The 131,625-nt window shown below is 38.0% G+C and overlaps 1 protein-coding gene and 3 long non-coding RNA genes across 12 annotated transcripts; 2 read left to right on the top strand and 2 right to left on the bottom strand.

The window, feature by feature from the left end:
• Positions 1-14,395: 14,395 nt before the first annotated feature.
• LOC126340024 (uncharacterized) lies at positions 14,396-20,903 on the bottom strand. Of its 2 annotated transcripts, none has more exons than XR_007565105.1 (2): positions 17,990-18,303; positions 14,396-14,611 (listed from the first exon to the last, which is right to left on the bottom strand). XR_007565105.1 is itself a non-coding variant. In XM_050001680.1 (2 exons), exons 1-2 carry the CDS (start codon positions 20,745-20,747, stop codon positions 14,423-14,425), a joined length of 312 nt encoding a protein of 103 aa, XP_049857637.1. In that variant the 5' UTR covers positions 20,748-20,903; the 3' UTR covers positions 14,396-14,422. The 2 variants fall into 2 exon arrangements, 1 of the variants encoding a protein (XP_049857637.1); XM_050001680.1 differs by lacking the exon at positions 17,990-18,303 and adding an exon at positions 20,625-20,903.
• Positions 20,904-25,683: 4,780 nt separating this feature from the next.
• Positions 25,684-95,438, bottom strand: LOC126340300 (uncharacterized). 7 transcript variants are annotated; one of them, XR_007565146.1, is made up of 2 exons: positions 95,403-95,438; positions 25,684-40,060 (listed from the first exon to the last, which is right to left on the bottom strand). It is a non-coding gene; the product is annotated as an uncharacterized LOC126340300 (long non-coding RNA). The 7 variants fall into 7 exon arrangements; XR_007565145.1 differs by lacking the exon at positions 95,403-95,438 and adding an exon at positions 88,963-88,998; XR_007565144.1 differs by lacking the exon at positions 95,403-95,438 and adding an exon at positions 65,248-65,283.
• LOC126340111 (uncharacterized) lies at positions 40,253-73,127 on the top strand. Its single transcript, XR_007565106.1, has 4 exons — positions 40,253-41,120; positions 43,304-44,130; positions 45,830-47,001; positions 72,825-73,127. It is a non-coding gene; the product is annotated as an uncharacterized LOC126340111 (long non-coding RNA).
• An 847-nt stretch (positions 95,439-96,285) lies between the features above and the next one.
• LOC126340284 (uncharacterized) lies at positions 96,286-120,727 on the top strand. Of its 2 annotated transcripts, none has more exons than XR_007565139.1 (3): positions 96,286-96,773; positions 103,254-103,317; positions 120,494-120,727. It is a non-coding gene; the product is annotated as an uncharacterized LOC126340284 (long non-coding RNA). The 2 variants fall into 2 exon arrangements; XR_007565138.1 differs by lacking the exon at positions 120,494-120,727 and adding an exon at positions 107,591-107,851.
• The last annotated feature ends 10,898 nt before the right edge of the window (positions 120,728-131,625 follow it).

Here is a 131,625-nt window from a genome sequence, read left to right on the forward strand (position 1 = left end):
AGTATTGCCTCACGTATTCCAATATTTCTACGGAATCCAAACTGATCTTCCCCGAGGTCGGCATCTACCACTTTTTCCATTCGTCTGTAAAGAATTCGCGTTAGTATTTTGCATCCGTGACTTATTAAACTGATTGTTCGGTAATTTTCTTTGGGACTGGAATTATTGTATTCTTCTTTAAGTCTGATGGTATTACACCTGTCTCATACATCTTGCTCACCAGATGGTAGAGTTTTGTCAGGACTGGCCCTCCCAACGCCGTCAGTAGTTCTAATGGAATGTTGTCTACTCCCGGGGCCTTGTTTCGACTCAAGTCTTTCATTGCTCTGTCAAACTCTTCACGCAGTATCGTATCTCCCATTTCATTTCCATCTACATACTCTTCCATTTCCATAATATTGTCCTCAAGTACACTACCCTTGTATAGACCCTCTAGATACTCCTTCCACTTTTCTGCTTTCCCTTCTTTGCTTAGAATTGGGTTTCCATCTGAGCTATTGATATTCATACAAGTGGTTCTCTTATCTCCAAAGGTCTCTTTAATTTTCCTGTAGGTAGTATCTATCTTACTCCTAGTGAGATAAGCCTCTACAGCCTTACATTTGTCCTCTAGCCAATTTGCACTTCCTGTCGATCTCATTTTTGAGACGTTTGTATTCATTTTTGCCTGCTTCATATACTGCATTTTTATTTTTTCTTCTTTCACCAATTAAATTCAATATTTCTTCTGTTACCCAAGGATTTCTAGCAGCTCTCGTCTTTTTACCTACTTTATCCTCTACTGCCTTCACTACTTCGTCCTTCAGAGCTACCCATTCTTCTTCTACTGTATTTCTTTCCACCATTCCTTTCAATTGTTCCCTCATGCTCTCCCTGAAACTCTGTACAACCTCTGGTTTTGTCAGTTTATCAGGTCCCATCTCCTTAAATTCTCATGTTTTTGGAGTTCTTCAGTTTTAATCTACTCTTCATAATCAATAGATTGTGGTCAGAGTCCACATCTGCCCCTGGAAATGTCTTACAATTTAAGACCTGGTTCCTAAATCTCTGTCTTGCCATTACATAATCTATCTGAAAACTTCCAGTATCTCCAGGCTTTTTCCATGTATACAACCTTCTTTTATGATTCTTGAACCAAGTGTTAGCTATGATTAAGTTGTGCTCTGTGCAAAATTCTAGCAGGCGGCTTCTTCTTTCATTTCTTAGCCCCAATCCATATTCACGTACTACGTTTCCTTCTCTCCCTTTTCCTACTACTGAGTTCCAGTCTCCCACGACTATTAAATTTTCGTCTCCCTTCACTATCTGAATAATTTCTTTTATTTCATCATACATTTCTTCAATTTCTTCGTCATCTGCAGAGCTAGTTGGGATATAAACTTGTACTACTGTAGTAGGTGTGGGCTTCGTGTCTATCTTGGCCACAACAATGCGTTCGCTATGGTGTTTGTAGTAGCTTACCCGCACTCCTATTTTTTTATTCATTATAAAACCTACTCCTGCATTACCCCTATTTGATTTTGTATTTATCACCCTGTATTCACCTGATCAGAAGTCTTGTTCCTCCCGCCACAAAACTTCACTAATTCGTGCTATATCTAACTTTAATCTATCCATTTCCCTTTTTAAATTTTCTAACCTACTTGCTCGATTAAGGGATCTGACATTCCACGCTCCGATCTGTAGAACGCCAGTTTTCTTTCCCTGATAACGACATCCTCCTGAGTAGTCCCCGCCCGGAGATCCGAATGGGGGACTATTTTACCTCCGTAATATTTTACCAAAGAGGACGCCGTCATCAGTTGACCATACAGTAAAGCTGCATGCCCTCGGGAAAAATTACGGCTGTAGCTTCCCCTTGCTTTCAGCCGATCGCAGTACCAGCACAGCAAGGCCGTTTTGGTTAGTTTTACAAGGCCAGATCAGTCAATCATTCAGACTGTTGCCCCTGCAACTACTGAAAAGGCTGCTGCCCCTCTTCAGGAACCACACGTTTGTCTAGCCTCTCAACAGATACCCCTCCGTTGTGGTTGCACCTACAGTACGGTTATCTATCGCTTAGGCACGCAAGCCTCCCCACCAACGGCAAGGTCCATGGTTCTTGGGGGGCAGGTCGACCTACAACAATCCAATTAAAGCGCTGGAGAAAAAATACGGGTCAATTCGACCACTGCTAGATGTTTTGACGAATCGACACAGTAACTGACAAGGAAACACACAGGCCAGAAAGACTGGAAGATCTTTTAGAAAATCTCCACAGAGTTTCAATATTTACATCCTTCGGGCAGTGTAGGAGCTTCTGGCAGATAGAACTACATTCGGAATGCAGGCAGCCTTTTGAAAATGTAGCGAATTCAGGAGGTCGTCCTTCGGTCTGAGCGCTTGCTCCTCTGCGTTCATTAGAGGTTATCATGGACTGATTTACTCCAGGAAAGAGTAACGAAATACATTGATGACTTGGTAATAAAGGACCGGCCCTTGTGGCCGAGCGGTTCTAGGCGCTACAGTCTGGAACCGCGCGACCTCTACGGTCGCAGGTCCGAATCGTGCCGTGGGCATGGATGTGTGTGATGTCCTTAGGTTAGTTAGGTTTAAGCAGTTCTAAGTTCTGGGGGACTGATGACCTTAGAAGTTAAGTTCCATAGTGCTCAGAGCCATTTATTTGTTAATAGCGGAAGACTTGTAGGAGCACAATTTCGTGCTTCAGGACCTTCCCGGCACCTTTAAAGCTTATGGTGTGACAGTAAACACAGAAAAATCTTGTTTCGGAGCTTCTACTGTGCTGTTTCTAGGACACGTCATCAATAAGGACGGCATCTCGCCCGATCGGTACAAATTGAAGCAATTTCGAAGTTCCCGCGATTCACAACAAAACGACAAGTACACTGATTTCTCGGGGTCATGAATTTTTATCAAACATTCTTGCACAGTTAGACACTGGGTAATCCACGTCTTAATGAGCTAACAGGTAAAATTACACCCTGGCAATAAATAGGATGATGCGGCAGGAATGCAGTTAGAAGCTCTAAAATCTGCGCTAGTGAACGCGCCCGTTTTGTCACACCCGAACCTGAATATAGGTTTCTGTACGATGATGGACTCCTCACTTACGGCGTTAGGCATGATGATTTTTCAGCGGTACATGCACGGCGGAAATCTCGTTTGGAAGACAATTGCTTTCGGCCGCCGCATAGTCACAAAGAAAGAAAATAAATACTCTTTCACGGAATTGGAGACAGTCTCCGTTTTGTGGCCATTTCAAAAATTAGGATACTTCCTCTGTGGCCGCAATACCAGGGTATATGCTGACCACAAGGCCCTTGAATTCTTGCTTACGATTAAACTGATCTAAAGGAGACTGACGCGATGGATATTCCGAGTACAAGAATACCAGTATGATGTTATTCACATTAAGAGTAGCGCCAATGCGATTCCTGATGCCCTGTCACATTCTCCCATTGGCTTTATAGAAAGCAACGAGAATGGGCACCAGGATGAGCACTTCCTCTTCGCTTATATTATATGAGAAAAGTTGCCTTCAAGGAAGATATAAACACAATCACAAAATACTTCAGAAATGAAAAAGACCAGGACCCTCAACTTAAAAGTCAAGTATAAAAATAGGAGAGAAGCCAACATTTGGCAGATTTACTTTCTCTACAAGGGATACTGTGCCACAGAGGGCATGTTGATGACTCGTTTTGGACAGTGTACATATGAAATCACCTTACTGATAAGGTCGTAGTTGGGGGACAAACTATGCTCTGGGGCGTTTCGTTAGTGTAGGTTGCAAATAATTCAGGTGCAAGAATACATACAGAGCAAACTTGATTGACTTATGGCCCCCTCCCACTCCCTTCAACATATTGTTCTGCTAACTGGTTCATGACCCCCCCCCCCCCAGGGTTGATTTACAGCCCCACGGAGATAATCTGTACTTCTGAGATACCCTCCATCCCTCCCCATCCCTCACCATTTCCCCCACTACTCTCCCCTCCTCCTCGCCGAACAAACACAATTTTGATATAAAATTCATTGACTAAATAAATAAATCGATAAAATAATTACCCCAGCCCCTCTGGGAAATCCCCCAGCTCGCTCCTCACATCCCCCACTCCCCTTCACCTCCCATCATCTGGAAATTGGCTGGAAAAGGAGTCAGCCTGTGCTGGAGAGGAAGGGTCTCATGATATGAAATTGAAGTGAATATCTATTACATAGCAGAGTACACACTGTTTATTCGTAAAATTCAATTTTCAGGAATTCAATTTCTTTATTTAATGGAAAAAGTTCACATCCAGCAACTACAAGTCCTAATTATGTAATTTAATTGCTGCAGATTGCAGGAGTGGTCTTGTGGGAAAATTTTCGTGTGGGTACTCATCTTGACCCGCACAGATCGACTGAGCTAGTGCAGAATGCCACCACCAGAGGAAGTCATACCACAATCCCTCGCCCCGTCATTACCCACCACTCCCAGAAAAAATTGGCAGGAAAAAGACTCAGTTCATAATGGAGAGGTAGCCCCAATAACTTATTGACACACCAGCACCGATATCGCTTCATCTCGAAGACGCCAGTCAGGAGAGACCTGCACATGTATTGGCCGGCACGCCCATCCCTTGACATCCATGTACCGGCCCTATCGGACGATCAGGGACCAGAGAGATTGTCACCAAGTAATCAACTGATCAATTTACTTGGGGGAAATAATCGTCCAGCATTCACACCTGTCATATTTAAACCTTTCACACAACACACACATCCGCTTCTGTCGCCATTCACCTGGCACACTGGTCACTCCGCTAGTCCCCGCTGCCACAGACAAGAGCAGGCAGGTCGACGTATTCTTTGTATCTAACAATACGTCACAGGCCAAGGTAATCTGTGACTTCTGCTAGCTGAAGCCTCGTGACCACTAATGCGTCTGGCGCAGCGCACTGCGAGACAATCAGCTGTGGCTTGTTTGTATACAGTAGCTCTTAGTGATTCCACCCTGACATAGACTCCCCCCCCCCCTCCCCCCGGTTAAAAGACAATTTCATGCAATTCGAGGCAGGGAATTTGTTGACCATACACCTCGAATTTCACACATGAAATGTAGATTCTTCCTTTTATATGAATTATTTTCGAAGACAGAAGAAATCCGGTTGTAGACGCGTTTTCAAATCGCTAAAGCATCATTACTTGTGAAAGTCCTGTAACGGAATGGCCCACGCCATATTTCCTCTAAGAAGTGTCTCACTAGATTTAAAAAAAAATCTGTTCTAGTCAGGTTAATAATGTCTCTTACGTCCTGAGTCACAGGACTAGAATATTGAACCCATTTTTGGCTCATGACAGAGTACTAAGATCTACTCCATTACACAATGCCTCCTCACTTTCGAACTCCTTTAAAGTAACCAAACGCTTCACCACATACCAAGTCTCTTAAGGTAACAGCTCAGAGAAGTTGTGAATATTGTGTTAATCCTACGTATCGCTTTATAAATTTGGTCATTCTCTCTTTGTAGGTTAGAGAATGAAATTTCGTTGGAAAAAAACAATGAAAACACGACTGATTATCAATCCAACTCCTGGATTATATCCACAGATCCATGGTATTCTAGCCCTCACTCTCACCTGGCAGGTGGCATATCATTGATATAAGTTTCATAGGCTAATTAATTAAATAGATGATGACAGACACTTTACATTTCAGGTCAGGGCCGCGAAGAGAAGATAACAGAAAGTTGCGCTCCTAAGGAGACATTAAGGAAGCCTTGTTCCCTCGTTCTATTTGCGAATGGAATAGAAAAGGGAATGACTACAGGGTATCCTCCACCACACACCATACGATGACTTGCGATATTTATCGAGGAAACAAAAGACTCACGTACTGGTGTTGATTGTCTCTTGGTAATAATATTCATATTGACATCTAATTTTCTCACTGCAGTTACTTAGCGAGACGAAAGTGAGAGCATGTAATATGTTTGTCCACAACGCTTAGAAGATGCGGGATAGACCTCACCTCTCAACTCTGCTTTTGTCAGAGTATCGCTAATCCTACCAAATCTCACCAATCTTCCAGTCGTCGATATATGGCATTTGAATCCACGTCATTTCCACGAGTAAGAGATGCCCTACGAAAAGTTACAGACCGCTGCTGATTCTCTCTAAATCCCATCATCTTTCGACCACAGAGTTCTGTTAGTTAGAAGAGCTATCAACGACAAAAATAGCATACTAATGCATACGAGGAAATTCACAGCCATGTAGAGTATATGTGGACTATACAAAGAAATGCAGAAGCTTAACATCTACAATCGATCGACATCGAATGAGGGTCTATAAATATCACTCTGTAAACATCCTAATCTCGTTTATTGTGTTCCTATGATTACCACGCTAAAAACAGGACAATGTAATGGTTTCGGAGTCTTCACTGACAGCACAATGACTCTCTCTGCCTCTGCGTTATTTCTGTGACATCAAACGGAGTAACACTATGAACTGTAAACACCATGTCTCTCTCTTCCGATATATCGGGAAACAAATACAGTGTGTGTGTTGACATGGATCAAACTTTGTGATCCCATTAGATATACATGTACTGGTCAACTGTAACAGGCGGGCAGTGAATCAAGTCGCTTCCATGAACCTGTACTGTAGGAGGACCATATCCCACAGACTATCAGTCACAAGAGGGGGCTCTTGTGTTGTAGTTTCATAGCTGTTTTATACACAGTTTTTTGCTGTAACATGTTGATGTACTGTGTGGCTGCAGCTGTGTACACAGCCATACATTTCGTTCTTCTACTGTGACTTTGGGGTCACATTAATAAATTTCGAACCATTGGCTCTTATGGGAAACTGGACATCTCAAGGTGTAAACTAAGCTGCTCCCATTACACACAACATGGTTGAAATTAGACAGAGGTGAAGGTTCTTAATGACAAAAATGTGGAAGGCGTTCACAACATATGGAAACTGGAAGAGTTTACGGCATTGTGGAGCATTTATCTCACCTTCCACAGTGACAAGATAGTAGATGTCTTGGTGTTCTATTTCGAAAAGGCCAAGAGTGTTGATTCCTCATATTACTGCCATTATGCATCACTGTTTGGGTTCTGGCCATCCCCAGAACTTCTTCTCCCACCAAGACTCTCTCCATCTCAAACAAGTGGTGCCAGTCAATCGTTATGTGGTAAACAACATCATGGCAGTGGACAGATGGGATGGAAAAGACACCATCGATATGGGACAATGTACTGTATAAACACCACAGTTGATAGTGCGATCAATTTTACCAATTTCTCCGTAATTTCAACACCAAAAATGACACGGCAGTATGCTTCCAAACTTCTGTGTCATCGCTGAACCACCCTTCGCTACTTTGTGAGTACCAATACTAGATTGATAATGTAGATAGATGATTGTGCTGTATGTCTATTCATGGTTAATTCTTGGACATATTCTCCAAAGTACACTGGACAGCGTTCTATACAAGGCAGTTATGTGACCTAAATATTTCTAGCACTTTGATCGTAGTGCAAAATTTACCGTTACTATTGGCCATCTTTGTCTATGTGAATGGGAGCCGCAGAGTATTTTCACGTTCATAACATAAAGTTGGAGACTGAAAAATCTCCCTGCATTGTCTTTGAGGAAGCATCCCCTCAACAGTGATGCTGATTTAAGTTGCAAATAACCAGAAGTAGGAGGGTACTATGTCTGCTTTATCCCACGTCTTGTGAAAGAACAGAGTGAGCGGAGTCCAAAACTGCTGTTCAGTGAAGATTATACTGCACCAGTCTTGTGGCACCCATCCAAGTACACAAGATCTCGCCAAATGCTTGCATGTTGAGGTGGTTAGCACCCCTTATTGGTGTATAGTGCATATGATAGTGTTGTTGTAATATAAAAGATGAATAAGAAGAAACATGTAGTTTACACATGATGAAGTTCCACATGGGTGGAGTTAGAAGCATTTTACGTAAATCAGCTGTGCTATCAAACGTGCAGTACTGTTATAGCCACACAGTTCTGCACTTTAACATGATATAATGCTAGATCTGGTTTACGAAATATCAGTCATGTGGAGTGCAGGACATGTATGTCCAACATCTGACATACATCCACCCTGAAGGTATGTATCCCAGTCACTATGGTGACAAACTTCAAGATAATCGAACTATTTCCTTCTGTTACACAGAAAAAAGGAGGTTCTTTATGATACATGTAAATATAGTTTTCTGGAGATGTATACCGCCCAGTGCTCACATCCAATTACTGTCCAGATATTATGCTTTGCTCGCATCAGTCCTATTTAATGGAAAATGCATCTTACGAGGAAAAAGAAAATGCATAGCGGTGTTGCTTGATATGTAAAATTACACACATGCTGCACTAACTCCGTAAACAGAACAACTGTCATGCAAATGTACACACACATGGTTACTAAAAAAGACGTTTTTCGTTCGAAATTTGGATTTTAGTAAATAACTTGAAAACTAACTAAAGTAGCTTAATGAAGTCACATAGTTAATGTCTTTATAAAAAAAACTGAGGCTAAATTCGAATTTTCGTCTTTCTGAATGTAATACTTAGCGCCTTAAAATTTTCTGAAAACCGCCGATTTTGACCAAAATGTTGCCTCGATCAAGTTGAGACTTGTAACTTTTCATTGTGACTTACATTGCACATTCTGAACATTTTTTTTCTTTCTAGGTTCATTATGTAGCGCTACTTTTTTTCTTAAAATAATATATTTAGCAAAACGTATTAATTAGATGACGCTGAGACTTCAAGATGTTAACATTAATATACCGAAGCATACACTGAGAAAGTTTGGAAAAATTACTTTAACTGTTTAATTTCATTCTTAGATTATGGCGCAGTACTTTGTATGCTACACACAGGCGCGTTATGATGACTTGGTGCTAGTGGTAGTGTACTAGATTTTAAGTCCCAGCACCCTCGCTCACCTCTGTATTTCTCACAATGATACAGCGCTTGTTTTGCCGCACCAGGACACCATCGTCATTGCCATCCTCACCGCTGCAAATTGCCTGGAAAGTGCCAACATAAATACCTCATCCTTCTTGACATACGTCTCATTTGCTGAGAGCTGACCGCTCAGTGTGTAGTCTCAGTGCTGGTCTCAGTTACATCTATCCTTGAGAGGGGAGGCTATGAGAGTTGATCCTTGGCGCACCTAGTCGACTTCGATCACGTATGGAGCCAAAAGTCCTGCTGGAAGGACACTTCCTCTGCCAGCTGCAGTGCTAACTTCTGAAACAATGGTGACAGGGTGCAGAGACTGCCATCACCATGTAGGCCCACTGGAGGCTTGACCTACTTGACAGGGACACTATCCATCTTCGAGGGGGAGGGCCCCTGCTGCTCGTCATCCCATTCCTGTTGCAGACATCGATGCTGTCGGCTCCAAAAAGCGAGTATTCCAGGCGGACCTGGATGCGTGTCTCCTGAGAGCAAATCTTCACTGTCCGTAAGAGTGCTTCGGAGGTTGACACATAGAGCTGGATGCCAACGACGCCCACGAGTCGACAGCCACCCAGTTACGTAACCGCCGCCACCTGATGCCTCGCTGTACCAGTAGAACTACAATTCGAATGCATGCCAACTTCCCCCTGCTAACAAGCCCGCAGCGCTGCTGGCCCGACGGTGGTGCGGTACCTAGGGAGACAATCCTGTATTACTGCTTAATAAATGCGTTATTGTCAACGATGTTCTCTTGGCGCTCTGGAGTGTAGCTAGAGCCTCACTACCACATCCTGCCTGGCTCTCTCCTAACGACTGTAGAGGTGTGGGACCGGACTCATATAGTATGTTCATATAGTTTCGCTTATTTGTGAAACGTAATTCACACAACATGTAAATAAGCTAATATGAAACCACATAAAAGTTTATCTGTGGCGCCCCACAATCGCTGAAACAAGAAATTTGTAGCAGGAAAAATAGTACTGACCACTTCTGTCAACACTGATAATCCATGGGGAAGAAACTTAACCATTACTTACTCCGCCAGTTTTATTTGTCTCCTTAGTGTCTACAAAACAATATACAGAGCAACTCATGAGGAAAGGTGTGTGCTATGAGTGGTGATAGTATTAGTGATCCTGAATAAAATTACTTCGTATTCAAATGGGCTTCCGATGCAGAACACATTTAATGTATATTGCAACTTATTTTATGCATTGTTCGAAGATTGTCATCGTTTACAATGTATCACAGTAGTGTAGAGGAAGTTGATACAGGAACTTGTGGTCTATTACGTCAGGAAACTGCCTCAAACTAGCCTACAAAAATTACCTAAGCTACAGTGCTCCCCGTCGTGCGAGATTTTCAATATTGTCCCGCTTCCTTCGCGCTATTAGTCCTAGAGAGAAAATGAATAAGGTCTTTTTCGTGGGAAATTTAATGTAATTTAATTTTGTACAGCGACGTGTTTTTTCTGGAGAGAGTGGTTGTCGTATTATTAAAAAAGCCTACAAAAGCGATATTACATGTGTTCTATTTCGGATATTCGGAATAGGGCGTTGTCCACAAGAAGCGTTTTGTTCAGAAGCACTAATACTGTCACCCTTCGAAACACGTATTTAGGTCCTCTCTTGACAACAATTTCTTTTCCTTTTTCACAAACGCTGTCTTACAACACTTTTGCTGTTTTCAATGGAAATTTGTTTTCTTTGCTGTTATCAGTATGTTGTGGGCCTGCGTAGTTTTTCCTGTAGGTACTCATTCAAAGACGTTCTTTAAGTTACATTATCGCGTGTCTTGTTTCTTTTATATCCATACTAGAAAGAAAATAAAACCAAGAAGCTGCTGAAGACTGCCAGATGCACTCAATCTGTAGCTAGACTACACTTACGACAGTAGAGGATTTTTGTGAATTAGCCAAAGTCGAACATTTCTGCTCTACGACATTGAAGAGTGTTCATATTAAAGGTAAAAAATGTATACACGGGAGTAGTTCCACTAATGCTAAAATTTCCATACACCGGATGTTATTCCTTCATTCCGTATAATTGCATCAAACGTTAGATGCAAACCAAGAGAGAGCTATACAGTTACAACCACGCATTACAGCATAAAATCAACAGCTCACTTATTCAATATTCAACTGACAAGTATAAAAATGAAAAATGCACAACTTCCACACCAAAGACTTCATACAAACGGACTCATCTTACCGTGTAACATTTGGTGGCAGTTGGAATCGTTTTTACGGTTTGCTTTCATATCTCAAATCAATGCACGCTTCACGGAATCCCAATTTAACTTATATTCTCGCTTTCATTGTTTCTTCCAGACCCATTCTCTGTCACAGACAAAAGCAGCACTCTCTCCGAACTAATAACAGGACTCACAAGTAATTGTTTGCAGTCTCAGCAGCTGGATCGGCAACCTCGACACCGGAGGTTCTGTAATTAAAAAAAATTCAAATTTTGTTCCTCAGGACGTCGAGCCGCATCTTTTCATCACCACATTTTTGGACAAAGACTTAATGTCTGCTGTCATTTCATCCGTCTCAAATCGAAGATCTGCAGTGTTTCAAATAAAGGTTCGAATGACTCTGAATTCATATTCAGGACATATAGACACAGGGCGTAATCAAAAATCTTTCATATGTATGAAAACTCTTCGTGTTGAGAGCTGTCATATCAAATTTCGATATAATGCCATTAAAATACACTACTGGTCATTAAAATTGCTACACCACGAAGATGACGTGCTACAGACGCGAAATTTAACTGACAGGAAGAAGATGCTGTGATATGCAAATGATCAGCTTTTCAGAGCATTCACACAAGGTTGGTGCCGGTGGCGACACCTACAACGTGCTGACATGAAGAAAGTTTCCAACCGATTTCTTATACACAAAGAGCAGTTGACAGGCGTTGCCTGGTGAAACGTTGTTGTGATGCCTCGTGTGAGGAGGAGAAATGCTTCATGGAGACGGTTGCGAATGGTCCTCGCCGATACCCCAGGAGCAACAGTGTCCCTAATTTGCTAGGAAGTGGCGGTGCGGTCCCCTACGGCACTGCATAGGATCCTACGGTCTTGGCATGCATCCGTGCGTCGCTGCGGTCCGGTTCCAGGTCGACAGGCACGTACACCTTCCGCCGACCACTGGCGACAACATCGATGTACTGTGGAGACCTCACGCCCCACGTGTTGAGCAATTCGGCGGTACGTCCACCCGGCCTCCCGCATGCCCACTATATGCCCTCGCTCAAAGTCCGTCAACTGCACATACGGTTCACGTCCACGCTGTCGCGGCATGCTACCAGTGTTAAAGACTGCGATGGAGCTCCGTATGCCACGGCAAACTGGCTGACACTGACGGCGGCGGTGCACAAATGCTGCGCAGCTAGCCCCATTCGACGGCCAACACTGCCGTTCCTAGTGTGTCCGCTGTGCCGTCCCTCAGAAGTGGAATTCACCCTTGCAAAAGAAAGCACATGGCACTGAGGGTGCTGGCACCAGTGTAGGAGGGTGAGCAACTGCCCTGCCCTGGTCTCAAACAGCTGCTCTCCAGGGAAGAAGTCTGCTGTGGATAGAGTGAGCTGCAAGGTGGTTCATTGGTGGAGAGGTGCCAAATCTCTGGAGCTTATGGCCTGCAGTTGGAGCAGTGGTGTGGCCTAACTTGTGTGACTGCTTGGAGAAAGATATCACCCCTTCACCTTGTTGTAGTCCTCTTCTTGTGATTGGTGCGGTCAGACTGGAACACGATTGGCTAGAAATGATGGGTACTTACATTAGTTAGGTGCTCATTTGTTAAGGTGATGTAGCACTTCTAACCATGTATGATATAACAAATCCATAATCTTAAGGAGTGGAAACTGGTCATCTGGTTCCAAAGTAGCCCCAATCTTTTGCTGTGTCATCAGTGCTGTGGTGCTTGGCCCAACTCAGCTTGCAACATGTAAGCAGATTGATTCCCACAACAGCTGTAACCGTGTTTTGGCTTCCACTGGCTTCTAAGGTTTCTCACAATTGTCATGGTAGAGATGCTCTTTATGTGTCAGCGGCAAAAAATAGTGGTTATGCCACAGTGTTTAAAAAAAGAAAAGAAAAGAAAAAGAAAAAATGAGTAACACACATAAAGCATGAGAAATACTGAATATTCTGAGGAGTTCTTTGATAGTTCTCTTTTTGAATTGACATTGATGCCGTATCACCACCATTAATATGTCATAATGTGACAGCCTGATGAATTACAATCATTCAAAGTGTAACTGAGTATTTTTGAAACTGAGTTGTATTACTACAGATATTACACAAAGGCAATCATATTATTGTTGTCTTGGCTTTTTAACAATGAAGTCCATACAAACATACTGGTGTATTTTGCATATTTTCTTTCCTGCTACCTTATTTTCTCTTTAGGGAACTGAAACTGAGGCAAACAAAGAATTTGCTCTCCAAAAACTAAGTGTTCGAGACCAGGGCAGTGCAGCTGCTCACCCTCCTACACTGGTGCCAGCATCCTCAGTGCTGTGTGCTTTCTCTTGCAAGGGTGAGTTTCACTTTTGAGGGCTAACGCCACCTGCAAGAATTACAGAAAGCTTCTGCTTGACTGGCACATTACAGTACAGAGGTCAGAGAGTCGTTTTCCTGAGCTCAGTAGCAGTTATTTATAGTCATTAGACCCCTGGAATAGCCAGGTCCACTGCAAATGTTGCACTAGACTGCAAGTTATTTTATAGTGAATAAATGTAATTAATGTAAATTAGGTTCTTGCTAATATGAAAATCAACCACAATTTCAAATAGTGTGATAATACAAAACTGCACAATTCCAGTTTTACAAAGGCATAATAACATTATCATTAACATACCTCTACATATATTTTGTAGTGTCATTCATGGTAAAATATCACTTCATAATTGTGGACAAGGATCAAGTGCATCTGGCTCTATCCATATACAACAAAACTTTTTATATCTCCTTCTCCATTTGAGCTATGCAGTTGGAGCAAACTACCAAGTAATGTGCATCTTATCCAAACACACTCTTCCTTGAAAAGAAGACTAATGCCACTTGTTACTTTCAGCATAGCTTTCCTCTTGGTAGACGCCAGCTGTCTTCCTTCTGTCAAGCAGTGAACCAGAATTTCTGTCCCATTGTCACTGCTTTCTACAGGCCTACTTTCATTATTCTTATCTACTTCTAATTTCTTTCTTGCAACAAATTTACTAACTTTCTCCTGTTATTTCTCACTCTTGGACCTGTCAACTATTTCTTCAAATTTGATTCCTTCTGCACACTGTCACACATTTCTGTTATGAGGCATAACTTATGTTTAACAGGATGTAATGAGGATGTAATGTAGATAAGACTGGCGTAAGTGAAACACCATACATTAACTAACACATTACTATTATTATTATTAGACCTAATTACATTTTATTTAATATACAAAGGATCTCTGGTTAAAGGCTGAGACAACATACGTAAACAGTTTCATTGTATAAATGCAAAAAGTCATTAGAACTGAATTCCAAATAAGCTTGTGATCATATAGTTGTAGCAGCATGCTTGGAGGGGACATGTCTTTGCGTGTTACCGGCACATGTAAATTGAGGACTTGAAGAACAACCTGCAATTAATATCACTAAAATAAATATTTGAAAGAAAATAGGTAGTAAGAAAATACTGAGGAAGAACAAGTGCACATAAATTGTTCAAAAATATACAAAGAACTACAACAGTCATGAAAAGAAACATTACTGTTAGAGCCAGCTGCCCCCTCTGAACGTCCTGGGGATGAGCTACAAAGAGACATTATACTCTAATAGCTGTGTTACTTCAGAACAGAGATTCCAATTAAGTACAGACTGTTACTCTGTGCTTTCCATTGCTGGATGTATAGAAAAACAAGACTTTCTTATGACACTTATACTGCAAGATAGTTGAGGGCCATTTATTTGGCATCTGGCCACAGCAACACACAGCAGCAGCACCAGCTATCTGGCACAAGCATTGAAGACCACAGTTTGGCTCCCAATAGGGAGCTCTGAACATGGTAGTGTAATCTATCAGCAAGCAACCCAGCTGTGCATGTGCAACTTTCAAACTAGGCTTCCGCAGACACTGGTGACTCCTACTTGCCAGCAATAAAAACAGCCAGAACTTGTCAATGTCTAACAGCTGCCTCAAAGAAGTATTGTGTGATATACAAAACATGATTCAGTGGCAGAACCAAGAGACACATAGACAAGCACCTATATGCCTATTGCATCATGAGGACAGATGTTATTAACAACTCATCAAGAAAAATGTTGCATATGATGATGGTTGTGCAGAGATTATAGTTAATGTCCTTCAGAAGTAACCTGTGTTCTCACAGAACTGTGAAGTACATAGTAACCACAGGTGGTAAAGCTAACAGATGATAAATACACTAACGCTAAATAAAAAACCAATAAACACCCTAAAAATTGTCAAAGTCATACAAAATAAATTAAGACCTGAACTAAAACTGATAGTACAAGGTAACATTTCATCTTTTATGAGTTATACATTCAGCTGTACAATGAAAAGCGAGTAAGAAGAAATCTTAATGAAATATTTGTAACTGTCATGCTAGAATGGGAAGATACAAAATCTGATGGTCATGAAAGATATAGAAATTAGTAGTGTTAGTACATGCACTATCCGGGAGATTTGTGGAACTCGGTGGTTGTATGTACAGTCAGAATATTAAGTTCATATTCAGAGATTATAGCATGTTCTACATATTGAATAATGAGTTGTTATTTCTTCCATTCATTTTTATATTTCATGCAGGATTTTCCATTGTGGAAGTTCATGCAATACAGTAAGAGACATGCAAAACTTGCTAGCAAGGCAGCAAATAAAGACTGATGAAAAAGCATAGGAAGAGAAGAGTTCAAACATCCATAATACAAGAAAGAGGAATTGTGAAATGAATAGTTTAGAAGATGCAGATTAAAAAGATATAAAGGGTGTACCAAAAGAATCATCCAATTTTTAAAAAATCATAACTATTATTTTATTTGAGATATGCGTGTGAACAACATACTGTTGGAAAGAGCAAATTCATGAGTTTTACATGGTTCCCATTAGGTAGCAGCAGTGTGTGCCCATTTCAGTTCTAGTAAAAATGGTGTCAGGATAACAGAAAACATGTTGTGTTCTACATTTTACACAGTGTGGGCCAGTAATAACTGTTCAGCTTGACTTTCATACTAGGTGTGGCATGGATTCTCTTACAGCACACTGCATTAGATGAGGGTGTGAACAGTTCTGATAAACAGATTGTTAGTGTAAAGGCAAATCACCGGGCCATCCCTGAGTGTCAGACACAGACGTCGAATGCATCTGCCATAGTTTTACAAGGAATCTGCAGAAATCCATTAGCCGTGGTGCAGATCGACAGCTCAACATGCCTCCGATGCCTATCTGGTATGAGTTGTGTCCTTGTTTACACATGAAACAGTACATAGTTCAGCTACTGCAAACTCTTCATGAAGGTGACAAACAACAACATGCCGAGTTCTGTTAATTTGTTCTTGGCAAGGTGGAGGATAACAGTTTTCTTCCGTGCTTAATGTTTAGTGAAGAGGCAACATTCCATTTAAATGGAAAGGTAAACTGTCATAATGTGAGAATACGGGGTACAGAACAACTACATGAAGTTGTACAACATGAGAGGAACTCCCCAAAATTAAAGGTGTTTTGTGCAGTTTCACAGAAAAAGGCATATGGTCCATTTTCTTTGCTGAGAACACTGTTACAGGAAGCACATATCTTGATATGCTTGATAACTTTCTTTACTCACAGTTGGAGACTGATTTGAATGACTTCATTTTCAAGCAGGATGGGGCACTGACACACTGGCATCTGGAAGCACTGGAATTTTTAAAATCAAAGGATTACTGAACAATGAGCTGGTCAGACTGGACCAAATGTTCAGACTTACATTACTGTCCTCCAAATTCACTGGACCAGACAGAACATGATTTCTTCTTGCGGGGGTTTGTAAAAGACTCTGTTTATGTGCCTCCAATATCAACAGCAATGAATGAACGGAAACAGCACTTAACAGCACCTGTGGAAGCTGTAACTCAAGGCATACTCACTGCAGTGTAGGAACAATCTGAATGCCACACTGACATATGCCATGCATCTTAATGGGGGATACTGAACACCTATGAAAAGGTATGACAAAAACTTTTTGAGTTTCCTGTTCATCAAAACACAAAATTCATTGTATATGTTTATTAGCTTCAGAAATATAGATGTGCCAAATCAGATGATTCTTTTTGATACACACTTTAGTACATCAATAAAAGACTTATGGAAAAGAAAGAAAGAATAGAGAAAGTTCAACTCAGCATCAAAAATAACCTGTGGGGCATGAGTATATGACAGATGAAGAAGAACATGGAAAGAGGAAAGCAACATGTGATGGAAATGAAATGTTCAAACAAAACTCCTATGAGTAAGTCCTGCTTCTTACTCATATGGAGATCTGGAAGAGGAACAATTGCCTCCACTATCATTATGGGACACTGCTGGCTTCCTTGTGCTATGATAAAAAAATTCAGCAGTGATTTAATCACACCAATGTGCCACAGAGACACTGCACTAAGACTATAAAAGAAGTTGGCTACTATTACTGTTCAACTTTCAAAAAATGAAAAATAAAAGTATTTAACATCTTCACATTTAGCAAGTAGAAATTTAATGTAATATGCAATGCACTTTTAAATGTAAAGTTGATAACCTGGCCTGAGGATTCTTACAATTACATGCCAATATACATACTCCATAATGGGAATATAGAGGGAATTTAGAATGAACTTCACAGTATCTGAAACAGAAAAAATTCCATTTAGACTACTCATACCTCCCTAGGGTTCAGAATGAAATTTTATATTCTGGCCTCCTGATGGACACCAGACAGGAAACAGAAAATCCCTAAATATTTAAAAAGAAAGTAAAAGAATACCTTGTTAGCTGCTGGTTCTACAATTCATCAGAAAACTTTAAATTAATTCCACATGCCTCTAACATTTGTATTAGACAGACTCTGACTTTGCCAATAGCGTATAGTGGTCTGTACAAAGTTGCATAAATGCTTTGCTTAGAGTGCCAGATGAAAGCAGCAGCTGAAAAGTCTTTTATCTAGTAGTTTATAAACATTAAGTTTGTTATAGCAAGAACAGACACGATTTAAGAAACATAGTACTTTATGGAGCCAACATAACATACAATGAAGTACAGATTGCACATAGCAATGAACACATCAAGTGGACAACAGTAATACAGGTTATAGACTAGGTTGATTGCTCATTTGCAATCACTTAAATAATACTGTTTCCTTGGCTTCACACCAGAGCACACCAGGGGTCTGACTAAGGTGGCCTCTATGAGCTGGCCTGTGAACTGTATGGACACATGATCTCTGAAATCAAGTATGCCTTGAGTGAAGGTATATCAAAGTTATCCAGAAGTAATTACCATAATTATCAGTTTGAGCGGTTCAGCTCTATTCACTGTTAGTCGTTAGTGTACTTTACAGAAGAAGCCATAAATGGTTGCTTTGGCCCATTAATGTATAACATGATTACTTTCATATCCCTGGGGGCTCTCCTTGATGATGGTATCAATGGAACATAATTATGAATGAAAGAATCAATGAGTGAAAAATTGGTGTTGGGTGTACATATTTGTTTGATACACCTATGAATATTTTATACTACTGTAACTACATGGTGCATAAAATTGTTAATATGTAAAACTGCTGTAATATCACAAAGTTAAAAACAGAACCCATACATAGTATGAAAATGTATAAAATGTATGTTTGTATATTTGTATGTATGTATGTATATACATTGGTCTATGTATGAATCTTCCATTCACAAATCAACATGGATTTAGAAAGCATCACTTGTGCAAAACTCAGCTTGTTCTTTCCCATGCAATATCTTACAAATCATGGATGAACGGCAACACACAGATTCTGTATTCATAGATTTCCATAAACCATTTGATGGATGTCCCAATTCAGACTGTTGTGAAGGTCTGGGAATATGGTTTAGGTTCCAAGATAGGTGATTGTGTCAAGCACTTTTTAATTAACAGAACCCAGTACGGGCTCCTTAATGGTGAGTCTCCATCAGAGACAAGAATTTCACTTGGAGTGTCCCATGCATGTGTCATAGTACTATTTTTACTCCCTATACACATAAATGACCTGACAGACAGGGTGAGCAGCAATTTGTGGCTGTTTGCTGACGATGCTGTGGTGTACAAGAAGGTGTTATGCTTGAATGAATGTAGGGGTATGGATGGTAGCTTGCTCTAAATGTAGAAAAATGCAGATAAGTGGGAAACTCAGTCTTGTAACGTTCAAATACAGCATTAGTAGCAAGCAGCTTGACACAGTCACTTCAATTAAATGTCTAGGCCTAATGTTTCAAAGTGAAGCAGAACGAGAACATTAGGTTGGTAGCGGGGAAGGCAAATGGTTGACTTCATTTTATGGAGAGGATTTTGGGAAATCGTAGCTCATCCATAAAGTAAGCAGTACATAGAATGCTACTGCAACTCATTTTTGAGTACTGTTTGAGTGCTTCAGATCCTGACCAGGTTGGCTTAAAAGAAGACATTGAAGTAGGTCAGAGGCAGACTGCTAGATTTGTTACTGGTATGTTCATGCAAGTATTATTGAGATGCTTTGTGACCTCAAATGGGAATCCTGGAGGGAAGGCAATACTCTTTCTCCAAGGCACTAAGGCACTATTGGGGAAATTTAGAGAATGGGAATCTGAGGCTGACTACAGAACAGTTCTACAGCTATCAACGTAATTTCACATAATGATTATGAAGATAAGATGCAAGAAATCAGGGCTCATATGAAGACTTTCAGACAGTCATTTTTCCCTCATTCTATTTGTAATTGAAACAGGAGAGGGAATGACTAGTAGTTGTACAAAGTACCCTGTGCCATGCCCCATCTGGTGGTTTGTGGATTATCTGTGCAGATGTAGATGTACGTTTCACATCTCCTCCTATGCCACAGGGCTGATTTCAAGCAAACTTGGTACACATGTCACTGATTGTCTTGAAATAACCGCTATAGGGGCACGCTATCAAATGAGTGGGGGTCAAAAAACAATGTAGCACATGAAGGATGCATATTCATATTTTATTAATCCAATATTAAAGAATGAGAATGCTTCACGACTTGCAACAAACATTACATATAATTTCAAATCTTTAAAAGACTTTTTCCCACTGATAACTTCCTCAAAATAATGAAAATTTTAAAAAAAGTATTGATTACTACATTTACACTCTTCATGCAGTAAAACTGCCAGATGAGGCAAAAATTTCTAATTTATTAGTTCTTTACTAGTAACATGGCACATTTTGAAGACAGTATTATCATATATCTCTGAGTGTATCAACAAAATCATATCATTATATGACACATAGGCCAGAAAAAATGACGTCAAATACTGAGATGAATGAAAAATTGCCACATCATGCATAGATTTTAATTTATTACCTCATTACTACTAACTCTATTCACAACACATTTTGTGGGCAGTAGACACATATACCACTGGATGTACCTGCAAAATTATATCATTCTGTGACACAGAGTTCAGCTGATATGAAGGCATAAACATTGAGTCACATGAAAATGTAACTGCAGAGTGGAATTCACTAGAGATACTGGTGAAATATGTGTACATATATGTGTGAAATATTTTATGTATATGTAAAATATTGAAGTGGCATATGTGGGCAAAGCCACATGTAAAAATCTCATCCTAAACCCCAGGCACAATTTCAGTCACATTCGGTACACATATTAGTTACAGTCTGCAACAAAATCTGTAGGGGTAAGAACCACCAGCCTCTTACTGAGGTGGAGGTGATAATGTGGAGAGAGAAGGGGGGAGAAGGAGATGGACAGAAAGAGTGGGGGAAGGAGGAGATTGATACAGGGAAGGGGAGACGAGGAGATGAACAAAGAGAGGAGAGGGGCGAATGGACAGAGAGAAGGGATATGAGGAGAAGGGCAGAGAAAGGAAAGAGGAGGAGATGAACAGAGACAGAGGGCATGAAGGGATAGACAGAGAGAGGTTAAGAAGGAGATGGAGAAAGAGAGAGGGAGGAGGGGATGTTATTTTGAGGAGGAGGTGGTAGTGGACAGAGATAGAGTGAGGAGGAGGGCAGAGAGAAGGTTAGGAGGAAATGAAAAGAGAGTGAATGGTGGAGGAGGTGGACAGAGAGGGTGAAAGGAGGAGATGGACAGAGAAGTGTGGGGGAAAGGAAGGAGATGGATTAATAGAAAATTGGAATAAATACAGACCCACTGGATTAATAGAAAACTGGAATAAATTCAAACCCACTCAATGCCAGGAACACATATTAGTTACAGTCTCATAAAAAACAATCACAGCAGGAAATGAAGCTTCAGTATAGTTAGTGAGAGTTGACCCACGACATCTGGCAATGCTGTTGCGAGCTCTGATCTGTTATGTGCAAATGGCTGCTGGGGAGAACAATGATAAAAATAAAGTTCCAACATTAATGAGATGCACAGGCCTGTTGAGGGAGAGGGGGCCAATGTGGCTGCAGCCCTCCACCCAAACTACAACTGCTTCTTCCTGAGCTAAAGAAAGGTCCTTTCACCATGGCTTTCAGATCTCAAAGTGTCGAAAATTTTCTCATTTTTGTAGTAAAAACCTGCTCCTATTTGAATACAACATTGTCTCAAAATTTAGTTTGTCTAAAATCATAACACACACACACACACACGCACGCACCATATAGTGCTCCAGTAGATATATAATAACATACATCTGTTCGAATGCAACGTTCCATCAAAATATTAAAGCAGTTATTGAAGAACTTTCAGAGATTAATGATATTGTTTAGATGAACATTTACAGTTTTATTTGCATATACTGATGGAAGGAAGAAAATCACCTGTGTCCTTTTGAAAGGAAACATTCTGGAATCTGCCTTAAGTAGTTTTGAGAAGCTATAGAAAAATTAAATGTGGATGGTTCAACGTGGCATTGAACTTCTCTCCTCCCGAAAGAAAGTGCACTCTTACCTTTGTAGAACATCTTTTGATGACCATATTATCGTAATATTAGTTTGAATATACAAATGTATGTTCATCTGCTTTGTTCAAGAAGCATTTTATAAGTCTGATTTCAATTATGAATATGAAAGTAGATATAATCTTTCAATTACATTGCCTCTTTGCATTTTAAACCAGATGTGCAGTGTGACTGATTAGTGCTATGCAGTTCTGAGATACAATCAAACAGTTTAATTCAAATGTGAGGCTTTGAGAGAGCCTTTCCTGCGCTTAGTGCATCACGCCATTATTGCCGCTGTGATGTCGATCATGTTCACACAAAAATGTGCAGATTTTGCCGCTAACTGAAGGTCTGTTGTTCCAAACTGTAGGAATCAGTGACTGGCAGACAAAAATTTTCAAATGACTAACAATCTCGCAACTGCAATTTAAAAATAACAACGAAATAGTGTAGAAGTGCAGTTGCAAGCAAATATGCACCAACTGCGTATGGGTCATACGTAAGCAATAGTCGAAATTTCAATGCTAACGAGCTAATAGTAACGGAGAGACATCTATTAGGCCAAGCGAGCAGGAATAATTTTTCAGATGGCGTATCACATTATACAAGTGAATAACAGCACGTGCGAGGACGGTCAAAAAATCGGCCGCTGAGAAACAAAATTATCAGCTGAAGGTCATCGACTAAGTGGGTCACGCCTACACCTTTGCACGTTCATACGAAGTTGAAAGGTTATAGAAATTGCCAATTAAAGAGACACTAAACGGATAACTGGAAATCTCTGAAACATTGACGGCACATTGCGCGGAACCGTAGCTTTTGGAAAGAAAATGCAAATAGGTTATTACTATCTTTTTGTTAAACGTAGCAATTATATCCAAATAAAAGTAATACATTTACTGGCAAATCAGTTACCATATTAAATACCGCTATGTGCACAATATGTTGAAACACAGTTATTTCAGGGTAAGTTGAGCATTATTACTGATCCAAGTTGCCATACCTACCCATGACTGCATTATAATGGAACAGATCCTTGAGGCAAAATTAAATTAAGTCTCAAGAATTTTTTTTTCGAAAATCGAGAGCTACCTGCGTAACACGCTTACATGCTTTATACAGATTTCACAAAAATAGAGTAGGGGTTTGTGAATCCCTATAGTTTCCATACACTCCTGTATCATTCTCTGAAAAACAATAATTATGATTCACAGTCACCATGAGTGTCACTGAACAATATTGCTTGTAATTAAAAGAAAGACCCATCCAGTGCAATGGTATCTTGATGTACAGACTCGGTATCATGTAATATAGTTGTGAGAAATCAGTGCAGCCCACGTAATTTTCCACGAACGTCGATGACTCGAAAAAAAGGAAAAACTTTCATGTAATAACGAAGAAGGACTGTTGGAAGTGGTAGGAAGGAAAGCCAAGAGTTAGTCGACGACGACACCCATTTTATGCTACCTTTAATCCCCTCTGTCAATAGACTGAAAATTCCAGAATTTACAAGCTTTATGTGCTATTGAGAATGAAGCCCGGCAGGTAGCATCACGAAACGAACACCCACTAATTCAGAATCATGAAGATATACCCGTTTGTCACAGCCCACGGTCAAATGGAATTGCATAGTATTTGAAGCAATGAAAAAAGCAACCTATGTAACAAATTTCAAATAAAGTCTTACTTTTAAGACTGACATTGTTTTTTTCATGAATCTATGTACCTTAATGCATCTCTGATGCCGAACGACATTCTGAAATGTAGTATGAGATGACAAAAGAGCGTGTTATGTATCAAAGCTGTTGACCGGCATTGCAGTGCAAGACTTACTACAACTTCAATATCAATTTTTACGTAAACTGTCGGTCGAACTACAAATCGGTAATGTGCATGAACTAGCATCTCCCGAGTCCACTGCTTAGAAATCGGGTAATTAATAAAGTATAGTCGGCCGACCGAAAAAAAAAAAAACCGTCATACGCACCTAGCCTGAGAAGTGAAGAAGAAAAATGGTCGGCGATAGTAAATCGTTCATTCCGACATCGCAGAACCTGTGTAAAAAAGTATTCTTCTTACAAAATTAGGTTGCTTTTCATTTTCACCAACTATTTTAAAACCATTGCAGTTTTGTTATACTGCCATCATGTGGTAGTTCTTGTTCATGAAGATCTTCAACCCACAAATGGAACTTCTAGCCAATGCTCACAAGACGAAATCGAGATAATTCTTGGTCAGATCAGAAATACCAGCCGCCAGGGCATTATTCCACACTTGATAACACTAACTAGCAACGTAGAACACATAGTGGTATGCTTATAAATGACAGGCATTCCATTCAGTTCAAACAGGCAACATACATTCTCCATGAGAATCAACTTAATTTTTTTTCAAAGGAGCGATTTTTCATTCAGAAATTTAGATTATTATGTCTTGCAACATGACGGCATTTTACAAACATGTGACTAAGACCTTTCTTCAACAAGCAAAGTGATGACGTCGCCGTTTGGAATAATGGAAAACCAATAAACAATGTCCTGAAGGTCACGGTCCTTAGCAGCACTATATGTGCTGATGAATTTATTACTATTACCTTCGTTGGACAGCTCAAATACAGCAAAACAAACGCATTCTTCTATAATCCATAATATCTGATTGTTGTAAGAAGCCGGTGAAATTTACAGTCCGTACATCTATTCTTTGTGTGAAAGACCTTTGGTTGAATTTTATGTGGTTAGCAACAGAATCTTCATGAAGCGTAAATTATTGTGTACGGAATATTTCTCACGAAGACAAGCAAAGAACGTCGTAACTTAAAGTATCATTCAGGATAAATCTTATGCTCCGACAGCAGCTTTCATCTTTCATGCACATTTTGTTGATATCAAGTGCATTATTTGGGAAGTTTGCTGTAGATTTTATTGACATGTTTCGTGTAATAATATTTTGTCGTAATAAGTGTAGTTGATTTCGTTTATCTCGCCAGCAGAAACAATTTTCATTTCCATTTGCAGGCAAATACTTTGCAAACATATGAAAACTACAAATGATATTGATACGTCAAATGTTTTTGTTCTCAGGGAATAGTTATGAACTGTATCGTAATGAAATAGGAAAGGCAAAAAGAGGAATCTGAAACTACAGTCTTTCGCTCGGATTGCGTCGATCATTTATTGCATGTATTGTTGCAATTAGCCTACGCTTTGCTATTCGTATTGACTACTTGTAGGGGCTTCCTGCTTACATGCCACCTCCGCTACGTCAATGCGTCAGCAGTGCGGCGGATGGGTGGGGCTGGCGTTTGGAGGGGGGGTAGAAAGTTCTGGTAGCCTGGCTGTATTGAGCGTTGGAAATTTCCACTGACTCCTGCAGTCTATAAATAGGAGGAGCCAGGCGACGTCGTTCTCATTCAGCGGAGGACGTCGGAGCTGTGGAGGCAGTTGGAGAGAGGGCTGGCTCGTCGTTGGATATCGCCGTGTAGAACTTGAGTATACGTAGTGGTTAAGCAACATACAGTAATATTTCGAACGTCCTTTAAGGAGAATTCAGTCCTGTTTTTCAGTGAGATGCCTGACAGTTTAATTTGTGAGAAAATGTCATGCGGTTGGAGATTTACTAGTATTTGCCCTAAAACATACTTTCCAACCAATATCTACAGTGTGACTAGATTTGTTTTTCGAAATAAGTTTTAACTTTGTTGAAAGGTCATAACTGAGAAATATGTTTGCTTGGTTTTTTAAACTATAGTTACGGCAAGACCGAGGTGACACATGGAAATATGTCGCCCTGTTAACTTGCTTCCGTTTACAGAAAAGTCTATTGGAGCATAAAAAATATTTTTTACTCCTTTCTTGGGATTCATATCCAGCTGGTACCTTGGTCTTGTGCGTGCGATTGTTCGCGCGTTGTTACGTGTAATTTCTCTCAAATACTCGCTGGTCACTGTTTACTATAGGTCGTAATTCTTGATATTAGCATTTTGTTCCTTCTGTCTTTAGTGCCAGTTTGTGGAGATATTACTTTGGTTCAATCTTTGTGGTAGTTCAACTACTTTTCAAACTGGCTTTCAGTAAGGTGGAATGCTGCTTCAAGCTACGATTTACAGTACTTACAGTATTTTTTTTTTTTTAGAAGTAAAATTTTAACTATAATTAATAATTTATCAAATTTGTTTTTGGAAAAGTGCACAATGAACACGTTTGATTCAAATTCAGGTGATGTGTGGCGAGGTGGATGTCGGTGTTAGTCCTCTGGTGGGTTGATGCTGTCGTAGGCCATCTTCACAGAACAGCAGGAAACAGCACAACAGGAGAACAGCAATCGATTGAAAAGTGTTAAGTAAAAGTTAATTTAGTTTCAGAATTGCCGATTTTTTCTAGTATTACCTGGAGCATTTGAGTTTTTAAACTTGAAAACTGAAGAAAAAAAAATTATCTATTTTGTAGCCTGAAAGATTTGTAGTAAGAGGGATAGTTGCTTCAAGTTTAAATATTATTTTGAGAAAAGATACGTTCTTTTATTTCCTGTATGAAAGGCTTAATCGTTTTGAATTCCCACAAAAATTATAAGTTTTTCAGTATACTGATTGATAGTGGGCCAAGTGTAAAAGTAAATTATTTAGCTATTTAAATAACAGTTGGTGGCCCTGTGGGAATCATAAAGTCAGAATGATTGATTTTCAGTGTGCACAAAGTGAGCTATGGTTTGAGTTGCCGTTTAGTGTGAACACGTCAGTGGTAGTTGTTGAATTCATGGTTAAAGAATAGCAAATTTATTTTCTGAGATCACCGAGAATAGTGACTGCTGCAAAAGTTCTAGCCTATTGGCTGGCTTTAGTGCCAAGGCACAGATATCTATTTTTGTAGATGTGTAAGTTGGCTGTTGTAACATATTTCTGGAATAGTAAAGAATGGTTTCAAGGAGGGTATAGGCGGTTCACACTAAATACGTATAATTTCCTCCACTGGCTCACTTAAGATGCTTACTTTTTTTCCAGTATATTCAAAGACAAAAGTTTTTCGACATTTTTTACTTTCAGTAGCATGTTACAGGTGGCTTATCTTTGTCACGACGTAAGACCGTATTTGCTGTTAGCTGTTTCTGCCGGTCAGATGAACAAGCGCCTCCCTGAACTACTCACGCAGTTTTGGGATATGTCTATTTCGTCATGTGAAGAGCAGTGGTTATTCTGATAGACATGTTTATAATCATTTATTTTCTTTATGGAGTGAGGTGACAAACTCTTTTTTGCATATTTCCGTGCCGTGTTCCTGCTGTGTTAAAAGTTGTGCTGAATGTGATGCTCTCTAGTGACAGATTTTATCTGCCTTGTTTGAATTTGATAAGTGGTGACATTGTCCGGTAAAAGTAGCTGTTCAGGAAGTGGTACATGTTGAAATTCTGCTTAGTGCTAATCATTACCCATTTCTTATCTTATTTTATATTTTGAATCTGTTCATATAGAACTCTTACATTGGACATATCCTACTGCCTTGGATGTATTATTTATCATTTTACTATATTCACACAAGTAAAAAAAAAATACTTTTCCTGTTACGATAACCGAAATGTTGCGTGAGTTTTGTGACATGGTATTTTATTAGTGTTTCATGTTTGATGCGTGAATTTTTACATTTCCATTTTGTTGGTTGCTAGAGTGATGTGTATTAGTATTACAGAAGAATAATAAATTGTTTCTGTGGATCTGTTTCGATTTACAGATAAAATCCTATAGGTAGATATTGAGTTTTATTTCTACATGTGTTATTATTAGTTCCTGGTCTTAGTCATAAGTGATTTGTTAGCTCTTGTTGACTCTCAATTTAAACCAGTCTATCATTAGGAGTATTGATTGTGATGACCTCCTCTGAAACTGAGAATATTTTATGAATAGTGGTATAAGCCTATTAAATAATGGTTAACTCCACTGTAAGAAGAGTGAGATGATATTTCTGTAAGTCAGTGGCAGGTATGGTACTAACAAAACTGCCAGATTAATTCTCTGGGAGCTGAATTGACTGCTGGTTTTGTGTAGTGATTTTTTTAAAATTTATTTATAAAAAAAATGGTAGAAATGCACACTTACTGTTCTCCTATTTTAAGTTGCTTGAAACACATTTTGAAAGTAGTGTGGCATCCAAAAGGGAGAATTGTCTCCATATATAATTTTTGTGTGAGGAATGTGACTTGTACAATGCTTCCTTGTATTTAATCCACGTACCTTGATGTGGCTGATTAATGGAAGTACTGTCACATGCATTATTTGTGGTTTATTCTTTGGTATGACACAAGACTTTGACTTAATTGAGAACTGGATTTTGCTTGTAAGTCAGTCAAATTCTTTCTTTTGCAAACTTTGAATGTATGCATACGTTATCTAATAAGTTATTCTTAGGGATTAGGCTTGTGTAAATTAGTTATACCTGTTTTGCTCATTGCTTATTGGTTCGTGCTGTAAACCTATTTCAGGGATTGTGTAGATATTTGCAATGTCAGTCTTATGTTTTCCAAAAAGTAATCAAGATTTATGATGTGGTCTCTCAAGAACACAGTACCCATGATTTCACAAGAGTATTTTGAACCTGGATAAAGTAAGATTCACCCAACAAAGGCTGCATAATAGCAATTACATCTCAGGATGTGAAATGGTATAATATGTTTAATTCCAGTTTATGAAAGTGGCCCAAGTTGGTTGTCAATGTCGTAGGTAGCCTACTGTTTTGGCATGATTCATATTCTTTTTTATGATGATGAATTTAGGATAAGTAATGGTAGTTTGTTTCAAACTTGAGTGAGGGCTTAATATTGCACACAAGAATTAATTATGGTAGACTTGACATGGGTGTTATGTAGTTCCTGTAGTTTAAGAAAAATTGGTTGAATGTTGGTCTAAAAAATTGAAAAGTCTACTTGAACTATGAGCTGGCAGCATATTGCTTCTCCGTCATTATTTCTCTAACTGTAAGAGTGACTTGAAACCTTTATTAGATGGAAGGGTATAAGATGCTGGTGGGGTTTGCTATAATGTGTGAAACAGCAACACTACTGCACACACCTAGATGACATGTTGGTATCTTTTGGTGACTGTGATGTTTCACAGATGTGAACAGAGAACTTATACTATCTTATTGCATGCCATTAGTATTAGTGGATGCCCATTGGGGTAAAGGAGCATAGATTAGGCTTGTAATTACAGATTGCTGTGCATCCCTGCATAATGGCAACCTTTGTAATCTTCCAAGCATATACCATAAGCTTTCTCACTGGAGCAAACTATAATGCCTTATCTGATGAACAGAGAGCGTGGATTTAAAAGAGTAGAAACTTGTGCATATTGGGCTATAGCCTGTGTTTGGATTTGCATGGATTTGTATGTGCTGAGTTTCATTTCTCCAATGCATTTCTAATGTAGTGTATAATTTCTTGGCTAAGAAACATTTCTGTCTCACTGAGTTTGCACCCATTTCTTAAGAATGCCTGATTATGGCTGATATTTGAAATGTTGTTATTGTAACGTAAATTCATAAAATTTTAACGGTAAAAACATCGTAATGAATGGTAAGAAGTTCGTAATCCAATCTGTTCTTGTATTTGGTGACCTTGCCAATTATTTTTCCCCTTGGTAAGACATCTGTCTTCATTGTAATAAACAGTGAGTGCATTGGTTATGTTTAATGTACAAAATTTTTACAGCTGTGATGTGTAACAGATATAAGTATTGGAAAACTGTTTATGTAGGTGTGTATGAATATTACTTTTTAGCAGTCATTGTCTGATATTTCCCAGAGACTGCATAAGCAATGTGGGAGTGCTAATGAAAAATTCACGAGTTAAAACAAATCCATTTGGGTTAATGGGTGAATTAGGTAAATTATGTATAATTATGTAGTAATGGTAGGAGCTAGTAAAATAGTGTGTTCATACTTAATGAAGCAGTGAGTATAGCTTTCAGTTTTGATAAAGGTTTGTGAATCTAGTGAATGAACTGTGGCAGGTATTGCAGATAACAACCACATCCGTTAAAGTTGCCATATCGGCCTGATTGGCTGGGATGTAAACAGATGAACCAATGTGAAGTGAAAATGAACCATAAGAGACTATAAGGTTCGAACTGAGTTTCATCCCATTTACCTTAGAAACAGTTGGTTTCTTGTTGAAATGCTTGCAATAAATGATACACAGGAAGTCATTTCATACACAAATAAGGTGAATGAGGTGCTAATGCTATATTAGATGTCCCAGTTTATACTGGCTCTAAACTTCAGACATGAGAATAATTTAAATTGCTGCTATATATACATGCACAGCAAGGAATAAAAAGAGCCTCAATATTCAAGGACTAACATCTTAATAGACCATATAGCATAGCTGAAGTATTTGTTGTGGGAGCACCAAATGGCTCTGAGCACTATGGGACTCAACATCTGAGGTCATCAGTCCCATAGAACTTAGAACTACTTAAACCTAAATAACCTAAGGATGTCTCACATATCCAAGCTCTAGGCAGGATTCGAACCTGCAGCCATAGCGGTTGCGCGGTTCAAGACCAAGCGCCTAGAACTGCTCAGCCACACCAGCTGGCTTGTGGGAGCACCCATAACTACATTGCAGTGTTGGGTCTCCCAGTTTGAATGTACCGAGTGACTGGTGTTTCTATTCTTTAGTTACATTGAACTTCGTTTGATCCAATAATGTGGTGCTTAACACAGTTTAGCAATGAAAATGTTGGACCCACCAACATATTGCCAATGCATGCTGAAGGAATACTTTCATATTAAGATTTTCTCAGTTGTTATTTTTCTGGTACTGTCATTTGTGCTCCAGAGCAAACATAATTGAGTTGTAAGTTTTAAGGTGTACCATTTTGAGCCAACAAGATGATGTGATGGTGCAAAGTGTGTGCTAAACACTTAATGGTGCTCCATTTAGATCTTTGTTTTTTCTTAGATGGGGGATGGTACACAGCATATTGTCAGTGGAGTAGCTGATGTATGAGAAGTATGTATCCTGAAAAACTATCAGTTACTGAGTTAGAAATTTGACTAGAGTGGTAATTTAATTGGTAGGTGCTGTGGAAGGTTCTGACATTTCTTGCTATCTTAGAGCGGGTTAACATGCCATAATTTTATACTTATATCTGGCCATTTTAACATTGAGATTTAAATCATCCGTGGATGTACATTGTGACAGTCGAGGAGCTTCATTGCATGGCTACAAATAGCAGTAGGCCTAAAATTTTGATACAGAAACAGAATTTTTGCCTGTAGAGTGATTGCAAGTGTTGTAGTGTTTGCTATTCACAAAGCTTGCTTCTGTTGAGAATAGTGCCAGCTTACATTAAAAGAACAAGATTCTTCTGTATCAATAGATTCTTTGTCATATTTTTTGCATGAGTTCAGGTGGATGAACATGCTTGTATTAATACAACAGTTTTCACATCCTTTCACGTTTGATTTACTACAGTGGTTTTTATTGGTGTGGGGGGAGGGGGGGGGGGGGGTTAGTCACTGTGGCAAACCTTTCTGTTGACCACATCCTGCATCTCAGTTTCACTTCTTATGGGCTGCTAATTTACATTGCAAGGCTAACCACTAGGTCTAACTCTGTTTACCATGAGCTACTTTTTATTACGACAAAGATCAGAAAGAAAATTGTTCTAAGGATTGTTGATTAAATAAGTTGAACGAGAAGCTGTTCTGGTCATAAGCAAAACACAACGTGATCAGTATTGGTATGTTGATGGTTCACTTTGCCCTTAACACAAGTATATAATTCCACTGTCTGTTTATTTTTCTTAGTTTTGGATGACAACAGATGTGTGTTTTATAGATGTTGATTGTATTGTGATGCATTAATGCACCAGAGTTCTGTAGAGAAAGCATTTGAAATAACTGCTGCATTGGTCAGATAACAAGTTGTTGAATTCTATTTAATTGATGTTTTTTAATATTTAATACAGTGTTGTGGATACTTGGCATTGGTGACAACTGCCTGCCTTTAGGATGTTTACTAATAGCTGGAGTGCACCGGAGGTTCTGTGGAGCTTTATTCCCTCCCTCCCTCTCCCCCCCCCCCTCTCTCTCTCTCTCTCGCTCTCTCTCTCTCTCTCTCTCTCTCGCTCTCGTTTGCGTAGGGGTGTATCTCAGCAGTCATTGTCCTGATATTTCTCATAGACTACAAAAACAGTGTGGAAATGCTAATGAATAATACGTGAATTAGTACATACCCATTTGGGTCAGTGAGAATGTTAAGCAAGTTATGTGTTAATAAGTTGTATATGAAGGAGCCAATAAATAGTGAGTGCGTATTTAGTAATTCGGAAAGAGGGACAATGTACTGTGTGTGTTTGAAATGAAAAGTGAATGTGGCGTGTTTGATGTTAATTTTGTAAATTTACAGAAAAACTTAGGCCTGTTATTGACTTTGGGAAGTAACTGATGGTGGGATGTTGTATTAAGGTGACGAGACTTGACTTCTGATGCCAGTACCAATGCTGAGTACAGTTTTCAGTTTTGATAAACTTTGTGAGTCCAGCAAATGAACTGTGGCAGGTATAATATAGCCAGAACTGTTACCAGGTCCTTTGCCTTTCTAATTGGCTGACAACAATGCAAAGTCATGACTGACTTTAGTATCAGTCTGTGCACAGTAAGAGAATACAAGGTTCAGAGACCAAACATTTCAGTGCCTCCAAAGCCTTTCTTAATTTTTAGTGACATTTTTCCCTCGACCATTAAAAGGCAGGTGTTCCACTTTTTTGTCTCTGTATGACCTTGGAATCGTAAAATTAATGGAAATGGAAAATTAAGAGACAATTTGTTTCTTGATGAAATACTTGCAGTTGTTGACAAAGTCATTTTAGAATTAAATTGAATAAGGTATTAATGTTATGTCATCAGTTTAATTTATATGGTTCTAAACTTGTGATATGATATGAAAATAATTTAAATTACTGCTAAGTGTGCATAAACAGAAAGGAATAAAAAAAACCTCATTATTAAAGGATTAAAATCATACAAGACCATATAGCATAGCTGAAACATTTGTAGTGGGAGAGTCTATAAATATATTACAATGTTGGGTCTCTTTCATGAATGATTGAGTGATAGGTGTTTTTTATTTAGTTTCTTTGAACTTCGGTAGCTCCAATGTAGTGGTGCTTAACACAGGTTAGCAACGATTTGCACTAAAATGCTGGACCCCTCAACATATTGTCAGTGTACGCTAAAGGAATACTTTAACATTTGAATTTTCCCAACTGTGTGTTTATGGAATGGAATTATTTGATATTTTCTGGCACTGTCATTTGTGCTTCAGAGCAAACATAATTGAGTTATGAAAGAAGTAAGGTGCACCATTTTGAGCCAACAAGATGATCTGCGGTTGCTGTGTGTGCGCTAAACACTTAGTGGTGCTTTACTTACATCTTTGTTTTTTCTTACGTGGAAGATGGTACGCAACGTATTGTCAGTGGAGTAACTTCCTCAGATGGGAGGATGATTTATTGGAGTAGCTGATGTATGAGAAATATGTATCCTGAAAGTTATTAGTTACTGAATTTGAAATTTAACTGGAGTAGAAATTGGCAGCTGCTGTGGTACTCATTTTTTTGTCTGCATTAATTTAGAATAGATGATTAGGTTCTTTGATGTAGGTCTAGTAAAGATTGGATGATTAAGAAGTAGAATATTTTGAGGAAATACTTGAAAGGTAGCAGTGGAAGCCTCTGTCATTTCTTATGATCTTAAAACCCAAACTCCTCCCGAACAGGCCATGAAGGCCCAATAGTACTGACTGGCCCTCGTCATCCTCAGCCCACAGGCGTCACTGGATGCAGATAAAGAGTGGCATGTGGTAAGCACAGTGCTCTCCAGGCCGAATGTCAGATTCTGAGACCACTGTGATCTTAATAACCAGCCTATTTTACTTGACCTTTAACATTGAGATTTCAATCGTCTGTGGAAGTACAGTGACAGTTGAGGAGCTTCATTGCATGGCTACAGCAGCAGTAGGTCTATTTAACTTTGATGCAGAAACAGAAGTTTTGCATTTAGTGTGATTGCAAATGTCATAGTGTCACATATTCACAAAGCCTGCTTTTATTGAGAACATCGCCAGCTTACATTAAAAGAACAAGGTTCGTCAGTATCAGTAGATTCCGTAGATGAACTAAATATTCAACAATTATACCGAACTTCTGCAGCTTTTCATATTTTTTGCATGGATTCAGGTGGATGAACATGTTTGTATTAATACCATGGTATTTGTAACCTTTCATATGCGATTCCCTAAATGGTTTTAATTCTCAGTGGATTGTTGGGTGTTGGAGAGGGAGGCCTGGGGAGGGCAAAGCTGTGGCCCCCAGCCTTATGGGAAATCTTTGTGATTGCCTCCACTTTGACAGCTTTCTTGTCAGTTTCATATCCTATGAGTTCCTACTTTTACAGCACAGGGCTAACCACTAGACTGAATTCTGGTTGCCATGCTTTATTTTTTTTATTTTTTTTTTAATTGTGAGAAATTTCATAATTCCATTTTACAGATGAAAAAAAAAATTTCACTAATGCTTAAGTTTGTAAAATAATTTGAATGAGAAGCTAGTCGTAAGTTATATGAGGCAGTATTCACAAGTAATGCTTGGAGCACAAGCTTATAGAAAAACACCATGTGCTCAGTACCGGCTGGCAATGATTCACTTTGCTCTAAGCTCCCTTGCAGTACACGAGTACATTATGATCTACCATCGGATTATTTTCTTCATTTCGGATGACACCAGATGTGTGTTTTATAAATATTAGTTGTAGTGCTTGGCATTAATGCACTGGAGTCGTCAGAACCTTTCAGCCCCAAAAATATGACAATCAATAATGCAAATATCCCTCTTCTTTCAATGATAAACGAGTAACTAAACTCTGTGAAGAGTGGCACAACAGTTTTGATCGAGTTTTATTTCTCCAAATACAGCTGTGTGTGTATTTTTTTCTTCACCTGTAGGCAGTTTTAAGATTCTCATAATGCATTAATAATCTGCGGAAGCTGTAGACTGGGTCCAAAAATGTATTAATAAACGTTAGTGCTCATCTTTGTAGTGAAAAGACATCATTTTGGCCTGCTCAACCATGAGTCTAAATAGCAGTCACTCTCAAATTTGCCACCCTATAGCTGAAAATCTGAAGAGGAAATAATTCTTCAATTTGTATTAGTAATAACATTAAACATACCCATTCCCCTCTTCTTAATCTATATAAATGGGGAATTTATATTTTGTTTTTGTAATGTTGCACAAAGCAAATTCACTTGATTGGATGATCAGAAGCCCTTTGGAGCCTGCTAATTGAATTTTAATGTTGCGGATTGTAAATGTTGGCGAGATCTGCCCAGTTTTAAAGCTGATTGGACCAAAAGCAGCAAAAACGCTCCGTATACTGATGCACTTACTTGCATCACTCTATACCATATAAACTAGTGTAGTTGAGAATATTGTTAGAGTTGCGATAGATCGTTTTCATTTTTAATTTGGTCCCATATGACAATGCAGTGTACAGCCTGTGTACTTGTAGCATAGAACAAGTTAACTTATTTAGTCTGTTATAATTTAAAACAATCTATTAGCAAATATGATAGTACTGTGTACATTTATTTCAGGATGTATATTGAGATCTTAAAATTACCTAAATAACTCAGGTGACTTCAGAACAGACATACAAATCATATGGTGCTGCTAGCAGTGAGTATAGGCGAGTTAAGTCATCAAATTGATGAAAGAGTATATATGACTCAGTCTGATTCCCTATGCTGACTGCATTATTAGGTGAAATTATGAACTCTGCAGTAACGAGAAATTTTGCAGTTGGTTTCCATTTGGTAATTTATAGTAAAATGATTTTAACTTGTTTTTACATGGAAATTGTAGAAACAGCTTTTGGACACTGTATGTCAGTTATTACTAAGTAGTTTGTACATAAGGCACTTTCTCTGAAATTAGGTGATCTGTATTAGGATAAATGAATTGTGGAATTTGTTTCTCCATTGCTATCTAATTTATAAGAATACAGTTGAAGTGCTTCACCAAGTGAAATGTGAGTGTTCTGTTGTACTCGGAAAAGTATCAGCTGGTTTTTAGAATATCCTTACATTCCTAAGTTACGAATTAAAAAGTTTAAAATTATTATTGACATACAAAGGAATTGTTCAGATTGTGATTGGTACTGGAAATATAGGTAGTTATAGGAAATCCAATTGTATAGCAAAATGTGGTATTCGAAATGCAGGAAATGAGTTGAAGGAAATGACATCTTTCAGTGACCCACAGTGTAGTAAAATGTGTTGTTGTTTGGGAATGAAGGCATGGTGCCAGATAAGGCAATATAAGGTGATGTGTTGTTGTTTGGGAATGAAGGTATGGTGCGAATGAAGGTATGGTGCCAGATGAGGCAATATAAGGTGATTTTGTGAAAAACAATACACCCTTTCTTTGGTATGTAAAGTGGATGAAGAACAGTATTGTACATCGACCCCGTAACAATTAGAATTTTCGAAGTGGTGTGGAGAATGAGACTTGATCCAATTTAATTATGTTGCTTTAAAGTATGTGTCCAAATGACAGAGATACCTTGTGTGTGGTCGGTTTTAAATTGGAGGTGGATTTATCTGAGTGTGTAAATCACTTGCTCAGATCATGGAATTAATGAAGTAAGTTATTAGATATATGTATTGTTATGAGATAGGAAAAAAAAACTGATGGATTAGTAGATTGCATGAATCCTGAGGAAAGTCCAGTAATGTGCTAAGTAGATCTCGTGGAGCATGAGATAATTCCAAGTGAAGTTAGAGGTGGCCAAGTAAAACTGATTAATTTGAATAGGTGACTTAGTTTGGATGTGAAGAATGGTGCAAAGGTCTATGATAAAGCAGAGAAAATTTAGAAAAATAGGTAATGGGATGTGGTAATGAACAACAGTGATGAAGTGAGAGAGAGATATTTGCCAGTTGATTTTTCAGGTGAGTACACTGTGAAATAATTTCCCCTGTATGTGTTGTACCTTTAGCACAGGTAAATTGAAAGCCTGATTTAGTAGTGAATGAAACGGAAGGATGATTGTTAATAGAGATGACAGAGTAATGTGTCTGAATGAAAACTACCCATTTAAGCCTATATACAGATTAATGAATGGAAGCCCATTAAAATATTGTGCTGAGAAAAGAGAATGAGACAATTTGGAAGGTCTAGTGAGAAAGAGTAGTCTAAATGAACCAATTTAGGAAATTTTGGAGTGCATAAAGACCATATGTGTAACAAACAATGGAAAGTGAGACATGATATTATGGCCCTTACAGAGAATGGTTCTAGTTTTGCAATAGAAAAATTGACCATAGGTAGTTACTTTAATAAAGTGTGGTGTAGAATTGCATGTAATGAGATCTTTGCATGGTAATTGGTATAGTAATAGATTGCACCATTCCAATACATGTCTTATATGGGTCTGATGATTTGTTTTGGTATGGCTTTGTGAAAGACAGTTTGCTCTTAGAGGTGTGAAATGGATGTAGGAAGGTTTTGTTGGTATAGTCCTCTATCATTAGTTAAACAAGAAGTGACCCACTGGAGAATGGCGACTCATGTGAGAGGTTATGGACAAGTTAGTTCATAAGCGCATGATATGGAGGTTGAAGAAATGAGAGAAATGTGGTAATTAGGGATGATGGAACTAATAAAGTAGAAATTTTACTGATGAAGGTTGAGATGGTGTATAGATTCAAGTAAAGCTAGAGAAGTGAGTGTGGTAAAGTGCATGATTGGCCATATAGGTAAATATGTATTGTCTTTGAGAGAAAAGTAGCCTTTGCAGTTGCTAGAGAGAACTATGAATACCCTGTTTTGTTTTTACACTTTTGTTGAGGAAAACAGGGTAACGGAATTTAAAATGCATATAGGAAGGAAATAGAGAAAAATTCGATGTTTGTTTAAGACCATATTATATGTGCTGCGTGTAGAATGATTTCCAAACAGCAATGGCTGATGTGGGTGTATAGGTTTGTTCTTAATATGTTTGAAATGTAGCTGATGTGTATGAATTGAAATACCGAAAGGAGAGTAATTTCTGAGAATGGAGGTTAAAGTGGATGAGGTGGGGATGCCAAGTGCCATGTAACTAAAAATTCTTAGACATCCCTTGTTTGAGTAGCTGAGAGAGGTGGAGATTAGCATGTAAACCATGGATGTGATATTGACCCAATTGACATGGTGTATATTGCAGGGTAGAACGAGACCTGAGTTGACCAGAGATATGTATAATGCTGTAATGGATAATGCTATAATAAAATTCTGTGAGTGATACAGAGACCTGAGGAAAGAAAGAAAGTATATCCCAGAGTAAAGTGAGTGATGATGTGTTGATAAGGCAATGTGAGTACAATGTTTGTTTAAAGAAGAGATTGGTTAGTAAGCTTAGGTTTAAATGATGTCAGAATGAGTCCCAAGAGTATTAAGAAGTGAATGAATTTAGGAGTGGTTGGAGTTTATTTAGTCTATACATGTAAGAAAAACCAACTAGTCAGTAGTAAATGTTAGAGCCCTGTTGCAAAATTTGATTTTGAGAGTTAGATTATTGAATTTTAGGAGCATTGTATGAATCAAATGATGAGAGTAAAATTTACATGGCGTTTAAAGATGAGCTCACAGATACAGTGAGAAAAGGGAAGTACGTTGTTGTGGTGGAAGTTGTAGTATATGTAAGGCGTACAGAAAGTGTAATTGGTGGCCCATTCCATTGAGGTATTGATGCTCGTTGTTGTATGGAATGAGATGCCCCCACGTAAATCAAACATTATAGAAATTATGTTAATTTACGATGTTTGTCGAAATGATGTAGATACCTGAAGTGAGGTGAAATTTAAGATGGAGTGTGCGTGTGTGAGGACGTAAAACCTTGCCCGAGCCATAGAACCACTTATTTCAGTTTAGTATAGTGAAGAATATTGATTCTAAGGAACTATATATATGTGACGGGATAGGTAATTTTATTGCCATCCCTATTAGAAATATGAGTTCTACTGATGTTGGAAATGTAATATTGAGACTATAGGTGATGAAGATGTGAAGCTTGATGTTGGTAATGAAAGTGGCTATCTGGAATGGGATTGTGTTAGTATTAAAATTGATAGACATAATAAACGGTCCATTTGTACAGAGGTTATTACCTATTGTGAAGTGAAGACTAGTAAATAAAGGAACACTTACGTGGCCCTTGCTTATTGAAAACATTGTAAGAAAGGTTTATATTGTGTCTGCTTATTTTGTTTGTTATGGCTAAGCGTAAGGCAATTTACCCTTTGAGATGGAGGCAGAATAGTTTAGGAAGTACAGTCCCCTAATATTTAGAGTATGAGAAAAAATTATATAGTGGTGACATGTAATACGTGTGAGAGAATGTGGACGAACTAGTTGGTATGTTCATGTGTGTGTGTGTGTGTGTGTGTGTGACTTCACAAAATAATTGGTCATAGAGGTGAATATCTTTGTCCCAGAGAGTAAAATATCCTTTGCAATTGGTAATAATTCACTTTGGTTCAGGTAGCGAGGATGAGAGAATTTAGAGGGAGTATAGAAAAAAAAGGAGAAACAATTGATGTTTGTTTGATTGTTATGAAAATATTATTTGTTCCCCATGTAGATAGATCCCCTAAGAATTATGATGGTCAATAAGGGTTTATAGGTTTGTTCTCAAAGTGTCTGAAATGTAGATGATGTGCATGAGTTGAAAACCACGTCAAAACAGTATATTGCAGGAAATTGAGTTTAAAGTGTGTAAGATGGAGACCTCCATTGCCCAAGCAATTCTAAATCCATAGATGTCCCTTTGTGTGAGCTGGTAGCATGTTGGAGATAAGAGAGTAAATGTAGGTATTTGTGCAGTTGACACACTATGTATAGCACAGTAGAAGGAGACCTGAGTTGAGCAGAAATGTGGATGATATATAATAAATTTTTGCGAGTTAATCATAGGTGCCCTGTGAAAAGAGGGAAGTCCGACTGAAGGTAGTATATCCAAGAGTAGAGTGAGTGATGCTGTGTTGATAAAGGCAATGTGGGTAAAATGTTTAAAAGAGAGATTGGAAGAAGGCATAGGTTTAGGTAAAGTGAGAATGAGTCCCAAGAGTTCTTAGAGGTGAATGAACATAGGTGTGGTTGGAGTGTATAGACGTAAGAAAAAATGACTAGCAAGTTAGTAATGTTTGAGAGCTGTTATGGAATTTGATCGTGAGAGTTGCATTATTGAGTTTTTGGAGTTTTGTATAAGCCAGGTGATGAGTGTAAGACCCGTGACTGTTTAAATTAGGAAGAGAGTAGAAGGTGTTCGAAGACCCTATTGCAGATGCAGAGAGAAAAGGAAAGTCTGTTGGTGTATTGAAAGTTGGAGTACATGTGGTAGTTAGAAATGATGAAGGTAATGAAATAGTGATGTTCTGGTTTTCGAAAGAATGGAGTAACTGATTGTGTATGGTTTGAAGACGAGTTAAAGACCTGAGTGAGGTGAAGTTGATGTTACATTTTGTAAAGGTGAAAATGTAGATGATGAAGGTGAAACTTGATGATGGTAATGGTGAGTGGCTCTCTGGAGTGTGATTGTGTTAGTATTAAAATTTGTAGAAGCAATAAAGAGCCCAATTGTGGAGAGGTTGTTAGCTATTGTGAAGTGAAAACCAGTGAAGTATAGTATACAAGGAGACACTTGAGCGACCCTTGGTTATTGATAAGAATGTTAAGAAGGTTTACATTGTGTCTGGTTGTTTTGTTTGTTGTGGGTTAGTGTAAAAGTGTTTATCCTTTGAGATGTGTTATGGAGGTAGAAAGGTGTAGGAACTACAGTCCCTTAATATTTGGAATACGAGAGGAAATGATATAGTGGAGACATGTAACGTGTGAGAGAGTGTGTACGAAGTAGCAGGTATGTGTGTGATGTGTAGGTTTATGAAATTAGAGTATTGTGGTAATCAGAAATGATGAAGGTTATGAAGTAGTGATGCTCTGGTTTTCGAAAGAATGGAGTAACCAATGGTGTATGGTTTGGAGTAGAGTTAAAAACCTGAGCAAGGTGAAGTTGATATTACATTTTTTAAAGGTGGTATAATATGAGGTTGAAGAATGGTGAAGAGAAGATAAAAAAATGTTGTGTCAGGTGGAGGTAAATGTTTAAATGAGTAAATAAAAGAGTATCCCACAGAAGATGTAAAAAATTAGGAAGGAAGTGTGGTAGTGAAGAGGTGTGATGAAGTGAAGGTGAATTGCTGACAAATAGAGTTTGGTGGTGAATGGTTTGTGAACTAATGTTGCCCCTGTACATCCTGCCTACAAGATTTGAGTTTGGACAGTAAGTGATATGGTGATTTAGTAGTGTGTGACTTGACGAAATGATAATCAATAGAGGTGAATATGTATTGTCCCAGAGAGTAAAATATCGTTTGAAATTCGTAGTGATATGTATGAATAGATGACCAATCAAATAATAATTCATAAAATGTCCTTTGAAATTGGTAGTGATATGTATGAATAGATGACCAATCAAATAATAATTCACTTTGGTGAGGTAGGGAGGATGAGAGATTTTGAGCGAGTATAGAAAGGAAAAAAGAGAAAAAATGTATGTTGGTTTGATTGTTATGAAAGAAATTTTGTTCCCCCTGTAGATTGATCCCCTAAAAATTGGGATATTTGATAAGGATTTATAGGTGTATTCTAAAAATATGTGGAATGTAGGTGATGTGTATGAGCTGAAAACACTGAAAACAGAGTATTCTGTGAGAAAGGAGTGTAAAGTGTATGAGGTGGAGTTTCCCATTGCCCAGGCAATTCTTAATCCTTGGATGCCCCTTGTGTGAGCTGGTAGCATGTTGGAGATACGAATGGATATGTATGGCAGAGTAAGGGGAGACCTGAGTTGAGCAGAAATGTGGATGATTTATAATAATTGTTTGCGAGTTAATTGTTGGTGCCCTGTGAAAAGCGAAAAGTCTGACTGAAAGTAGTATATCCAAGAGTAGAGTGAGTGATGCTGTGTTGATAAGGCAATGTTGGTACAACGTTGAAAAGAGAGATTGGAAGAACGCATAGGTTTACCTAAAGTGAGAATGTGTCCCAAGAGTTCTAGAGGCAAATGAACATAGGTGTGGTTGTAGTGTGTAGATGTAAGAAACAATGTCTAGCAAGTTGGTAATGTTTGAGACCTGTTATGAAATTTTATAGTGAGAGTTGCATTATTGAGTTTTTGGAGTTTTGTATAAGCCAGGTGATGAGAGTAAGACCCATGACTGTTTAAATTAGGAAGAGAGTAGGTGTTCGAAGACCCTATTGCAGATGCAGAGAGAAAAGGAAAGTCTGTTGTAGTAGTGAAAGTTGGAGTACATGTAAGGTGTACAGAAAGTGTGACTGATGGCCCTTCCCGTTGAGGTATAGATGCTGATTGTTGTTTGGAACAAGAAGCTCCCACGTAAATCCAACATTATAGGAATTATGTTAATTTACGATGTGTGTCGAAATGATGTAGATACCTGATGTGAGGTGAAATGTAGGATGGAGGGGTGTGTGTGTGAGGACGTGGCACTTTCCCAATTGATAGAATTAATTATTTTAGTTGTGGGTGTTATAGTATAGTGATAGTGAGGAAGTATTTATGTATGGCAGGTTAAGTAGTTTTATTGGTACCCCTATCAGGCAAATGAGTTGTAGTGATTGAGAACATGAAATATTGAAAATGTAGATGATGAAGGTGAAACTTGATGTTTTAATGGTGATGGACTTTCTGGAGTGTGATTGTGTTAGTATTAAAATTTGTAGAAGTTATAAAGAGTCCATTTGTGGAGAGGTTATTAGCTATTGTGAAGCGAAATAAAGTGGAGTGTAGTAAATAAAGAGAAACTTGAGCGACCCTTGGTTATTGATAAGATAGTAAAGAAGGTTTATATTGTGTGTGTTTGTTTTGTTTGTTGTGGCTTAGTTTTAATAATTTATCCTTTGAGATGTGTTATGGAAGTACAAAGGTGTAGGAAGTACAGTCCCTTAATATTTAGAATACGAGAGGAAATTATATAGTGGAGACATGTAATATGTGAGAGAGTGTGTATGAAGTAGATGGTATGTGCGTAATGTGTAGGTTTATGAAATTTTAGTATAGTGGTAATTAGAAATGATGAAGGTAATGAAGTAGTGATGTTCTGGTTTCCGAAAGAATGGAGTAACCGATGGTATATGGTTTGAAGTAGAGTTAAAAACGTGAGTGAGGTGAAGTTGAGGTTAAATTTTGTAAAGGTGGTATAATACGAGGTTGAAGAATGGTGCAGAGAAGATAAAATACGGTTGTGTCAGTGTGGAGGTTAATATTTAAATGAGGAAATAAAAGGGTACCCCACAGAAAATGTAAAAAATTAGGAAGGAGGTGTGGTAGTGAAGAGGTGTGATGAAGTGAAGGTGAATTACTGACAAATAGAGTTTCGTGGTGAATGGTTTGTGAACTAATGTTGTCCCTGTACATCCTGCCTACAAGATTTCGAGTTTGGAAAGTAAGTGATATGGTGATATAGTAGTGTGCGACTTGATGAAACGGTAATCCAAAGAAGTGAATATGTATTGTCCCAAAGAGTAAAATATCGTTTGAAATTGGTAGAGATATGTATGAATAGAAGACTAATCGAATAATAATTCACTTTGATGAGGTAGGGAGGATGAGAGAATTTAGAGCGAGTATAGAAAGGAAAAAAGATTGAAAATGGATGTTGGTTTGATTGTTATGAAAGATATTTTGTTCCCCCTGTAGATTGATCCCCTAAAATTTAGGATAGTTGATAAGGGTTTATAGGTTTATTCTCAAAATATTTGGAATATAGGTGATGTGTATGAGCTGGAAACACTGAAAAGAAAGTATTCTGTGAGAAGGAGTGTAAAGTGTATGAGGTGGAGATTCCCATTGCCCAGGCAATTCTTAATCCTTGGATGCCCTTTGTGTGAGCTGGTAGCATGTTGGAGGTACGAATGGATATGTATGGCAGAGTAAGAGGAGACATGAGTTAAGCACAAATGTGGATGATTTATAATAATTGTTTGCGAGTTATTCGTTGGTGCCCTGTAAAAAGCGAAAAGTCTGACTGAAGGTAGTATATCCAAGAGTAGAGTGAGTGATGCTGTGTTGATAAGGCAATGTTGGTACAACGTTGAAAAGAGAGATTGGAAGAACGCATATGTTTACCTAAAGTGAGAATGTATCCCAAGATTTCTAGAGGCAAATGAACGTCGGTGTGGTTGTAGTGTATAGATGTAAGAAACAATGTCTAGCAAGTTGGTAATGTTTGAGACCTGTTATGAAACTTTAAAGTGAGAGTTGCATTATTGAGTTTTTGGAGTTTTGTATAAGCCAGGTGATGAGTGTAAGACCCGTGACTGTTTAAATTAGGAAGAGAGTAGAAGGTGTTCGAAGACCCTATTGCAGATGCAGAGAGAAACGGAAAGTCTGTTGGTGTATTGAAAGTTGGAGTACATGTAAGGTGTACAGAAAGTGTAATTGATGGCCCTTCCCATTGAGGTACAGATGCTGATTGTTGTTTGGAACGAGAAGCTCCCACGTAAATCCAACATTATAGGAATTATGTTAATTTACGATGTGTGTCGAAATGATGGAGATACCTGATATGAGGTGAAATGTAGGATGGAGGTGTGTGTGTGTAAGGACATGGCCCTTTCCCAATTCATATAATTAATTATTTTAGTTGTGGGTTTATAGTATAGTGATAGTGAGGAAGTGTTTATGTGTGACAGGATGAGAAATTATATAGGTACCCCAATTAGGCAAATAAGTTGTACTGATGTTGAGAAGAGGAAATATTGAAAATGTAGATGATGAAGGTGAAACTTGATGTTGGTAATGGTGAGTGGCTTTCTGGAGTATGATTGTGTTAGTATTAAAATTTGTAGAAGTTAAACCTGAGTTAGGTGAAGTTGAGGTTAAATTTTGTAAAGGTGGTATAATATGAGGTTGAAGAATGGTGCAGAGAAGATAGAAAAAAGGTAGTGTCAGTTTGGAGCTTAATGTTTAAATGAGGAAATAAGAGTAACTCAGAGAAAATGTAAAAAAGTTAGGAAGGAGGTGTGATAGTGAAGAGGTGTGATAAAGTGAAGGGGAATTGCTGACAAATAGAGTTTTGTGGTGAATGGTTTGTGAACTAATGTTGCCCCTGTACATCCTGCCTACAGGATTTCGAGTTTGGAAAGTAAGTGATATGGTGATTTAGTAGTGTGTGACTTGATGAAACGGTAATCCAAAGAAGTGAATATGTATTGTCCCAAAGAGTAAAATATGGTTTGAAATTGGTAGAGAGATGTACAAATAGAAGACCAATCAAATAATAATTCACTTTGATGAGGTAGCAAGGATGAGAGAATTTGGAGCGAGTATAGAAAGTAAAAATTGAGAAAAAATGGATGTTGGTTTGATTGTTATGAGAGAAAATTTGTTCCCCCTGTAGATTGATCCCCTAAAATTTAGGATAGTTGATAAGGGTATAGAGGTTTAATCTCTAATTATTTGGAATATAGGTGATGTGTATGAGCTGAAAACACTGAAAGGAAAGTATTCTGTGAGGAGTGTAAAGTGTATGAGGTGGAGATTCCCATTGCCCAGGCAATTCTTAATCCTTGGATGTCCCTTGTGTGAGCTGGTAGCATGCATGAGGTAAGAATATAAATGAAGGAGTAGGTATTGGTGCAGTTGACACGCTATGTATGGCAGAGTAGGAGGAGACCTGAGTTGAGCAGAAATGTGGATGATTTATAATAATTGTTTGCGACTTAATCGTAGGTGCCCTGTGAAAAGAGGGAAGTCTGACTGAAGGTAGTATATCCAAGAGTAGAGTGAGTGATGCTGTGTTGATAAAGGCAATGTGGGTAAAATGTTTAAAAGAGAGATTGGAAGAAGGCATAGGTTGAAGTAAAGTGAGAATGAGTCCCAAGAGTTCTTAGAGGTCAATGAACATAGGTGTGGTTGGAGTGTATAGACGTAAGAAACAATGACTAGCAAGTTAGTAATGTTTGAGAGCTGTTATGGAATTTGATCGTGAGAGTTGCATTATTGAGTTTTTGGAGTTTTGTGTAAGCCAGGTGATGAGTGTAAGACCCGTGACTGTTTAAATTAGGAAGAGAGTAGAAGGTTTTCAAAGACCCTATTGCAGATGTAGAGTGAAAAGGAAAGTCTGTTGGTGTATTGAAAGTTGGAGTACATGTAAGGTGTACAGAAAGTGTAATTGATGGCCCTTCCCATTGAGGTACAGATGCTGATTGTTGTTTGGATCGAGAATCTCCCACGTAAATCCAACATTATAGGAATTATGTTAATTTACGATGTGTGTCGAAATGATGGAGATACCTGATGTGAGGTGAAATGTAGGATGGAGGTGTGTGTGTGTGTGAGGACGTGGCCCTTTCCCAAGTCATAGAATTAATTATTTCAGTTAGGTGTGGTGGAGAATAATGATAGTGAGGAAGTATTTATGTGTGACAGGATCAGAAGTTTTATTGGTACCCGTATTTGGCAAATGAGTTGTGCTGATGTTGAGAACAGGAAATATTGAAAATGTAGATGATGAAGGTGAAACTTGATGTTGGTAATGGTGAGTGGCTTTCTGGTGTGATGTGTTAGTATTAAAATTTGTGGAAGTTTTAGAGTCCAATTGTGGAAAGGTTGTTAGCTATTGTGAAGTGAAGTACAGTGAAGTGTAGTAAATAAAGAGACACTTGAACGACCCTTGGTTATTGATAAGATTGTAAATAAGGTTTATATTGTGTGTGGAAGTTTTGTTTGTTGTGGGTTAGCGTAAAAGAATTTATCCTTTGAGATGTGTTATGGAGGTAGAAAAGTGTAAGAAGTACAGTCCATTAATATTTAGAATACGAGAGGAAATGATATAGTGGAGACATGTAACGTGTGAGAGAGTGTGTACGAAGTAGCTGGTATGTGCGTGATGTGTAGGTTTATGAAATTGGGGTATTGTGGTAATTAGTAATGATGAAGGTAATGAAGTAGTGATGTTCTGGTTTTCGAAAGAATGGAGTAAGGGATGGTGTATGGTTTGAAGTAGAGTTAAAAACCTGAGTGAGGTGAAGTTGAGGTTAAATTTTGTAAAGGTGGTATAATACGAGGTTGAAAAATGGTACAGAGAAGATAAAATAAGGTTGTGTCAGTGTGGAGGTTAATGTTTAAATGAGGAAATAAAAGAGTAACCCAGAGAAAATGTAAAAAAGTTAGGAAGGAGGTGTGATAGTGAAGAGGTGTGATGAAGTGTAGGGGAATTGCTGAAAAATAGAGTTTGATGGTGAATGGTTTGTGAACTAATGTTGCCCCTGTACGTCCTGCCTACGAGATTTGAGTTTGGACAGTTAGTGATATGGTGATATAGTAGTGTGTGTGACTTGATGAAATGATAATCCATAGAGGTGAATATGTATTGTCCCAGAGAGTAAAATATCGTTTGAAATTGGTAGAGAGATGTACGAATAGAAGACCAATCAAATAATAATTCACTTTGATGAGGTAGCGAGGATGAGAGAATTTAGAGAGAGTATAGAAAGTAAAAAAGAGAAAAAATATGTTGGTTTGATTGTTATGAAAGAAATTTTGTTCCCCCTGTAGAATGATCCCCTAAAATTTAGGATAGTTGATAAGGGTTTATAGGTTTATTCTCAAAATATTTGGAATATAGGTGATGTGTATGAGCTGGAAACACTGAAAAGAAAGAATTCTGTGAGGACGAGTGTAAAGTGTATGAGGTGGAGATTCCCATTGCCCAGGCAATTCTTAATCCTTGGATGTCCCTTGTGTTTGCTGGTAGCATGTTGTAGATAAGAATGTAAATGAAGGAGTAGGTATTGGTGCAGTTGACACGCTATGTATGGCAGAGTAGGAGGAGACCTGAGTTGAGCAGAAATGTAGATGATTTATAATAATTGTTTGCGACTTAATCGTAGGTGCCCTGTCAAAAGAGGGAAGTCCAACTGAAGGTAGTATATCCAAGAGTAGAGTGAGTGATGCTGTGTTGATAAAGGCAATGTGGGTAAAATGTTTAAAAGAGAGATTGGATGAAGGCATAGGTTTAAGTAAAGTGAGAATGAGTCCCAAGAGTTCTTAGAGGTGAATGAACATAGGTGTGGTTGGAGTGTATAGACGTAAGAAACAATGACTAGCAAGTTAGTAATGTTTGAGAGCTGTTACGGAATTTGATCGTGAGAGTTGCATTATTGAGTTTTTGGAGTTTTGTATAAGCCAGGTGATGAGTGTTAGACACGTGACTGTTTAAATTAGGAAGAGAGTAGAAGGTGTTCGAAGACCCTATTGCAGACGCAGAGAGAAAAGGAAAGTCTGTTGGTGTATTGAAAGTTGGAGTACATGTAAGGTGTACAGAAAGTGTAATTGATGGCCCTTCCCATTGAGGTACAGATGCTGATTGTTGTTTGGAACGAGAAGCTCCCACATAAATCCAACATTATAGGAATTATGTTAATTTACGATGTGTGACGAAATGATGGAGATACCTGATATGAGGTGAAATGTAGGATGGAGGTGTGTGTGTGTGTGTGAGGACGTGGCCCTTTCCCAAGTCATAGAATTAATTATTTCAGTTAGGTGTGGTGGAGAATAATGATAGTGAGGAAGTATTTATGTGTGACAGGATCAGAAGTTTTATTGGTACCCGTATTTGGCAAATGAGTTGTGCTGATGTTGAGAACAGGAAATATTGAAAATGTAGATGATGAAGGTGAAACTTGATGTTGGTAATGGTAAGTGGCTTTCTGGTGTGATGTGTTAGTATTAAAATTTGTGGAAGTTTTAGAGTCCAATTGTGGAAAGGTTGTTAGCTATTGTGAAGTGAAGTACAGTGAAGTGTAGTAAATAAAGAGACACTTGAACGACCCTTGGTTATTGATAAGATTGTAAAGAAGGTTTATATTGTGTGTGGAAGTTTTGTTTGTTGTGGGTTAGCGTAAAAGAATTTATCCTTTGAGATGTGTTATGGAGGTAGAAAAGTGTAGGAAGTACAGTCCATTAATATTTAGAATACGAGAGGAAATGATATAGTGGAGACATGTAACGTGTGAGAGAGTGTGTACGAAGTAGCTGGTATGTGCGTGATGTGTAGGTTTATGAAATTGGAGTATTGTGGTAATTAGTAATGATGAAGGTAATGAAGTAGTGATGTTCTGGTTTTCGAAAGAATGGAGTAAGGGATGGTGTATGGTTTGAAGTAGAGTTAAAAACCTGAGTGAGATGAAGTTGAGGTTAAATTTTAAAAAGGTGGTATAATACGAGGTTGAAGAATGGCGCAGAGAAGATAAAATAAGGTTGTGTCAGTGTGGAGGTTAATGTTTAAATGAGGAAATAAAAGAGTAACCCAGAGCAAATGAAAAGAAGTTAAGAAGGTGTGATAGTGAGGAGGTGTGATGAAGTGAAGGGGAATTGCTGAAAAATAGAGTTTGATGGTGAATGGTTTGTGAACTAATGTTGCCCCTGTACGTTCTGCCTACGAGATTTGAGTTTGGACAGTTAGTGATATGGTGATTTAGTAGTGTGTGTGACTTGATGAAATGTTAATCCATAGAGGTGAATATGTATTGTCCCAGAGAGTAAAATATCGTTTGAAATTGGTAGAGAGAAGTACGAATAGAAGACCAATCAAATAATAATTCACTTTGATGAGGTAGCGAGGATGAGAGAATTTAGAGAGAGTATAGAAAGTAAAAAAGAGAAAAAATGGATGTTGGTTTGATTGTTATGAAAGAAATTTTGTTCCCCCTGTAGATTGATCCCCTAATATTTAGGATAGTTGATAAGGGTTTATAGGTTTATTCTCAAAATATTTGGAATATAGGTGATGTGTATGAGCTGGAAACACTGAAAAGAAAGTATTCTGTGAGGAGTGTAAAGTGTATGAGGTGGAGATTCCCATTACCCAGGCAATTCTTAATCCTTGGATGTCCCTTGTGTTTGCTGGTAGCATGTTGGAGATAAGAATGTAAATGAAGGAGTAGGTATTGGTGCAGTTGACACGCTATGTATGGCAGAGTAGGAGGAGACCTGAGTTGAGCAGAAATGTAGATGATTTATAATAATTGTTTGCGACATAATCGTAGGTGCCCTGTGAAAACAGGGAAGTCCGACTGAAGGTAGTATATCCAAGAGTAGAGTGAGTGATGCTGTGTTGATAAAGGCAATGTGGGTAAAATGTTTAAAAGAGAGATTGGATGAAGGCATAGGTTTAAGTAAAGTGAGAATGAGTCCCAAGAGTTCTTAGAGGTGAATGAACATAGGTGTGGTTGGAGTGTATAGACGTAAGAAACAATGACTAGCAAGTTAGTAATGTTTGAGAGCTGTTACGGAATTTGATCGTGAGAGTTGCATTATTGAGTTTTTGGAGTTTTGTATAAGCCAGGTGATGAGTGTTAGACATGTGACTGTTTAAATTAGGAAGAGAGTAGAAGGTGTTCGAAGACCCTATTGCAGACGCAGAGAGAAAAGGAAAGTCTGTTGGTGTATTGAAAGTTGGAGTACATGTAAGGTGTACAGAAAGTGTAATTGATGGCCCTTCCCATTGAGGTACAGATGCTGATTGTTGTTTGGAACGAGAAGCTCCCACGTAAATCCAACATTATAGGAATTATGTTAATTTACGATGTGTGTCGAAATGATGGAGATACCTGATATGAGGTGAAATGTAGGATGGAGGTGTGTGTGTGTGTGTGTGAGGACGTGGCCCTTTCCCAAGTCATAGAATTATTTCAGTTAGGTGTGGTGGAGAATAATGATAGTGAGGAAGTATTTATGTGTGACAGGATCAGAAGTTTTATTGGTACCCGTATTTGGCAAATGAGTTGTGCTGATGTTGAGAACAGGAAATATTGAAAATGTAGATGATGAAGGTGATACTTGATGTTGGTAATGGTGAGTGGCTTTCTGGTGTGATGTGTTAGTATTAAAATTTGTGGAAGTTATAAAGAGTCTAATTGTGGAGAGGTTGTTAGCTATTGTGAAGTGAAATACAGTGATGTGTAGTAAATAAAAGAGACACTTGAACAACCCTTGGTTATTGATAAAATTGTAAAGAAGGTTTATATTGTGTGTGGAAGTTTTGTTTGTTGTGGGTTAGCGTAAAAGAATTTATCCTTTGTGATGTGTTATGGAAATAGAAAAGTGTAGGAAGTACAGTCCCTTAATATTTAGAATACGAGAGGAAATGATATAGTGGAGACATGTAACGTGTGAAAGAGTGTGTATGAAGTAGCTGGTATGTGTGTGATGTGTAGGTTTATGAAATTGGAGTATTGTGGTAATTAGTAATGATGAAGGTAATGAAGTAGTGATGTTCTGGTTTTCGAAAGAATGGAGTAAGGGATGGTGTATGGTTTGAAGTAGAGTTAAAAACCTGAGTGAGGTGAAGTTGAGGTTAAATTTTAAAAAGGTGGTATAATACGAGATTGAAGAATGGCGCAGAGAAGATATAATAAGGTTGTGTCAGTGTGGAGGTTAATGTTTAAATGAGGAAATAAAAGAGTAACCCAGAGAAAATGAAAAGAAGTTAAGAAGGTGTGATAGTCAGGAGGTGTGATGAAGTGAAGGGTAATTGCTGAAAAATAGAGTTTGATGGTGAATGGTTTGTGAACTAATGTTGCCCCTGTACGTTCTGCCTACGAGATTTGAGTTTGGACAGTTAGTGATATGGTGATTTAGTAGTGTGTGTGACTTGATGAAATGTTAATCCATAGAGGTGAATATGTATTGTCCCAGAGAGTAAAATATCGTTTGAAATTGGTAGAGAGAAGTACGAATAGAAGACCAATCAAATAATAATTCACTTTGATGAGGTAGCGAGGATGAGAGAATTTAGAGAGAGTATAGAAAGTAAAAAAGAGAAAAAATGATGTTGGTTTGATTGTTATGAAAGAAATTTTGTTCCCCCTGTAGATTGATCCCCTAATATTTAGGATAGTTGATAAGGGTTTATAGGTTTATTCTCAAAATATTTGGAATATAGGTGATGTGTATGAGCTGGAAACACTGAAAAGAATGTATTCTGTGAGGAGTGTAAAGTGTATGAGGTGGAGATTCCCATTGCCCAGGCAATTCTTAATCCTTGGATGTCCCTTGTGTGAGCTGGTAGCATGTTGAAGATAAGAATGTAAATGAAGGAGTAGGTATTGGTGCAGTTGACACGCTATGTATGGCAGAGTAGGAGGAGACCTGAGTTGAGCAGAAATGTGGATGATTTATAATAATTGTTTGCGAGTTAATCGTAAGTGCCCTGTGAAAAGAGGGAAGTCTGACTGAAGGTAGTATATCCAAGGGTAGAGTGAGTGATGCTGTGTTGATAAAGGCAATGTGGGTAAAATGTTTAAAAGAGAGATTGGAGGAAGGCATAGGTTGAAGTAAAGTGAGAATGAGTCCCAAGAGTTCTTAGAGGTGAATGAACATAGGTGTGGTTGGAGTGTATAGACGTAAGAAACAATGACTAGCAAGTTAGGAATGTTTGAGAGCTGTTATGAAATTTGATCGTGAGAGTTGGATTATTGAGATTTTGGAGTTTTGTATAAGCCAGGTGATGAGTGTAAGACCCGTGACTGTTTAAATTAGGAAGAGAGTAGAAGGTGTTCGAAGACCCTATTGCAGATGCAGAGAGAAAAGGAAAGTCTGTTGGTGTATTGGAAGTTGGAGTACATGTAAGGTGTACAGAAAGTGTAATTGATGGCCCTTCCCATTGAGGTACAGATGCTGATTGTTGTTTGGAACGAGAAGCTCCCACGTAAATCCAACATTATAGGAATTATGTTAATTTACGATGTGTGTCGAAATGATGGAGATACCTGATATGAGGTGAAATGTAGGATGGAGGTGTGTGTGTGTGAGGACGTGGCCCTTTCCCAAGTCATAGAATTAATTATTTCAGTTATGTGTGGTGGAGAATAATGATAGTGAGGAAGTATTTATGTGTGACAGGATCAGAAGTTTTATTGGTACCCGTATTTGGCAAATGAGTTGTGCTGATGTTGAGAACAGGAAATATTGAAAATGTAGATGATGAAGGTGATACTTGATGTTGGTAATGGTGAGTGGCTTTCTGGTGTGATGTGTTAGTATTAAAATTTGTGGAAGTTATAAAGAGTCCAATTGTGGAGAGGTTGTTAGCTATTGTGAAGTGAAATACAGTGAAGTGTAGTAAATAAAGGGACCCTTGAACGACCCTTGGTTATTGATAAGATTGTAAAGAAGGTTTATATTGTGTGTGGAAGTTTTGTTTGTTGTGGGTTAGCGTAAAAGAATTTATCCTTTGAGATGTGTTATGGAGGTAGAAAAGTGTAGGAAGTACAGTCCATTAATAGTTAGAATACGAGAGGAAATGATATAGTGGAGACATGTAACGTGTGAGAGAGTGTGTACGAAGTAGCTGGTATGTGCGTGATGTGTAGGTTTATGAAATTGGAGTATTGTGGTAATTAGTAATGATGAAGGCAATGAAGTAGTGATGTTCTGGTTTTCGAAAGAATGGAGTAAGGGATGGTGTATGGTTTGAAGTAGAGTTAAAAACCTGAGTGAGGTGAAGTTGAGGTTAAATTTAAAAAGGTGGTATAATACGAGATTGAAGAATGGCGCAGAGAAGATATAATAAGGTTGTGTCAGTGTGGAGGTTAATGTTTAAATGAGGAAATAAAAGAGTAACCCAGAGAAAATGAAAAGAAGTTAAGAAGGTGTGATAGTGAGGAGATGTGATGAAGTGAAGGGGAATTGCTGAAAAATAGAGTTTGATGGTGAATGGTTTGTGAACTAATGTTGCCCCTGTACGTTCTGCCTACGAGATTTGAGTTTGGACAGTTAGTGATATGGTGATTTAGTAGTGTGTGTGACTTGATGAAATGTTAATCCATAGAGGTGAATATGTATTGTCCCAGAGAGTAAAATATCGTTTGAAATTGGTAGAGAGAAGTACGAATAGAAGACCAATCAAATAATAATTCACTTTGATGAGGTAGCGAGGATGAGAGAATTTAGAGAGAGTATAGAAAGTAAAAAAGAGAAAAAATGGATGTTGGTTTGATTGTTATGAAAGAAATTTTGTTCCCCCTGTAGATTGATCCCCTAATATTTAGGATAGTTGATAAGGGTTTTTAGGTTTATTCTCAAAATATTTGGAATATAGGTGATGTGTATGAGCTGGAAACACTGAAAAGAATGTGTTCTGTGAGGAGTGTAAAGTGTATGAGGTGGAGATTCCCATTGCCCAGGCAATTCTTAATCCTTGGATGTCCCTTGTGTGAGCTGGTAGCATGTTGAAGATAAGAATGTAAATGAAGGAGTAGGTATTGGTGCAGTTGACACGCTATGTATGGCAGAGTAGGAGGAGACCTGAGTTGAGCAGAAATGTGGATGATTTATAATAATTGTTTGCTAGTTAATCGTAAGTGCCCTGTGAAAAGAGGGAAGTCTGACTGAAGGTAGTATATCCAAGAGTAGAGTGAGTGATGCTGTGTTGATAAAGGCAATGTGGGTAAAATGTTTAAAAGAGAGATTGGAGGAGGGCATAGGTTGAAGTAAAGTGAGAATGAGTCCCAAGAGTTCTTAGAGGTGAATGAACATAGGTGTGGTTGGAGTGTATAGACGTAAGAAACAATGACTAGCAAGTTAGTAATGTTTGAGAGCTGTTATGAAATTTGATCGTGAGAGTTGGATTATTGAGATTTTGGAGTTTTGTATAAGCCAGGTGATGAGTGTAAGACCCGTGACTGTTTAAAAGAGGAAGAGAGTAGAAGGTGTTCGAAGACCCTATTGCAGATGCAGAGAGAAAAGGAAAGTCTGTTGGTGTATTGGAAGTTGGAGTACATGTAAGGTGTACAGAAAGTGTAATTGATGGCCCTTCCCATTGAGGTACAGATGCTGATTGTTGTTTGGAACGAAAAGCTCCCACGTAAATCCAACATTATAGGAATTATGTTAATTTACGATGTGTGTCGAAATGTACGATGTATGTGTGTGTGTGTGAGGACGTGGCCCTTTCCCAAGTCATAGAATTAATAACTTCAGTTAGGTGTGGTGGAGACTAATGATAGTGAGGAAGTATTTATGTGTGACTGGATCAGAAGTTTTATTGGTACCCGTATTTGGCAAATGAGTTGTGCTGATGTTGAGAACAGGAAATATTGAAAATGTAGATGATGAAGGTGAAACTTGATGTTGGTAATGGTGAGTGGCTTTCTGGTGTGATAGTATTAAAATTTGTGGAAGTTATAAAGAGTCAAATTGTGGAGAGGTTGTTAGCTATTGTGAAGTGAAATACAGTGAAGTGTAGTAAATAAAGAGGCACTTGAACGACCCTTGGTTATTGATATGATTGTAAAGAAGGTTTATATTGTGTGTGGAAGTTTTGTTTGTTGTGGGTTAGCGTAAAAGAATTTATCCTTTGAGATGTGTTATGTAGGTAGAAAAGTGTAGGAAGTACAGTGCCTTTACGAGAGGAAATGATATAGTGGAGACATGTAACGTGTGAGAGAGTGTGTACGAAGTAGCTGGTATGTGCATGATGTGTAGGTTTATGAAATTGGAGTATTGTGGTAATTAGTAATGGTGAAGGTAATGAAGTAGTGATGTTCTGGTTTTCGAGAGAATGGAGTAAGGGATGGTGTATGGTTTGAAGTAGAGTTAAAAACCTGAGTGAGGTGAAGGTGAGGTTAAATTTTGTAAAGGTGGTATAATACGAGGTTGAAGAATGGTGCAGAGAAGATAAAATGAGGTTGTGTCAGTGTGGAGGTTAATGTTTAAATGAGGAAATAAAAGAGTAACCCAGAGCAAATGTAAAAAAGTTAGGAAGAAGGTGTGATAGTGAAGAGGTGTGATGAAGTTTAGGGGAATTCCTGAAAAACAGAGTTTGATGGTGAATGGTTTGTGAACTAATATTGCCCCTGTACGTCCTGCCTACGAGATTTGAGTTTGGACAGTTAGTGATATGGTGATTTCGTAGTGTGTGTGACTTGATGAAGTGTTAATCCATAGAGGTGAATATGTATTGTCCCAGAGAGTAAAATATCGTTTGAAATTGGTAGAGAGAAGTACGAATAGAAGACCAATCAAATAATAAGTCACTTTGATGAGGTAGTGAGGATGAGAGAATTTAGAGAGAGTATAGAAAGTAAAAAAGAGAAAAAATGGACGTTGGTTTGATTGTTATGAAAGAAATTTTGTTCCCCCTGTAGATTGATCCCCTAAAATTTAGGATAGTTGATAAGGGTTTATAGGTTTATTCTCAAAATATTTGGAATATAGGTGATGTGTATGAGCTGGAAACACTGAAAAGAAAGTATTCTGTGAGAAGGAGTCTAAAGTGTATGAGGTAGAGATTCCCATTGCCCAGGCAATTCTTAATCTTTGGATGTCCCTTGTGTGTGCTGGTAGCATGTTGGAGATAAGAATGTAAATGAAGGAGTAGGTATTGGTGCAGTTGACACGCTATGTATGGCAGAGTAGGAGGAGACCTGAGTTGAGCAGAAATGTGGATGATTTATAATAATTGTTTGCGACTTAATCGTAGGTGCCCTGTGAAAAGAGGGAAGTCTGACTGAAGGTAGTATATCCAAGAGTAGAGTGAGTGATGCTGTGTTGATAAAGGCAATTGGGTAAAATGTTTAAAAGAGAGATTGGAAGAAGGCATAGGTTGAAGTAAAGTGAGAATGAGTCTCAAGAGTTCTTATAGGTGAATGAACATAGGTGTGGTTGGAGTGTATAGACGTAAGAAATAATGACTAGCAAGTTAGTAATGTTTGAGAGCTGTTATGGAATTTGATCGTGAGAGTTGCATTATTGAGATTTTGGAGTTTTGTATAAGCCAGGTGATGAGTGTAAGTCCCGTGACTGTTTAAATTAGGAAGAGAGTAGAAGGTGTTCGAAGACCCTATTGCAGATGCAGAGAGAAAAGGAAAGTCTGTTGGTGTATTGGAAGTTGGAGTACATGTAAGGTGTACAGAAAGTGTAATTGATGGCCCTTCCCATTGAGGTACAGATGCTGATTGTTGTTTGGAACGAGAAGCTCTCACGTAAATCCAACATTATAGGAATTATGTTAATTTACGATGTGTGTCGAAATGATGGAGATACCTGATATGAGGTGAAATGTAGGATGGAGGTGTGTGTGTGTGAGGATGTGGCCCTTTCCCAAGTCATAGAAGTAATTATTTCAGTTAGATGTGGTGGAGAATAATGATAGTGAGGAAGTATTTATGTGTGACATGATCAGAAGTTTTATTGGTACCCGTATTTGGCAAATGAGTTGTGCTGATGTTGAGAACAGGAAATATTGAAAATGTAGATGATGAAGGTGAAACTTGATGTTGGTAATGGTGAGTGGCTTTCTGGTGTGATAGTATTAAAATTTGTGGAAGTTATAAAGAGTCAAATTGTGGAGAGGTTGTTAGCTATTGTGAAGTGAAATACAGTGAAGTGTAGTAAATAAAGAGGCACTTGAACGACCCTTGGTTATTGATATGATTGTAAAGAAGGTTTATATTGTGTGTGGAAGTTGTGTTTGTTGTGGGTTAGCGTAAAAGAATTTATCCTTTGAGATGTGTTATGGAGGTAGAAAGTGTAGGAAGTACAGTCCCTTAATATTTAGAATACGAGAGGAAATGATATAGTTGAGACATGTAACGTGTGAGAGAGTGTGTACGAAGTAGCTGGTATGTGCATGATGTGTAGGTTTATGGAATTGGAGTATTGTGGTAATTAGTAATGGTGAAGGTAATGAAGTAGTGATGTTCTGGTTTTCGAAAGAATGGAGTAAGTGATGGTGTATGGTTTGAAGTAGCGTTAAAAACCTGAGTGAGGTGAAGGTGAGGTTAAATTTTGTAAAGGTGGTATAATACGAGGTTGAAAAATGGTGTGGAGAAGATAAAATAATGTTGTGTCAGTGTGGAGGTCAATGTTTAAATGAGGAAATAAAAGAGTAACCCAGAGAATGTGTAAAAAAGTTAGGAAGTAGGTGTGATAGTGAAGAGGTGTGATGAAGTGTAGGGGAATTGCTGAAAAATAGTTTGATGGTGAATGGTTTGTAAACTAATGTTGCCCCTGTACGTCCTGCCTACGAGATTTGAGTTTGGACAGTTAGTGATATGGTGATTTAGTAGTGTGTGTGACTTGATGAAATGATAATCCTTAGAGGTGAATATGTATTGTCCCAGAGAGTGAAATATCGTTTGAAATTGGTGGAGAGACGTGCAAATAGAAGACCAGTCAAATAATAATTCACTTTGATGAGGTAGCGAGGATGAGAGAATTTAGAGAGAGTATAGAATGTAAAAAAGAAAAAATGTTGTTGGTTTGATTGTTACGAAAGAAATTTTGTTCCCCCTGCAGATTGATCCCCTAAAATTTAGGATAGTTGATAAGGGTTTATAGGTTTATTCTCAAAATATTTGGAATATAGGTGATGTGTATGAGCTGGAAACACTGAAAAGAAAGTATTCTGTGAGAAGGAGTGTAAAGTGTATGAGGTGGAGATTCCCATTGCCCAGGCAATTCTTAATCCTTGGATGTCCCTTGTGTGAGCAGGTAGCATGTTGGAGATAAGAATGTAAATGAAGGAGTAGGTATTGGTGCAGTTGACACGCTATGGATGGCAGAGTAGGAGGAGACCTGAGTTGAGCAGAAATGTAGATGATTTATAATAATTGTTTGCGACATAATCGTAGGTGCCCTGTGAAAACAGGGAAGTCCGACTGAAGGTAGTATATCCAAGAGTAGAGTGAGTGATGCTGTGTTGATAAAGGCAATGTGGGTAAAATGTTTAAAAGAGAGATTGGATGAAGGCATAGGTTTAAGTAAAGTGAGAATGAGTCCCAAGAGTTCTTAGAGGTGAATGAACATAGGTGTGGTTGGAGTGTATAGACGTAAGAAACAATGACTAGCAAGTTAGTAATGTTTGAGAGCTGTTACGGAATTTGATCGTGAGAGTTGCATTATTGAGTTTTTGGAGTTTTGTATAAGCCAGGTGATGAGTGTTAGACATGTGACTGTTTAAATTAGGAAGAGAGTAGAAGGTGTTCGAAGACCCTATTGCAGACGCAGAGAGAAAAGGAAAGTCTGTTGGTGTATTGAAAGTTGGAGTACATGTAAGGTGTACAGAAAGTGTAATTGATGGCCCTTCCCATTGAGGTACAGATGCTGATTGTTGTTTGGAACGAGAAGCTCCCACGTAAATCCAACATTATAGGAATTATGTTAATTTACGATGTGTGTCGAAATGATGGAGATACCTGATATGAGGTGAAATGTAGGATGGAGGTGTGTGTGTGTGTGTGTGAGGACGTGGCCCTTTCCCAAGTCATAGAATTATTTCAGTTAGGTGTGGTGGAGAATAATGATAGTGAGGAAGTATTTATGTGTGACAGGATCAGAAGTTTTATTGGTACCCGTATTTGGCAAATGAGTTGTGCTGATGTTGAGAACAGGAAATATTGAAAATGTAGATGATGAAGGTGATACTTGATGTTGGTAATGGTGAGTGGCTTTCTGGTGTGATGTGTTAGTATTAAAATTTGTGGAAGTTATAAAGAGTCTAATTGTGGAGAGGTTGTTAGCTATTGTGAAGTGAAATACAGTGATGTGTAGTAAATAAAAGAGACACTTGAACAACCCTTGGTTATTGATAAAATTGTAAAGAAGGTTTATATTGTGTGTGGAAGTTTTGTTTGTTGTGGGTTAGCGTAAAAGAATTTATCCTTTGTGATGTGTTATGGAAATAGAAAAGTGTAGGAAGTACAGTCCCTTAATATTTAGAATACGAGAGGAAATGATATAGTGGAGACATGTAACGTGTGAAAGAGTGTGTATGAAGTAGCTGGTATGTGTGTGATGTGTAGGTTTATGAAATTGGAGTATTGTGGTAATTAGTAATGATGAAGGTAATGAAGTAGTGATGTTCTGGTTTTCGAAAGAATGGAGTAAGGGATGGTGTATGGTTTGAAGTAGAGTTAAAAACCTGAGTGAGGTGAAGTTGAGGTTAAATTTTAAAAAGGTGGTATAATACGAGATTGAAGAATGGCGCAGAGAAGATATAATAAGGTTGTGTCAGTGTGGAGGTTAATGTTTAAATGAGGAAATAAAAGAGTAACCCAGAGAAAATGAAAAGAAGTTAAGAAGGTGTGATAGTCAGGAGGTGTGATGAAGTGAAGGGTAATTGCTGAAAAATAGAGTTTGATGGTGAATGGTTTGTGAACTAATGTTGCCCCTGTACGTTCTGCCTACGAGATTTGAGTTTGGACAGTTAGTGATATGGTGATTTAGTAGTGTGTGTGACTTGATGAAATGTTAATCCATAGAGGTGAATATGTATTGTCCCAGAGAGTAAAATATCGTTTGAAATTGGTAGAGAGAAGTACGAATAGAAGACCAATCAAATAATAATTCACTTTGATGAGGTAGCGAGGATGAGAGAATTTAGAGAGAGTATAGAAAGTAAAAAAGAGAAAAAATGATGTTGGTTTGATTGTTATGAAAGAAATTTTGTTCCCCCTGTAGATTGATCCCCTAATATTTAGGATAGTTGATAAGGGTTTATAGGTTTATTCTCAAAATATTTGGAATATAGGTGATGTGTATGAGCTGGAAACACTGAAAAGAATGTATTCTGTGAGGAGTGTAAAGTGTATGAGGTGGAGATTCCCATTGCCCAGGCAATTCTTAATCCTTGGATGTCCCTTGTGTGAGCTGGTAGCATGTTGAAGATAAGAATGTAAATGAAGGAGTAGGTATTGGTGCAGTTGACACGCTATGTATGGCAGAGTAGGAGGAGACCTGAGTTGAGCAGAAATGTGGATGATTTATAATAATTGTTTGCGAGTTAATCGTAAGTGCCCTGTGAAAAGAGGGAAGTCTGACTGAAGGTAGTATATCCAAGGGTAGAGTGAGTGATGCTGTGTTGATAAAGGCAATGTGGGTAAAATGTTTAAAAGAGAGATTGGAGGAAGGCATAGGTTGAAGTAAAGTGAGAATGAGTCCCAAGAGTTCTTAGAGGTGAATGAACATAGGTGTGGTTGGAGTGTATAGACGTAAGAAACAATGACTAGCAAGTTAGTAATGTTTGAGAGCTGTTATGGAATTTGATCGTGAGAGTTGGATTATTGAGATTTTGGAGTTTTGTATAAGCCAGGTGATGAGTGTAAGACCCGTGACTGTTTAAATTAGGAAGAGAGTAGAAGGTGTTCGAAGACCCTATTGCAGATGCAGAGAGAAAAGGAAAGTCTGTTGGTGTATTGGAAGTTGGAGTACATGTAAGGTGTACAGAAAGTGTAATTGATGGCCCTTCCCATTGAGGTACAGATGCTGATTGTTGTTTGGAACGAGAAGCTCCCACGTAAATCCAACATTATAGGAATTATGTTAATTTACGATGTGTGTCGAAATGATGGAGATACCTGATATGAGGTGAAATGTAGGATGGAGGTGTGTGTGTGTGAGGACGTGGCCCTTTCCCAAGTCATAGAATTAATTATTTCAGTTAGGTGTGGTGGAGAATAATGATAGTGAGGAAGTATTTATGTGTGACAGGATCAGAAGTTTTATTGGTACCCGTATTTGGCAAATGAGTTGTGCTGATGTTGAGAACAGGAAATATTGAAAATGTAGATGATGAAGGTGATACTTGATGTTGGTAATGGTGAGTGGCTTTCTGGTGTGATGTGTTAGTATTAAAATTTGTGGAAGTTATAAAGAGTCCAATTGTGGAGAGGTTGTTAGCTATTGTGAAGTGAAATACAGTGAAGTGTAGTAAATAAAGGGACCCTTGAACGACCCTTGGTTATTGATAAGATTGTAAAGAAGGTTTATATTGTGTGTGGAAGTTTTGTTTGTTGTGGGTTAGCGTAAAAGAATTTATCCTTTGAGATGTGTTATGGAGGTAGAAAAGTGTAGGAAGTACAGTCCATTAATAGTTAGAATACGAGAGGAAATGATATAGTGGAGACATGTAACGTGTGAGAGAGTGTGTACGAAGTAGCTGGTATGTGCGTGATGTGTAGGTTTATGAAATTGGAGTATTGTGGTAATTAGTAATGATGAAGGCAATGAAGTAGTGATGTTCTGGTTTTCGAAAGAATGGAGTAAGGGATGGTGTATGGTTTGAAGTAGAGTTAAAAACCTGAGTGAGGTGAAGTTGAGGTTAAATTTAAAAAGGTGGTATAATACGAGATTGAAGAATGGCGCAGAGAAGATATAATAAGGTTGTGTCAGTGTGGAGGTTAATGTTTAAATGAGGAAATAAAAGAGTAACCCAGAGAAAATGAAAAGAAGTTAAGAAGGTGTGATAGTGAGGAGATGTGATGAAGTGAAGGGGAATTGCTGAAAAATAGAGTTTGATGGTGAATGGTTTGTGAACTAATGTTGCCCCTGTACGTTCTGCCTACGAGATTTGAGTTTGGACAGTTAGTGATATGGTGATTTAGTAGTGTGTGTGACTTGATGAAATGTTAATCCATAGAGGTGAATATGTATTGTCCCAGAGAGTAAAATATCGTTTGAAATTGGTAGAGAGAAGTACGAATAGAAGACCAATCAAATAATAATTCACTTTGATGAGGTAGCGAGGATGAGAGAATTTAGAGAGAGTATAGAAAGTAAAAAAGAGAAAAAATGGATGTTGGTTTGATTGTTATGAAAGAAATTTTGTTCCCCCTGTAGATTGATCCCCTAATATTTAGGATAGTTGATAAGGGTTTTTAGGTTTATTCTCAAAATATTTGGAATATAGGTGATGTGTATGAGCTGGAAACACTGAAAAGAATGTGTTCTGTGAGGAGTGTAAAGTGTATGAGGTGGAGATTCCCATTGCCCAGGCAATTCTTAATCCTTGGATGTCCCTTGTGTGAGCTGGTAGCATGTTGAAGATAAGAATGTAAATGAAGGAGTAGGTATTGGTGCAGTTGACACGCTATGTATGGCAGAGTAGGAGGAGACCTGAGTTGAGCAGAAATGTGGATGATTTATAATAATTGTTTGCTAGTTAATCGTAAGTGCCCTGTGAAAAGAGGGAAGTCTGACTGAAGGTAGTATATCCAAGAGTAGAGTGAGTGATGCTGTGTTGATAAAGGCAATGTGGGTAAAATGTTTAAAAGAGAGATTGGAGGAGGGCATAGGTTGAAGTAAAGTGAGAATGAGTCCCAAGAGTTCTTAGAGGTGAATGAACATAGGTGTGGTTGGAGTGTATAGACGTAAGAAACAATGACTAGCAAGTTAGTAATGTTTGAGAGCTGTTATGAAATTTGATCGTGAGAGTTGGATTATTGAGATTTTGGAGTTTTGTATAAGCCAGGTGATGAGTGTAAGACCCGTGACTGTTTAAAAGAGGAAGAGAGTAGAAGGTGTTCGAAGACCCTATTGCAGATGCAGAGAGAAAAGGAAAGTCTGTTGGTGTATTGGAAGTTGGAGTACATGTAAGGTGTACAGAAAGTGTAATTGATGGCCCTTCCCATTGAGGTACAGATGCTGATTGTTGTTTGGAACGAAAAGCTCCCACGTAAATCCAACATTATAGGAATTATGTTAATTTACGATGTGTGTCGAAATGTACGATGTATGTGTGTGTGTGTGAGGACGTGGCCCTTTCCCAAGTCATAGAATTAATAACTTCAGTTAGGTGTGGTGGAGACTAATGATAGTGAGGAAGTATTTATGTGTGACTGGATCAGAAGTTTTATTGGTACCCGTATTTGGCAAATGAGTTGTGCTGATGTTGAGAACAGGAAATATTGAAAATGTAGATGATGAAGGTGAAACTTGATGTTGGTAATGGTGAGTGGCTTTCTGGTGTGATAGTATTAAAATTTGTGGAAGTTATAAAGAGTCAAATTGTGGAGAGGTTGTTAGCTATTGTGAAGTGAAATACAGTGAAGTGTAGTAAATAAAGAGGCACTTGAACGACCCTTGGTTATTGATATGATTGTAAAGAAGGTTTATATTGTGTGTGGAAGTTTTGTTTGTTGTGGGTTAGCGTAAAAGAATTTATCCTTTGAGATGTGTTATGTAGGTAGAAAAGTGTAGGAAGTACAGTGCCTTTACGAGAGGAAATGATATAGTGGAGACATGTAACGTGTGAGAGAGTGTGTACGAAGTAGCTGGTATGTGCATGATGTGTAGGTTTATGAAATTGGAGTATTGTGGTAATTAGTAATGGTGAAGGTAATGAAGTAGTGATGTTCTGGTTTTCGAGAGAATGGAGTAAGGGATGGTGTATGGTTTGAAGTAGAGTTAAAAACCTGAGTGAGGTGAAGGTGAGGTTAAATTTTGTAAAGGTGGTATAATACGAGGTTGAAGAATGGTGCAGAGAAGATAAAATGAGGTTGTGTCAGTGTGGAGGTTAATGTTTAAATGAGGAAATAAAAGAGTAACCCAGAGCAAATGTAAAAAAGTTAGGAAGAAGGTGTGATAGTGAAGAGGTGTGATGAAGTTTAGGGGAATTCCTGAAAAACAGAGTTTGATGGTGAATGGTTTGTGAACTAATATTGCCCCTGTACGTCCTGCCTACGAGATTTGAGTTTGGACAGTTAGTGATATGGTGATTTCGTAGTGTGTGTGACTTGATGAAGTGTTAATCCATAGAGGTGAATATGTATTGTCCCAGAGAGTAAAATATCGTTTGAAATTGGTAGAGAGAAGTACGAATAGAAGACCAATCAAATAATAAGTCACTTTGATGAGGTAGTGAGGATGAGAGAATTTAGAGAGAGTATAGAAAGTAAAAAAGAGAAAAAATGGACGTTGGTTTGATTGTTATGAAAGAAATTTTGTTCCCCCTGTAGATTGATCCCCTAAAATTTAGGATAGTTGATAAGGGTTTATAGGTTTATTCTCAAAATATTTGGAATATAGGTGATGTGTATGAGCTGGAAACACTGAAAAGAAAGTATTCTGTGAGAAGGAGTCTAAAGTGTATGAGGTAGAGATTCCCATTGCCCAGGCAATTCTTAATCTTTGGATGTCCCTTGTGTGTGCTGGTAGCATGTTGGAGATAAGAATGTAAATGAAGGAGTAGGTATTGGTGCAGTTGACACGCTATGTATGGCAGAGTAGGAGGAGACCTGAGTTGAGCAGAAATGTGGATGATTTATAATAATTGTTTGCGACTTAATCGTAGGTGCCCTGTGAAAAGAGGGAAGTCTGACTGAAGGTAGTATATCCAAGAGTAGAGTGAGTGATGCTGTGTTGATAAAGGCAATTGGGTAAAATGTTTAAAAGAGAGATTGGAAGAAGGCATAGGTTGAAGTAAAGTGAGAATGAGTCTCAAGAGTTCTTATAGGTGAATGAACATAGGTGTGGTTGGAGTGTATAGACGTAAGAAATAATGACTAGCAAGTTAGTAATGTTTGAGAGCTGTTATGGAATTTGATCGTGAGAGTTGCATTATTGAGATTTTGGAGTTTTGTATAAGCCAGGTGATGAGTGTAAGTCCCGTGACTGTTTAAATTAGGAAGAGAGTAGAAGGTGTTCGAAGACCCTATTGCAGATGCAGAGAGAAAAGGAAAGTCTGTTGGTGTATTGGAAGTTGGAGTACATGTAAGGTGTACAGAAAGTGTAATTGATGGCCCTTCCCATTGAGGTACAGATGCTGATTGTTGTTTGGAACGAGAAGCTCTCACGTAAATCCAACATTATAGGAATTATGTTAATTTACGATGTGTGTCGAAATGATGGAGATACCTGATATGAGGTGAAATGTAGGATGGAGGTGTGTGTGTGTGAGGACGTGGCCCTTTCCCAAGTCATAGAAGTAATTATTTCAGTTAGATGTGGTGGAGAATAATGATAGTGAGGAAGTATTTATGTGTGACATGATCAGAAGTTTTATTGGTACCCGTATTTGGCAAATGAGTTGTGCTGATGTTGAGAACAGGAAATATTGAAAATGTAGATGATGAAGGTGAAACTTGATGTTGGTAATGGTGAGTGGCTTTCTGGTGTGATAGTATTAAAATTTGTGGAAGTTATAAAGAGTCAAATTGTGGAGAGGTTGTTAGCTATTGTGAAGTGAAATACAGTGAAGTGTAGTAAATAAAGAGGCACTTGAACGACCCTTGGTTATTGATATGATTGTAAAGAAGGTTTATATTGTGTGTGGAAGTTTTGTTTGTTGTGGGTTAGCGTAAAAGAATTTATCCTTTGAGATGTGTTATGGAGGTAGAAAGTGTAGGAAGTACAGTCCCTTAATATTTAGAATACGAGAGGAAATGATATAGTTGAGACATGTAACGTGTGAGAGAGTGTGTACGAAGTAGCTGGTATGTGCATGATGTGTAGGTTTATGGAATTGGAGTATTGTGGTAATTAGTAATGGTGAAGGTAATGAAGTAGTGATGTTCTGGTTTTCGAAAGAATGGAGTAAGTGATGGTGTATGGTTTGAAGTAGCGTTAAAAACCTGAGTGAGGTGAAGGTGAGGTTAAATTTTGTAAAGGTGGTATAATACGAGGTTGAAAAATGGTGTGGAGAAGATAAAATAATGTTGTGTCAGTGTGGAGGTCAATGTTTAAATGAGGAAATAAAAGAGTAACCCAGAGAATGTGTAAAAAAGTTAGGAAGTAGGTGTGATAGTGAAGAGGTGTGATGAAGTGTAGGGGAATTGCTGAAAAATAGTTTGATGGTGAATGGTTTGTAAACTAATGTTGCCCCTGTACGTCCTGCCTACGAGATTTGAGTTTGGACAGTTAGTGATATGGTGATTTAGTAGTGTGTGTGACTTGATGAAATGATAATCCTTAGAGGTGAATATGTATTGTCCCAGAGAGTGAAATATCGTTTGAAATTGGTGGAGAGACGTGCAAATAGAAGACCAGTCAAATAATAATTCACTTTGATGAGGTAGCGAGGATGAGAGAATTTAGAGAGAGTATAGAATGTAAAAAAGAAAAAATGTTGTTGGTTTGATTGTTACGAAAGAAATTTTGTTCCCCCTGCAGATTGATCCCCTAAAATTTAGGATAGTTGATAAGGGTTTATAGGTTTATTCTCAAAATATTTGGAATATAGGTGATGTGTATGAGCTGGAAACACTGAAAAGAAAGTATTCTGTGAGAAGGAGTGTAAAGTGTATGAGGTGGAGATTCCCATTGCCCAGGCAATTCTTAATCCTTGGATGTCCCTTGTGTGAGCAGGTAGCATGTTGGAGATAAGAATGTAAATGAAGGAGTAGGTATTGGTGCAGTTGACACGCTATGGATGGCAGAGTAGGAGGAAACCTGAGTTGAGCAGAAATGTGAATGATTTATAATAAATTTTTGCGAGTTAATCGTAGGTGCCCTGTGAAAAGAGGGAAGTCCGACTGAAGGTAGTATATCCAAGAGTAGAGTGAGTGATGCTGTGTTGATAAAGGCAATGTGGGTAAAATGTTCAAAAGAGAGATTGGAAGAAGGCATAGGTTGAAGTAAAGTTAGAATGAGTCCCAAGAGTTCTTAGAGGTGAATGAACATAGGTGTGGTTGGAGTGTATAGACGTAAGAAACAATGACTAGCAAGTTAGGAATGTTTGAGAGCTGTTATGGAATTTGATCGTGAGAGTTGCATTATTGAGTTTTTGGAGTTTTGTATAAGCCAGGTGATGAGTGTAAGACCCGTGACTGTTTAAATTAGGAAGAGAGTAAAAGGTGTTCGAAGAACCTATTGCAGATGCATAGAGAAAAGGAAAGTCTGTTGGTGTATTGAAAGTTGGAGTACATGTAAGGTGTTCAGAAAGTGTAATTGATGGCCCTTCCCATTGAGGTACAGATGCTGATTGTTGTTTGGAACGAGAAGCTCCCACGTAAATCCAACATTATAGGAATTATGTTAATTTACGATGTGTGTCGAAATGATGGAGATACCTGATATGAGGTGAAATGTAGGATGGAGGTGTGTGTGTGTGTGTGAGGACGTGGCCCTTTACCAAGTCATAGAATTAATTATTTCAGTTAGGTGTGGTGGAGAATAATGATAGTGAGGAAGTATTTATGTGTGACAGGATCAGAAGTTTTATTGGTACCCGTATTTGGCAAATGAGTTGTGCTAATGTTGAGAACAGGAAATATTGAAAATGTAGATGATGAAGGTGAAACTTGATGTTGGTAATGTTGAGTGGCTTTCTGGTGTGATGTGTTAGTATTAAAATTTGTGGAAGTTATAAAGATGCCAATTGTGGAGAGGTTGTTAGCTATTGTGAAGTGGTATACAGTTAAGTGTAGTAAATAAAGAGACACTTGACCGACCCTTGGTTATTGATAAGATTGTAAAAAAGATTTATATTGTGTGTGGTAGTTTTGTTTGTTGTGTGTTAGCGTAAAAGAATTTATCCTTTGAGATGTGTCATGGAGGTAGATAAATGTAGGTAGTACAGTCCCTTAATATTTAGAATACGAGAGGAAACGATATAGTGGAGACATGTAACATGTGAGAGAGTGTGTATGAAGTAGCTGGTATGTGCGTGATGTGTAGGTTTATGAAATTGGAGTATTGTGTTATTAGTAATGATGAAGGTAATGAAGTAGTGATGTTCTGGTTTTCGAAAGAATGGAGTAAGGGATGGTGTATGGTTTGAAGTAGAGTTAAAAACCTGAGTGAGGTGAAGGTGAGGTTAAATTTTGTAAAGGTGGTATAATACGCGGTTGAAAAATGGTGCGGAGAAGATAAAATAAGTTTGTGTCAGTGTGGAGGTCAATGTTTAAATGAGGAAATAAAAGAGTAACCCAGAGAAAGTGTAAAAAAGTTAGGAAGGAGGTGTGATAGTGAAGAGATGTGATGAAGTGTAGGGGAATTGCTGAAAAATAGAGTTTGATGGTGAATGGTTTGTAAACTAATGTTGCCCCTGTACGTCCTGCCTACGAGATTTGAGTTTGGACAGTTAGTGATATGGTGATTTAGTAGTGTGTGTGACTTGATGAAATGATAATCCATAGAGGTGAATATGTATTGTCCCAGAGAGTAAAATATCGTTTGAAATTGGTAGAGAGATGTACGAATAGAAGACCAATCAAATAATAATTCACTTTGATGAGGTAGCGAGGATGAGAAAATTTAGTGTGAGTATAGAATGTAAAAAAGAAAAAATGTTGTTGGTTTGATTGTTATGAAAGAAATTTTGTTCCCCCTGTAGATTGATCCCCTAAAATTTAGGATAGTTGATAAGGGTTTATAGGTTTATTCTCAAAATATTTGGAATATATGTGATATGTATGAGCTGGAAACACTGAAAAGAAAGTATTCTGTGAGAAGGAGTGTAAAGTGTATGAGGTGGAGATTCCCATTGCCCAGGCAATTCTTAATCCTTGGATGTCCCTTGTGTGAGCAGGTAGCATGTTGGAGATAAGAATGTAAATGAAGGAGTAGGTATTGGTGCAGTTGACACGCTATGGATGGCAGAGTAGGAGGAAACCTGAGTTGAGCAGAAATGTGAATGATTTATAGTAAATTTTTGCGAGTTAATCGTAGGTGCCCTGTGAAAAGAGGGAAGTCCGACTGAAGGTTGTATATCCAAGAGTAGAGTGAGTGATGCTGTGTTGATAAAGGCAATGTGGGTAAAATGTTCAAAAGAGAGATTGGAAGAAGGCATAGGTTGAAGTAAAGTTAGAATGAGTCCCAAGAGTTCTTAGAGGTGAATGAACATAGGTGTGGTTGGAGTGTATAGACGTAAGAAACAATGACTAGCAAGTTAGTAATGTTTGAGAGCTGTTATGGAATTTGATCGTGAGAGTTGCATTATTGAGTTTTTGGAGTTTTGTATAAGCCAGGTGATGAGTGTAAGACCCGTGACTGTTTAAATTAGGAAGAGAGTAAAAGGTGTTCGAAGACCCTATTGCAGATGCAGAGAGAAAAGGAAAGTCTGTTGGTTTATTGAATGTTGGAATACATGTAAGGTGTTCAGAAAGTGTAAATGATGGCCCTTCCCATTGAGGTACAGATGCTGATTGTTGTTTGGAACGAGAAGCTCCCACGTAAATCCAACATTATAGGAATTATGTTAATTTACGATGTGTGTCGAAATGATGGAGATACCTGATATGAGGTGAAATGTAGGATGGAGGTGTGTGTGTGTGTGAGGACGTGGCCCTTTCCCAAGTCATAGAATTAATTATTTCAGTTATGTGTGGTGGAGAATAATGATAGGAAGTATTTATGTGTGACAGGATCAGAAGTTTTATTGGTACCCGTATTTGGCAAATGAGTTGTGCTGATGTTGAGAACAGGAAATATTGATAATATAGATGATGAAGGTGAAACTTGATGTTGGTAATGGTGAGTGGCTTTCTGGTGTGATGTGTTAGTATTAAAATTTATGGAAGTTATAAAGAGTCCAATTGTGGAGAGGTTGATAGCTATTGTGAAGTGAAATACAGTGAAGTGTAGTAAATAAAGAGACACTTGACCGACCCTTGGTTATTGATAAGATTGTAAAAAAGATTTATATTGTGTGTGGTAGTTTTGTTTGTTGTGTGTTAGCGTAAAAGAATTTATCCTTTGAGATGTGTTATGGAGGTAGAAAAGTGTAGGAAGTACAGTCCCTTAATATTTAGAATACGAGAGGAAATGATATAGTGGAGACATGTAACGTGTGAGAGAGTGTGTACGAAGTAGCTGGTATGTGCGTGATGTGTAGGTTTATGAAATTGGAGTATTGTGGTAATTAGTAATGATGAAGGTAATGAAGTAGTGATGTTCTGGTTTTCGAAAGAATGGAGTAAGGGATGGTGTATGGTTTGAAGTAGAGTTAAAAACCTGAGTGAGGTGAAGTTGAGGTTAAATTTTGTAAAGGTGGTATAATACGAGGTTGAAAAATGGTGCAGAGAAGATAAAATAATGTTGTGTCAGTGTGGAGGTTAATGTTTAAATGAGGAAATAAAAGAGTAACCCAGAGCAAATGTAAAAAAGTTAGGAAGGAGGTGTGATAGTTAAGAGGTGTGATGAAGTGAAGGGGAATTGCTGAAAAATAGTTTGATGGTGAATGGTTTGTGAACTAATGTTGCCCCTGTACGTCCTGCCTACGAGATTTGAGTTTGGACAGTTAGTGATATTGTGATTTAGTAGTGTGTGTGACTTGATGAAATGATAATCCATAGAGGTGAATATGTATTGTCCCAGAGAGTGAAATATCGTTTGAAATTGGTGGAGAGACGTGCAAATAGAAGACCAGTCAAATAATAATTCACTTTGATGAGGTAGCGAGGATGAGAGAATTTAGAGAGAGTATAGAAAGTCAAAAAGAGAAAAAATGGATGTTGGTTTGATTGTTATGAAAGAAATTTTGTTCCCCCTGTAGATTGATCCCCTAAAATTTAGGATAGTTGATAAGGGTTTATAGGTTTATTCTCAAAATATTTGGAATATAGGTGATGTGTATGAGCTGGAAACACTGAAAAGAAAGTATTCTGTGAGAAGGAGTGTAAAGTGTATGAGGTGGAGATTCCCATTGCCCAGGCAATTCTTAATCCTTGGATGTCCCTTGTGTGAGCTGGTAGCATGTTGGAGATAAGAATGTAAATGAAGGAGTAGGTATTGGTGCAGTTGACACGCTATGGATGGTAGAGTGGGAGGAAACCTGAGTTGAGCAGAAATGTGAATGATTTATAATAAATTTTTGCGAGTTAATCGTAGGTGCCCTGTGAAAAGAATGAAGTCTGACTGAAGGTAGTATATCCAAGAGTAGAGTGAGTGATGCTGTGTTGATAAAGGCAATGTGGGTAAAATGTTCAAAAGAGAGATTGGAAGAGGGCATAGGTTGAAGTAAAGTGAGAATGAGTCCCAAGAGTTCTTAGAGGTGAATGAACATAGGTGTGGTTGGAGTGTATAGACGTAAGAAACAATGACTAGCAAGTTAGGAATGTTTGAGAGCTGTTATGGAATTTGATCGTGAGAGTTGCATTATTGAGTTTTTGGAGTTTTGTATAAGCCAGGTGATGAGTGTAAGACCCGTGACTGTTTAAATTAGGAAGAGAGTAAAAGGTGTTCGAAGACCCTATTGCAGATGCAGAGAGAAAAGGAAAAATCTGTTGGTGTATTGAAAGTTGGAGTACATGTAAGGTGTTCAGAGAGTGTAATTGATGGCCCTTCCCATTGAGGTACAGATGCTGATTGTTGTTTGGAACGAGAAGCTCCCACGTAAATCCAACATTATAGGAATTATGTTAATTTACGATGTGTGTCGAAATGATGGAGATACCTGATATGAGGTGAAATGTAGGATGGAGGTGTGTGTGTGTGTGAGGACGTGGCCCTTTCCCAAGTCATAGAATTAATTATTTCAGTTAGGTGTGGTGGAGAATAATGATAGGAAGTATTTATGTGTGACAGGATCAGAAGTTTTATTGGTACCCGTATTTGGCAAATGAGTTGTGCTGATGTTGAGAACAGGAAATATTGAAAATATAGATGATGAAGGTGAAACTTGATGTTGGTAATGGTGAGTGGCTTTCTGGTGTGATGTGTTAGTATTACAATTTGTGGAAGTTATAAAGAGTCCAATTGTGGAGAGGTTGTTAGCTATTGTGAAGTGGTATACAGTGAAGTGTAGTAAATAAAGAGACACTTGACCGACCCTTGGTTATTGATTAGATTGTAAAAAAGATTTATATTGTGTGTGGTAGTTTTGTTTGTTGTGTGTTAGCGTAAAAGAATTTATCCTTTGAGATGTGTTATGGAGGTAGAAAAATGTAGGAAGTACAGTCCCTTAATATTTAGAATACGAGAGGAAATGATATAGTGGAGACATGTAACGTGTGAGAGAGTGTGTACGAAGTAGCTGGTATGTGCGTGATGTGTAGGTTTATGAAATTGGAGTATTGTGGTAATTAGTAATGATGTAGGTAATGAAGTAGTGATGTTCTGGTTTTCGAAAGAATGGAGTAAGGCATGGTGTATGGTTTGAAGTAGAGTTAAAAACCTGAGTGAGGTGAAGGTAAGGTTAAATTTTGTAAAGGTGGTATAATACGCGGTTGAAAAATGGTGTGGAGAAGATAAAATAATGTTGTGTCAGTGTGGAGGTCAATGTTTAAATGAGGAAATAAAAGAGTAACCCAGAGAAAGTGTTAAAAAGTTAGGAAGGAGGTGTGATAGTGAAGAGATGTGATGAAGTGTTGGGGAATTGCTGAAAAGTAGAGTTTGATGGTGAATGGTTTGTAAACTAATGTTGCCCCTGTACGTCCTGCCTACGAGATTTGAGTTTGGACAGTTAGTGATATGGTGATTTAGTAGTGTGTGTGACTTGATGAAATGATAATCCATAGAGGTGAATATGTATTGTCCCAGAGAGTAAAATATCGTTTGAAATTGGTAGAGAGATGTACGAATAGAAGACCAATCAAATAATAATTCACTTTGATGAGGTAGCGAGGATGAGAAAATTTAGTGTGAGTATAGAATGTAAAAAAGAAAAAATGTTGTTGGTTTGATTGTTATGAAAGAAATTTTGTTCCCCCTGTAGATTGATCCCCTAAAATTTAGGATAGTTGATAAGGGTTTATAGGTTTATTCTCAAAATATTTGGAATATAGGTGATGTGTATGAGCTGGAAACACTGAAAAGAAAGTATTCTGTGAGAAGGAGTGTAAAGTGTATGAGGTGGAGATTCTCATTGCCCAGGCAATTCTTAAGCCTTGGATGTCCCTTGTGTGAGCTGGTAGCATGTTGGAGATAAGAATGTAAATGAAGGAGTAGGTATTGGTGCAGTTGACACGCTATGGATGGCAGAGTAGGAGGAAACCTGAGTTGAGCAGAAATGTGAATGATTTATAATAAATTTTTGCGAGTTAATCGTAGGTGCCCTGTGAAAAGAGGGAAGTCTGACTGAAGGTAGTATATCCAAGAGTAGAGTGAGTGATGCTGTGTTGATAAAGGCAATGTGGGTAAAATGTTTGAAAGAGAGATTGGAGGAAGGCATAGGTTGAAGTAAAGTGAGAATGAGTCCCAAGAGTTCTTAGAGGTGAATGAACATAGGTGTGGTTGGAGTGTATAGACGTAAGAAACAATGACTAGCAAGTTAGGGATGTTTGAGAGCTGTTATGGAATTTGATCGTGAGAGTTGGATTATTGAGATTTTGGAGTTTTGTATAAGCCAGGTGATGAGTGTAAGACCCGTGACTGTTTAAATTAGGAAGAGAGTAAAAGGTGTTCGAAGACCCTATTGCAGATGCAGAGAGAAAAGGAAAGTCTGTTGGTGTATTGAAAGTTGGAGTACATGTAAGGTGTTCAGAAAGTGTAATTGATGGCCCTTCCCATTGAGGTAAAGATGCTGATTGTTGTTTGGAACGAGAAGCTCCCACGTAAATCCAACATTATAGGAATTATGTTAATTTACGATGTGTGTCGAAATGATGGAGATACCTGATATGAGGTGAAATGTAGGATGGAGGTGTGTGTGTGTGAGGACGTGGCCCTTTCCCAAGTCATAGAATTAATTATTTCAGTTATGTGTGGTGGAGAATAATGATAGTGAGGAAGTATTTATGTGTGACAGGATCAGAAGTTTTATTGGTACCCGTATTTGGCAAATGAGTTGTGCTGATGTTGAGAACAGGAAATATTGAAAATATAGATGATGAAGGTGAAACTTGATGTTGGTAATGGTGAGTGGCTTTCTGGTGTGATGTGTTAGTATTAAAATTTGTGGAAGTTATAAAGAGTCCAATTGTGGAGAGGTTGTTAGCTATTGTGAAGTGGTATACAGTGAAGTGTAGTAAATAAAGAGACACTTGACCGACCCTTGGTTATTGATAAGATTGTAAAAAAGATTTATATTGTGTGTGGTAGTTTTGTTTGTTGTGTGTTAGGGTAAAAGAATTTATCCTTTGAGATGTGTTATGGAGGTAGAAAAGTGTAGGAAGTACAGTCCCTTAATATTTAGAATACGAGAGGAAACGATATAGTGGAGACATGTAACGTGTGAGAGAGTGTGTACGAAGTAGCTGGTATGTGCGTGATGTGTAGGTTTATGAAATTGGAGTATTGTGGTAATTAGTAATGATGAAGGTAATGAAGTAGTGATGTTCTGGTTTTCGAAAGAATGGAGTAAGGGATGGTGTATGGTTTGAAGTAGAGTTAAAAACCTGAGTGAGGTGAAGTTGAGGTTAAATTTTGTAAAGGTGGTATAATACGAGGTTGAAAAATGGTGCAGAGAAGATAAAATAATGTTGTGTCAGTGTGGAGGTTAATGTTTAAATGAGGAAATAAAAGAGTAACCCAGAGCAAATGTAAAAAAGTTAGGAAGGAGGTGTGATAGTTAAGAGGTGTGATGAAGTGAAGGGGAATTGCTGAAAAATAGTTTGATGGTGAATGGTTTGTGAACTAATGTTGCCCCTGTACGTCCTGCCTACGAGATTTGAGTTTGGACAGTTAGTGATATTGTGATTTAGTAGTGTGTGTGACTTGATGAAATGATAATCCATAGAGGTGAATATGTATTGTCCCAGAGAGTGAAATATCGTTTGAAATTGGTGGAGAGACGTGCAAATAGAAGACCAGTCAAATAATAATTCACTTTGATGAGGTAGCGAGGATGAGAGAATTTAGAGAGAGTATAGAAAGTCAAAAAGAGAAAAAATGGATGTTGGTTTGATTGTTATGAAAGAAATTTTGTTCCCCCTGTAGATTGATCCCCTAAAATTTAGGATAGTTGATAAGGGTTTATAGGTTTATTCTCAAAATATTTGGAATATAGGTGATGTGTATGAGCTGGAAACACTGAAAAGAAAGTATTCTGTGAGAAGGAGTGTAAAGTGTATGAGGTGGAGATTCCCATTGCCCAGGCAATTCTTAATCCTTGGATGTCCCTTGTGTGAGCTGGTAGCATGTTGGAGATAAGAATGTAAATGAAGGAGTAGGTATTGGTGCAGTTGACACGCTATGGATGGTAGAGTAGGAGGAAACCTGAGTTGAGCAGAAATGTGAATGATTTATAATAAATTTTTGCGAGTTAATCGTAGGTGCCCTGTGAAAAGAATGAAGTCTGACTGAAGGTAGTATATCCAAGAGTAGAGTGAGTGATGCTGTGTTGATAAAGGCAATGTGGGTAAAATGTTCAAAAGAGAGATTGGAAGAGGGCATAGGTTGAAGTAAAGTGAGAATGAGTCCCAAGAGTTCTTAGAGGTGAATGAACATAGGTGTGGTTGGAGTGTATAGACGTAAGAAACAATGACTAGCAAGTTAGGAATGTTTGAGAGCTGTTATGGAATTTGATCGTGAGAGTTGCATTATTGAGTTTTTGGAGTTTTGTATAAGCCAGGTGATGAGTGTAAGACCCGTGACTGTTTAAATTAGGAAGAGAGTAAAAGGTGTTCGAAGACCCTATTGCAGATGCAGAGAGAAAAGGAAAAATCTGTTGGTGTATTGAAAGTTGGAGTACATGTAAGGTGTTCAGAGAGTGTAATTGATGGCCCTTCCCATTGAGGTACAGATGCTGATTGTTGTTTGGAACGAGAAGCTCCCACGTAAATCCAACATTATAGGAATTATGTTAATTTACGATGTGTGTCGAAATGATGGAGATACCTGATATGAGGTGAAATGTAGGATGGAGGTGTGTGTGTGTGTGAGGACGTGGCCCTTTCCCAAGTCATAGAATTAATTATTTCAGTTAGGTGTGGTGGAGAATAATGATAGGAAGTATTTATGTGTGACAGGATCAGAAGTTTTATTGGTACCCGTATTTGGCAAATGAGTTGTGCTGATGTTGAGAACAGGAAATATTGAAAATATAGATGATGAAGGTGAAACTTGATGTTGGTAATGGTGAGTGGCTTTCTGGTGTGATGTGTTAGTATTACAATTTGTGGAAGTTATAAAGAGTCCAATTGTGGAGAGGTTGTTAGCTATTGTGAAGTGGTATACAGTGAAGTGTAGTAAATAAAGAGACACTTGACCGACCCTTGGTTATTGATAAGATTGTAAAAAAGATTTATATTGTGTGTGGTAGTTTTGTTTGTTGTGTGTTAGGGTAAAAGAATTTATCCTTTGAGATGTGTTATGGAGGTAGAAAAGTGTAGGAAGTACAGTCCCTTAATATTTAGAATACGAGAGGAAACGATATAGTGGAGACATGTAACGTGTGAGAGAGTGTGTACGAAGTAGCTGGTATGTGCGTGATGTGTAGGTTTATGAAATTGGAGTATTGTGGTAATTAGTAATGATGAAGGTAATGAAGTAGTGATGTTCTGGTTTTCGAAAGAATGGAGTAAGGGATGGTGTATGGTTTGAAGTAGATTTAAAAACCTGAGTGAGGTAAAGGTGTGGTTAAATTTTGTAAAGGTGGTATAATACGCGGTTGAAAAATGGTGTGGAGAAGATAAAATAATGTTGTGTCAGTGTGGAGGTCAATGTTTAAATGAGGAAATGAAAGAGTAACCCAGAGAAAGTGTAAAAAAGTTTGGAAGGAGGTGTGATAGTGAAGAGATGTGATGAAGTGTAGGGGAATTGCTGAAAAATAGAGTTTGATGGTGAATGGTTTGTAAACAAATGTTGCCCCTGTACGTCCTGCCTACGAGATTTGAGTTTGGACAGTTAGTGATATGGTGATTTAGTAGTGTGTGTGACTTGATGAAATGATAATCCATAGAGGTGAATATGTATTGTCCCAGAGAGTAAAATATCGTTTGAAATTGGTAGAGAGATGTACGAATAGAAGACCAATCAAATAATAATTCACTTTGATGAGGTAGCGAGGATGAGAAAATTTAGTGTGAGTATAGAATGTAAAAAAGAAAAAATGTTGTTGGTTTGATTGTTATGAAAGAAATTTTGTTCCCCCTGTAGATTGATCCCCTAAAATTTAGGATAGTTGATAAGGGTTTATAGGTTTATTCTCAAAATATTTGGAATATAGGTGATGTGTATGAGCTGGAAACACTGAAAAGAAAGTATTCTGTGAGAAGGAGTGTAAAGTGTATGAGGTGGAGATTCCCATTGCCCAGGCAATTCTTAATCCTTGGATGTCCCTTGTGTGAGCAGGTAGCATGTTGGAGATAAGAATGTAAATGAAGGAGTAGGTATTGGTGCAGTTGACACGCTATGGATGGCAGAGTAGGAGGAAACCTGAGTTGAGCAGAAATGTGAATGATTTATAATAAATTTTTGCGAGTTAATCGTAGGTGCCCTGTGAAAAGAGGGAAGTCTGACTGAAGGTAGTATATCCAAGAGTAGAGTGAGTGATGCTGTGTTGATAAAGGCAATGTGGGTAAAATGTTTGAAAGAGAGATTGGAGGAAGGCATAGGTTGAAGTAAAGTGAGAATGAGTCCCAAGAGTTCTTAGAGGTGAATGAACATAGGTGTGGTTGGAGTGTATAGACGTAAGAAACAATGACTAGCAAGTTAGGGATGTTTGAGAGCTGTTATGGAATTTGATCGTGAGAGTTGCATTATTGAGTTTTTGGAGTTTTGTATAAGCCAGGTGATGAGTGTAAGACCCGTGACTGTTTAAATTAGGAAGAGAGTAAAAGGTGTTCGAAGACCCTATTGCAGATGCAGAGAGAAAAGGAAAGTCTGTTGGTGTATTGAAAGTTGGAGTACATGTAAGGTGTTCAGAAAGTGTAATTGATGGCCCTTCCCATTGAGGTAAAGATGCTGATTGTTGTTTGGAACGAGAAGCTCCCACGTAAATCCAACATTATAGGAATTATGTTAATTTACGATGTGTGTCGAAATGATGGAGATATCTGATATGAGGTGAAATGTAGGATGGAGGTGTGTGTGTGTGAGGACGTGGCCCTTTCCCAAGTCATAGAATTAATTATTTCAGTTATGTGTGGTGGAGAATAATGATAGTGAGGAAGTATTTATGTGTGACAGGATCAGAAGTTTTATTGGTACCCGTATTTGGCAAATGAGTTGTGCTGATGTTGAGAACAGGAAATATTGAAAATATAGATGATGAAGGTGAAACTTGATGTTGGTAATGGTGAGTGGCTTTCTGGTGTGATGTGTTAGTATTAAAATTTGTGGAAGTTATAAAGAGTCCAATTGTGGAGAGGTTGTTAGCTATTGTGAAGTGGTATACAGTGAAGTGTAGTAAATAAAGAGACACTTGACCGACCCTTGGTTATTGATAAGATTGTAAAAAAGATTTATATCGTGTGTGGTAGTTCTGTTTGTTGTGTGTTAGGGTAAAAGAATTTATCCTTTGAGATGTGTTATGGAGGTAGAAAAGTGTAGGAAGTACAGTCCCTTAATATTTAGAATACGAGAGGAAACGATATAGTGGAGACATGTAACGTGTGAGAGAGTGTGTACGAAGTAGCTGGTATGTGCGTGATGTGTAGGTTTATGAAATTGGAGTATTGTGGTAATTAGTAATGATGAAGGTAATGAAGTAGTGATGTTCTGGTTTTCGAAAGAATGGAGTAAGGGATGGTGTATGGTTTGAAGTAGATTTAAAAACCTGAGTGAGGTGAAGGTGTGGTTAAATTTTGTAAAGGTGGTATAATACGCGGTTGAAAAATGGTGCGGAGAAGATAAAATAATGTTGTGTCAGTGTGGAGGTCAATGTTTAAATGCGGAAATGAAAGAGTATCCCAGAGAAAGTGTAAAAAAGTTTGGAAGGAGGTGTGATAGTGAAGAGATGTGATGAAGTGTAGGGGAATTGCTGAAAAATAGAGTTTGATGGTGAATGGTTTGTAAACTAATGTTGCCCCTGTACGTCCTGCCTACGAGATTTGAGTTTGGACAGTTAGTGATATGGTGATTTAGTAGTGTGTGTGACTTGATGAAATGATAATCCATAGAGGTGAATATGTATTGTCCCAGAGAGTAAAATATCGTTTGAAATTGGTAGAGAGATGTACGAATAGAAGACCAATCAAATAGTAATTCACTTTGATGAGGTAGCGAGGATGAGAAAATTTAGTGTGAGTATAGAATGTAAAAAAGAAAAAATGTTGTTGGTTTGATTGTTATGAAAGAAATTTTGTTCCCCGTGTAGATTAATCCCCTAAAATTTAGGATAGTTGATAAGGGTTTATAGGTTTATTCTCAAAATATTTGGAATATAGGTGATGTGTATGAGCTGGAAACACTGAAAAGAAAGTATTCTGTGAGAAGGAGTGTAAAGTGTATGAGGTGGAGATTCCCATTGCCCAGGCAATTCTTAATCCTTGGATGTCCCTTGTGTGAGCTGGTAGCATGTTGGAGATAAGAATGTAAATGAAGGAGTAGGTATTGGTGCCGTTGACACGCTATGTATGGCAGAGTAGGAGGAGACCTAAGTTGAGCAGAAATGTAGATGATTTATATAATTGTTTGCGACTTAATCGTAGGTGCCCTGTGAAAAGAGGGAAGTCTGACTGAAGGTAGTATATCCAAGAGTAGAGTGAGTGATGCTGTGTTGATAAAGGCAATGTGGGTAAAATGTTTGAAAGAGAGATTGGAGGAAGGCATAGGTTGAAGTAAAGTGGGAAAGAGTCCCAAGAGTTCTTAGAGGTGAATGAACATAGGTGTGGTTGGAGTGTATAGACGTAAGAAACAATGACTAGCAAGTTAGTAATGTTTGAGAGCTGTTATGAAATTTGATCGTGAGAGTTGGATTATTGAGATTTTGGAGTTTTGTATAAGCCAGGTGATGAGTGTAAGACCCGTGACTGTTTAAAAGAGGAAGAGAGTAGAAGGTGTTCGAAGACCCTATTGCAGATGCAGAGAGAAAAGGAAAGTCTGTTGGTGTATTGGAAGTTGGAGTACATGTAAGGTGTACAGAAAGTGTAATTGATGGCCCTTCCCATTGAGGTACAGATGCTGATTGTTGTTTGGAACGAAAAGCTCCCACGTAAATCCAACATTATAGGAATTATGTTAATTTACGATGTGTGTCGAAATGTACGATGTATGTGTGTGTGTGTGAGGACGTGGCCCTTTCCCAAGTCATAGAATTAATAACTTCAGTTAGGTGTGGTGGAGACTAATGATAGTGAGGAAGTATTTATGTGTGACTGGATCAGAAGTTTTATTGGTACCCGTATTTGGCAAATGAGTTGTGCTGATGTTGAGAACAGGAAATATTGAAAATGTAGATGATGAAGGTGAAACTTGATGTTGGTAATGGTGAGTGGCTTTCTGGTGTGATAGTATTAAAATTTGTGGAAGTTATAAAGAGTCAAATTGTGGAGAGGTTGTTAGCTATTGTGAAGTGAAATACAGTGAAGTGTAGTAAATAAAGAGGCACTTGAACGACCCTTGGTTATTGATATGATTGTAAAGAAGGTTTATATTGTGTGTGGAAGTTTTGTTTGTTGTGGGTTAGCGTAAAAGAATTTATCCTTTGAGATGTGTTATGTAGGTAGAAAAGTGTAGGAAGTACAGTGCCTTTACGAGAGGAAATGATATAGTGGAGACATGTAACGTGTGAGAGAGTGTGTACGAAGTAGCTGGTATGTGCATGATGTGTAGGTTTATGAAATTGGAGTATTGTGGTAATTAGTAATGGTGAAGGTAATGAGGTAGTGATGTTCTGGTTTTCGAGAGAATGGAGTAAGGGATGGTGTATGGTTTGAAGTAGAGTTAAAAACCTGAGTGAGGTGAAGGTGAGGTTAAATTTTGTAAAGGTGGTATAATACGAGGTTGAAGAATGGTGCAGAGAAGATAAAATGAGGTTGTGTCAGTGTGGAGGTTAATGTTTAAATGAGGAAATAAAAGAGTAACCCAGAGCAAATGTAAAAAAGTTAGGAAGGAGGTGTGATAGTGAAGAGGTGTGATGAAGTTTAGGGGAATTCCTGAAAAACAGAGTTTGATGGTGAATGGTTTGTGAACTAATATTGCCCCTGTACGTCCTGCCTACGAGATTTGAGTTTGGACAGTTAGTGATATGGTGATTTCGTAGTGTGTGTGACTTGATGAAGTGTTAATCCATAGAGGTGAATATGTATTGTCCCAGAGAGTAAAATATCGTTTGAAATTGGTAGAGAGAAGTACGAATAGAAGACCAATCAAATAATAAGTCACTTTGATGAGGTAGTGAGGATGAGAGAATTTAGAGAGAGTATAGAAAGTAAAAAAGAGAAAAAATGGACGTTGGTTTGATTGTTATGAAAGAAATTTTGTTCCCCGTGTAGATTAATCCCCTAAAATTTAGGATAGTTGATAAGGGTTTATAGGTTTATTCTCAAAATATTTGGAATATAGGTGATGTGTATGAGCTGGAAACACTGAAAAGAAAGTATTCTGTGAGAAGGAGTCTAAAGTGTATGAGGTAGAGATTCCCATTGCCCAGGCAATTCTTAATCTTTGGATGTCCCTTGTGTGTGCTGGTAGCATGTTGGAGATAAGAATGTAAATGAAGGAGTAGGTATTGGTGCAGTTGACACGCTATGTATGGCAGAGTAGGAGGAGACCTGAGTTGAGCAGAAATGTGGATGATTTATAATAATTGTTTGCGACTTAATCGTAGGTGCCCTGTGAAAAGAGGGAAGTCTGACTGAAGGTAGTATATCCAAGAGTAGAGTGAGTGATGCTGTGTTGATAAAGGCAATTGGGTAAAATGTTTAAAAGAGAGATTGGAAGAAGGCATAGGTTGAAGTAAAGTGAGAATGAGTCTCAAGAGTTCTTATAGGTGAATGAACATAGGTGTGGTTGGAGTGTATAGACGTAAGAAATAATGACTAGCAAGTTAGTAATGTTTGAGAGCTGTTATGGAATTTGATCGTGAGAGTTGCATTATTGAGATTTTGGAGTTTTGTATAAGCCAGGTGATGAGTGTAAGTCCCGTGACTGTTTAAATTAGGAAGAGAGTAGAAGGTGTTCGAAGACCCTATTGCAGATGCAGAGAGAAAAGGAAAGTCTGTTGGTGTATTGGAAGTTGGAGTACATGTAAGGTGTACAGAAAGTGTAATTGATGGCCCTTCCCATTGAGGTACAGATGCTGATTGTTGTTTGGAACGAGAAGCTCTCACGTAAATCCAACATTATAGGAATTATGTTAATTTACGATGTGTGTCGAAATGATGGAGATACCTGATATGAGGTGAAATGTAGGATGGAGGTGTGTGTGTGTGAGGACGTGGCCCTTTCCCAAGTCATAGAAGTAATTATTTCAGTTAGATGTGGTGGAGAATAATGATAGTGAGGAAGTATTTATGTGTGACATGATCAGAAGTTTTATTGGTACCCGTATTTGGCAAATGAGTTGTGCTGATGTTGAGAACAGGAAATATTGAAAATGTAGATGATGAAGGTGAAACTTGATGTTGGTAATGGTGAGTGGCTTTCTGGTGTGATAGTATTAAAATTTGTGGAAGTTATAAAGAGTCAAATTGTGGAGAGGTTGTTAGCTATTGTGAAGTGAAATACAGTGAAGTGTAGTAAATAAAGAGGCACTTGAACGACCCTTGGTTATTGATATGATTGTAAAGAAGGTTTATATTGTGTGTGGAAGTTTTGTTTGTTGTGGGTTAGCGTTAAAGAATTTATCCTTTGAGATGTGTTATGGAGGTAGAAAGTGTAGGAAGTACAGTCCCTTAATATTTAGAATACGAGAGGAAATGATATAGTTGAGACATGTAACGTGTGAGAGAGTGTGTACGAAGTAGCTGGTATGTGCATGATGTGTAGGTTTATGGAATTGGAGTATTGTGGTAATTAGTAATGGTGAAGGTAATGAAGTAGTGATGTTCTGGTTTTCGAAAGAATGGAGTAAGTGATGGTGTATGGTTTGAAGTAGCGTTAAAAACCTGAGTGAGGTGAAGGTGAGGTTAAATTTTGTAAAGGTGGTATAATACGAGGTTGAAAAATGGTGTGGAGAAGATAAAATAATGTTGTGTCAGTGTGGAGGTCAATGTTTAAATGAGGAAATAAAAGAGTAACCCAGAGAATGTGTAAAAAAGTTAGGAAGTAGGTGTGATAGTGAAGAGGTGTGATGAAGTGTAGGGGAATTGCTGAAAAATAGTTTGATGGTGAATGGTTTGTAAACTAATGTTGCCCCTGTACGTCCTGCCTACGAGATTTGAGTTTGGACAGTTAGTGATATGGTGATTTAGTAGTGTGTGTGACTTGATGAAATGATAATCCTTAGAGGTGAATATGTATTGTCCCAGAGAGTTAAATATCGTTTGAAATTGGTGGAGAGACGTGCAAATAGAAGACCAGTCAAATAATAATTCACTTTGATGAGGTAGCGAGGATGAGAGAATTTAGAGAGAGTATAGAATGTAAAAAAGAAAAAATGTTGTTGGTTTGATTGTTATGAAAGAAATTTTGTTCCCCCTGCAGATTGATCCCCTAAAATTTAGGATAGTTGATAAGGGTTTATAGGTTTATTCTCAAAATATTTGGAATATAGGTGATGTGTATGAGCTGGAAACACTGAAAAGAAAGTATTCTGTGAGAAGGAGTGTAAAGTGTATGAGGTGGAGATTCCCATTGCCCAGGCAATTCTTAATCCTTGGATGTCCCTTGTGTGAGCAGGTAGCATGTTGGAGATAAGAATGTAAATGAAGGAGTAGGTATTGGTGCAGTTGACACGCTATGGATGGCAGAGTAGGAGGAAACCTGAGTTGAGCAGAAATGTGAATGATTTATAATAAATTTTTGCGAGTTAATCGTAGGTGCCCTGTGAAAAGAGGGAAGTCTGACTGAAGGTAGTATATCCAAGAGTAGAGTGAGTGATGCTGTGTTGATAAAGGCAATGTGGGTAAAATGTTTGAAAGAGAGATTGGAGGAAGGCATAGGTTGAAGTAAAGTGAGAATGAGTCCCAAGAGTTCTTAGAGGTGAATGAACATAGGTGTGGTTGGAGTGTATAGACGTAAGAAACAATGACTAGCAAGTTAGGGATGTTTGAGAGCTGTTATGGAATTTGATCGTGAGAGTTGCATTATTGAGTTTTTGGAGTTTTGTATAAGCCAGGTGATGAGTGTAAGACCCGTGACTGTTTAAATTAGGAAGAGAGTAAAAGGTGTTCGAAGACCCTATTGCAGATGCAGAGAGAAAAGGAAAGTCTGTTGGTGTATTGAAAGTTGGAGTACATGTAAGGTGTTCAGAAAGTGTAATTGATGGCCCTTCCCATTGAGGTAAAGATGCTGATTGTTGTTTGGAACGAGAAGCTCCCACGTAAATCCAACATTATAGGAATTATGTTAATTTACGATGTGTGTCGAAATGATGGAGATATCTGATATGAGGTGAAATGTAGGATGGAGGTGTGTGTGTGTGAGGACGTGGCCCTTTCCCAAGTCATAGAATTAATTATTTCAGTTATGTGTGGTGGAGAATAATGATAGTGAGGAAGTATTTATGTGTGACAGGATCAGAAGTTTTATTGGTACCCGTATTTGGCAAATGAGTTGTGCTGATGTTGAGAACAGGAAATATTGAAAATATAGATGATGAAGGTGAAACTTGATGTTGGTAATGGTGAGTGGCTTTCTGGTGTGATGTGTTAGTATTAAAATTTGTGGAAGTTATAAAGAGTCCAATTGTGGAGAGGTTGTTAGCTATTGTGAAGTGGTATACAGTGAAGTGTAGTAAATAAAGAGACACTTGACCGACCCTTGGTTATTGATAAGATTGTAAAAAAGATTTATATCGTGTGTGGTAGTTTTGTTTGTTGTGTGTTAGGGTAAAAGAATTTATCCTTTGAGATGTGTTATGGAGGTAGAAAAGTGTAGGAAGTACAGTCCCTTAATATTTAGAATACGAGAGGAAACGATATAGTGGAGACATGTAACGTGTGAGAGAGTGTGTACGAAGTAGCTGGTATGTGCGTGATGTGTAGGTTTATGAAATTGGAGTATTGTGGTAATTAGTAATGATGAAGGTAATGAAGTAGTGATGTTCTGGTTTTCGAAAGAATGGAGTAAGGGATGGTGTATGGTTTGAAGTAGATTTAAAAACCTGAGTGAGGTGAAGGTGTGGTTAAATTTTGTAAAGGTGGTATAATACGCGGTTGAAAAATGGTGTGGAGAAGATAAAATAATGTTGTGTCAGTGTGGAGGTCAATGTTTAAATGAGGAAATGAAAGAGTAACCCAGAGAAAGTGTAAAAAAGTTTGGAAGGAGGTGTGATAGTGAAGAGATGTGATGAAGTGTAGGGGAATTGCTGAAAAATAGAGTTTGATGGTGAATGGTTTGTAAACTAATGTTGCCCCTGTACGTCCTGCCTACGAGATTTGAGTTTGGACAGTTAGTGATATGGTGATTTAGTAGTGTGTGTGACTTGATGAAATGATAATCCATAGAGGTGAATATGTATTGTCCCAGAGAGTAAAATATCGTTTGAAATTGGTAGAGAGATGTACGAATAGAAGACCAATCAAATAATAATTCACTTTGATGAGGTAGCGAGGATGAGAAAATTTAGTGTGAGTATAGAATGTAAAAAAGAAAAAATGTTGTTGGTTTGATTGTTATGAAAGAAATTTTGTTCCCCCTGTAGATTGATCCCCTAAAATTTAGGATAGTTGATAAGGGTTTATAGGTTTATTCTCAAAATATTTGGAATATAGGTGATGTGTATGAGCTGGAAACACTGAAAAGAAAGTATTCTGTGAGAAGGAGTGTAAAGTGTATGAGGTGGAGATTCCCATTGCCCAGGCAATTCTTAATCCTTGGATGTCCCTTGTGTGAGCAGGTAGCATGTTGGAGATAAGAATGTAAATGAAGGAGTAGGTATTGGTGCAGTTGACACGCTATGGATGGCAGAGTAGGAGGAAACCTGAGTTGAGCAGAAATGTGAATGATTTATAATAAATTTTTGCGAGTTAATCGTAGGTGCCCTGTGAAAAGAGGGAAGTCTGACTGAAGGTAGTATATCCAAGAGTAGAGTGAGTGATGCTGTGTTGATAAAGGCAATGTGGGTAAAATGTTTGAAAGAGAGATTGGAGGAAGGCATAGGTTGAAGTAAAGTGAGAATGAGTCCCAAGAGTTCTTAGAGGTGAATGAACATAGGTGTGGTTGGAGTGTATAGACGTAAGAAACAATGACTAGCAAGTTAGGGATGTTTGAGAGCTGTTATGGAATTTGATCGTGAGAGTTGCATTATTGAGTTTTTGGAGTTTTGTATAAGCCAGGTGATGAGTGTAAGACCCGTGACTGTTTAAATTAGGAAGAGAGTAAAAGGTGTTCGAAGACCCTATTGCAGATGCAGAGAGAAAAGGAAAGTCTGTTGGTGTATTGAAAGTTGGAGTACATGTAAGGTGTTCAGAAAGTGTAATTGATGGCCCTTCCCATTGAGGTAAAGATGCTGATTGTTGTTTGGAACGAGAAGCTCCCACGTAAATCCAACATTATAGGAATTATGTTAATTTACGATGTGTGTCGAAATGATGGAGATATCTGATATGAGGTGAAATGTAGGATGGAGGTGTGTGTGTGTGAGGACGTGGCCCTTTCCCAAGTCATAGAATTAATTATTTCAGTTATGTGTGGTGGAGAATAATGATAGTGAGGAAGTATTTATGTGTGACAGGATCAGAAGTTTTATTGGTACCCGTATTTGGCAAATGAGTTGTGCTGATGTTGAGAACAGGAAATATTGAAAATATAGATGATGAAGGTGAAACTTGATGTTGGTAATGGTGAGTGGCTTTCTGGTGTGATGTGTTAGTATTAAAATTTGTGGAAGTTATAAAGAGTCCAATTGTGGAGAGGTTGTTAGCTATTGTGAAGTGGTATACAGTGAAGTGTAGTAAATAAAGAGACACTTGACCGACCCTTGGTTATTGATAAGATTGTAAAAAAGATTTATATCGTGTGTGGTAGTTTTGTTTGTTGTGTGTTAGGGTAAAAGAATTTATCCTTTGAGATGTGTTATGGAGGTAGAAAAGTGTAGGAAGTACAGTCCCTTAATATTTAGAATACGAGAGGAAACGATATAGTGGAGACATGTAACGTGTGAGAGAGTGTGTACGAAGTAGCTGGTATGTGCGTGATGTGTAGGTTTATGAAATTGGAGTATTGTGGTAATTAGTAATGATGAAGGTAATGAAGTAGTGATGTTCTGGTTTTCGAAAGAATGGAGTAAGGGATGGTGTATGGTTTGAAGTAGATTTAAAAACCTGAGTGAGGTGAAGGTGTGGTTAAATTTTGTAAAGGTGGTATAATACGCGGTTGAAAAATGGTGTGGAGAAGATAAAATAATGTTGTGTCAGTGTGGAGGTCAGTGTTTAAATGAGGAAATGAAAGAGTAACCCAGAGAAAGTGTAAAAAAGTTAGGAAGGAGGTGTGATAGTGAAGAGGTGTGATGAAGTTTAGGGGAATTCCTGAAAAACAGAGTTTGATGGTGAATGGTTTGTGAACTAATATTGCCCCTGTACGTCCTGCCTACGAGATTTGAGTTTGGACAGTTAGTGATATGGTGATTTCGTAGTGTGTGTGACTTGATGAAGTGTTAATCCATAGAGGTGAATATGTATTGTCCCAGAGAGTAAAATATCGTTTGAAATTGGTAGAGAGAAGTACGAATAGAAGACCAATCAAATAATAAGTCACTTTGATGAGGTAGTGAGGATGAGAGAATTTAGAGAGAGTATAGAAAGTAAAAAAGAGAAAAAATGGACGTTGGTTTGATTGTTATGAAAGAAATTTTGTTCCCCCTGTAGATTGATCCCCTAAAATTTAGGATAGTTGATAAGGGTTTATAGGTTTATTCTCAAAATATTTGGAATATAGGTGATGTGTATGAGCTGGAAACACTGAAAAGAAAGTATTCTGTGAGAAGGAGTCTAAAGTGTATGAGGTAGAGATTCCCATTGCCCAGGCAATTCTTAATCTTTGGATGTCCCTTGTGTGTGCTGGTAGCATGTTGGAGATAAGAATGTAAATGAAGGAGTAGGTATTGGTGCAGTTGACACGCTATGTATGGCAGAGTAGGAGGAGACCTGAGTTGAGCAGAAATGTGGATGATTTATAATAATTGTTTGCGACTTAATCGTAGGTGCCCTGTGAAAAGAGGGAAGTCTGACTGAAGGTAGTATATCCAAGAGTAGAGTGAGTGATGCTGTGTTGATAAAGGCAATTGGGTAAAATGTTTAAAAGAGAGATTGGAAGAAGGCATAGGTTGAAGTAAAGTGAGAATGAGTCTCAAGAGTTCTTATAGGTGAATGAACATAGGTGTGGTTGGAGTGTATAGACGTAAGAAATAATGACTAGCAAGTTAGTAATGTTTGAGAGCTGTTATGGAATTTGATCGTGAGAGTTGCATTATTGAGATTTTGGAGTTTTGTATAAGCCAGGTGATGAGTGTAAGTCCCGTGACTGTTTAAATTAGGAAGAGAGTAGAAGGTGTTCGAAGACCCTATTGCAGATGCAGAGAGAAAAGGAAAGTCTGTTGGTGTATTGGAAGTTGGAGTACATGTAAGGTGTACAGAAAGTGTAATTGATGGCCCTTCCCATTGAGGTACAGATGCTGATTGTTGTTTGGAACGAGAAGCTCTCACGTAAATCCAACATTATAGGAATTATGTTAATTTACGATGTGTGTCGAAATGATGGAGATACCTGATATGAGGTGAAATGTAGGATGGAGGTGTGTGTGTGTGAGGACGTGGCCCTTTCCCAAGTCATAGAACTAATTATTTCAGTTAGATGTGGTGGAGAATAATGATAGTGAGGAAGTATTTATGTGTGACATGATCAGAAGTTTTATTGGTACCCGTATTTGGCAAATGAGTTGTGCTGATGTTGAGAACAGGAAATATTGAAAATGTAGATGATGAAGGTGAAACTTGATGTTGGTAATGGTGAGTGGCTTTCTGGTGTGATGTGTTAGTATTAAAATTTGTGGAAGTTATAAAGAGTCCAATTGTGGAGAGGTTGTTAGCTATTGTGAAGTGGTATACAGTGAAGTGTAGTAAATAAAGAGACACTTGACCGACCCTTGGTTATTGATAAGATTGTAAAAAAGATTTATATTGTGTGTGGTAGTTTTGTTTGTTGTGTGTTAGGGTAAAAGAATTTATCCTTTGAGATGTGTTATGGAGGTAGAAAAGTGTAGGAAGTACAGTCCCTTAATATTTAGAATACGAGAGGAAACGATATAGTGGAGACATGTAACGTGTGAGAGAGTGTGTACGAAGTAGCTGGTATGTGCGTGATGTGTAGGTTTATGAAATTGGAGTATTGTGGTAATTAGTAATGATGAAGGTAATGAAGTAGTGATGTTCTGGTTTTCGAAAGAATGGAGTAAGGGATGGTGTATGGTTTGAAGTAGATTTAAAAACCTTAGTGAGGTGAAGGTGTGGTTAAATTTTGTAAAGGTGGTATAATACGCGGTTGAAAAATGGTGTGGAGAAGATAAAATAATGTTGTGTCAGTGTGGAGGTCAATGTTTAAATGAGGAAATGAAAGAGTAACCCAGAGAAAGTGTAAAAAAGTTTGGAAGGAGGTGTGATAGTGAAGAGATGTGATGAAGTGTAGGGGAATTGCTGAAAAATAGAGTTTGATGGTGAATGGTTTGTAAACTAATGTTGCCCCTGTACGTCCTGCCTACGAGATTTGAGTTTGGACAGTTAGTGATATGGTGATTTAGTAGTGTGTGTGACTTGATGAAATGATAATCCATAGAGGTGAATATGTATTGTCCCAGAGAGTAAAATATCGTTTGAAATTGGTAGAGAGATGTACGAATAGAAGACCAATCAAATAATAATTCACTTTGATGAGGTAGCGAGGATGAGAAAATTTAGTGTGAGTATAGAATGTAAAAAAGAAAAAATGTTGTTGGTTTGATTGTTATGAAAGAAATTTTGTTCCCCCTGTAGATTGATCCCCTAAAATTTAGGATAGTTGATAAGGGTTTATAGGTTTATTCTCAAAATATTTGGAATATAGGTGATGTGTATGAGCTGGAAACACTGAAAAGAAAGTATTCTGTGAGAAGGAGTGTAAAGTGTATGAGGTGGAGATTCCCATTGCCCAGGCAATTCTTAATCCTTGGATGTCCCTTGTGTGAGCAGGTAGCATGTTGGAGATAAGAATGTAAATGAAGGAGTAGGTATTGGTGCAGTTGACACGCTATGGATGGCAGAGTAGGAGGAAACCTGAGTTGAGCAGAAATGTGAATGATTTATAATAAATTTTTGCGAGTTAATCGTAGGTGCCCTGTGAAAAGAGGGAAGTCTGACTGAAGGTAGTATATCCAAGAGTAGAGTGAGTGATGCTGTGTTGATAAAGGCAATGTGGGTAAAATGTTTGAAAGAGAGATTGGAGGAAGGCATAGGTTGAAGTAAAGTGAGAATGAGTCCCAAGAGTTCTTAGAGGTGAATGAACATAGGTGTGGTTGGAGTGTATAGACGTAAGAAACAATGACTAGCAAGTTAGGGATGTTTGAGAGCTGTTATGGAATTTGATCGTGAGAGTTGCATTATTGAGTTTTTGGAGTTTTGTATAAGCCAGGTGATGAGTGTAAGACCCGTGACTGTTTAAATTAGGAAGAGAGTAAAAGGTGTTCGAAGACCCTATTGCAGATGCAGAGAGAAAAGGAAAGTCTGTTGGTGTATTGAAAGTTGGAGTACATGTAAGGTGTTCAGAAAGTGTAATTGATGGCCCTTCCCATTGAGGTAAAGATGCTGATTGTTGTTTGGAACGAGAAGCTCCCACGTAAATCCAACATTATAGGAATTATGTTAATTTACGATGTGTGTCGAAATGATGGAGATATCTGATATGAGGTGAAATGTAGGATGGAGGTGTGTGTGTGTGAGGACGTGGCCCTTTCCCAAGTCATAGAATTAATTATTTCAGTTATGTGTGGTGGAGAATAATGATAGTGAGGAAGTATTTATGTGTGACAGGATCAGAAGTTTTATTGGTACCCGTATTTGGCAAATGAGTTGTGCTGATGTTGAGAACAGGAAATATTGAAAATATAGATGATGAAGGTGAAACTTGATGTTGGTAATGGTGAGTGGCTTTCTGGTGTGATGTGTTAGTATTAAAATTTGTGGAAGTTATAAAGAGTCCAATTGTGGAGAGGTTGTTAGCTATTGTGAAGTGGTATACAGTGAAGTGTAGTAAATAAAGAGACACTTGACCGACCCTTGGTTATTGATAAGATTGTAAAAAAGATTTATATCGTGTGTGGTAGTTTTGTTTGTTGTGTGTTAGGGTAAAAGAATTTATCCTTTGAGATGTGTTATGGAGGTAGAAAAGTGTAGGAAGTACAGTCCCTTAATATTTAGAATACGAGAGGAAACGATATAGTGGAGACATGTAACGTGTGAGAGAGTGTGTACGAAGTAGCTGGTATGTGCGTGATGTGTAGGTTTATGAAATTGGAGTATTGTGGTAATTAGTAATGATGAAGGTAATGAAGTAGTGATGTTCTGGTTTTCGAAAGAATGGAGTAAGGGATGGTGTATGGTTTGAAGTAGATTTAAAAACCTGAGTGAGGTGAAGGTGTGGTTAAATTTTGTAAAGGTGGTATAATACGCGGTTGAAAAATGGTGTGGAGAAGATAAAATAATGTTGTGTCAGTGTGGAGGTCAGTGTTTAAATGAGGAAATGAAAGAGTAACCCAGAGAAAGTGTAAAAAAGTTTGGAAGGAGGTGTGATAGTGAAGAGATGTGATGAAGTGTAGGGGAATTGCTGAAAAATAGAGTTTGATGGTGAATGGTTTGTAAACTAATGTTGCCCCTGTACGTCCTGCCTACGAGATTTGAGTTTGGACAGTTAGTGATATGGTGATTTAGTAGTGTGTGTGACTTGATGAAATGATAATCCATAGAGGTGAATATGTATTGTCCCAGAGAGTAAAATATCGTTTGAAATTGGTAGAGAGATGTACGAATAGAAGACCAATCAAATAGTAATTCACTTTGATGAGGTAGCGAGGATGAGAAAATTTAGTGTGAGTATAGAATGTAAAAAAGAAAAAATGTTGTTGGTTTGATTGTTATGAAAGAAATTTTGTTCCCCGTGTAGATTAATCCCCTAAAATTTAGGATAGTTGATAAGGGTTTATAGGTTTATTCTCAAAATATTTGGAATATAGGTGATGTGTATGAGCTGGAAACACTGAAAAGAAAGTATTCTGTGAGAAGGAGTGTAAAGTGTATGAGGTGGAGATTCCCATTGCCCAGGCAATTCTTAATCCTTGGATGTCCCTTGTGTGAGCTGGTAGCATGTTGGAGATAAGAATGTAAATGAAGGAGTAGGTATTGGTGCCGTTGACACGCTATGTATGGCAGAGTAGGAGGAGACCTAAGTTGAGCAGAAATGTAGATGATTTATATAATTGTTTGCGACTTAATCGTAGGTGCCCTGTGAAAAGAGGGAAGTCTGACTGAAGGTAGTATATCCAAGAGTAGAGTGAGTGATGCTGTGTTGATAAAGGCAATGTGGGTAAAATGTTTGGAAGAGAGATTGGAGGAAGGCATAGGTTGAAGTAAAGTGGGAAAGAGTCCCAAGAGTTCTTAGAGGTGAATGAACATAGGTGTGGTTGGAGTGTATAGACGTAAGAAACAATGACTAGCAAGTTAGTAATGTTTGAGAGCTGTTATGAAATTTGATCGTGAGAGTTGGATTATTGAGATTTTGGAGTTTTGTATAAGCCAGGTGATGAGTGTAAGACCCGTGACTGTTTAAAAGAGGAAGAGAGTAGAAGGTGTTCGAAGACCCTATTGCAGATGCAGAGAGAAAAGGAAAGTCTGTTGGTGTATTGGAAGTTGGAGTACATGTAAGGTGTACAGAAAGTGTAATTGATGGCCCTTCCCATTGAGGTACAGATGCTGATTGTTGTTTGGATCGAAAAGCTCCCACGTAAATCCAACATTATAGGAATTATGTTAATTTACGATGTGTGTCGAAATGTACGATGTATGTGTGTGTGTGTGAGGACGTGGCCCTTTCCCAAGTCATAGAATTAATAACTTCAGTTAGGTGTGGTGGAGACTAATGATAGTGAGGAAGTATTTATGTGTGACTGGATCAGAAGTTTTATTGGTACCCGTATTTGGCAAATGAGTTGTGCTGATGTTGAGAACAGGAAATATTGAAAATGTAGATGATGAAGGTGAAACTTGATGTTGGTAATGGTGAGTGGCTTTCTGGTGTGATAGTATTAAAATTTGTGGAAGTTATAAAGAGTCAAATTGTGGAGAGGTTGTTAGCTATTGTGAAGTGAAATACAGTGAAGTGTAGTAAATAAAGAGGCACTTGAACGACCCTTGGTTATTGATATGATTGTAAAGAAGGTTTATATTGTGTGTGGAAGTTTTGTTTGTTGTGGGTTAGCGTAAAAGAATTTATCCTTTGAGATGTGTTATGTAGGTAGAAAAGTGTAGGAAGTACAGTGCCTTTACGAGAGGAAATGATATAGTGGAGACATGTAACGTGTGAGAGAGTGTGTACGAAGTAGCTGGTATGTGCATGATGTGTAGGTTTATGAAATTGGAGTATTGTGGTAATTAGTAATGGTGAAGGTAATGAAGTAGTGATGTTCTGGTTTTCGAGAGAATGGAGTAAGGGATGGTGTATGGTTTGAAGTAGAGTTAAAAACCTGAGTGAGGTGAAGGTGAGGTTAAATTTTGTAAAGGTGGTATAATACGAGGTTGAAGAATGGTGCAGAGAAGATAAAATGAGGTTGTGTCAGTGTGGAGGTTAATGTTTAAATGAGGAAATAAAAGAGTAACCCAGAGCAAATGTAAAAAAGTTAGGAAGGAGGTGTGATAGTGAAGAGGTGTGATGAAGTTTAGGGGAATTCCTGAAAAACAGAGTTTGATGGTGAATGGTTTGTGAACTAATATTGCCCCTGTACGTCCTGCCTACGAGATTTGAGTTTGGACAGTTAGTGATATGGTGATTTCGTAGTGTGTGTGACTTGATGAAGTGTTAATCCATAGAGGTGAATATGTATTGTCCCAGAGAGTAAAATATCGTTTGAAATTGGTAGAGAGAAGTACGAATAGAAGACCAATCAAATAATAAGTCACTTTGATGAGGTAGTGAGGATGAGAGAATTTAGAGAGAGTATAGAAAGTAAAAAAGAGAAAAAATGGACGTTGGTTTGATTGTTATGAAAGAAATTTTGTTCCCCCTGTAGATTGATCCCCTAAAATTTAGGATAGTTGATAAGGATTTATAGGTTTATTCTCAAAATATTTGGAATATAGGTGATGTGTATGAGCTGGAAACACTGAAAAGAAAGTATTCTGTGAGAAGGAGTCTAAAGTGTATGAGGTAGAGATTCCCATTGCCCAGGCAATTCTTAATCTTTGGATGTCCCTTGTGTGTGCTGGTAGCATGTTGGAGATAAGAATGTAAATGAAGGAGTAGGTATTGGTGCAGTTGACACGCTATGTATGGCAGAGTAGGAGGAGACCTGAGTTGAGCAGAAATGTGGATGATTTATAATAATTGTTTGCGACTTAATCGTAGGTGCCCTGTGAAAAGAGGGAAGTCTGACTGAAGGTAGTATATCCAAGAGTAGAGTGAGTGATGCTGTGTTGATAAAGGCAATTGGGTAAAATGTTTAAAAGAGAGATTGGAAGAAGGCATAGGTTGAAGTAAAGTGAGAATGAGTCTCAAAAGTTCTTATAGGTGAATGAACATAGGTGTGGTTGGAGTGTATAGACGTAAGAAATAATGACTAGCAAGTTAGTAATGTTTGAGAGCTGTTATGGAATTTGATCGTGAGAGTTGCATTATTGAGATTTTGGAGTTTTGTATAAGCCAGGTGATGAGTGTAAGTCCCGTGACTGTTTAAATTAGGAAGAGAGTAGAAGGTGTTCGAAGACCCTATTGCAGATGCAGAGAGAAAAGGAAAGTCTGTTGGTGTATTGGAAGTTGGAGTACATGTAAGGTGTACAGAAAGTGTAATTGATGGCCCTTCCCATTGAGGTACAGATGCTGATTGTTGTTTGGAACGAGAAGCTCTCACGTAAATCCAACATTATAGGAATTATGTTAATTTACGATGTGTGTCGAAATGATGGAGATACCTGATATGAGGTGAAATGTAGGATGGAGGTGTGTGTGTGTGAGGACGTGGCCCTTTCCCAAGTCATAGAAGTAATTATTTCAGTTAGATGTGGTGGAGAATAATGATAGTGAGGAAGTATTTATGTGTGACATGATCAGAAGTTTTATTGGTACCCGTATTTGGCAAATGAGTTGTGCTGATGTTGAGAACAGGAAATATTGAAAATGTAGATGATGAAGGTGAAACTTGATGTTGGTAATGGTGAGTGGCTTTCTGGTGTGATAGTATTAAAATTTGTGGAAGTTATAAAGAGTCAAATTGTGGAGAGGTTGTTAGCTATTGTGAAGTGAAATACAGTGAAGTGTAGTAAATAAAGAGGCACTTGAACGACCCTTGGTTATTGATATGATTGTAAAGAAGGTTTATATTGTGTGTGGAAGTTTTGTTTGTTGTGGGTTAGCGTTAAAGAATTTATCCTTTGAGATGTGTTATGGAGGTAGAAAGTGTAGGAAGTACAGTCCCTTAATATTTAGAATACGAGAGGAAATGATATAGTTGAGACATGTAACGTGTGAGAGAGTGTGTACGAAGTAGCTGGTATGTGCATGATGTGTAGGTTTATGGAATTGGAGTATTGTGGTAATTAGTAATGGTGAAGGTAATGAAGTAGTGATGTTCTGGTTTTCGAAAGAATGGAGTAAGTGATGGTGTATGGTTTGAAGTAGCGTTAAAAACCTGAGTGAGGTGAAGGTGAGGTTAAATTTTGTAAAGGTGGTATAATACGAGGTTGAAAAATGGTGTGGAGAAGATAAAATAATGTTGTGTCAGTGTGGAGGTCAATGTTTAAATGAGGAAATAAAAGAGTAACCCAGAGAATGTGTAAAAAAGTTAGGAAGTAGGTGTGATAGTGAAGAGGTGTGATGAAGTGTAGGGGAATTGCTGAAAAATAGTTTGATGGTGAATGGTTTGTAAACTAATGTTGCCCCTGTACGTCCTGCCTACGAGATTTGAGTTTGGACAGTTAGTGATATGGTGATTTAGTAGTGTGTGTGACTTGATGAAATGATAATCCTTAGAGGTGAATATGTATTGTCCCAGAGAGTTAAATATCGTTTGAAATTGGTGGAGAGACGTGCAAATAGAAGACCAGTCAAATAATAATTCACTTTGATGAGGTAGCGAGGATGAGAGAATTTAGAGAGAGTATAGAATGTAAAAAAGAAAAAATGTTGTTGGTTTGATTGTTATGAAAGAAATTTTGTTCCCCCTGCAGATTGATCCCCTAAAATTTAGGATAGTTGATAAGGGTTTATAGGTTTATTCTCAAAATATTTGGAATATAGGTGATGTGTATGAGCTGGAAACACTGAAAAGAAAGTATTCTGTGAGAAGGAGTGTAAAGTGTATGAGGTGGAGATTCCCATTGCCCAGGCAATTCTTAATCCTTGGATGTCCCTTGTGTGAGCAGGTAGCATGTTGGAGATAAGAATGTAAATGAAGGAGTAGGTATTGGTGCAGTTGACACGCTATGGATGGCAGAGTAGGAGGAAACCTGAGTTGAGCAGAAATGTGAATGATTTATAATAAATTTTTGCGAGTTAATCGTAGGTGCCCTGTGAAAAGAGGGAAGTCCGACTGAAGGTAGTATATCCAAGAGTAGAGTGAGTGATGCTGTGTTGATAAAGGCAATGTGGGTAAAATGTTCAAAAGAGAGATTGGAAGAAGGCATAGGTTGAAGTAAAGTGAGAATGAGTCCCAAGAGTTCTTAGAGGTGAATGAACATAGGTGTGGTTGGAGTGTATAGACGTAAGAAACAATGACTAGCAAGTTAGGAATGTTTGAGAGCTGTTATGGAATTTGATCGTGAGAGTTGCATTATTGAGTTTTTGGAGTTTTGTATAAGCCAGGTGATGAGTGTAAGACCCGTGACTGTTTAAATTAGGAAGAGAGTAAAAGGTGTTCGAAGACCCTATTGCAGATGCAGAGAGAAAAGGAAAAATCTGTTGGTGTATTGAAAGTTGGAGTACATGTAAGGTGTTCAGAGAGTGTAATTGATGGCCCTTCCCATTGAGGTACAGATGCTGATTGTTGTTTGGAACGAGAAGCTCCCACGTAAATCCAACATTATAGGAATTATGTTAATTTACGATGTGTGTCGAAATGATGGAGATACCTGATATGAGGTGAAATGTAGGATGGAGGTGTGTGTGTGTGTGAGGACGTGGCCCTTTCCCAAGTCATAGAATTAATTATTTCAGTTAGGTGTGGTGGAGAATAATGATAGGAAGTATTTATGTGTGACAGGATCAGAAGTTTTATTGGTACCCGTATTTGGCAAATGAGTTGTGCTGATGTTGAGAACAGGAAATATTGAAAATATAGATGATGAAGGTGAAACTTGATGTTGGTAATGGTGAGTGGCTTTCTGGTGTGATGTGTTAGTATTACAATTTGTGGAAGTTATAAAGAGTCCAATTGTGGAGAGGTTGTTAGCTATTGTGAAGTGGTATACAGTGAAGTGTAGTAAATAAAGAGACACTTGATCGACCCTTGGTTATTGATTAGATTGTAAAAAAGATTTATATTGTGTGTGGTAGTTTTGTTTGTTGTGTGTTAGCGTAAAAGAATTTATCCTTTGAGATGTGTTATGGAGGTAGAAAAATGTAGGAAGTACAGTCCCTTAATATTTAGAATACGAGAGGAAATGATATAGTGGAGACATGTAACGTGTGATAGAGTGTGTACGAAGTAGCTGGTATGTGCGTGATGTGTAGGTTTATGAAATTGGAGTATTGTGGTAATTAGTAATGATGAAGGTAATGAAGTAGTGATGTTCTGGTTTTCGAAAGAATGGAGTAAGGCATGGTGTATGGTTTGAAGTAGAGTTAAAAACCTGAGTGAGGTGAAGGTAAGGTTAAATTTTGTAAAGGTGGTATAATACGCGGTTGAAAAATGGTGTGGAGAAGATAAAATAATGTTGTGTCAGTGTGGAGGTCAATGTTTAAATGAGGAAATAAAAGAGTAACCCAGAGAAAGTGTTAAAAAGTTAGGAAGGAGGTGTGATAGTGAAGAGATGTGATGAAGTGTTGGGGAATTGCTGAAAAGTAGAGTTTGATGGTGAATGGTTTGTAAACTAATGTTGCCCCTGTACGTCCTGCCTACGAGATTTGAGTTTGGACAGTTAGTGATATGGTGATTTAGTAGTGTGTGTGACTTGATGAAATGATAATCCATAGAGGTGAATATGTATTGTCCCAGAGAGTAAAATATCGTTTGAAATTGGTAGAGAGATGTACGAATAGAAGACCAATCAAATAATAATTCACTTTGATGAGGTAGCGAGGATGAGAAAATTTAGTGTGAGTATAGAATGTAAAAAAGAAAAAATGTTGTTGGTTTGATTGTTATGAAAGAAATTTTGTTCCCCCTGTAGATTGATCCCCTAAAATTTAGGATAGTTGATAAGGGTTTATAGGTTTATTCTCAAAATATTTGGAATATAGGTGATGTGTATGAGCTGGAAACACTGAAAAGAAAGTATTCTGTGAGAAGGAGTGTAAAGTGTATGAGGTGGAGATTCCCATTGCCCAGGCAATTCTTAATCCTTGGATGTCCCTTGTGTGAGCAGGTAGCATGTTGGAGATAAGAATGTAAATGAAGGAGTAGGTATTGGTGCAGTTGACACGCTATGGATGGCAGAGTAGGAGGAAACCTGAGTTGAGCAGAAATGTGAATGATTTATAATAAATTTTTGCGAGTTAATCGTAGGTGCCCTGTGAAAAGAGGGAAGTCTGACTGAAGGTAGTATATCCAAGAGTAGAGTGAGTGATGCTGTGTTGATAAAGGCAATGTGGGTAAAATGTTTGAAAGAGAGATTGGAGGAAGGCATAGGTTGAAGTAAAGTGAGAATGAGTCCCAAGAGTTCTTAGAGGTGAATGAACATAGGTGTGGTTGGAGTGTATAGACGTAAGAAACAATGACTAGCAAGTTAGGGATGTTTGAGAGCTGTTATGGAATTTGATCGTGAGAGTTGGATTATTGAGATTTTGGAGTTTTGTATAAGCCAGGTGATGAGTGTAAGACCCGTGACTGTTTAAATTAGGAAGAGAGTAAAAGGTGTTCGAAGACCCTATTGCAGATGCAGAGAGAAAAGGAAAGTCTGTTGGTGTATTGAAAGTTGGAGTACATGTAAGGTGTTCAGAAAGTGTAATTGATGGCCCTTCCCATTGAGGTAAAGATGCTGATTGTTGTTTGGAACGAGAAGCTCCCACGTAAATCCAACATTATAGGAATTATGTTAATTTACGATGTGTGTCGAAATGATGGAGATACCTGATATGAGGTGAAATGTAGGATGGAGGTGTGTGTGTGTGAGGACGTGGCCCTTTCCCAAGTCATAGAATTAATTATTTCAGTTATGTGTGGTGGAGAATAATGATAGTGAGGAAGTATTTATGTGTGACAGGATCAGAAGTTTTATTGGTACCCGTATTTGGCAAATGAGTTGTGCTGATGTTGAGAACAGGAAATATTGAAAATATAGATGATGAAGGTGAAACTTGATGTTGGTAATGGTGAGTGGCTTTCTGGTGTGATGTGTTAGTATTAAAATTTGTGGAAGTTATAAAGAGTCCAATTGTGGAGAGGTTGTTAGCTATTGTGAAGTGGTATACAGTGAAGTGTAGTAAATAAAGAGACACTTGACCGACCCTTGGTTATTGATAAGATTGTAAAAAAGATTTATATTGTGTGTGGTAGTTTTGTTTGTTGTGTGTTAGGGTAAAAGAATTTATCCTTTGAGATGTGTTATGGAGGTAGAAAAGTGTAGGAAGTACAGTCCCTTAATATTTAGAATACGAGAGGAAACGATATAGTGGAGACATGTAACGTGTGAGAGAGTGTGTACGAAGTAGCTGGTATGTGCGTGATGTGTAGGTTTATGAAATTGGAGTATTGTGGTAATTAGTAATGATGAAGGTAATGAAGTAGTGATGTTCTGGTTTTCGAAAGAATGGAGTAAGGGATGGTGTATGGTTTGAAGTAGATTTAAAAACCTGAGTGAGGTGAAGGTGTGGTTAAATTTTGTAAAGGTGGTATAATACGCGGTTGAAAAATGGTGTGGAGAAGATAAAATAATGTTGTGTCAGTGTGGAGGTCAATGTTTAAATGAGGAAATGAAAGAGTAACCCAGAGAAAGTGTAAAAAAGTTTGGAAGGAGGTGTGATAGTGAAGAGATGTGATGAAGTGTAGGGGAATTGCTGAAAAATAGAGTTTGATGGTGAATGGTTTGTAAACTAATGTTGCCCCTGTACGTCCTGCCTACGAGATTTGAGTTTGGACAGTTAGTGATATGGTGATTTAGTAGTGTGTGTGACTTGATGAAATGATAATCCATAGAGGTGAATATGTATTGTCCCAGAGAGTAAAATATCGTTTGAAATTGGTAGAGAGATGTACGAATAGAAGACCAATCAAATAATAATTCACTTTGATGAGGTAGCGAGGATGAGAAAATTTAGTGTGAGTATAGAATGTAAAAAAGAAAAAATGTTGTTGGTTTGATTGTTATGAAAGAAATTTTGTTCCCCCTGTAGATTGATCCCCTAAAATTTAGGATAGTTGATAAGGGTTTATAGGTTTATTCTCAAAATATTTGGAATATAGGTGATGTGTATGAGCTGGAAACACTGAAAAGAAAGTATTCTGTGAGAAGGAGTGTAAAGTGTATGAGGTGGAGATTCCCATTGCCCAGGCAATTCTTAATCCTTGGATGTCCCTTGTGTGAGCAGGTAGCATGTTGGAGATAAGAATGTAAATGAAGGAGTAGGTATTGGTGCAGTTGACACGCTATGGATGGCAGAGTAGGAGGAAACCTGAGTTGAGCAGAAATGTGAATGATTTATAATAAATTTTTGCGAGTTAATCGTAGGTGCCCTGTGAAAAGAGGGAAGTCTGACTGAAGGTAGTATATCCAAGAGTAGAGTGAGTGATGCTGTGTTGATAAAGGCAATGTGGGTAAAATGTTTGAAAGAGAGATTGGAGGAAGGCATAGGTTGAAGTAAAGTGAGAATGAGTCCCAAGAGTTCTTAGAGGTGAATGAACATAGGTGTGGTTGGAGTGTATAGACGTAAGAAACAATGACTAGCAAGTTAGGGATGTTTGAGAGCTGTTATGGAATTTGATCGTGAGAGTTGCATTATTGAGTTTTTGGAGTTTTGTATAAGCCAGGTGATGAGTGTAAGACCCGTGACTGTTTAAATTAGGAAGAGAGTAAAAGGTGTTCGAAGACCCTATTGCAGATGCAGAGAGAAAAGGAAAGTCTGTTGGTGTATTGAAAGTTGGAGTACATGTAAGGTGTTCAGAAAGTGTAATTGATGGCCCTTCCCATTGAGGTAAAGATGCTGATTGTTGTTTGGAACGAGAAGCTCCCACGTAAATCCAACATTATAGGAATTATGTTAATTTACGATGTGTGTCGAAATGATGGAGATATCTGATATGAGGTGAAATGTAGGATGGAGGTGTGTGTGTGTGAGGACGTGGCCCTTTCCCAAGTCATAGAATTAATTATTTCAGTTATGTGTGGTGGAGAATAATGATAGTGAGGAAGTATTTATGTGTGACAGGATCAGAAGTTTTATTGGTACCCGTATTTGGCAAATGAGTTGTGCTGATGTTGAGAACAGGAAATATTGAAAATATAGATGATGAAGGTGAAACTTGATGTTGGTAATGGTGAGTGGCTTTCTGGTGTGATGTGTTAGTATTAAAATTTGTGGAAGTTATAAAGAGTCCAATTGTGGAGAGGTTGTTAGCTATTGTGAAGTGGTATACAGTGAAGTGTAGTAAATAAAGAGACACTTGACCGACCCTTGGTTATTGATAAGATTGTAAAAAAGATTTATATCGTGTGTGGTAGTTCTGTTTGTTGTGTGTTAGGGTAAAAGAATTTATCCTTTGAGATGTGTTATGGAGGTAGAAAAGTGTAGGAAGTACAGTCCCTTAATATTTAGAATACGAGAGGAAACGATATAGTGGAGACATGTAACGTGTGAGAGAGTGTGTACGAAGTAGCTGGTATGTGCGTGATGTGTAGGTTTATGAAATTGGAGTATTGTGGTAATTAGTAATGATGAAGGTAATGAAGTAGTGATGTTCTGGTTTTCGAAAGAATGGAGTAAGGGATGGTGTATGGTTTGAAGTAGATTTAAAAACCTGAGTGAGGTGAAGGTGTGGTTAAATTTTGTAAAGGTGGTATAATACGCGGTTGAAAAATGGTGCGGAGAAGATAAAATAATGTTGTGTCAGTGTGGAGGTCAATGTTTAAATGAGGAAATGAAAGAGTAACCCAGAGAAAGTGTAAAAAAGTTTGGAAGGAGGTGTGATAGTGAAGAGATGTGATGAAGTGTAGGGGAATTGCTGAAAAATAGAGTTTGATGGTGAATGGTTTGTAAACTAATGTTGCCCCTGTACGTCCTGCCTACGAGATTTGAGTTTGGACAGTTAGTGATATGGTGATTTAGTAGTGTGTGTGACTTGATGAAATGATAATCCATAGAGGTGAATATGTATTGTCCCAGAGAGTAAAATATCGTTTGAAATTGGTAGAGAGATGTACGAATAGAAGACCAATCAAATAGTAATTCACTTTGATGAGGTAGCGAGGATGAGAAAATTTAGTGTGAGTATAGAATGTAAAAAAGAAAAAATGTTGTTGGTTTGATTGTTATGAAAGAAATTTTGTTCCCCGTGTAGATTAATCCCCTAAAATTTAGGATAGTTGATAAGGGTTTATAGGTTTATTCTCAAAATATTTGGAATATAGGTGATGTGTATGAGCTGGAAACACTGAAAAGAAAGTATTCTGTGAGAAGGAGTGTAAAGTGTATGAGGTGGAGATTCCCATTGCCCAGGCAATTCTTAATCCTTGGATGTCCCTTGTGTGAGCTGGTAGCATGTTGGAGATAAGAATGTAAATGAAGGAGTAGGTATTGGTGCCGTTGACACGCTATGTATGGCAGAGTAGGAGGAGACCTAAGTTGAGCAGAAATGTAGATGATTTATATAATTGTTTGCGACTTAATCGTAGGTGCCCTGTGAAAAGAGGGAAGTCTGACTGAAGGTAGTATATCCAAGAGTAGAGTGAGTGATGCTGTGTTGATAAAGGCAATGTGGGTAAAATGTTTGAAAGAGAGATTGGAGGAAGGCATAGGTTGAAGTAAAGTGGGAAAGAGTCCCAAGAGTTCTTAGAGGTGAATGAACATAGGTGTGGTTGGAGTGTATAGACGTAAGAAACAATGACTAGCAAGTTAGTAATGTTTGAGAGCTGTTATGAAATTTGATCGTGAGAGTTGGATTATTGAGATTTTGGAGTTTTGTATAAGCCAGGTGATGAGTGTAAGACCCGTGACTGTTTAAAAGAGGAAGAGAGTAGAAGGTGTTCGAAGACCCTATTGCAGATGCAGAGAGAAAAGGAAAGTCTATTGGTGTATTGGAAGTTGGAGTACATGTAAGGTGTACAGAAAGTGTAATTGATGGCCCTTCCCATTGAGGTACAGATGCTGATTGTTGTTTGGAACGAAAAGCTCCCACGTAAATCCAACATTATAGGAATTATGTTAATTTACGATGTGTGTCGAAATGTACGATGTATGTGTGTGTGTGTGAGGACGTGGCCCTTTCCCAAGTCATTGAATTAATAACTTCAGTTAGGTGTGGTGGAGACTAATGATAGTGAGGAAGTATTTATGTGTGACTGGATCAGAAGTTTTATTGGTACCCGTATTTGGCAAATGAGTTGTGCTGATGTTGAGAACAGGAAATATTGAAAATGTAGATGATGAAGGTGAAACTTGATGTTGGTAATGGTGAGTGGCTTTCTGGTGTGATAGTATTAAAATTTGTGGAAGTTATAAAGAGTCAAATTGTGGAGAGGTTGTTAGCTATTGTGAAGTGAAATACAGTGAAGTGTAGTAAATAAAGAGGCACTTGAACGACCCTTGGTTATTGATATGATTGTAAAGAAGGTTTATATTGTGTGTGGAAGTTTTGTTTGTTGTGGGTTAGCGTAAAAGAATTTATCCTTTGAGATGTGTTATGTAGGTAGAAAAGTGTAGGAAGTACAGTGCCTTTACGAGAGGGAATGATATAGTGGAGACATGTAACGTGTGAGAGAGTGTGTACGAAGTAGCTGGTATGTGCATGATGTGTAGGTTTATGAAATTGGAGTATTGTGGTAATTAGTAATGGTGAAGGTAATGAGGTAGTGATGTTCTGGTTTTCGAGAGAATGGAGTAAGGGATGGTGTATGGTTTGAAGTAGAGTTAAAAACCTGAGTGAGGTGAAGGTGAGGTTAAATTTTGTAAAGGTGGTATAATACGAGGTTGAAGAATGGTGCAGAGAAGATAAAATGAGGTTGTGTCAGTGTGGAGGTTAATGTTTAAATGAGGAAATAAAAGAGTAACCCAGAGCAAATGTAAAAAAGTTAGGAAGGAGGTGTGATAGTGAAGAGGTGTGATGAAGTTTAGGGGAATTCCTGAAAAACAGAGTTTGATGGTGAATGGTTTGTGAACTAATATTGCCCCTGTACGTCCTGCCTACGAGATTTGAGTTTGGACAGTTAGTGATATGGTGATTTCGTAGTGTGTGTGACTTGATGAAGTGTTAATCCATAGAGGTGAATATGTATTGTCCCAGAGAGTAAAATATCGTTTGAAATTGGTAGAGAGAAGTACGAATAGAAGACCAATCAAATAATAAGTCACTTTGATGAGGTAGTGAGGATGAGAGAATTTAGAGAGAGTATAGAAAGTAAAAAAGAGAAAAAATGGACGTTGGTTTGATTGTTATGAAAGAAATTTTGTTCCCCCTGTAGATTGATCCCCTAAAATTTAGGATAGTTGATAAGGGTTTATAGGTTTATTCTCAAAATATTTGGAATATAGGTGATGTGTATGAGCTGGAAACACTGAAAAGAAAGTATTCTGTGAGAAGGAGTCTAAAGTGTATGAGGTAGAGATTCCCATTGCCCAGGCAATTCTTAATCTTTGGATGTCCCTTGTGTGTGCTGGTAGCATGTTGGAGATAAGAATGTAAATGAAGGAGTAGGTATTGGTGCAGTTGACACGCTATGTATGGCAGAGTAGGAGGAGACCTGAGTTGAGCACAAATGTGGATGATTTATAATAATTGTTTGCGACTTAATCGTAGGTGCCCTGTGAAAAGAGGGAAGTCTGACTGAAGGTAGTATATCCAAGAGTAGAGTGAGTGATGCTGTGTTGATAAAGGCAATTGGGTAAAATGTTTAAAAGAGAGATTGGAAGAAGGCATAGGTTGAAGTAAAGTGAGAATGAGTCTCAAGAGTTCTTATAGGTGAATGAACATAGGTGTGGTTGGAGTGTATAGACGTAAGAAATAATGACTAGCAAGTTAGTAATGTTTGAGAGCTGTTATGGAATTTGATCGTGAGAGTTGCATTATTGAGATTTTGGAGTTTTGTATAAGCCAGGTGATGAGTGTAAGTCCCGTGACTGTTTAAATTAGGAAGAGAGTAGAAGGTGTTCGAAGACCCTATTGCAGATGCAGAGAGAAAAGGAAAGTCTGTTGGTGTATTGGAAGTTGGAGTACATGTAAGGTGTACAGAAAGTGTAATTGATGGCCCTTCCCATTGAGGTACAGATGCTGATTGTTGTTTGGAACGAGAAGCTCTCACGTAAATCCAACATTATAGGAATTATGTTAATTTACGATGTGTGTCGAAATGATGGAGATACCTGATATGAGGTGAAATGTAGGATGGAGGTGTGTGTGTGTGAGGACGTGGCCCTTTCCCAAGTCATAGAAGTAATTATTTCAGTTAGATGTGGTGGAGAATAATGATAGTGAGGAAGTATTTATGTGTGACATGATCAGAAGTTTTATTGGTACCCGTATTTGGCAAATGAGTTGTGCTGATGTTGAGAACAGGAAATATTGAAAATGTAGATGATGAAGGTGAAACTTGATGTTGGTAATGGTGAGTGGCTTTCTGGTGTGATAGTATTAAAATTTGTGGAAGTTATAAAGAGTCAAATTGTGGAGAGGTTGTTAGCTATTGTGAAGTGAAATACAGTGAAGTGTAGTAAATAAAGAGGCACTTGAACGACCCTTGGTTATTGATATGATTGTAAAGAAGGTTTATATTGTGTGTGGAAGTTTTGTTTGTTGTGGGTTAGCGTTAAAGAATTTATCCTTTGAGATGTGTTATGGAGGTAGAAAGTGTAGGAAGTACAGTCCCTTAATATTTAGAATACGAGAGGAAATGATATAGTTGAGACATGTAACGTGTGAGAGAGTGTGTACGAAGTAGCTGGTATGTGCATGATGTGTAGGTTTATGGAATTGGAGTATTGTGGTAATTAGTAATGGTGAAGGTAATGAAGTAGTGATGTTCTGGTTTTCGAAAGAATGGAGTAAGTGATGGTGTATGGTTTGAAGTAGCGTTAAAAACCTGAGTGAGGTGAAGGTGAGGTTAAATTTTGTAAAGGTGGTATAATACGAGGTTGAAAAATGGTGTGGAGAAGATAAAATAATGTTGTGTCAGTGTGGAGGTCAATGTTTAAATGAGGAAATAAAAGAGTAACCCAGAGAATGTGTAAAAAAGTTAGGAAGTAGGTGTGATAGTGAAGAGGTGTGATGAAGTGTAGGGGAATTGCTGAAAAATAGTTTGATGGTGAATGGTTTGTAAACTAATGTTGCCCCTGTACGTCCTGCCTACGAGATTTGAGTTTGGACAGTTAGTGATATGGTGATTTAGTAGTGTGTGTGACTTGATGAAATGATAATCCTTAGAGGTGAATATGTATTGTCCCAGAGAGTTAAATATCGTTTGAAATTGGTGGAGAGACGTGCAAATAGAAGACCAGTCAAATAATAATTCACTTTGATGAGGTAGCGAGGATGAGAGAATTTAGAGAGAGTATAGAATGTAAAAAAGAAAAAATGTTGTTGGTTTGATTGTTATGAAAGAAATTTTGTTCCCCCTGCAGATTGATCCCCTAAAATTTAGGATAGTTGATAAGGGTTTATAGGTTTATTCTCAAAATATTTGGAATATAGGTGATGTGTATGAGCTGGAAACACTGAAAAGAAAGTATTCTGTGAGAAGGAGTGTAAAGTGTATGAGGTGGAGATTCCCATTGCCCAGGCAATTCTTAATCCTTGGATGTCCCTTGTGTGAGCAGGTAGCATGTTGGAGATAAGAATGTAAATGAAGGAGTAGGTATTGGTGCAGTTGACACGCTATGGATGGCAGAGTAGGAGGAAACCTGAGTTGAGCAGAAATGTGAATGATTTATAATAAATTTTTGCGAGTTAATCGTAGGTGCCCTGTGAAAAGAGGGAAGTCCGACTGAAGGTAGTATATCCAAGAGTAGAGTGAGTGATGCTGTGTTGATAAAGGCAATGTGGGTAAAATGTTCAAAAGAGAGATTGGAAGAAGGCATAGGTTGAAGTAAAGTGAGAATGAGTCCCAAGAGTTCTTAGAGGTGAATGAACATAGGTGTGGTTGGAGTGTATAGACGTAAGAAACAATGACTAGCAAGTTAGGAATGTTTGAGAGCTGTTATGGAATTTGATCGTGAGAGTTGCATTATTGAGTTTTTGGAGTTTTGTATAAGCCAGGTGATGAGTGTAAGACCCGTGACTGTTTAAATTAGGAAGAGAGTAAAAGGTGTTCGAAGACCCTATTGCAGATGCAGAGAGAAAAGGAAAGTCTGTTGGTGTATTGAAAGTTGGAGTACATGTAAGGTGTTCAGAAAGTGTAATTGATGGCCCTTCCCATTGAGGTAAAGATGCTGATTGTTGTTTGGAACGAGAAGCTCCCACGTAAATCCAACATTATAGGAATTATGTTAATTTACGATGTGTGTCGAAATGATGGAGATACCTGATATGAGGTGAAATGTAGGATGGAGGTGTGTGTGTGTGAGGACGTGGCCCTTTCCCAAGTCATAGAATTAATTATTTCAGTTATGTGTGGTGGAGAATAATGATAGTGAGGAAGTATTTATGTGTGACAGGATCAGAAGTTTTATTGGTACCCGTATTTGGCAAATGAGTTGTGCTGATGTTGAGAACAGGAAATATTGAAAATATAGATGATGAAGGTGAAACTTGATGTTGGTAATGGTGAGTGGCTTTCTGGTGTGATGTGTTAGTATTAAAATTTGTGGAAGTTATAAAGAGTCCAATTGTGGAGAGGTTGTTAGCTATTGTGAAGTGGTATACAGTGAAGTGTAGTAAATAAAGAGACACTTGACCGACCCTTGGTTATTGATAAGATTGTAAAAAAGATTTATATTGTGTGTGGTAGTTTTGTTTGTTGTGTGTTAGGGTAAAAGAATTTATCCTTTGAGATGTGTTATGGAGGTAGAAAAGTGTAGGAAGTACAGTCCCTTAATATTTAGAATACGAGAGGAAACGATATAGTGGAGACATGTAACGTGTGAGAGAGTGTGTACGAAGTAGCTGGTATGTGCGTGATGTGTAGGTTTATGAAATTGGAGTATTGTGGTAATTAGTAATGATGAAGGTAATGAAGTAGTGATGTTCTGGTTTTCGAAAGAATGGAGTAAGGGATGGTGTATGGTTTGAAGTAGATTTAAAAACCTGAGTGAGGTGAAGGTGTGGTTAAATTTTGTAAAGGTGGTATAATACGCGGTTGAAAAATGGTGTGGAGAAGATAAAATAATGTTGTGTCAGTGTGGAGGTCAATGTTTAAATGAGGAAATGAAAGAGTAACCCAGAGAAAGTGTAAAAAAGTTTGGAAGGAGGTGTGATAGTGAAGAGATGTGATGAAGTGTAGGGGAATTGCTGAAAAATAGAGTTTGATGGTGAATGGTTTGTAAACTAATGTTGCCCCTGTACGTCCTGCCTACGAGATTTGAGTTTGGACAGTTAGTGATATGGTGATTTAGTAGTGTGTGTGACTTGATGAAATGATAATCCATAGAGGTGAATATGTATTGTCCCAGAGAGTAAAATATCGTTTGAAATTGGTAGAGAGATGTACGAATAGAAGACCAATCAAATAATAATTCACTTTGATGAGGTAGCGAGGATGAGAAAATTTAGTGTGAGTATAGAATGTAAAAAAGAAAAAATGTTGTTGGTTTGATTGTTATGAAAGAAATTTTGTTCCCCCTGTAGATTGATCCCCTAAAATTTAGGATAGTTGATAAGGGTTTATAGGTTTATTCTCAAAATATTTGGAATATAGGTGATGTGTATGAGCTGGAAACACTGAAAAGAAAGTATTCTGTGAGAAGGAGTGTAAAGTGTATGAGGTGGAGATTCCCATTGCCCAGGCAATTCTTAATCCTTGGATGTCCCTTGTGTGAGCAGGTAGCATGTTGGAGATAAGAATGTAAATGAAGGAGTAGGTATTGGTGCAGTTGACACGCTATGGATGGCAGAGTAGGAGGAAACCTGAGTTGAGCAGAAATGTGAATGATTTATAATAAATTTTTGCGAGTTAATCGTAGGTGCCCTGTGAAAAGAGGGAAGTCTGACTGAAGGTAGTATATCCAAGAGTAGAGTGAGTGATGCTGTGTTGATAAAGGCAATGTGGGTAAAATGTTTGAAAGAGAGATTGGAGGAAGGCATAGGTTGAAGTAAAGTGAGAATGAGTCCCAAGAGTTCTTAGAGGTGAATGAACATAGGTGTGGTTGGAGTGTATAGACGTAAGAAACAATGACTAGCAAGTTAGGGATGTTTGAGAGCTGTTATGGAATTTGATCGTGAGAGTTGCATTATTGAGTTTTTGGAGTTTTGTATAAGCCAGGTGATGAGTGTAAGACCCGTGACTGTTTAAATTAGGAAGAGAGTAAAAGGTGTTCGAAGACCCTATTGCAGATGCAGAGAGAAAAGGAAAGTCTGTTGGTGTATTGAAAGTTGGAGTACATGTAAGGTGTTCAGAAAGTGTAATTGATGGCCCTTCCCATTGAGGTAAAGATGCTGATTGTTGTTTGGAACGAGAAGCTCCCACGTAAATCCAACATTATAGGAATTATGTTAATTTACGATGTGTGTCGAAATGATGGAGATATCTGATATGAGGTGAAATGTAGGATGGAGGTGTGTGTGTGTGAGGACGTGGCCCTTTCCCAAGTCATAGAATTAATTATTTCAGTTATGTGTGGTGGAGAATAATGATAGTGAGGAAGTATTTATGTGTGACAGGATCAGAAGTTTTATTGGTACCCGTATTTGGCAAATGAGTTGTGCTGATGTTGAGAACAGGAAATATTGAAAATATAGATGATGAAGGTGAAACTTGATGTTGGTAATGGTGAGTGGCTTTCTGGTGTGATGTGTTAGTATTAAAATTTGTGGAAGTTATAAAGAGTCCAATTGTGGAGAGGTTGTTAGCTATTGTGAAGTGGTATACAGTGAAGTGTAGTAAATAAAGAGACACTTGACCGACCCTTGGTTATTGATAAGATTGTAAAAAAGATTTATATCGTGTGTGGTAGTTTTGTTTGTTGTGTGTTAGGGTAAAAGAATTTATCCTTTGAGATGTGTTATGGAGGTAGAAAAGTGTAGGAAGTACAGTCCCTTAATATTTAGAATACGAGAGGAAACGATATAGTGGAGACATGTAACGTGTGAGAGAGTGTGTACGAAGTAGCTGGTATGTGCGTGATGTGTAGGTTTATGAAATTGGAGTATTGTGGTAATTAGTAATGATGAAGGTAATGAAGTAGTGATGTTCTGGTTTTCGAAAGAATGGAGTAAGGGATGGTGTATGGTTTGAAGTAGATTTAAAAACCTGAGTGAGGTGAAGGTGTGGTTAAATTTTGTAAAGGTGGTATAATACGCGGTTGAAAAATGGTGTGGAGAAGATAAAATAATGTTGTGTCAGTGTGGAGGTCAGTGTTTAAATGAGGAAATGAAAGAGTAACCCAGAGAAAGTGTAAAAAAGTTAGGAAGGAGGTGTGATAGTGAAGAGGTGTGATGAAGTTTAGGGGAATTCCTGAAAAACAGAGTTTGATGGTGAATGGTTTGTGAACTAATATTGCCCCTGTACGTCCTGCCTACGAGATTTGAGTTTGGACAGTTAGTGATATGGTGATTTCGTAGTGTGTGTGACTTGATGAAGTGTTAATCCATAGAGGTGAATATGTATTGTCCCAGAGAGTAAAATATCGTTTGAAATTGGTAGAGAGAAGTACGAATAGAAGACCAATCAAATAATAAGTCACTTTGATGAGGTAGTGAGGATGAGAGAATTTAGAGAGAGTATAGAAAGTAAAAAAGAGAAAAAATGGACGTTGGTTTGATTGTTATGAAAGAAATTTTGTTCCCCCTGTAGATTGATCCCCTAAAATTTAGGATAGTTGATAAGGGTTTATAGGTTTATTCTCAAAATATTTGGAATATAGGTGATGTGTATGAGCTGGAAACACTGAAAAGAAAGTATTCTGTGAGAAGGAGTCTAAAGTGTATGAGGTAGAGATTCCCATTGCCCAGGCAATTCTTAATCTTTGGATGTCCCTTGTGTGTGCTGGTAGCATGTTGGAGATAAGAATGTAAATGAAGGAGTAGGTATTGGTGCAGTTGACACGCTATGTATGGCAGAGTAGGAGGAGACCTGAGTTGAGCAGAAATGTGGATGATTTATAATAATTGTTTGCGACTTAATCGTAGGTGCCCTGTGAAAAGAGGGAAGTCTGACTGAAGGTAGTATATCCAAGAGTAGAGTGAGTGATGCTGTGTTGATAAAGGCAATTGGGTAAAATGTTTAAAAGAGAGATTGGAAGAAGGCATAGGTTGAAGTAAAGTGAGAATGAGTCTCAAGAGTTCTTATAGGTGAATGAACATAGGTGTGGTTGGAGTGTATAGACGTAAGAAATAATGACTAGCAAGTTAGTAATGTTTGAGAGCTGTTATGGAATTTGATCGTGAGAGTTGCATTATTGAGATTTTGGAGTTTTGTATAAGCCAGGTGATGAGTGTAAGTCCCGTGACTGTTTAAATTAGGAAGAGAGTAGAAGGTGTTCGAAGACCCTATTGCAGATGCAGAGAGAAAAGGAAAGTCTGTTGGTGTATTGGAAGTTGGAGTACATGTAAGGTGTACAGAAAGTGTAATTGATGGCCCTTCCCATTGAGGTACAGATGCTGATTGTTGTTTGGAACGAGAAGCTCTCACGTAAATCCAACATTATAGGAATTATGTTAATTTACGATGTGTGTCGAAATGATGGAGATACCTGATATGAGGTGAAATGTAGGATGGAGGTGTGTGTGTGTGAGGACGTGGCCCTTTCCCAAGTCATAGAAGTAATTATTTCAGTTAGATGTGGTGGAGAATAATGATAGTGAGGAAGTATTTATGTGTGACATGATCAGAAGTTTTATTGGTACCCGTATTTGGCAAATGAGTTGTGCTGATGTTGAGAACAGGAAATATTGAAAATGTAGATGATGAAGGTGAAACTTGATGTTGGTAATGGTGAGTGGCTTTCTGGTGTGATGTGTTAGTATTAAAATTTGTGGAAGTTATAAAGAGTCCAATTGTGGAGAGGTTGTTAGCTATTGTGAAGTGGTATACAGTGAAGTGTAGTAAATAGACACTTGACCGACCCTTGGTTATTGATAAGATTGTAAAAAAGATTTATATTGTGTGTGGTAGTTTTGTTTGTTGTGTGTTAGGGTAAAAGAATTTATCCTTTGAGATGTGTTATGGAGGTAGAAAAGTGTAGGAAGTACAGTCCCTTAATATTTAGAATACGAGAGGAAACGATATAGTGGAGACATGTAACGTGTGAGAGAGTGTGTACGAAGTAGCTGGTATGTGCGTGATGTGTAGGTTTATGAAATTGGAGTATTGTGGTAATTAGTAATGATGAAGGTAATGAAGTAGTGATGTTCTGGTTTTCGAAAGAATGGAGTAAGGGATGGTGTATGGTTTGAAGTAGATTTAAAAACCTTAGTGAGGTGAAGGTGTGGTTAAATTTTGTAAAGGTGGTATAATACGCGGTTGAAAAATGGTGTGGAGAAGATAAAATAATGTTGTGTCAGTGTGGAGGTCAATGTTTAAATGAGGAAATGAAAGAGTAACCCAGAGAAAGTGTAAAAAAGTTTGGAAGGAGGTGTGATAGTGAAGAGATGTGATGAAGTGTAGGGGAATTGCTGAAAAATAGAGTTTGATGGTGAATGGTTTGTAAACTAATGTTGCCCCTGTACGTCCTGCCTACGAGATTTGAGTTTGGACAGTTAGTGATATGGTGATTTAGTAGTGTGTGTGACTTGATGAAATGATAATCCATAGAGGTGAATATGTATTGTCCCAGAGAGTAAAATATCGTTTGAAATTGGTAGAGAGATGTACGAATAGAAGACCAATCAAATAATAATTCACTTTGATGAGGTAGCGAGGATGAGAAAATTTAGTGTGAGTATAGAATGTAAAAAAGAAAAAATGTTGTTGGTTTGATTGTTATGAAAGAAATTTTGTTCCCCCTGTAGATTGATCCCCTAAAATTTAGGATAGTTGATAAGGGTTTATAGGTTTATTCTCAAAATATTTGGAATATAGGTGATGTGTATGAGCTGGAAACACTGAAAAGAAAGTATTCTGTGAGAAGGAGTGTAAAGTGTATGAGGTGGAGATTCCCATTGCCCAGGCAATTCTTAATCCTTGGATGTCCCTTGTGTGAGCAGGTAGCATGTTGGAGATAAGAATGTAAATGAAGGAGTAGGTATTGGTGCAGTTGACACGCTATGGATGGCAGAGTAGGAGGAAACCTGAGTTGAGCAGAAATGTGAATGATTTATAATAAATTTTTGCGAGTTAATCGTAGGTGCCCTGTGAAAAGAGGGAAGTCTGACTGAAGGTAGTATATCCAAGAGTAGAGTGAGTGATGCTGTGTTGATAAAGGCAATGTGGGTAAAATGTTTGAAAGAGAGATTGGAGGAAGGCATAGGTTGAAGTAAAGTGAGAATGAGTCCCAAGAGTTCTTAGAGGTGAATGAACATAGGTGTGGTTGGAGTGTATAGACGTAAGAAACAATGACTAGCAAGTTAGGGATGTTTGAGAGCTGTTATGGAATTTGATCGTGAGAGTTGCATTATTGAGTTTTTGGAGTTTTGTATAAGCCAGGTGATGAGTGTAAGACCCGTGACTGTTTAAATTAGGAAGAGAGTAAAAGGTGTTCGAAGACCCTATTGCAGATGCAGAGAGAAAAGGAAAGTCTGTTGGTGTATTGAAAGTTGGAGTACATGTAAGGTGTTCAGAAAGTGTAATTGATGGCCCTTCCCATTGAGGTAAAGATGCTGATTGTTGTTTGGAACGAGAAGCTCCCACGTAAATCCAACATTATAGGAATTATGTTAATTTACGATGTGTGTCGAAATGATGGAGATATCTGATATGAGGTGAAATGTAGGATGGAGGTGTGTGTGTGTGAGGACGTGGCCCTTTCCCAAGTCATAGAATTAATTATTTCAGTTATGTGTGGTGGAGAATAATGATAGTGAGGAAGTATTTATGTGTGACAGGATCAGAAGTTTTATTGGTACCCGTATTTGGCAAATGAGTTGTGCTGATGTTGAGAACAGGAAATATTGAAAATATAGATGATGAAGGTGAAACTTGATGTTGGTAATGGTGAGTGGCTTTCTGGTGTGATGTGTTAGTATTAAAATTTGTGGAAGTTATAAAGAGTCCAATTGTGGAGAGGTTGTTAGCTATTGTGAAGTGGTATACAGTGAAGTGTAGTAAATAAAGAGACACTTGACCGACCCTTGGTTATTGATAAGATTGTAAAAAAGATTTATATCGTGTGTGGTAGTTTTGTTTGTTGTGTGTTAGGGTAAAAGAATTTATCCTTTGAGATGTGTTATGGAGGTAGAAAAGTGTAGGAAGTACAGTCCCTTAATATTTAGAATACGAGAGGAAACGATATAGTGGAGACATGTAACGTGTGAGAGAGTGTGTACGAAGTAGCTGGTATGTGCGTGATGTGTAGGTTTATGAAATTGGAGTATTGTGGTAATTAGTAATGATGAAGGTAATGAAGTAGTGATGTTCTGGTTTTCGAAAGAATGGAGTAAGGGATGGTGTATGGTTTGAAGTAGATTTAAAAACCTGAGTGAGGTGAAGGTGTGGTTAAATTTTGTAAAGGTGGTATAATACGCGGTTGAAAAATGGTGTGGAGAAGATAAAATAATGTTGTGTCAGTGTGGAGGTCAGTGTTTAAATGAGGAAATGAAAGAGTAACCCAGAGAAAGTGTAAAAAAGTTTGGAAGGAGGTGTGATAGTGAAGAGATGTGATGAAGTGTAGGGGAATTGCTGAAAAATAGAGTTTGATGGTGAATGGTTTGTAAACTAATGTTGCCCCTGTACGTCCTGCCTACGAGATTTGAGTTTGGACAGTTAGTGATATGGTGATTTAGTAGTGTGTGTGACTTGATGAAATGATAATCCATAGAGGTGAATATGTATTGTCCCAGAGAGTAAAATATCGTTTGAAATTGGTAGAGAGATGTACGAATAGAAGACCAATCAAATAGTAATTCACTTTGATGAGGTAGCGAGGATGAGAAAATTTAGTGTGAGTATAGAATGTAAAAAAGAAAAAATGTTGTTGGTTTGATTGTTATGAAAGAAATTTTGTTCCCCGTGTAGATTAATCCCCTAAAATTTAGGATAGTTGATAAGGGTTTATAGGTTTATTCTCAAAATATTTGGAATATAGGTGATGTGTATGAGCTGGAAACACTGAAAAGAAAGTATTCTGTGAGAAGGAGTGTAAAGTGTATGAGGTGGAGATTCCCATTGCCCAGGCAATTCTTAATCCTTGGATGTCCCTTGTGTGAGCTGGTAGCATGTTGGAGATAAGAATGTAAATGAAGGAGTAGGTATTGGTGCCGTTGACACGCTATGTATGGCAGAGTAGGAGGAGACCTAAGTTGAGCAGAAATGTAGATGATTTATATAATTGTTTGCGACTTAATCGTAGGTGCCCTGTGAAAAGAGGGAAGTCTGACTGAAGGTAGTATATCCAAGAGTAGAGTGAGTGATGCTGTGTTGATAAAGGCAATGTGGGTAAAATGTTTGAAAGAGAGATTGGAGGAAGGCATAGGTTGAAGTAAAGTGGGAAAGAGTCCCAAGAGTTCTTAGAGGTGAATGAACATAGGTGTGGTTGGAGTGTATAGACGTAAGAAACAATGACTAGCAAGTTAGTAATGTTTGAGAGCTGTTATGAAATTTGATCGTGAGAGTTGGATTATTGAGATTTTGGAGTTTTGTATAAGCCAGGTGATGAGTGTAAGACCCGTGACTGTTTAAAAGAGGAAGAGAGTAGAAGGTGTTCGAAGACCCTATTGCAGATGCAGAGAGAAAAGGAAAGTCTGTTGGTGTATTGGAAGTTGGAGTACATGTAAGGTGTACAGAAAGTGTAATTGATGGCCCTTCCCATTGAGGTACAGATGCTGATTGTTGTTTGGAACGAAAAGCTCCCACGTAAATCCAACATTATAGGAATTATGTTAATTTACGATGTGTGTCGAAATGTACGATGTATGTGTGTGTGTGTGAGGACGTGGCCCTTTCCCAAGTCATAGAATTAATAACTTCAGTTAGGTGTGGTGGAGACTAATGATAGTGAGGAAGTATTTATGTGTGACTGGATCAGAAGTTTTATTGGTACCCGTATTTGGCAAATGAGTTGTGCTGATGTTGAGAACAGGAAATATTGAAAATGTAGATGATGAAGGTGAAACTTGATGTTGGTAATGGTGAGTGGCTTTCTGGTGTGATAGTATTAAAATTTGTGGAAGTTATAAAGAGTCAAATTGTGGAGAGGTTGTTAGCTATTGTGAAGTGAAATACAGTGAAGTGTAGTAAATAAAGAGGCACTTGAACGACCCTTGGTTATTGATATGATTGTAAAGAAGGTTTATATTGTGTGTGGAAGTTTTGTTTGTTGTGGGTTAGCGTAGAAGAATTTATCCTTTGAGATGTGTTATGTAGGTAGAAAAGTGTAGGAAGTACAGTGCCTTTACGAGAGGAAATGATATAGTGGAGACATGTAACGTGTGAGAGAGTGTGTACGAAGTAGCTGGTATGTGCATGATGTGTAGGTTTATGAAATTGGAGTATTGTGGTAATTAGTAATGGTGAAGGTAATGAAGTAGTGATGTTCTGGTTTTCGAGAGAATGGAGTAAGGGATGGTGTATGGTTTGAAGTAGAGTTAAAAACCTGAGTGAGGTGAAGGTGAGGTTAAATTTTGTAAAGGTGGTATAATACGAGGTTGAAGAATGGTGCAGAGAAGATAAAATGAGGTTGTGTCAGTGTGGAGGTTAATGTTTAAATGAGGAAATAAAAGAGTAACCCAGAGCAAATGTAAAAAAGTTAGGAAGGAGGTGTGATAGTGAAGAGGTGTGATGAAGTTTAGGGGAATTCCTGAAAAACAGAGTTTGATGGTGAATGGTTTGTGAACTAATATTGCCCCTGTACGTCCTGCCTACGAGATTTGAGTTTGGACAGTTAGTGATATGGTGATTTAGTAGTGTGTGTGACTTGATGAAATGATAATCCATAGAGGTGAATATGTATTGTCCCAGAGAGTAAAATATCGTTTGAAATTGGTAGAGAGAAGTACGAATAGAAGACCAATCAAATAATAAGTCACTTTGATGAGGTAGTGAGGATGAGAGAATTTAGAGAGAGTATAGAAAGTAAAAAAGAGAAAAAATGGACGTTGGTTTGATTGTTATGAAAGAAATTTTGTTCCCCCTGTAGATTGATCCCCTAAAATTTAGGATAGTTGATAAGGATTTATAGGTTTATTCTCAAAATATTTGGAATATAGGTGATGTGTATGAGCTGGAAACACTGAAAAGAAAGTATTCTGTGAGAAGGAGTCTAAAGTGTATGAGGTAGAGATTCCCATTGCCCAGGCAATTCTTAATCTTTGGATGTCCCTTGTGTGTGCTGGTAGCATGTTGGAGATAAGAATGTAAATGAAGGAGTAGGTATTGGTGCAGTTGACACGCTATGTATGGCAGAGTAGGAGGAGACCTGAGTTGAGCAGAAATGTGGATGATTTATAATAATTGTTTGCGACTTAATCGTAGGTGCCCTGTGAAAAGAGGGAAGTCTGACTGAAGGTAGTATATCCAAGAGTAGAGTGAGTGATGCTGTGTTGATAAAGGCAATTGGGTAAAATGTTTAAAAGAGAGATTGGAAGAAGGCATAGGTTGAAGTAAAGTGAGAATGAGTCTCAAAAGTTCTTATAGGTGAATGAACATAGGTGTGGTTGGAGTGTATAGACGTAAGAAATAATGACTAGCAAGTTAGTAATGTTTGAGAGCTGTTATGGAATTTGATCGTGAGAGTTGCATTATTGAGATTTTGGAGTTTTGTATAAGCCAGGTGATGAGTGTAAGTCCCGTGACTGTTTAAATTAGGAAGAGAGTAGAAGGTGTTCGAAGACCCTATTGCAGATGCAGAGAGAAAAGGAAAGTCTGTTGGTGTATTGGAAGTTGGAGTACATGTAAGGTGTACAGAAAGTGTAATTGATGGCCCTTCCCATTGAGGTACAGATGCTGATTGTTGTTTGGAACGAGAAGCTCTCACGTAAATCCAACATTATAGGAATTATGTTAATTTACGATGTGTGTCGAAATGATGGAGATACCTGATATGAGGTGAAATGTAGGATGGAGGTGTGTGTGTGTGAGGACGTGGCCCTTTCCCAAGTCATAGAAGTAATTATTTCAGTTAGATGTGGTGGAGAATAATGATAGTGAGGAAGTATTTATGTGTGACATGATCAGAAGTTTTATTGGTACCCGTATTTGGCAAATGAGTTGTGCTGATGTTGAGAACAGGAAATATTGAAAATGTAGATGATGAAGGTGAAACTTGATGTTGGTAATGGTGAGTGGCTTTCTGGTGTGATAGTATTAAAATTTGTGGAAGTTATAAAGAGTCAAATTGTGGAGAGGTTGTTAGCTATTGTGAAGTGAAATACAGTGAAGTGTAGTAAATAAAGAGGCACTTGAACGACCCTTGGTTATTGATATGATTGTAAAGAAGGTTTATATTGTGTGTGGAAGTTTTGTTTGTTGTGGGTTAGCGTAAAAGAATTTATCCTTTGAGATGTGTTATGTAGGTAGAAAAGTGTAGGAAGTACAGTGCCTTTACGAGAGGAAATGATATAGTGGAGACATGTAACGTGTGAGAGAGTGTGTACGAAGTAGCTGGTATGTGCATGATGTGTAGGTTTATGAAATTGGAGTATTGTGGTAATTAGTAATGGTGAAGGTAATGAAGTAGTGATGTTCTGGTTTTCGAAAGAATGGAGTAAGTGATGGTGTATGGTTTGAAGTAGCGTTAAAAACCTGAGTGAGGTGAAGGTGAGGTTAAATTTTGTAAAGGTGGTATAATACGCGGTTGAAAAATGGTGTGGAGAAGATAAAATAATGTTGTGTCAGTGTGGAGGTCAATGTTTAAATGAGGAAATAAAAGAGTAACCCAGAGAATGTGTAAAAAAGTTAGGAAGTAGGTGTGATAGTGAAGAGGTGTGATGAAGTGTAGGGGAATTGCTGAAAAATAGTTTGATGGTGAATGGTTTGTAAACTAATGTTGCCCCTGTACGTCCTGCCTACGAGATTTGAGTTTGGACAGTTAGTGATATGGTGATTTCGTAGTGTGTGTGACTTGATGAAGTGTTAATACATAGAGGTGAATATGTATTGTCCCAGAGAGTAAAATATCGTTTGAAATTGGTAGAGAGAAGTACGAATAGAAGACCAATCAAATAATAAGTCACTTTGATGAGGTAGTGAGGATGAGAGAATTTAGAGAGAGTATAGAAAGTAAAAAAGAGAAAAAATGGACGTTGGTTTGATTGTTATGAAAGAAATTTTGTTCCCCCTGTAGATTGATCCCCTAAAATTTAGGATAGTTGATAAGGATTTATAGGTTTATTCTCAAAATATTTGGAATATAGGTGATGTGTATGAGCTGGAAACACTGAAAAGAAAGTATTCTGTGAGAAGGAGTCTAAAGTGTATGAGGTAGAGATTCCCATTGCCCAGGCAATTCTTAATCTTTGGATGTCCCTTGTGTGTGCTGGTAGCATGTTGGAGATAAGAATGTAAATGAAGGAGTAGGTATTGGTGCAGTTGACACGCTATGTATGGCAGAGTAGGAGGAGACCTGAGTTGAGCAGAAATGTGGATGATTTATAATAATTGTTTGCGACTTAATCGTAGGTGCCCTGTGAAAAGAGGGAAGTCTGACTGAAGGTAGTATATCCAAGAGTAGAGTGAGTGATGCTGTGTTGATAAAGGCAATTGGGTAAAATGTTTAAAAGAGAGATTGGAAGAAGGCATAGGTTGAAGTAAAGTGAGAATGAGTCTCAAAAGTTCTTATAGGTGAATGAACATAGGTGTGGTTGGAGTGTATAGACGTAAGAAATAATGACTAGCAAGTTAGTAATGTTTGAGAGCTGTTATGGAATTTGATCGTGAGAGTTGCATTATTGAGATTTTGGAGTTTTGTATAAGCCAGGTGATGAGTGTAAGTCCCGTGACTGTTTAAATTAGGAAGAGAGTAGAAGGTGTTCGAAGACCCTATTGCAGATGCAGAGAGAAAAGGAAAGTCTGTTGGTGTATTGGAAGTTGGAGTACATGTAAGGTGTACAGAAAGTGTAATTGATGGCCCTTCCCATTGAGGTACAGATGCTGATTGTTGTTTGGAACGAGAAGCTCTCACGTAAATCCAACATTATAGGAATTATGTTAATTTACGATGTGTGTCGAAATGATGGAGATACCTGATATGAGGTGAAATGTAGGATGGAGGTGTGTGTGTGTGAGGACGTGGCCCTTTCCCAAGTCATAGAAGTAATTATTTCAGTTAGATGTGGTGGAGGATAATGATAGTGAGGAAGTATTTATGTGTGACATGATCAGAAGTTTTATTGGTACCCGTATTTGGCAAATGAGTTGTGCTGATGTTGAGAACAGGAAATATTGAAAATGTAGATGATGAAGGTGAAACTTGATGTTGGTAATGGTGAGTGGCTTTCTGGTGTGATAGTATTAAAATTTGTGGAAGTTATAAAGAGTCAAATTGTGGAGAGGTTGTTAGCTATTGTGAAGTGAAATACAGTGAAGTGTAGTAAATAAAGAGGCACTTGAACGACCCTTGGTTATTGATATGATTGTAAAGAAGGTTTATATTGTGTGTGGAAGTTTTGTTTGTTGTGGGTTAGCGTTAAAGAATTTATCCTTTGAGATGTGTTATGGAGGTAGAAAGTGTAGGAAGTACAGTCCCTTAATATTTAGAATACGAGAGGAAATGATATAGTTGAGACATGTAACGTGTGAGAGAGTGTGTACGAAGTAGCTGGTATGTGCATGATGTGTAGGTTTATGGAATTGGAGTATTGTGGTAATTAGTAATGGTGAAGGTAATGAAGTAGTGATGTTCTGGTTTTCGAAAGAATGGAGTAAGTGATGGTGTATGGTTTGAAGTAGCGTTAAAAACCTGAGTGAGGTGAAGGTGAGGTTAAATTTTGTAAAGGTGGTATAATACGAGGTTGAAAAATGGTGTGGAGAAGATAAAATAATGTTGTGTCAGTGTGGAGGTCAATGTTTAAATGAGGAAATAAAAGAGTAACCCAGAGAATGTGTAAAAAAGTTAGGAAGTAGGTGTGATAGTGAAGAGGTGTGATGAAGTGTAGGGGAATTGCTGAAAAATAGTTTGATGGTGAATGGTTTGTAAACTAATGTTGCCCCTGTACGTCCTGCCTACGAGATTTGAGTTTGGACAGTTAGTGATATGGTGATTTAGTAGTGTGTGTGACTTGATGAAATGATAATCCTTAGAGGTGAATATGTATTGTCCCAGAGAGTTAAATATCGTTTGAAATTGGTGGAGAGACGTGCAAATAGAAGACCAGTCAAATAATAATTCACTTTGATGAGGTAGCGAGGATGAGAGAATTTAGAGAGAGTATAGAATGTAAAAAAGAAAAAATGTTGTTGGTTTGATTGTTATGAAAGAAATTTTGTTCCCCCTGCAGATTGATCCCCTAAAATTTAGGATAGTTGATAAGGGTTTATAGGTTTATTCTCAAAATATTTGGAATATAGGTGATGTGTATGAGCTGGAAACACTGAAAAGAAAGTATTCTGTGAGAAGGAGTGTAAAGTGTATGAGGTGGAGATTCCCATTGCCCAGGCAATTCTTAATCCTTGGATGTCCCTTGTGTGAGCAGGTAGCATGTTGGAGATAAGAATGTAAATGAAGGAGTAGGTATTGGTGCAGTTGACACGCTATGGATGGCAGAGTAGGAGAAAAACCTGAGTTGAGCAGAAATGTGAATGATTTATAATAAATTTTTGCGAGTTAATCGTAGGTGCCCTGTGAAAAGAGGGAAGTCCGACTGAAGGTAGTATATCCAAGAGTAGAGTGAGTGATGCTGTGTTGATAAAGGCAATGTGGGTAAAATGTTCAAAAGAGAGATTGGAAGAAGGCATAGGTTGAAGTAAAGTGAGAATGAGTCCCAAGAGTTCTTAGAGGTGAATGAACATAGGTGTGGTTGGAGTGTATAGACGTAAGAAACAATGACTAGCAAGTTAGGAATGTTTGAGAGCTGTTATGGAATTTGATCGTGAGAGTTGCATTATTGAGTTTTTGGAGTTTTGTATAAGCCAGGTGATGAGTGTAAGACCCGTGACTGTTTAAATTAGGAAGAGAGTAAAAGGTGTTCGAAGACCCTATTGCAGATGCAGAGAGAAAAGGAAAGTCTGTTGGTGTATTGAAAGTTGGAGTACATGTAAGGTGTTCAGAAAGTGTAATTGATGGCCCTTCCCATTGAGGTAAAGATGCTGATTGTTGTTTGGAACGAGAAGCTCCCACGTAAATCCAACATTATAGGAATTATGTTAATTTACGATGTGTGTCGAAATGATGGAGATACCTGATATGAGGTGAAATGTAGGATGGAGGTGTGTGTGTGTGAGGACGTGGCCCTTTCCCAAGTCATAGAATTAATTATTTCAGTTATGTGTGGTGGAGAATAATGATAGTGAGGAAGTATTTATGTGTGACAGGATCAGAAGTTTTATTGGTACCCGTATTTGGCAAATGAGTTGTGCTGATGTTGAGAACAGGAAATATTGAAAATATAGATGATGAAGGTGAAACTTGATGTTGGTAATGGTGAGTGGCTTTCTGGTGTGATGTGTTAGTATTAAAATTTGTGGAAGTTATAAAGAGTCCAATTGTGGAGAGGTTGTTAGCTATTGTGAAGTGGTATACAGTGAAGTGTAGTAAATAAAGAGACACTTGACCGACCCTTGGTTATTGATAAGATTGTAAAAAAGATTTATATTGTGTGTGGTAGTTTTGTTTGTTGTGTGTTAGGGTAAAAGAATTTATCCTTTGAGATGTGTTATGGAGGTAGAAAAGTGTAGGAAGTACAGTCCCTTAATATTTAGAATACGAGAGGAAACGATATAGTGGAGACATGTAACGTGTGAGAGAGTGTGTACGAAGTAGCTGGTATGTGCGTGATGTGTAGGTTTATGAAATTGGAGTATTGTGGTAATTAGTAATGATGAAGGTAATGAAGTAGTGATGTTCTGGTTTTCGAAAGAATGGAGTAAGGGATGGTGTATGGTTTGAAGTAGATTTAAAAACCTGAGTGAGGTGAAGGTGTGGTTAAATTTTGTAAAGGTGGTATAATACGCGGTTGAAAAATGGTGTGGAGAAGATAAAATAATGTTGTGTCAGTGTGGAGGTCAATGTTTAAATTAGGAAATGAAAGAGTAACCCAGAGAAAGTGTAAAAAAGTTTGGAAGGAGGTGTGATAGTGAAGAGATGTGATGAAGTGTAGGGGAATTGCTGAAAAATAGAGTTTGATGGTGAATGGTTTGTAAACTAATGTTGCCCCTGTACGTCCTGCCTACGAGATTTGAGTTTGGACAGTTAGTGATATGGTGATTTAGTAGTGTGTGTGACTTGATGAAATGATAATCCATAGAGGTGAATATGTATTGTCCCAGAGAGTAAAATATCGTTTGAAATTGGTAGAGAGATGTACGAATAGAAGACCAATCAAATAATAATTCACTTTGATGAGGTAGCGAGGATGAGAAAATTTAGTGTGAGTATAGAATGTAAAAAAGAAAAAATGTTGTTGGTTTGATTGTTATGAAAGAAATTTTGTTCCCCCTGTAGATTGATCCCCTAAAATTTAGGATAGTTGATAAGGGTTTATAGGTTTATTCTCAAAATATTTGGAATATAGGTGATGTGTATGAGCTGGAAACACTGAAAAGAAAGTATTCTGTGAGAAGGAGTGTAAAGTGTATGAGGTGGAGATTCCCATTGCCCAGGCAATTCTTAATCCTTGGATGTCCCTTGTGTGAGCAGGTAGCATGTTGGAGATAAGAATGTAAATGAAGGAGTAGGTATTGGTGCAGTTGACACGCTATGGATGGCAGAGTAGGAGGAAACCTGAGTTGAGCAGAAATGTGAATGATTTATAATAAATTTTTGCGAGTTAATCGTAGGTGCCCTGTGAAAAGAGGGAAGTCTGACTGAAGGTAGTATATCCAAGAGTAGAGTGAGTGATGCTGTGTTGATAAAGGCAATGTGGGTAAAATGTTTGAAAGAGAGATTGGAGGAAGGCATAGGTTGAAGTAAAGTGAGAATGAGTCCCAAGAGTTCTTAGAGGTGAATGAACATAGGTGTGGTTGGAGTGTATAGACGTAAGAAACAATGACTAGCAAGTTAGGGATGTTTGAGAGCTGTTATGGAATTTGATCGTGAGAGTTGCATTATTGAGTTTTTGGAGTTTTGTATAAGCCAGGTGATGAGTGTAAGACCCGTGACTGTTTAAATTAGGAAGAGAGTAAAAGGTGTTCGAAGACCCTATTGCAGATGCAGAGAGAAAAGGAAAGTCTGTTGGTGTATTGAAAGTTGGAGTACATGTAAGGTGTTCAGAAAGTGTAATTGATGGCCCTTCCCATTGAGGTAAAGATGCTGATTGTTGTTTGGAACGAGAAGCTCCCACGTAAATCCAACATTATAGGAATTATGTTAATTTACGATGTGTGTCGAAATGATGGAGATATCTGATATGAGGTGAAATGTAGGATGGAGGTGTGTGTGTGTGAGGACGTGGCCCTTTCCCAAGTCATAGAATTAATTATTTCAGTTATGTGTGGTGGAGAATAATGATAGTGAGGAAGTATTTATGTGTGACAGGATCAGAAGTTTTATTGGTACCCGTATTTGGCAAATGAGTTGTGCTGATGTTGAGAACAGGAAATATTGAAAATATAGATGATGAAGGTGAAACTTGATGTTGGTAATGGTGAGTGGCTTTCTGGTGTGATGTGTTAGTATTAAAATTTGTGGAAGTTATAAAGAGTCCAATTGTGGAGAGGTTGTTAGCTATTGTGAAGTGGTATACAGTGAAGTGTAGTAAATAAAGAGACACTTGACCGACCCTTGGTTATTGATAAGATTGTAAAAAAGATTTATATCGTGTGTGGTAGTTTTGTTTGTTGTGTGTTAGGGTAAAAGAATTTATCCTTTGAGATGTGTTATGGAGGTAGAAAAGTGTAGGAAGTACAGTCCCTTAATATTTAGAATACGAGAGGAAACGATATAGTGGAGACATGTAACGTGTGAGAGAGTGTGTACGAAGTAGCTGGTATGTGCGTGATGTGTAGGTTTATGAAATTGGAGTATTGTGGTAATTAGTAATGATGAAGGTAATGAAGTAGTGATGTTCTGGTTTTCGAAAGAATGGAGTAAGGGATGGTGTATGGTTTGAAGTAGATTTAAAAACCTGAGTGAGGTGAAGGTGTGGTTAAATTTTGTAAAGGTGGTATAATACGCGGTTGAAAAATGGTGTGGAGAAGATAAAATAATGTTGTGTCAGTGTGGAGGTCAGTGTTTAAATGAGGAAATGAAAGAGTAACCCAGAGAAAGTGTAAAAAAGTTTGGAAGGAGGTGTGATAGTGAAGAGATGTGATGAAGTGTAGGGGAATTGCTGAAAAATAGAGTTTGATGGTGAATGGTTTGTAAACTAATGTTGCCCCTGTACGTCCTGCCTACGAGATTTGAGTTTGGACAGTTAGTGATATGGTGATTTAGTAGTGTGTGTGACTTGATGAAATGATAATCCATAGAGGTGAATATGTATTGTCCCAGAGAGTAAAATATCGTTTGAAATTGGTAGAGAGATGTACGAATAGAAGACCAATCAAATAGTAATTCACTTTGATGAGGTAGCGAGGATGAGAAAATTTAGTGTGAGTATAGAATGTAAAAAAGAAAAAATGTTGTTGGTTTGATTGTTATGAAAGAAAATTTGTTCCCCGTGTAGATTAATCCCCTAAAATTTAGGATAGTTGATAAGGGTTTATAGGTTTATTCTCAAAATATTTGGAATATAGGTGATGTGTATGAGCTGGAAACACTGAAAAGAAAGTATTCTGTGAGAAGGAGTGTAAAGTGTATGAGGTGGAGATTCCCATTGCCCAGGCAATTCTTAATCCTTGGATGTCCCTTGTGTGAGCTGGTAGCATGTTGGAGATAAGAATGTAAATGAAGGAGTAGGTATTGGTGCCGTTGACACGCTATGTATGGCAGAGTAGGAGGAGACCTAAGTTGAGCAGAAATGTAGATGATTTATATAATTGTTTGCGACTTAATCGTAGGTGCCCTGTGAAAAGAGGGAAGTCTGACTGAAGGTAGTATATCCAAGAGTAGAGTGAGTGATGCTGTGTTGATAAAGGCAATGTGGGTAAAATGTTTGAAAGAGAGATTGGAGGAAGGCATAGGTTGAAGTAAAGTGGGAAAGAGTCCCAAGAGTTCTTAGAGGTGAATGAACATAGGTGTGGTTGGAGTGTATAGACGTAAGAAACAATGATTAGCAAGTTAGTAATGTTTGAGAGCTGTTATGAAATTTGATCGTGAGAGTTGGATTATTGAGATTTTGGAGTTTTGTATAAGCCAGGTGATGAGTGTAAGACCCGTGACTGTTTAAAAGAGGAAGAGAGTAGAAGGTGTTCGAAGACCCTATTGCAGATGCAGAGAGAAAAGGAAAGTCTGTTGGTGTATTGGAAGTTGGAGTACATGTAAGGTGTACAGAAAGTGTAATTGATGGCCCTTCCCATTGAGGTACAGATGCTGATTGTTGTTTGGAACGAAAAGCTCCCACGTAAATCCAACATTATAGGAATTATGTTAATTTACGATGTGTGTCGAAATGTACGATGTATGTGTGTGTGTGTGAGGACGTGGCCCTTTCCCAAGTCATAGAATTAATAACTTCAGTTAGGTGTGGTGGAGACTAATGATAGTGAGGAAGTATTTATGTGTGACTGGATCAGAAGTTTTATTGGTACCCGTATTTGGCAAATGAGTTGTGCTGATGTTGAGAACAGGAAATATTGAAAATGTAGATGATGAAGGTGAAACTTGATGTTGGTAATGGTGAGTGGCTTTCTGGTGTGATAGTATTAAAATTTGTGGAAGTTATAAAGAGTCAAATTGTGGAGAGGTTGTTAGCTATTGTGAAGTGAAATACAGTGAAGTGTAGTAAATAAAGAGGCACTTGAACGACCCTTGGTTATTGATATGATTGTAAAGAAGGTTTATATTGTGTGTGGAAGTTTTGTTTGTTGTGGGTTAGCGTAAAAGAATTTATCCTTTGAGATGTGTTATGTAGGTAGAAAAGTGTAGGAAGTACAGTGCCTTTACGAGAGGAAATGATATAGTGGAGACATGTAACGTGTGAGAGAGTGTGTACGAAGTAGCTGGTATGTGCATGATGTGTAGGTTTATGAAATTGGAGTATTGTGGTAATTAGTAATGGTGAAGGTAATGAAGTAGTGATGTTCTGGTTTTCGAGAGAATGGAGTAAGGGATGGTGTATGGTTTGAAGTAGAGTTAAAAACCTGAGTGAGGTGAAGGTGAGGTTAAATTTTGTAAAGGTGGTATAATACGAGGTTGAAGAATGGTGCAGAGAAGATAAAATGAGGTTGTGTCAGTGTGGAGGTTAATGTTTAAATGAGGAAATAAAAGAGTAACCCAGAGCAAATGTAAAAAAGTTAGGAAGGAGGTGTGATAGTGAAGAGGTGTGATGAAGTTTAGGGGAATTCCTGAAAAACAGAGTTTGATGGTGAATGGTTTGTGAACTAATATTGCCCCTGTACGTCCTGCCTACGAGATTTGAGTTTGGACAGTTAGTGATATGGTGATTTCGTAGTGTGTGTGACTTGATGAAGTGTTAATCCATAGAGGTGAATATGTATTGTCCCAGAGAGTAAAATATCGTTTGAAATTGGTAGAGAGAAGTACGAATAGAAGACCAATCAAATAATAAGTCACTTTGATGAGGTAGTGAGGATGAGAGAATTTAGAGAGAGTATAGAAAGTAAAAAAGAGAAAAAATGGACGTTGGTTTGATTGTTATGAAAGAAATTTTGTTCCCCCTGTAGATTGATCCCCTAAAATTTAGGATAGTTGATAAGGATTTATAGGTTTATTCTCAAAATATTTGGAATATAGGTGATGTGTATGAGCTGGAAACACTGAAAAGAAAGTATTCTGTGAGAAGGAGTCTAAAGTGTATGAGGTAGAGATTCCCATTGCCCAGGCAATTCTTAATCTTTGGATGTCCCTTGTGTGTGCTGGTAGCATGTTGGAGATAAGAATGTAAATGAATTAGTAGGTATTGGTGCAGTTGACACGCTATGTATGGCAGAGTAGGAGGAGACCTGAGTTGAGCAGAAATGTGGATGATTTATAATAATTGTTTGCGACTTAATCGTAGGTGCCCTGTGAAAAGAGGGAAGTCTGACTGAAGGTAGTATATCCAAGAGTAGAGTGAGTGATGCTGTGTTGATAAAGGCAATTGGGTAAAATGTTTAAAAGAGAGATTGGAAGAAGGCATAGGTTGAAGTAAAGTGAGAATGAGTCTCAAAAGTTCTTATAGGTGAATGAACATAGGTGTGGTTGGAGTGTATAGACGTAAGAAATAATGACTAGCAAGTTAGTAATGTTTGAGAGCTGTTATGGAATTTGATCGTGAGAGTTGCATTATTGAGATTTTGGAGTTTTGTATAAGCCAGGTGATGAGTGTAAGTCCCGTGACTGTTTAAATTAGGAAGAGAGTAGAAGGTGTTCGAAGACCCTATTGCAGATGCAGAGAGAAAAGGAAAGTCTGTTGGTGTATTGGAAGTTGGAGTACATGTAAGGTGTACAGAAAGTGTAATTGATGGCCCTTCCCATTGAGGTACAGATGCTGATTGTTGTTTGGAACGAGAAGCTCTCACGTAAATCCAACATTATAGGAATTATGTTAATTTACGATGTGTGTCGAAATGATGGAGATACCTGATATGAGGTGAAATGTAGGATGGAGGTGTGTGTGTGTGAGGACGTGGCCCTTTCCCAAGTCATAGAAGTAATTATTTCAGTTAGATGTGGTGGAGAATAATGATAGTGAGGAAGTATTTATGTGTGACATGATCAGAAGTTTTATTGGTACCCGTATTTGGCAAATGAGTTGTGCTGATGTTGAGAACAGGAAATATTGAAAATGTAGATGATGAAGGTGAAACTTGATGTTGGTAATGGTGAGTGGCTTTCTGGTGTGATAGTATTAAAATTTGTGGAAGTTATAAAGAGTCAAATTGTGGAGAGGTTGTTAGCTATTGTGAAGTGAAATACAGTGAAGTGTAGTAAATAAAGAGGCACTTGAATGACCCTTGGTTATTGATATGATTGTAAAGAAGGTTTATATTGTGTGTGGAAGTTTTGTTTGTTGTGGGTTAGCGTAAAAGAATTTATCCTTTGAGATGTGTTATGTAGGTAGAAAAGTGTAGGAAGTACAGTGCCTTTACGAGAGGAAATGATATAGTGGAGACATGTAACGTGTGAGAGAGTGAGTACGAAGTAGCTGGTATGTGCATGATGTGTAGGTTTATGAAATTGGAGTATTGTGGTAATTAGTAATGGTGAAGGTAATGAAGTAGTGATGTTCTGGTTTTCGAAAGAATGGAGTAAGTGATGGTGTATGGTTTGAAGTAGCGTTAAAAACCTGAGTGAGGTGAAGGTGAGGTTAAATTTTGTAAAGGTGGTATAATACGCGGTTGAAAAATGGTGTGGAGAAGATAAAATAATGTTGTGTCAGTGTGGAGGTCAATGTTGAAATGAGGAAATAAAAGAGTAACCCAGAGAATGTGTAAAAAAGTTAGGAAGTAGGTGTGATAGTGAAGAGGTGTGATGAAGTGTAGGGGAATTGCTGAAAAATAGTTTGATGGTGAATGGTTTGTAAACTAATGTTGCCCCTGTACGTCCTGCCTACGAGATTTGAGTTTGGACAGTTAGTGATATGGTGATTTCGTAGTGTGTGTGACTTGATGAAGTGTTAATCCATAGAGGTGAATATGTATTGTCCCAGAGAGTAAAATATCGTTTGAAATTGGTAGAGAGAAGTACGAATAGAAGACCAATCAAATAATAAGTCACTTTGATGAGGTAGTGAGGATGAGAGAATTTAGAGAGAGTATAGAAAGTAAAAAAGAGAAAAA

The sequence above is a fragment of the Schistocerca gregaria genome, chromosome 1, assembly GCF_023897955.1.
Source record: "Schistocerca gregaria isolate iqSchGreg1 chromosome 1, iqSchGreg1.2, whole genome shotgun sequence".
Taxonomy (NCBI): domain Eukaryota; kingdom Metazoa; phylum Arthropoda; class Insecta; order Orthoptera; family Acrididae; genus Schistocerca; species Schistocerca gregaria.

Excerpts from the sequence above, each read along its gene's own strand:
- LOC126340024 (XM_050001680.1), bottom strand. The coding sequence starts at position 20,747 with ATGTACACATATTTCACCAGTATCTCTAGTGAATTCCACTCTGCAGTT. Across the intron at positions 14,612-20,624 it reads AGAATGATATAATTTTGCAG|GTTGTTCTTCAAGTCCTCAA; the intron begins GTACATCCAGTG and ends TATTAATTGCAG.